This window comes from Cryptomeria japonica, chromosome 2 (genome assembly GCF_030272615.1).
Source record: "Cryptomeria japonica chromosome 2, Sugi_1.0, whole genome shotgun sequence".
In the NCBI taxonomy this organism is placed as follows: Eukaryota; Viridiplantae; Streptophyta; class Pinopsida; order Cupressales; family Cupressaceae; genus Cryptomeria; species Cryptomeria japonica.
The window spans coordinates 100,823,153-100,967,331 of NC_081406.1; the positions used below are offsets into that span (position 1 = coordinate 100,823,153).

The window sequence follows — 144,179 nt, forward strand, 5'->3', positions numbered from 1 at the left end:
CATATGTACACAGACACACATGCATGTATGTATGTGTATGTGTGTGTGTGCGTGTTGCAGATATCAAACATTGACTTCACCTAGCCTCATAGGTCTAAGCATGTCTTTAAATCCCAATGGTGGTACAAGAGATAGTACACGCCCCAAAATGTATCAAAACCCTAGTCATTGTCCTAATTGATGCAAAGCATCCAACACAAACAACAAAACACTCAAGGGTATGCTATCCCAAAACCAAATTCAAGAACTTCAACCTAACTTAGTAGGAATATAACAAGATTAACCACTCTTCTCAACTCAAAAAATCACAATCTAATCATTAAGTGAAAATACAAATGGGATTCATCCATTCTCGAAGGAAATTAAAACATAATCTTTACATAAGGACTGCAAAGGTATCTTGATACAACAACCTTACCCTTCAAGGAATAGGGATCTTCTCATTCACAATCACCAACAATAAGAACTTTTACACACCTTAGAATTACGCAACATATCCTTCCTATAACCATGAGTACCTTCCACATAACAGAGAACTCTTTGTTGAAACAATATCAGACTTAAGGCAAAACTGATCACAAACAACAACTCATTCGAACATAAGCACTAGATTTAAAGGACTGTCTACCAAGTACTTCCACCACACACCACCAATCAACCCCAAACCACTTTCAAAGGTTAGATTCCATCCCTACAAGCCTTCATTTCTCATTCACAATCACCAACAATAAGAACTTATACACACCTTAGAATCACCCAAGATATCCTTCCTTAAACCACGAGTACCTTCCACATAACAGAGAACTCTTTGTTGAAACAAAATCAGACTTAAGGCATAACTGATCACAAACAACAACTCCTTCAAACATAAGCACTGAATTTAAAGGACTGTCTACCAATTTTTTCCACCATACACCACCAATCAACCTAAAACTACTTTCAAAGGTTAGATTCCATCCCTAAAAACATTCATTCAAGATTTTAGATCATAACATTCACCACAACATGAGAGAACAAATTCTTTATTACCATGGAATACCCTAGTTCAGGGTTTCATAATTAAAAAACAACTTTTACAAAAACAATCACAACTTCTTCAATTATTAACCAAATTAAGTCAAATAAAAGGAAATAGAAAGAGGATTCAGAGACCTTTCCAACACATATATCCTTTCTTCATTATGATTCCTAACATAGCCATGCCAAACACTACAACAGGACTGTTCTTGCCCTTACCAGTCTGATTTTCACCATGAATTGTAACAAATAGTCATTAATAAATTTTGAAATATTGATCATGAATCCAATCTCTCTGGTCAGACTTTATATTTCCTAGTTACAAAAATTTTCTCAAATTTATAGTTATATCCAATGGTTTAAACAAAAGTTACGATGGTTTTACCAAAATGGGTAACCCTTGGTAGGGTTTTGATAGTTTTTGAAAAAATAGTCATATCTTGCCAAATACTCCACAAAAATGCATAAGAAAGGATTCTTCTGAAATATATTTCATTAATATATCACTAAAAAATGTCTACATGTCAAAATTACATCAAATTTGAGCCTCCATTTCTCTGTGACAGTCACAAATTCCTTAAAACCTTATGACAATTTAAGGGTTTGATAGATAACCTTTGTCAAATCCCCTCCAAATTGCTCAACCCCCTTGATCTTGACCAAAAATAATTTTATAAACCATTAAAAACTAATTTCAACTCCTTATAACTTCTCCAACCAACTCATGACCTATGAATGTCTTTTTACATCTCTTTTTGCACTTTTGGCGATGTTGCAACTTTGCAATTTTTACAATTTCTGACATATTGCCACTATATTTGACCCTAGCCTTCATGGACACCCCTAACATGTTATGATGGATTAAATTTTCTCAATTACAATATTTCAAACCTTTTTGGATGTTCTTCACACTTTGACCACAATTGACCCTATCATGACCTATTAGGTCTCTTGGCACAAAATGGCTCATCCAACCTTACAACATGAATTGTTTTGATACAAATGGTCTTTTGTGACCTTACAATCATTAATGCAACATTGCAAATAAAGAAAAATGTGGTTTGTCTTCGTGATACATCTCCATGGCTAGGTGCCCCTACACCACTAACCTAGGTATCTATTCTTAACTCTTTATCCCGTCAAATTTGTCATCTAGACAATGTCTGACCAACTCTAGATATTGGCATTATTTTATGATTTATTTGAGTGTGTGGGATTTTATATTATTTTGATTATTGATATTAATTATAACTCGATTGTTATAAATTAAGTAATAATTAATTATTGTCTATTGTTGCTTTAATTGTATTTTTAAAAAACTAAATATATTCCTATTATTGGATATTATCTATTAAGTGATTTATTATTGTGCATGTGACTAGTTCTATTGGGAATTATTTTATTATGGAAATTATATTTTATCATGGAATTGATTGTTTTATTTTTATTTTATTTTTGGAAGATAATTATACTTTTAGTTGGAATTAATTATTTATTCTTTGCTTGGTTGTCAAGTGGAGTTAACTATTTTTAGGGGATTTGTAATTAGTGATTTAATATTTAATTATTAATGTTTAATGATTTTATGAGGATTTTTATTGAGAAATTCTTTTAATACTATTGATTTAACGTTATTTTTTATGATTTTTGAGTTAGAGTTTTTTGTGCATGTTTTGTAAAGCTTTATTTAGGTTTTAATTGAGTTTTATTTATAAATTTTAAAGGAGAATTTTATGGTTGATGTTTCTTTTTATGAAATTTTTGGGAAGAAAAATTGTTGTTGTATTTTGTGAAGAATTTTGAAGGATATTTTTGGATTATGCAATTGGAGAAGGGTTTGTTGTTTTTCATTATGGATTGAATATTGTTTTCTAAATTTGCTTGAAGCGTGCATTGGATTCTTTGAGATTGTTTTCTATAATTTTGTTGTTGATTGGAAAATGAATCATGTTTCAGAATACCTCTGCAAATTCTCTCTCTCTTTCCTCTCTATCTTCCTTCACAGGTTTCCAAGTAGGTTCCTATTTGCCAATTTTAATTTTAGTTTAATTTGTAGTTTTGTTTACAATGGATTATTAGGGGGATTTGGGAATGTTGATTTGATTGTATCTACTATTTGAAATAAATTTATAATTCATGTGTTGAAAATACTGTGTTTTGCTTAAATCGGGAGTGGGGATTTAGTGTTTTAGTTGATTAGTTTTTCTTTGCGCATGATTGAAATCCTTGTGTTTGGTTTTTTTTTGTGTGTGTTTTTGGGATGTTATCAAGCCCTTTTCAAATGAGTCTTTGTTAGAATTCAGTTTGGAGTCTTTAGATAAATTGTACCCATTTAGAGCTCTAATTATACACACTCAAATCTTCTATTGTGCAGCTCTAAGCCCTAATTGCACAACATTAGATGCTCAACTACATGGGTACAAAGGCCAAATGTGTAGATCTTTAAGGCTTGACTCAGTTTGTAATTTTGACCTAATTTTGACTCCGGGTCAGTCCGAGAGGCTATAGGTGATTGTGTAGCTTGTCAATTTTGGATTTTTGTGTTTGATTGGACTTAATTTGGTTGGATTGGTGTTTTTGTGCCCTTTCCTAATTCATTCTATGAAAAGGAACAATGATTTTAAGTTTGTGATTCAGTTTCAAGACTTGACCTTGTGATTGATCTTTGTTTGAAAGCCTTATTTGCAAATTGTGTTATCTATTAATGTATATGGATTATTGATGTTCTTATTTGTATATCATATGTTTCATGATGCTTATTTTGAGCCATAGGGGTTAGGTTATCTAGGTGAATTAAGGGGGAGTGGCTCACTATGGGGGTCAGGACCCTAAGTGGCTGTCAAGGTAGCTCATAGGTGAGTAGATTAATAAATGACAACATTAATAAAACTTTGGGTGAGGTTTACACACTAATAAAATAATATTTTGTTCCCCACTAACAAGATAATGTTTTGTGCTTATATAGACAAAGGATGAGATTGGGAAGGCCAGTACGTCTGGAGAGTTGTTTGGAACTTGCATGATCATGCAATACTTTATCTTCATAAAAGGATTGTACAGTTCCACATGAGTTGTCGAATGGGGCCTGAGTTCTAGATAGGCTACTAGGGTAACCCATGTTGAGGCTATGCAATGACACTCTCTCCTTCATGTATCCTAGTATCCTATTGAGTCAACATTTGTTTGAATGTCTCTAGGAGTCTTTTGAAAGTTATTTGGATGATCTTTGTATTCTTTGGTTGCTATCTTTACTTTCCTACCTTGTGAAGTGGTGTCTTGTGTATCTTGGTTGTGGTGAATGTTCATTGCTTTTATTCCTAGCCTTCTTGCTTGTTGTTTAGGGCCTCGTGTCTATCTCCAACATGAGTGGTGGACCTTTGGGTTCCACATGGTTGGGTGCTAATGTTTACCATCCATTGGATTTTTGGAGTTCTTGTTCATCCACTAATGGATAGATTTTACCTTGTATTCAACTGTTTTCACACTCAGATGTGGATTGTTCTAATGTATCTTCCAGAAGTGATGTAAAAGAATGTGTAATTGTATATTTGTACTTGTAATTGAAAGGATATTTATAAATGGATGTTCCAAGTGGAAATGATTCTAACAAGACTATTATGATAGATACATTTGTATTAATGGGTATCTTGTTAGTGAATGTACTCATGTAGATTATATGTATATTATTCTTGATGAAGGTTATCATAGGAATATTTCATTTGGTGCTTTAAAATGAAATTAGAATAGATATTTATGATGAGTTATATGATTAATGAATGTTAGTGAGTGTTGCTTAGTAGAAAGAATAGGGAACCCTTAGAGGATTGTAAGGAGATGTGATTAAGTTTTTCACTTAAATTTGTTGTGATTCATCTATGCCATGTTATGTATTTACTTAGTGTTGCATTGAGTTATAAGATGTGTGATGTTTCCCTTTTCAAAAAAAAATTATTTGCTATGTGTTTTGGAGTATTAGTTCTTATCCTATGCTCTTTAGGTCCTACAAAACCTTAGTGGCTTCCCATTAACAATATCCATTGATGTGATCCTAGTGTAATTGAATATTTTAAATTGAAAACAAGTTCTTAGTGAAAATATACCAAGGAAATGTAAGATTTCTTCTAAATTGGATTCATTATTGGAAATCAAACATTTACCATCTTTGTGAACATTCTTAATTTAACCTATTCTTAAAACAACATAAAAATTAAAAGGATTTGGTATTCAAAGATTGTTTCTTAATCAAAAATGGTTTATTTAATAGATTGATGCCTATATCCTAGGGTTACAAAAATAAGTAGCAAAGAACAATGGTGTCCTTTTAACAAATTAACTCAAATCAATGGATGAATACATTAATACATTATATAAATGAATCCTCAATGTGGAAATTGTAGAATTCTTGTTTATATTTATATGCAGAAAATTGGGAATAATGAAATGATTGAAAGTTATTTAACAATCTAACTACACAATCAACAAGCAAAACAATCAAGACAAGGATGATTCAAAAGGAAAACTATATAAACAAAATAAGAGCAATTAAAATGCAAACTCTAGATTTATCCTTTGATTTGTTAGTCCTTTGATTTGATGTGTACTTGCTATGTGATAAATACTCGATTTCGCTCCATGATGGTAAATGCAAGGATATTAAGCTAAAATGGGACGTAAGCATGTGAACTAAATGGATATGGATATGTAAAAGATGAGTAAATAATTCTGCATTATGATGTTATGAAAATGAGAGTGGATGCAAAATGTATGCAAGATGAGGATTCAAAATGGCATTATAATGATATGAAAATGAAAGTGGATGGATTGTGAAGGAAAATGAGGGGATTAAATAGGCTAAGTTGGGAAAAGAAGAGGCATGAAACTTGTCCTTGAGAAGGGCAAGTGTCATGGATGGAAATGACAAGTGTCAAGGGGAGGAATGACATGTGTCCCTGAGGATACATGCCTATTTGGGAGAGAGAGACCCAAAATAGGAAAGTTTCATTCCAAATACAAAGATATTTCCAAATATTAGGATATTTAAGATATTTCCCCAAATTTAAGGAAATTTCACCAAATATTAGGAAATTCAAGTTATTTTGGGAATGTGCACACATATGGTGTGGGCAAGAGGATAAGGTTGACTAAAACCCATGGTTAGTTAGTGGACTAAGGTTTATAGGAAGGGTTAGATGACGGTTAGAGTTAGGAGACATATGGGAAAATAGAATTAATTAATTCAAAAAGGAATATTAGGAGGAAATGACAAAAGTGAATTAAATAGCCAAATTATACATTTGAATTATTTAATAGAAGAAGGGGTGGATTTAACTATTAAATGATTTATGATTGTCAAATAATTAATTAAAGGAGGGCTATGGAATAATTTTTAAAAAAATAGCTAGAAGAAGGGAACACTAATTAATTAAACAGTGTGTAATTATTTAATTTAACAACATTCGAGATAGCTAAATTTAATTAATTAAATTGATCAAATTTAGGTGTCTACATTTTGCCTCTCTTTACGGTGGCACTAGCATAACAACAGTGCAAAGACAATAAGAAACTAACAACTTGAAGAATAAGAAGCAAGAAAATGCCCTTGACAGATGGAGTAATAGTTAGCAATGTCCCTTCAAGAGGGTGCATAGGAAATGGAGGCCTAGGCGGTGTCACGAAAGAAATATTACCCCAACAAATGGGATGAAGGCTGACACAAAACTAAGCCTAGGGGTGACAAGAATCATATGGCAAAGACGAGTAAATGCAAATACAATGAATGATATGATCATGGAGTGGGAGCACCCTTGGAAATGGGTTATCATGCAATGAGAACTTATTTTGATTTAGCATTGTATGTGATGCACCGGGGTACAAGGAACCAAGGTGATTTTCACAGCCAATGCATGGAATGACTCAAGAAACAAACACAACAAGGTTAGTCTAGCACCACACAAAGTTATAAAGGACTTTGTAAGAAACGATGCTAGAAAAACCACAAGTAAAAGACATGCTCTAGTGTAACATGACATAGCCAAGACATCATGAGGGTATAACAAGGAACATGTCGAGCAAAACAAAAACAAACAAGATCACACCCCTGGTTTTGTTATTCCTAACACACCATGATATAAAAGATCATGGCGACCAAGAAGACACAAAAAAAGGTGTTGGGTTCTCTATGTCCTCATACTAAAAATATTCCTCCATCTCATTAATCCAATCGATCTTCTCTTCTAGGTTGAGATTTCTAAAATAATTGGAAACTTCAATTCCGGGACTCTTCCTTATCTGGGAAATGGCCCTTAGAAATCAAACTTCATTTTGATCCACTGCTTCTTCTACTTCTTCCTCAAATGTATCTTCAATCTCTTCTTCATCTTCGCTCTCTCATCTTCTCGGATTAAACCCTCTTCTCATCTCCTCTTACAACACATTGATTTGTCTTAAGAGGGCCCTAAAACCCTTGTTTGCCAAGGCGTTTCTTCTACCAAAATTTATGCCATGAGCATTTTTGCCATTGCACATTACTCTTAGAAGCATCTTGACTTTGATCCCACAACCACAAGTCCTGGTGTGAACTGCCTGACGTTCGATGATCTATCCACATGCTTAGGAACAACCTACTTTGATACCACTTGATGAGGGTAGAACCCGAGACTTAGATAACACTACAAAAGAGACACAAAATATCTATTTTATTATTGATGAAAATATGTTTTCATTACATGCAACTACAATCAAGAGGAATAAATCCTCATAGGTTGTAAAAAACTATAACTTATACAATTTTCTAGAAAACCCCTTCTCTTACAATTCAATTTTTTCCAACCCCAAAACTATTACAAGTTTCCTCAAATGAGTCTTAAATAGTATTCCTATGATTTGGAGCCAAAATTACAATGAAATAAAAAATTTGGTGGTTTGGTGCCAAAACATGAAATTGGAAATTTTCAATTTGAACCAAATTCGAAAACCAAAAACTTTTCAAAAAATTGTCCAACTTCCAGCAACCATAACTTTTGATATGATGGTCAAATTGATGCATCGTTTGAAGCATTGGAAAGCTCTCTCAGTGAGGAATATTCTATGAATCTTATTTGTTGATTCTCCATATTTTTGGGGTCAATTGAGGTCATTTAGTGCCTCAAATATGACCCAGAATAATTTTTAGCATATTTTTGGGAAACTAAAACTTGATTAATTTTCAAACCATAAATGATTTTGACTTGATTCTTTCACCAAAGTGCATATTTTTTTGTTATGAAGCTTCCCAAAAATATATGTCTACATTCACCTTTAAATTAAATCTTTCTGAAAGTAGCAGGTTGGCTAGAAAAGGCAACATGACAATTTTGACAATTGGAATTTCTTTTTCATCCAAATGGGTATCCGGAAATGCAAAAAACATTAAAAGAAAACAAACAAAAATAAGATTTTTAGGTGATGCAGGATTGCCCTTACACTAGCAGATGCTCCTACATCATACATGGCGGCCTTTTCCTTTATCAAGATCCAAAGGATGATGGAGGAAGTGAAATGGATAGGATATGATGGGTATAGTAGGTAGGAGGAGATGAAGGAGGTGATGACTAGATGGCTAGAAGAACTCGCCTTCAAGTGTGGAGAGCAAAAGGATGGAGGGAATTACACATGAAGCTTGTTTGCCAAGTTTTCATCATGGTACTTGTCCAAGGTGGTTGTTTGCCAAAGTTTTCACCATTGGATGAACTTTTCTCTTTACTTTTTGTTTGGAATTTCTCTTTTTCCTAATTTTTTCATCTTTTTTTTGGAATTTTTTGATTTTTGGGAAGAAATTTATGGATGGAGATGCATGAGAATAAATGGATTTCGAGGATAGGTGACAATGGAGATGAATGGAGGGCTCAAACATTAAGTTTCATACCAAGGTAATAGGAGCCCATTTTGAGTGACTACTGGATGTTGGTACAATGTTATTAGGAATGAGTGGATTATGCAAAGGCTTGGATTAGATGGTTTTGATAGGGAATGTATGTCATGTAAGGGATATCTTAGTGGAAAGTGTTTGGATGGAATGAGTGAAAGTGAGTGTGCTGAGGGGATGTTGTCAGGACCAACACTAGCACGTGTTGTGGGGAATGTAGGATGAGTGGAGGGTAAATGGATGTAGCACGTATATATGATGAAGGAATTATGATAGGTATATTTGGGACATATGGACCCAAAATAGATTTAGGAGATGGAGGGGGAGAATGTTTAGTTTGTGGACAAATAACTTTGGATGCCATTGGATATTTTTCTTTTGGATCCATTACTTCTTTGATGGAGATTATCCTTCTTTAGTTGTTATGAAGGAGCACTTTGAACCTCTTGTTCATTCTCTACATTATCATTCTTTTGAGTTTTATGTATTTGTGAGTACTTATGTATGAAATTTGGAGGAGGCCTCCATGTCTTTAGAGGAGACACTTGAGTTTTTGGATCTTGTTCTTCATTCATCTTCGCTAGATCCTAGATGGTCTTTTTCAACAATGTAGCCTAGTACACCTAATTTGGAGGGGGAAACGTTCAACATAAACATTGGGATGCTTGTGTAGCTTTCAAAGACTCCATACATTTTGTGATTTATTCCTACATATTTCTTTCAAGATTGGGGAGACTTCATACATACATCTTTGGTTTTATTTTTTCCTAAGGGGAGGAACATTATTCTATGTCTGCGGACCATTTTCTACATCCAATGTGGAGCATCTGCCATTGGTGGATATTCTACATTGAGGGGAGGCTATTTGGTCTCTCTTCTTCTCTCTTATGAGGAGGACTTTTTCCTCTCATGGGGTTTTGTCCTTGTCACTCTTCTTTAAGAGTTCTTTTCCATTTTAGTCTTTCTTTTGGGGAGGAGTTTTTTCCCATTGGGTTTTCTCCTTTTCTCCATTTGTGATATATTACATTGCATCTATACATGGGTACCTAACATGGCCTACTATCCAGGACCCATCTTTCATTGTTATATTTTGTGTTCATTCTCCCTAAGTTGCACTTAAGGGGGGGTGTTGGTGTTATTAGGGTGTTGTACCTTGGTTATTCTTCACCTAGGTTCTAACTACACATCACTTAAGCTTACTTAGGGACCACATATTATCTTTTAGAAGCATCTTTTCTTTAAGTAGTGTTATCTTGTTATCACATTCCACTTTATGTGGTGTCTCTACCTTTAGTCATTTTATCTTATCATCACATCCATCTTTCATGATTTCACTTGTCCACCTTAGGTGGGTGATCCACTTTTAGTGGTGTTATCACACTATCACTTTTCTACTTTAGGTGGGACGATAACTTTTTAATTTGGTTACCATATATGTACTTCCATGTTCTCGCTTTTTTTATATAACCAAGGGGTCTCCTATGTACATTTGATGGATTCATCATTAATAGAAATACAAGTTATTCTTGTTACATTTATTCTCTCTTGTTATTGTGTTTTCCATTAAGCCTCTAAATCTTGGATGGCTTCTTTAATGGCCAAATCTTACAATCATAAATATACAAGTGAAATATATTGGTAGTCCATATCTTCCAAGTGTATAACACTCGACATCATCAAGAGATGTGTGTCCTTACATAAGGGTGTTTAGATCAATCTATAACATAAAAAGACATATTTATCAATTATTTGTGATAGGTCTACTAATATTAGTTGACATAAAATAAAAATTATTAAATATATATATTCATACTAATATCTAAGTTAAGCAATAAGCATTAATGCAGAAACATCCAGGGTGTAAAAGGAATCCTACATCACCCAAAAATATTATTTACAGGACTAAAGCTAGCAAAGTTACTATTTTTAGTGAGTTTTTATTTGTGCATGTATGAACTTGAAAACTAACCCCAAGGAGAAGAATGAGAAAATATAATAAATTGGAGAAAGAATCATCCCGATACCCTATATCGTTTGGGAGATATTAATGTTGCAAGGTTAAAAAATCCTATAAAAAATATTCAAGTTGAATTTTTGACCTTTCAATGATTGAATGGTATCTTGATGAATATCTAATCAATTGAAGATCTAGGGAATGAATGGTGTAGATAACTCTAAGACCTTTAGTAAAAAAAAAAACCAGGCTCAATAGGGTTCCTAGATCAAAAGATATGGCCTTTGAAAGTTGTGCTACTTCAGCTGTGAAAATAAAAAAAGTTTCAAAATACTTTTGTGGGTGCTAAGTGTTGAACCCAAGGCATGACTGAGAGAGGGGGTGTGAGGTGAATTATTCTTTATTTTTTTTAATGAAACACATAAAAAGTTAATCAACAACACATATCCAGCACATGAATACCAAGATTTTCTATGTGGAAAACCCAAATAGGGAAAAACCACAGTGAGCACTTACCCACAAAATATATCCATCATGTCTATCAGATTAATATCAAAGAATGAGCTCATTGCTTCAAACTTTCAAACCAAGGCTAACTTCTCTTGGAGCAAGATAAAAAGAGAGGACTTGCAAACCTCAAGCTAACTACAATGGGGTGAGATACAAAAATGATTTGAAAAGAAGGATCTCTTGATCATGACGTTGTCTTTGAACTCTGAATTAAGCGACCAACATCAACACACACAAATCTAATCTCATCTATCAACACTCTATCTTACACCTCTTCCATAGTCTCAAACAACTCGCATATCATTCAAACACAACTCTTTCACTTCGCTCTGAATTTCACTGATTATCTTCATATCACATACTTCCTCTCATCCTCTTCACACACTCTATCTATACAATATAATCACATGCATCCTTTATATACAAGATAGATCATCAAAGATTGAACCAAGTCGACTTGAACCAAAATGCACCTTTTGAACAAAAAATACACATGTTGATCTACTCCAAGAGAAAGAGGAGACCAAAACACATCTTCCAAAGATTAATCTGTTGATCTACAATCATCGGAATAAAAACTTCAACATCCCAACATGTAATGCATCTATATAGATCATTAACGGTTAAAAACTATCCAATATAGATTACTCTTATCTGAATCTCCACATGCTACAATGAGACCCATAACATATCAAATAACCTTTCACAAATCATATTTGGACCCAAAGATAGGTTTAGGATAGAGTATCACAAACTTATATGAAATATACAACAACTTCCAAAGGACACAAAGATATTTCCAGACCACAAAACTATCACATCCATAATACCAAAAACATAACCAAAGAAAATAACAACATCAAACAACATCAACAATACTTTTTGGACCTGAACACTTTTAGAACAACCAATAGAATAACTGCAACATCCACACAATAAGATATCTTTGCACCATAGACATTCCAGACCAACAACTATCTAGAACAACAAGTTTTATATCAATGACAACCATAACACCACATACTTCCAACAATCTCCCCCTTTGTCATTGATGGAAACACTTGACTAAACTCAACACTCTTGACCAACACTTGACCAATCTACACTACTTTGTTAGAAACACTACAAATACTACTCTATCACTCTCAAAATGGCTCAATCTCTCCCTCTTTTCTATCAAAGACAAAGGCCACAATAACACTACACATTCCATAGCTTCCCCTAAGAGAAGCCACAACATCAATCCAGGAAAAGAAATAGGCATGAAATCTCCCCCTAGAAAGATGCACCTCCATAATGCACCTAGCTAGAAGAAGGAGGGGAAATTACCCCAATATTCTCCTGAAGAAACTCAAATGTATCCTTTGCCAATGCCTTAAAAATATTTGTTGGTTGTTCCTTTGTAGAAATGTATTCCAATTAAACTTCCTTCTCAATAACATTCTCCCTTAGGTAATGACATCTGATTGAAATGTGTTTTGTTCATGAATGCATAACCATATTCTTTGAAATGTTTATTGTACTTGTATTTGTTAGTCCCAACCGGTGTTGAGAGGGGAGGGGTGAATCAACACTTTAACAAATCACAACTAAAAGTTTTAACTCTAATCTGCACTTATTTAATATTCATCAATATACTTAATCACTGCAGAAGAATATGCATGCATGAAAAGATATACAATGACACCAAGATTTATCTCATGGAAACCCAAATGGGAGAAAACCACAGTGTGAGTAGGAACTCACAAAATTTGTACTCTTTTGGAGTATGCACGGTGAGGAGCCATCCCTGTTAGGAGATTACAAAGACACTGTTAGGTGCCACCCAGTTAAGGGATTTTGTTTAAGGCCTGTTAGTGACTTTACCCTATTAAAGGTAGCCTGATTAAAGGACTCAAGAACATCAATTAAGATTTCAACTGGTTAAGGGATTTAAGTTGCAATGGCTAGAAAGCAACAAAAGGATGATCTATTGAATTAGTTATTGATAGCTTGATCAGATCTCAATGAGAATCACACTCTATCCACATCGGTTGTGTCTACTCTGCATGACACCATTTTTTTGCTTATTCCTTTGGCTCTGCACTTTTTAGGTCCTCTAACCTTCGGCTCTGCACTATATCGGTCCTCTATCCCTCAGCTCTGCACTCTGCCAGTCCTATGACCTTCAGCTCTGCACTTTGTCGGTCCTCTGTCCCTCAGCTCTGCACTCTATCAATCCTCTGTCCCTCGGCTCTACACTCTGTTGGTCTACCTCATACACTCTTTGCTAAATCTTTTTAGTACTTCCTCTCACTCAACTCTTCACTTTGGATCGCCTTCTACAGGGTCTATTTTTTGCAAATTTTAGGATCAAGAATTTTTTAATGAACTCAAAAATACTTTATACATTTTCTGTCGTCACCTTCAGGAGTTTTCTCAATCAAACTAATCATATATTTTGGAAGATTTCAAATTCAAAATCTCCCACTCTTTCTCTACACGCCTTGCAATAATTATGCCAACTGTTCAATGAATTATACCATCACATCCCCCAAAAATAGTAACTTCTGGGTCTAGTTCAATCATTTAAGTGTGAACCAGAAAATCCGCAAGTAATCATGGCTTGACTGCATGATAACTAAAGTTGACCTCACAAACTTTTAATTTGGCATAGACACAAACTCACCAACTCACCTTTTGTCACTGCAACTGAATAACAGATCACTGCTCTAAGATTTATGGTGATCACCTATCTTCCTTCTGTCATATTGGTGTACCGGTATACTACTGCACTTCTATATTATCGGTTCATCCTTTGATTGCCGGTTTGATGTACTAGCATCAAGTCTCTTTCCCTGTTTTCCAATGAGGTTTCAGATACAACCTCAAGTCTTCTTGCCCGAGTCACCTTTTGTGACTTCATCATCATTAGAATGACCAATCTTCTTGAATGGCAGGCCAGTTGGCTTAGTCTGTCTTCCCTTGAGCTGATTAAACTTTGTTCATCTATTTCTAATGTTGTTTCCATGTGTTTGCAAGTCATCACCTTTGCTATTGAAATACACTACTCCACCGATACCACTTCACCAGTCAATGTTAGACATCAATGACAAATCTTAGCTCATATACCGGTTCTCTAGATTGACCAGTTATATCAATGCCAACAATATTATCACACATAATAGGAATTTATTCATCATATGTTACCTTGATATCTTTAGGAGTTAGTCTCATACATATTACCTAAGTATAACATGATGTTGTTGCAATATACTCTGCTTCAGTAGTAGATAGGGAAATTAAATCTTGTTTCTTACTGAACTAGGAGACCAATCTGTCTCCTAAAAAGAAAGCACCACCACTAGTACTCTTCCATTCATCAACACTTCCAACCCAATCTCCATCTTTTTTGTACCACAATCCAAAATCCATAATACCTTTCAAATATCTAAATATTCTTTTCATAGCTTGCTAATATGTCACCTTCAGATTTACTTGAAACCTAGCCACCAAACACATAGCTTGCATGGTATCTATTCTAGATGTAGTCAAATACAATAATCCATGAATCATCAATTTGTAGTTATTTTTATCAACCTTTGGAGACTCATCATCATTTCTTAGCTTGTATCCAATAGTTAAAGGAGTTTTAACCAGTTTACAATCATCAAAACCAAATTTCTTCAACATCCCTTTCACATACTTGCTCTGTGAGATAAAAAATCCACTTTCAAATTGAATAAATTGTAACCTAAGAAATAAATATATCTCACCAATCATTGACATTTCAAATTATTTCTACATCTCTTTAGCAAAAAATTTACATAATCTATCATTTCCCCTAAATATAATTTCCTTAACATAAACTATAACAATTAATAACTTATCTCAATCAATCTTGAAATAAATATTATCTGTTGAACCTTTCTTGAAACCTCGTCGTAGCAAATACCTATTTAATCTTGAATACTAGGCCCTAGGTGCTTGTTTGAGTCCATACAATGCTTTCTTTAGTCTGTGCACCATATCTAGATCTTTGATTAGTTTGAATCCATGTAGTTGCTCAATGTATACCTATTCTTCTAGATCTCCATTTAAAAATGTTGGCTTGACATCTATCCGATAAACTTTGAAGTTCTTGTAAGAAATATACTATAGGTTCCATCCTTGCTACCAAAGAAAATTATTTTTTCAAAGTCTATGCCTTCCACCTGAGAATGTCCTTTACACACTAGTCTGGCTTTATTCCTTTTAACTTGTCCTTGATCATTTAGCTTGTTCCTGAACACCCATTTAGTTCCTATCACATTCTTGTCCACTAGTTTAGGTACCAGCTCCCAAGTCTTGTTCTTATGTATCTGATTTAGTTCTTCTTTAATTTATTTTACCTAAATCTCATCTTTACTTGCTTTGTCATAAATATTTGTCTCAATCATTGATAGAAAATAGTAATTGGCTTGTTCTTGAGTTTCTACAATCTTCCTTCTTGTCTAAACACCTTTTGTCTTGTCTCCAATTATCTGATTTTTTGAATGATGCTTCTGAACATACTTAGTAGGAACTTTTGATGAGTGTTCCTCTTCTTCTTCTTCATCATCATTTGATTTCTTATCCTTGCTTCCTTTTGGATGACTTGTCTTCATTGTAATTGTTGGAACAATCTCAACCTTCTGTGCTAGAAGATATTTCCTTTCTTTCGTGTCCTTGATGTAGTATAATTTTCCACCTATTTTAATTCCTTTTGTAACTATTTTAACAGTCTTCTCTTTTCTGATCACACATCCAGTACTACTAATCAAAACTTCTTAACCTTTTCTACACATCTAACCGGCACTTCACAGACCATGTCTTAATCCCTCGACATAATAAACAACATCAGTTTTATGCTTACAATCAATAGAAATACTTCCAATACCTCAAATAGCTTCTCCATCTTCTCTAAAAAATTTCATTGATCAACCATCATATCTCTTGAGATTAATAAACCCATAATTATCATCGGTCATATGATTTGAACAACCAGAGTCAATAATCCAAGCATTTGGTTCTATCATAGCATGCAGCATAGTCTTTACTGACTTCTCCTCTTTTGGTTTCTCTGATGCATTCTTCTTTTCTTCTATTTCTAAAACCAAGGATTATTCATTCGAGTCATCATCAATCTCTTGTTCAGATGTATGTTCCTCTATAGAACATAAGCCCTTCTTCTCTCTTCTGTTAAAGTTGTGCTTCCTAGTTTTATTTCTTTTCTCATGATCATTCGGTTTCTCATAATCTTCCCTGTAAGTATAGGATAAGCATAATGTCCAATTCTACCACAAGAAAAATATTCTAGAGGTAATTTACCTTTGTATTTTCCAGTGCCTTGCTACAATCTTCTCACAAAGTTTTCTTCAACTTCATCCAAGTCTCCACTATATTTTGGATCATCATTTCTTGAAAAATTAAATGTTGCATGTTAATTCTCTTTTCTCTTCCTCCGTTTCTAAAATTTCAAAGGCTGCTAAGGTACCAATAAGCTAATAAATAGTATAATTGCTTAAATCATTGCTTTCTTGTATGACACACCTTGTTTCTTTGTAGGACTTAGTGGGATCAACAAGATCTTATAAAAAATATCACATTCATCCAAATATCCACCGACAACTCTAATACCATCAACAAGTTCTTTCACTCTATGAATGTACTTCTCAACACCTTCATCTTCAAGCATTCTCAGATATTCATACTTTTTCTTCAAATTCATCAGTGTCGCCTATTTTAACTTCAGATCTCCTTTATACACCAAACACAAGTTGTTCCACACCACTTTAGCTTCTTTCAATCCTTTTACTCTTCCAAACATTGAATCACTTATGCAACTAAAAACTATAGCTCTATCTTTTGCATCAGTCTCCTTAGACTTTATCTCATTTGAAGTTTGAGGACCACCTCATGGAGGTGTATATCTGATCTAAATGATTTCTCATACTCCATTCTGTAAAGTCTCCAAATGCGATCCCATTCTCTCCTTCCAGTACAAAAAGTTTGTATCATCAAAGATTGGAACCTTGTAATGCATGTCCTTTTCCATACCGGATTTACCTCAAGCAATTAAGCTTATTCAAGAGGAACCTTGTTTTGATACCAATTGTGGAACCCAATGTAGAACTAAAAGTGGGGGGTGAATCAATCTTAAAGAAAAATTAATGCAACATATAAACAATTAATCAACAACACATATCCAACACATGAACACCAAGATTTTCTGTGCAAAAGACCCAAATAGGGAAAAACCATGGTGAACACTTACCCACAAAATATATCCACTATGTATGTCAGATTACAAAGAATGAGCTCACTTATATGAACTTGCAAACCAAAGCTAACTACTCTTGGGGAAAGATACAAAAAGAGGACTTGCAAACCTCAAGCTAACTGCAACAGGGCAAGATAAAAAAATAATTTGAAAAGAAGGATCTCCTTATCATGAAGGTGTCCTTGAACTCTGCATCAACCAACCAACATCAACACACACAACTCTGAGCTCATATATCAACACTTTTTCTCACACCTCTGTCACAGTCTAGAACAACTCACATATCATTCGAGCACAACTCTTCTACTCTTCTCTAAATTTCATTGATTATCTTCACATCACATACTTAATGTTGGTATTATAGATGTGTTGCATTGGTTTTGTCATTGATGTCAACACTTATCAACACTTATTCTTCTGGAGATCTTTGGTTATGTTCGTTGGCAAGTTTAGTGAGTTATGCACAATCACCGGTATTTGGTTCACCAATAGGTTATATTGTTCACCGGCATTGAGGATGACTTGTTATCATCTGGAGATCACTTGGTTATGTCAAAGACATGGTTTGGACACTTGGTTTTGGTATTTTGGTTATTGGTCTAATCGGGTTGACATATTTGTTGTTACCGACAAACTGGTCTAGTTTATGGACCGACATGCATTATCTATTCTAGATCAGCACGACACATTATGGAGATGATTTAATTGATTGGATATTATTGTAATTGTATTGAGCTAACATGATGCATCGCATCTTGACTTGTAATTTATTTTATTATAATATTCTTAATTAGCCGACCTACACATTTGGTCTTAGGTTTTGGTATATATGTAAGATCTCATTTGTGAGATGATGTAAGTGAACTAATAGGTAGAAGGTATATGGTTATGGTATTGTATGTGCGAATATAGAAGATCATATGAGAAAACCATAGAGAAGGTGATTATCAGAGCTTAACCGATACTGAATCCAGCATTGGAGATGCTACTTTGAGCAGCACATTATCATTGGATTTAATCATCGAATTGTAGTCAGTGTGACTCCTATTTTGTGATTGAGCAGTGAGCTCTAGGAGGTTGGCCTCTTTGCATGTGCAGACCCTATTTGTATACACATACTATCTGTAGTAGTATCATCTAATTGTGGGTATGGTTTCCCACTGTGGTTTTTCCCCTTATAGGGTTTCCATGTACAAATCTCTATGTTATATGTTGTGGATGTTGTTTCTCTTTCTGTTTCACGCATTAAGTTTCATCGGTACTGATATTAACTGTTAAACTGTTAATCGACATTAAGTTTGGTTCACCAGAATTAAATATCAAGTTTGATTAAGTTATATTTGGGTTGAAATTAATAGACAACTGATTCACCCCCCCCCTCTTAGTTGCCTCTAGGTCCTAACAATTGGTATCAGAGCTAAGTCTTCTTTTTTAAGAAGTTTAACAACTTGAGGAGATTCTATGGCAACTAACTTTTTCAGGAAGGATAGTTTGAAACTTGATGGAGCTAACTATGGTATATGGAAGATTAGAATGGAGACACATCTGAATTGAATTGGAAAAGACATATGGGAAGTTACAAAGAATGGCTATGTTGGTCCTACATCGAATCAACCTAATCCACCAACATTGGGTAAGGATCAAGAGAATGATTGCAAAGCAAGAGAAGCACTCTTGAGTGCCTTGTCAGATCAGCAAATCATGGGATTATCAAACCGATCTACAACTAAAGCTATTTGGGATAAATTGGAGACATTGAATGAAGGAGATACCACTGTCAAAATTGCAAAACTGGAATGCTTCCGGGTCAAGTATGAAAATCTGAAAATGGAAGAAGATGAAAGAATTTTTGCTTTGATGGAAAGGGTAAATGAAATTGTTTTGGGAATACAATTATCTGGAGGTTCCTTAAGTGAAGATAAAATTGTTTTCAAAGTTTTGAGAGAATTGCCACCGGCATACAAAATGAAAGTAACTGCTATTAATGAGTTGAGAACAATGCCTAATACATCAGTATCTAGAGATACCTTGGTTGGAAAACTTTCAGCATTTGAGCTTGAGGAATTTGGTCCTATTGCTACAATTAAAATAGATTTAGCCTTCAAATCATCATCATCATCTGATAAATCTCATTGGAAAGCACTTTATGCAAGGGAACTTGAAGATATTAGGAGGAAAAATGAAGAACTGGAAGGACTTGAAGCACTATTTGCAAGGAAAATGCCTAAAGGTTCTATTGGAAGTAAGTATGAAGGTAAAGAACCATTTAAATGTTTGAACTGCAATAAAGTTGGTCATATGGCTTCTAGATGTCTTGATAGACATGCAAGATTGAGAGAAGAAGCTAAAAGAACATATAAGCCTAACCCTGAATATCAGAGATACGGATTTAAGAAGAATAGAGACAAATCATGTTACTATGCTGATGAAGGAGTTACTGATGATTCTGATGAAGAACTGATAGACAATGGATGGGATTTTGTTGCAATAACAGAAGATCAACCGACACCTATTGTTCCATCAATAGAGCAGGCCCTGGCAGCTGAAATTGAAGAAAAAGATGAATGGATTATTGATTTCGGATGTTCACATCATATGACTGGTCACAAAAGTAAATTCTTATCTTTTTAGGAATACAATGGAGGTCTAGTAAGATTTGGAGATGACAAAGCTTGTTTGATCAGAGGAAAAGGCACTATATCTTTTGATGGTAAGCACAATACTAACAATGTTTATTATGTTGAAGGTTTGAAGCATAATATTTTGAGTGTTGATCAATTAGTTGAAAAGGGATTTTAGTTACAATTCAAGAATGGTAAATGCAAAATCATGAATAGAATTGGCTTGGAGATTGCAACTGATAACCAGACTAGAGGTAATATCTTTCATTTGAATAAGAATGAAAAGACATGCTCGATTGCACATATTGATGAAAGTTGGTTATGGCATAAAAGACTCTATCATGTGAATTTTGATTGCATTATAAAGATTAGTTCAACAAAGGCAGTAAAACCTCATAATCTGGTATGTAAGGAATGTCAAATGGGAAAGCAAGTTAGAACAACTTTTAAGAGTATTTCTGAGAAAACCAATAATATTATTTATTTAAATCATACTGACTTGTGAGGTCCGACAAGAACAAGAAGTCTATAGGGAGATAGATACTTTATGCTAATCATTGATGATTATTCTAGAATGTGTTGGGTTACTTTTCTCAGGGAGAAATCAGAAGCTTTTGGGAAATTCAAATTATTCAAGGCACTGGTAGAGAATGAAACCGATAAGAAATTCAAATGTTTAAGATCAGATCAAGGAGGTGAATTTACATCTAAGGAGTTCAATACATTTTGTGAAGTGAATGGAATTAGAAGACAACTATCTGCACCCCGGACACCTCAGCAAAATGGAGTTGTGGAAAGAAAGAACAAAACTATTCTGGATGTAGCTAGAAGCATGATATCAGAAGAAAATCTATCTCATGTGTATTGGAGAGAAGAAGTGAATACAACAGTTTACACTTTCAACAAAGTTCACATCAAAGGTGAAATCGGTAAGACACCTTATGAATTATGGTTTGGTAATATTCCTACTCTCAAATACTTCAGAATATTTGGACGAAAATGCTACATTAGGAGAGATGAGTATGTTGGCAAATTTGATCCTAGAAGTGATGAAGGAATATTTCTTGGTTATTCATCTAAGAGCAAAGCATATAGATGTTTCAATAAAAGATTGCAGAAAGTCATTGAGAGTGCAAATGTGAAGATAGATGAACACTTTAGAGGAAATTCAAGGTCTATGGATTCTGAATCGGCAGTTGAGATGATCACAAATGAACCTATACAAAGTGCACCGGTACAAAATGTTGATCTAGTCACACCGACATCATCAGAGAATTCCACAGTGACTGAAGAACAACAACAAGTGAACACACCCAGGTATGTCAGACTGAATCACTCTGAAAGTTAGATAATTGGGAATAAGTATCAAGGAGCTATGACAAGAAGAAGACTGAAAAATGAAGAGGTATGTTTAATTTCTCAAATTAAACTAGCATATGTTATTGAGGCATGTGAAGATAAACATTGGATTAAAGCTATGGAAGATGAATTAGAATAAACTGAAAAGAACAATACATGGACATTGGTTCCCCGACCTAAAGATAAAAATGTAATTGGAACTAAATGGGTATTCAGAAATAAAATTAATGAAGATGGTAACATAATAAAAAACAAAGAAAGATTAGTGTGTAAAGGATATTCACATAAAGAGGGAATTGATTACAATGAAACCTTTGCACCGGTAGCTAGAATTGAGGTAGATAGATTATTTCTTGCATATGCAACACACAAGAACTATAAAGTATATCAAATGGATGTAAAATGTGCATTTTTGAATAGTGATCTTGAAGAGGAAGTTTACATTGAACAACCTGATGGATTTTCATTGACAAATGATAAAGATATGGTTTGCAGATTAAGGAAAGATTTATATTGATTGAAGCAAGCTCCTAGAGCTTGGTATGCTATACTGGACAAATATCTTTTGAAGCTTGGTTACACTAAAGGTAATGCTGACAACAACTTATATTTCAAAGTGACTAATGAAGACATCTTGTGTATTGAAGTTTTTGTTGATGACATCATTTTTAGAGGAGAAGATGGATTGTGTAAAGACTTTGCTAATAAGATGCAGGAAGAATTTGAAATGTCTATGATTGGGGAGATAAAATTCTTTTTAGGATTGTAGATTTCACAGACTAATAAAGGTATATTCATATGTCAAACAAAGTACTTGAAAGAACTACTGAAGCAATTTGGTATGGAAAACTATAAACCGATAAGTACTCCTATGACTACAACTGATAAACTATCATTAAAGGATGATTCAGCTCCTGTTAATCCAACAAGATACAAATCTATGATTGGAGGTTTACTGTATTTGACACAAACAAGACCTGATATAATGAATGCAGTGTTTATTGTTTCAAGATTTCAGAGTAATCCTAGAGAAAATCATGAATCAGCAGTGAAAAGGATTTTCTGGTATCTACAAGGCACAACAAATCTTGGTTTATGGTATCCTAAAGATGAAAATCTTGATTTATGTGCATACACTAATGCAAATTGGGCAGGAGATGTAGATGATAGAAAGAGAACCATTGGCAGGGCATTCTTTCTTGGTAGCAGATTGATTTCATGGTTGAGAAAGAAACAGAGTTGTACATCATTATCAACAACAGAATCGGAATATATTGTAGCAACAACTAATTATACTCAGGTATTATGGATTAAACAAATGTTGAAGGACATAAAGGTAAAATGCAAAGAACCTATAATCATTTATTGTGATAATTCAATAGCAATTGATATATCTAAGAATCCGGTATTTCACTCTAAAACTAAACATGTTTCTATTAAATATAATTTTCTGAAAGAGAATGTTGAAGCAAAAGAAGTGAGATTGGTTTATGTGAATACTAAAGAGCAGATTGCATATACCTTTACTAAGTCTTTGCCTAAGGAAACTTTTGAATATTTCAGAGAGCAGCTTGGGGTTATACCCTCACCGGTAGAGACTTAGAGAGTTGATGCTTGGCATCAAACTGACAAAATTAACAGAGAAACCTTTTTTCGGCTTTGATGGAGGAGAGCTACTTCTCAGGGGGAGTAGTTGGAGTAGTTGTTGTATTTGGATATTATGTTGGTTGTATATTTTGGTATTTGTATGGCTTTGGCATTTGATGTCAAAGGGGGAGAGATATCTATGGAAAAACAACATTATCCTTTGGGGAGAGATTATTCATTGGGGGAGTGATATATACTCTCTGCATTAGTATTTTTATTTCTGGTATTGATCTATTCTGGAGATTGTTGGTTTTTGGTTTTTGGCATTTTGTTTTGGCACTTAGATTTTTTTCCATATTTGTGTTGCCATCAATGCCAAAGGGGGAGATCATTGGTATTATGGATGTGTTGCATTGATTTTGTCATTGATGTCAACACTTATTCTTTTGGAGATCTTTGGTTATTTTCACCGGCAAGTTCAGTGACTTATGCACAGTCATCGTTATTTGGTTAACCAACAGGTTATATTGATCACTGACACTAAGGATGACTTGTTATCTTTTGGAGATCACTTGGTTATGTCAAAGACATGGTTTGGACACTTGGTTTTGGTATTTTGGTTATTGGTCTAATCAGGTTGACATATTTGTTGTTACCGACAAATTCATCTAGTTTATGAACTGACATGCATTATCTATTCCAGATCAGCACGACATGTTATGGAGATGATTTAATTGATTGGATATTATTGTAATTGTATTGAGCCGACATGATGCATCACATCTTAACTTGTTGTAATTGATTTTATTGTAATATTCTTAATTAGCCGACCTACAAATTTGGTCTTAGATTTTGGTATATATGTAAGATCTCATTTGTGAGATGATGTAAGTGAATTAATAGGTAGAAGGTATATGGTTATGGTATTGTATGTGGGATTATAGAAGATCATATGAGCAGACCATAGAGAAGGTGATTATCAGAGCTTAACCGATATTGAATCTAGCATTAGAGATGCTACTTTGAGCAGTACATTATCATTGGATTTAATCATTCAATTGTAGTCAGCGTGACTCTTATTTTGTGATTGAGCAGTGAGCTCTAGGCGGTTGGCCTCTCTGCATGTGCAAACCCCATTTGTATACACATACTATCTGCAGTAGTATCATCTGATTGTGGGTAAGGTTTCCCACCATGGTTTTTCCCCTTACAGGGTTTTCACGTACAAATCTTTGTGTTATGTGTTGTGGATGTTGTTTCTCTTTCCGTTTCATGCATTAAGTTTCACCGATACTGATATTAACTATTAAACTGTTAACCGGTATTAAGTTTGGTTCATCGGTATTAAGTATCAAGTTTGATTAAGTTATATTTATGTTGAAATTAATAGACAACTAATTCACCCCCCCTCTCGGTTTCCTTCGGGTCCTAACACTTCCTCTCATCCTCTTCACACACTCTATCTATACAATTTAATCACATACATCCTATATACAAAAGATAGATCATCAAAGCTTGAACCAAGTCCGCCTAAACTAAAATGCACCTTTTGTGCCAAAAATACCCACATTGATCCACTCCTGGAGAAAGAGGGGACCAAAACACATCTTCCAAAGATCATTCCATTGATATGCAATTATCATAACAAAAACTTCAACATTCTAACATGCAACACATTCATATAGATAATTAATGGCCAAAATAATCTAATATAGATTACACATATCTAGTTCTCCACACACTAGAGTAAGACCCATAACATATCAAATAACCTTCCACAAATCATATCTAGACCCAAAGAGAGGTTTAACATAGAATATCGCAACTTGCTATGAAATATACCACAACTTTGAAAGAACACAAATATATTTTTGGACCATAGAATTATCACATCCATAATACTTCTTGTCATCGATTTCAACAAGGCCAAAATCGTGAGGCAACCCTACAAAACTTGTATGTTTTGTACCTCGTGTTCTCTAAGAAAGGCTAGCCTACCTCGTCAATTAGTTGCTTTTTGCGTCTAGTCATTTTTTAAGTTTTTTTGCAATCTTTCATGCAAATTGGACTTTAAAGTCCGACCTGCAGAGGCTCACAGGTTAGTATTTAATAAACATCGGACTTGAAAGTCCAATGTGTTGAGTTGCAAGTTTTTAGTTAACCTGTAGGTCAGACTTTAAAGTTCGACCTGCAGGTATTTTTCCGTGCATGTCTGGGTTTTTTCTCTGCCTGCATGGCGTACTTTGCATTTATGACAGTTTTAGTTAGGGTTTAAATGCATGATGTTTAAGTTTTAAGTTGTATTTGATTTATTTTTTAATTTACGTTTAGTCTTTTGGCTCTGTGTGTGCGCCCTCTTGCCCTCCTCATACGGATCTCTCCAAATTTTGATCTTCAGTTGATCGGGGTTTAGATTTCTGTTGTTTTCACCTTGTGGGGTATTGTTTTGTGTTTCAATATTCTTTTTAGGTAGGTTTTCTTGTTTTTGCTTTCGTTTTAATTTCTAGGTTTTTTTTTGTCTTAGTTTGGATTTGTGGCAGGTCGGGGTTTGTAATCCGACCTACCTTGTCTTTGCTTTTTCTTTCTAGCCTTGCTCAAGAGAAAGGCAAATTTTGGGCGTTCGATTGCCCCTTTTTTGTTCACATGTCATACTTTAAAGTTTGACTTATATACTAGCCCTTCCCATTATCCCTTATGTCGGATTTTAAAACCCGACATGAGGATAAGTCATGTTTATGCTTTCACATATCGGATTTTAAAATCCGATATACGAAGGGATGTTTGATTCCTTGAGATCTACAAGTCAAACTTTAAAGTCCAGCTTGCAGATGATCTATCAATCTTCCTACATGTCGGGTTTTAAAACCTGACATGTAGGTGTTGGCAATTGATATTATATTGGTTGGTTTCACTATGTTGTCATTGATGACAACATGATTTTGGGTTCCGACTTCATATGGTGTACCGCCAGCCACTCATAGACTCTACACCAACATCGACACCCACACTGGAAGGATAGAAGATTTCTTTGGTCACTAGTAATGCAGGCCGACATGGTATAGTAAAGGTCATCGGTATTGGAGGCTGACATATCTTGGATCCAACATCGACGATTTGTTTTAATGCTTATACATTTATGTTATATAGCCGACATGTAATCTGATATTGTATATATCTTTGCAAGCCAACATAAGGCATAAAAGTTGTATAGGGTATATAGGTCAGTTTGATAGATCATTTTGTAATATGGATGAGGACATGACTTAGGAAGGATATGTAAATTTAATATGATGCAAAATAATTCTGAGAGATTATGTATGTGAGGAATTTACTATAAGGGTTATTTCGGTAAAGGGGTTTAGGGTTTTGATTGGAACAGACAGAGCTTAAACTGAAACTTTATTCTAGCATAGAAGATGCTATCTTAGCAGTTCTCACTTCTTTGGATTGTTGTCTGGAATTGTATGTAGTTAGTGAGGCTCCTATTACAATTGAGCAGTGTGCCCTAGGCTGTAAGCCTTCCTGCAAGTGCAGACCCCTCATATATTGTAATATCTTTTCATATGGCTAGTGGATTGATATTGTGGGTCACAAATCCCACCGTAGTTTTTCCTCTTTGAGGTTTTCCACGTATAAATCTATGTGTTATGATTCTCATTTATGTGTTTGGCTTATTGGTTGCATTACTTCTTTCACTTCTATTTATATGGTTGGTGTATGAATGTTTTGTTAAGGCTAAAATCTACTATTTTGGTATAAAATTGATTCACCCCTCCCTCTTAGTGTTATTGGTTTCCAACAATTGGTATCAGAGCCTTGTGCCTCGGAGGAAGTTTAACAGCTCGAGGAAGATCCTGAAACCAGAATCATTGAATATGGCTTTAGAGAAGCAACTTGAGATGGCACTTGAAGATTATGATGCTAAAAGGTTGAAGAAATTAAAGCTACAAGATGAGTTGAATTCTGCTAAGCAATTCATTCTTGTCCTACAAGAGATACTATCATCTGTTCAAGCTAGGAGGAAGGAACTTTTACAAAATTAGGATGATGAAGAGAAAAATGCACTTAAGGAACAATGTCAAAAATTGAGTCAGGAGAACATGGTTGTGAAGAATGAAATGCAAACTATGACTATGAGTATGTCTAAGGAGATTGAGGATAGAAAGAAAAAGGATGAAAGTCTTGTTGTATCCCTGAAGAACAAATTTGAAGAATGTGGTAGGTTGGTTCATGAAAATCATATATTGAGAACTGATTTGGTAAAATCCCAGAACAATAGGCAAGAGCTTGAGAGACAAATGATAATACTAAGAGAAGGTTTAAGTGCTACTAGTGAGTACAAAGAAAAATTCAAGATCAGCTTAGCATAGCTTGATGACTTATTGAAGAGATAGAGGCAGATTAGAGATTCCAGTGGACTTGGATTTGAGCAAGGATAGAGTTTCGGTACTGCTAATGATGATCAAAACCATAAGGCACTGGTAAGACAATTCAATGCTTATAAATTCAATGGTAGATTTTTTGTTTTCAATAGATTTGGACACATGGCTAGGCAATGTAGAAAAAAAGCAAATCAGAACCTTGATTCTTCTCCTGATAAATGTTCTAAATGCAATAAGTTTGGTCATAAGATAGAAGACTGTAGAATGAATGTAAAATGCTATGCTTGTGGAAAATTTGGACATATGGCTAATGAGTGCAGGTCAAGCAATTTCACCAGTTTTAGCAAAGCAATTCAAAAGAACAATGTTAGATGTTATGCATGCAATGAAGTTGGACATATTGCTAAGTTCTATAGAAGCATAAATCCATCGGTTAGTAATGGAGGATCAATTGCAAAAGGGAAAGAGAAGGTTAGTGAAATTCGACATGATCAAACTCATAGATGGGTTAGGAAGACTGAAGAGCAATCATCAGATGGGAATGTCCCGGTTACCTATCTGGTAGAAGAGGCTGCTCCTGCACCGATAGTGATCTCATCTAGTAACTAAGGCATATGCCTTAGGGGTAGGAAAAATTCATGAAGATGACGCATATGCCCCAGGAAGAGATTCTGGAAGATGTTCCAGATATTGGAGAGGATTATCCGGCATGGATATGTTTAGAGTGAGATGCAATATCTTTCACTGACAGTCATTTATATCAATAGAATATTAGGGTTTTTCTTGATGGATAAAAGGTCTAATACACTTCATTGTTAATCACCCTACATTCAGTGCAATCAGAGACTATTTAGAGACAATCATATTTTATCTTGAGCAATTTTACCATCGTTTGGAAGAACTTGTTGAAGGTTTTCACCGAGAGTAATCTAAAGGTATTTTTCTTGAAACATGGAAGCAGGATCATCTTTTGTTCCTATTTTTGTTGCAAATCCAACTGTAGTGGAGGTTAAGGACTACCCAGGATAATTTTGAAGTGGTAGCCACATGTGGCTACCAAGGAAGATTCGGTTGGAGCGTTTTCTCACATTCCAAAGGGAGTGGTGTATGTAGAAGATGTTAGGGCATACATTCACTGTCATATAGAGGACTTAGGAACTTCAGGGATCAAGGGAATGTATATGAATGAACTCATGGGAGAATCTGGTAATATTAAACTGACATATCAACATATTGAGGATCTAGGGTTTACAAATATTTTGGATATTCCAAAGTTTGAGGATGAAATAATAAGATATGTACTAAGCAGAGTACATGGGGAATTCATATGGCTAGATAGACCTTATAAAATCACTAAGGAAGCCATCCAGGCAATTATTGGCTTGTCATCGGTAGGGCAACATCCGGATAAGAAAGTATCAAACAACTTTGTAAGGGAGATCACCATCTCCACATCTGACAAGAGATTGATGAAGGTGAGCATTATCACCAACACCAACATCAAATTTGGAAGCATGGTTATAGGATACAAGGTAACTCAATCAAATCGACTGAATTCTATTTCCAGTTCATGTATTTTGGCTGCATATAAGATGATGAGCGATAATGTAAATTTGGATCTTTGTGGTTGGATGCTTGATGAGTTGTTAATCAACTTAGGAAAGATTAAAGGTGAGAAGAAGGGCACCTTCTGGTATGGGAATTTGTTAGTCTGCTTGATGCTATATTTTATGAATGATACTCCTGGTTCTGGTGGGAAATAATGGGCTTTTGACATTTTGGTAGGAAGACAACTAAAACAATCAACTATTGCATTAGGAAGTCAAAGAGATGATAAGATATGGGGTTATTTCAAGGCTTTTCAAAAATCTATGAGGTCTAGAGTAAGAGTACCTGAGCATATAGTAGAGAATTACTCTACCGACATTTGTTTCATGATTAAGAAGGACACAACTCTCATAGAAGCAGTCAAGCCCCATAAGATTTGGATAGAGGAAATGGGCTATGAGGTAGATGCATTAATCCTTCATGCATATGCAAAAATTCTGATTGATGTAGAAATTGATAAGGCAAAGAAACCCTGTGGAATTGTACAGTAGAAGACTCTTGAGGTTGAAACAAAGTTCAACCGAAAGAAAAGGGAAAAACAAGAAGGAAAGGCAAGTAAATTTGTACAAGAGGTCTCAAAAGACATAAAGGCACTAATTGATGTTGTCCTAGAGAAAGGGAGGAAGAGGAAGGATCTGGTAATTCACATTGAACCTGTAACTGCAGATTCTGAGTTAGAGGATGACACACCGTTAGCCTTCAAGAGGGTTGTAAGGAAGAAACCAAAAGAACCTAAAATGGAAGCAAAGAAGCAATTGGCTAGAAAGGTCACTATCAAGTTATTGACACATAAGCAAACACCTAAGGACACACCTACAACTGCATCTAGTACTGCTAGGAGGAGGAAGAAGAGTGACATTGATTTGGCACTTGAAACTAGTAATGTAACTATTATACCACCCAAAAGTTGTGCATAAATTATAGATGAAATAACTAAAGATGGGATGCTGAAGAATGTTAAGTTTTATTATGACAAATTAGAAGTTGATGAACAAAGAGGGGTAGAGGAATTAGTCCTGTTATACTTAGATATTTATAAGAAAGCCCTAATAGAGATACAAAATCAAATACCGGCTGATTTATATAACATGTTAGATGCTAGAAGGTTATCTTCTATGCAAGAAGATAAACTTATTAAAATGCAAGAACTTTTAGCTATCTATTTTACTATAGCTCCAGATGAAATGGAGAAGACAATTGAGGCTGAAGATAGAAAGGTTTTTAACAGCAAACACATAATAACTAGCCTGATGTTAGGAAGAATGAATGAAGTAATAAAGGAAACTTAAAAGGCTTGGATCAAATTTTTGGGAGAACACAGAGGATTATTTACTTCACCGGTGACCAAAACCGAGACTATAGATACACCGGTTGAAGGGAAAGGAAAAGGGATTATGGGTACTCCACCGTCAATTTTGAAAAATATCAAGATAGTGGAAATTGAGCCACCGATAAACACAAATGTATAGACAAAAACTAAGACACCGATTAATACTGAGAACATTGTACAAGATACTAACATTAAGAACTATTGTCCTCTTGATACTAATGTACAGGTTTAGGATATTGTTCCTAGAGAGGAACCGATAGTTACACATACTGCACCAAGTGGCAAAGCCACTAGTGCAAGTGAGGAGGTAATAAAGGATAAATCATCAGAGAAAATATGGGAATCCGGTAGGGTACGAGTTGTAAGCACATCATTGTTGACAATTGACACTTCTCTAGTAGAAAATAAAACCATCACAAAGATGAGTCCCATAGAGCTGATGATGATCCCTTCTCAAAAACTGATGAAGGAGGGATCCACAGACAAGGGGATTATAGATTAGTCAATCACTATTTTGCACAGATTGGTCCCAAAATGTAAGATTGAAAATGAAGCGAGCCCTTTCGACAAGCTTAAGGTAATCACATAACACATATCAAAAGACTTTCAATCCTTACAACAGATATCTAACCAACAAGTACTTGAAAGATTCAATCAGGCTAAAAGAACTGCTTTTGATTAGATCATTGAGACAGAGAAGAAACATTGAGACTGAGAAGAAGAAGAAGATTGAGGAGAAGTTAATTCTAATTGAAAATTATTTGAAACAATGCACTAATATATACAGGGTATGTTGCAATATTAAAATACTTACAACAAATATAGATAAAAAGATAAAGGAGCTATAGGAGAAAATTGCTAGTATTGCTAACTCTTTTGATGGACTAATTTCATTGACAACATCAATTGATGCACAAATTTTGACTTTGGAGAACCAAATTTGTACTCTTGAAAAAGAAAGAGATAAAATCATTTGGAGAGCCAGAAGTCTGAGAGGCTTGGTGAGTCCAATATTGGATTCACTTTGTGTACATAAGAGGGAATGCATGGCTATGCTGGGAAAGCCCACACTGACAGAGGTCAATGAGAAAGAATCTTTTGCATATTTATTGAGTGGACTTGTATCTATTTCCAACACATTCAAAACTGATTGGGATACTTATGTGGAGTTACTAGAGAAATCTTATCCATAAATCTTGATATTGGTCAAGCTCCGGTAAGGCATTTTTGGAGGTATTCAATGTACAGTACTTATTCTTTGACATTCTTTTTAAAAAAATTGGGCATTGATGTCAAAGGGGGAGTAGTATAAATGTGAAAAAAATGAAAAATAAGTGTATACATTAGGGGGAGTTACAGAGTTTTTGGAATTTTGGAGATATGGAGTATTTTGCATATTCAGCTCAGGGGGAGCAGGGCAGGATGAAACTGGTAGTTGAAACCATGACCATTTTTCACATGAGTGTTGCTATCAATGCCAAAGGGGGAGATTGTTGGCAATTGACACTCTATTGGTTGGTTTCACTATGTTTTCATTGATGGCAACATGATTTTGGGTTCCAACTTCATATGGTGTACCGACAGGCACTTCATAGACTCTACACCGACACTGGCACCAACACCCACATCGGCAGGATATAAGATTTCTTTGGTCACCAACAATACAGGCTGACATGGTATAGTAAAGGTCATCAGTATTGGAGGCCGACATATCTTGGATCCGACATTGGCAATTTTTTTAATGCTTATACATTTATGTTATATGACCGACATGTAATCTAATACTGTATATATCTTTGTAAGCCAACATAAGGCATAAAAGTTGTATAGGGTATATAGGTTAGTTTGATAGATCATTTTGTAATATGGATGAGGACATGACTTAGGATGGATATGTAAATGTAATATGATGCAAAATCATTCTGAGAGATTATGTATGTGAGGAATTTATTGTAAGGGTTATTTTGGTAAAGGGGTTAAGGTTTTAACCAGAACAGACAAAGCTTAAATCAGAACTATATTCTAGCATAGAAGATGCTATCTTAGCAGTTCTCACTTCTCTGGATTGTTGTCTGGAATTCTATGTAGTTAGTGAGGCTCCTATTGTGATTGAGCAGTGTGCTCTAGGCTGTAAGTCTTCCTGCAAGTGCAGGCCCCTCATATATTGTAATATCTTTTCATATGGCCAGTGGATTGATATTATGGGTCAAAAATCTCACCGTGGTTTTTCCTCTTTGAGTTTTTCCACGTATAAATCTATGTGTTATGATTCTCATTTATGTGTTTGGCTTATTGGTTGCATTACTTCTTTCACTTCTGTTTATATCGGTATACTAGTTAGTGTATGAATGTTTTGTTAAGACTAAAATCTACTATTTTGGTATAACACCGATTCACCCCCCCTCTCAGTGTTATTGGTTTCCAACAGTAGGGACCTTTGATATACCTTGGATGCATATTGAACTTTAAAGTTGGATCTGCATGATCCTTTGTATTTTTGCTCAAGTATAGGTCAGAGTTTTTTCTTCAACCTACAAAGTTGTTCTTCCTTTCTTGTAGGTCGGACTTTAAAGTCTGATACGCAACCCGTGTGTTGGAATTGCATGAATATTGCATTGATGAAGTATAGTGTTGTCATTGATGTTAATAGAAACTAGTAACGAAGTTGTATTGTAACCGGTAGTGATGCAGTAAAGCAACCAGTAGTAAAGTAGTGGAGGAAACCGGTATTATTATTGAATCAGAGTGATCAACCAGTAACCCTAACCCGTTGATAAGCAGAACCCTAACCGACGGAGCTTGGAGAATTGATTGTGATGATCTATAACCGAATGATGATCGAAGATGAATATTCCACGTATGCATGATGCACGTGATGAGTTTTGAAGTGGATTTGGCGCATAGAGATAACCATTTATCTTGGGAATGATCAATTTCATAGTATGGAGTGACAAACACGTGATGAGCTACAAGATCCAATGTGCGGTGATCTAGGAGTGATCTAAGAATGGTTGAAGTCATCTTGAACAATGTATAGTTGATTGCTGTGTAATCTAACAATCAAGAATGAACTGATATATTTGTAATCTCTATGAGATCTGTAGGTCTTGTGTTGTGTTACTGACCTATTGTTTTTTTTTAAGGTCGACGAGTTGTTTGTAACTATGTTGGCAAATTTGGTTAAGTGTGAGTTGTTGTTGCCAAACCAGAAGGTGTATTTGCAGAATGTTGTGAAGGCAGATGGGAGCATAAAAGGATCCAATTAAGCAAAGCAGTGCTATTACCAGATCAAAAAAGAACCTGTTGTTCTCCAACCATTACAACAGTTAAATCCCCTAATGGGTAATATTTAACATGATTCTTGTTGAAATCCTCTAACCAGGTGATCCATTAGCTTGGATTTGAAATCCTCCACTGAGGTTACCTCTAACAGGGTATTACCTTTAACAGGGTATTGAAGTCAATCCCTTAACTAGGTGGTCCTTAATCGGATCTCTTCTTAACAGGACATTTTTGTAAATCTTCTAACAAGGCTCGACTCCTAACAGGGCAGACTTCAAAATACTTGTGGGTATTCATCCCCACCATGGTTTTTCCCATTCGGGTTTCCATGTGAAAAATCATTGTGTCAAGTGGTGAATAATTTTGTGGATGTGTTTTTGATATGGTTGATATAAATCACTGGTTAATCCACTTAGACATGTTTGAATGACCGAAAGTGATATGAAATGAGCTATTAATGATGTTAGTAAAGTGATTTAATGTTTTGGTTAAATGGTATTTGAGTTTCAGATCTATTACACTGTATCATTGATATTTTGGTCAACCGGTAAAGTTTGATAATGCAGTTGCAGTTTTTGATACAGAGACTAAACCGGTTAGTTTAGTAAATTGTTTTCTAAGTTTTAATTTAGTTTGGTGAAATTTTAGTATATTTTTTATCTACTGATTCATCCCCCCTCTCAGTAGTTGACCGGATCATTATAGTTTCATCATATTATCAATTGGTATCAGATCATCTTTAGGTCCTCTTGTGTTTAAGCCTAATAGCTTGAGGGAAATATCTAGGAGAACATGATGAAGAAAGAAGGTCCGAAGTTCAATAGAGAAAACTATAGAATATAGAGTGATAGGATGGAAATCTATATCAAGAGCTTAGGAAGTCATTACTGGGAACATTTTGTTACTAAATATAACTTGCCTAGTGGGATTTTGTCAGATGATCAAAAGAAGGAGCAACAAGAGAATAATCAAGCATTGGAGGCCATCATCAGTTTCTTGTCTGATTCAAAATATGTTAATGTTCATGGATTGGAGATTGCATATGAAGTATGGAAAAAATTGGAATAAATCTGTTAGGATGACCAGTGAACAACTGAGAGGCGGGGTGAATCAGTTGTTAACAAATTATAACTTTTAATCCACAATACCACCTTAAACAAATCAAGTACTGGTAAAGCACATACAGATGTCGGTAGGAGCAGATACCGATAAATAATACTACTTAACAATTAACCAGATAATCAATGAAAATCAACCATACCACATAACACCATGATTTGTACGTGGAAAACCTGGAAAGGGAAAAACCACGGTGGGAAGCCTACCCACAGTCAGATGATACTTCTGCAGAAAGTATGTGTTACAACAAGGGGCCTACACTTGCAGGAAGGCACACTACCTAGAGTGTACTGCTCATTACAAAAGAGTCTCACTGAATACAAAGAGGCTACAACCATCTCAAGATAAATAGACAACAATCCAATAGAGTGGACTGCCAGAAATAGCATCTACCATGCCTGATTACAGTCCCGGTTAAGCTCAATGTCGAAGGACTAAATCCTCTTATGAATCCAATTCGATCACCAAGATCAACCAACTCCTTTGCCTGAATGATATTATAATATTCACACATTAAATTCCTTGACCATGACCTTTTCAATAACCATGATACACTACAAAGAGTTTCTACTTCTTATTTATAGAAACTCTAAGGCCTAAACCAATTAGGTCGGCCACCTAAAGATATTACAATAAGATCATTACATAATTCCATATTACAATGATAGATAAATAGACAACAATCCAATAGGTAAATAGACAACAATCCAATAGAGTGGACTGCCAGAAATAACATCTACCATGCCTGATTACAGTCCTGGTTAAGCTCAATGTCGAAGGACTAAATCCTCTTATGAAGCCAATTCAATCACCAATGATCGACCAACTCCTCTACCTGAATGATATTATAATATTCACACATTACATTCCTTGACCATGACCTTTTCAATAATCAGATGGTTATGCTTTAATTGTAGATAAATAGACAACAATCCAATACAGTGGACTGCCAGAAATAGCATCTACCACGCCTGATTACAGTCCCGGTTAAGCTCAATGTCGAAGGACTAAATCCTCTTATGAATCCAATTCGATCACCAATGATCGACCAACTCCTTTGCCTGAATGATATAATAATATTCACACATTACATTCCTTGACCATGACCTTTTCATTAACCATGATACACTACAAAGAGTTTCTACTTCTTATTTATAGAAACCCTAAGGCCTAAACCAATTAGGTCGGCCACCTAAAGATATTACAATAAGATCATTACATAATTCCATATTACAATGATATGCCATGTCGGCTTAAGATAAAAACAATAATAACAAATCCATAAATCATCTCGAGATATCCCTATAATGTGTAGAGTACACATTATCATGATACCGACCCATAACCTAGATAGGTATCCGACCTATTCTATGTCCACCACTCCAAAGCAATGTCTTCAAGCAATTGAAGCATGATCAAAGAACATCTTCAACATCCTGAAATCCATGAAGAAACTTTACCAACACCAATTTTGCATCCTGTCACTATTCCTTAATGAAAGTTTTGTCGATAAAGCCTTAAACCAGTGCCGGTAAGGGTTTACCATAGTGTATGATAGCATCTGATTACCAAGCCAATACCAATTGACCAAAACATGCTCATGGAGCATATAACACATGAAATCAAATATACTTCACTGATCCAAACATGTCGAAAGTGTCCAACAGATAGTCTCTTCTACTGGTAACACTAGATCTTCTACCGGTAACCAAAACTTGTATTTCGGTAACCATCCATAATAGCTAATGTTGACATCAATGATAAAACATCAATGCAACACATAATCAATTCATTCATAATGCCAACAAAATCTATAGCATCGATGAGCATGTTAAGATTGCAAAGGAAGAGAGTCTGAGAGGAAAATTTGATGATATGCAGATGGCTGAAGGTGAAAACGTTCAACAATATAGTCAGAGAATCAAAGAGATAGTCAGTGAAATCAAGAATGTTGGAGGTACAATGGAGGATACCACTGTGGTTAGCAAGGTGTTGAGAACCCTTCTACCAGTCTATGCTATCTGATTTGCAGCCATTCATGAACTCAAATCTATTGATAAGACAAAGGTAACTCTTGACTCTATCATTGGTAAATTAACTGCATTTGATTTAAATGGTTTTGATGGAAGTGTTGAAAGATCAAAATATGCATTTAGAGCCTCAGTCTCAACCCCACCGGTAAGGAAAAGCAGAGAAGTGAGCTACATTCATGAGTCTAGATCCAGCGGAGAGGTAGATGATGAAGATGGTCTGATTGAGCTTGAAGCATTGTTGGCCAAGCAATTACCCAGAGGTATGGTTGAAGTGTTTTGCATGTAACCGGATTGGACATATTGTTGATAACTATCCAAATGGAGATAATGAGGAAAAATGTGAGAAGTATACGAAGTATAAAGGGAAAGGTAAAATAAATTGCCTCATTGTAGTAGATGGAGGAATTATAGATGAAGAATCTGAGGAAGATACAAATGAGGACATTGTTTTGTTGCTATTGAAGAAGAGATATTAGATCATAAGGTATTAGTCTCTCACATGGATAGTTATGATGACTGGATTATAGACAGTGGTTGTTCACACCACATGACGTGACCAAAGTAAGTTTCTTACTTTGAAGGAATTTGATGGAGGTGTTGTGAGATTTGGGAATGACTCACCCTGCATGGTGAAAGGAAAGGGATCCATCTCTCTAAAGGGTAAGAGTCGTGCAGATGATGTCTACTAGGTTGAAGGATTGAAACACAATCTTTTGAGTGTTGCTCAACTCAATGACAAAGGTTACCCACTAGAATTCAAGAATGGAATGTGCAAGATTTATGGAAGTAAAGGTGAACTGATTGCAACCAGTAAATAGACAAAAGGTAACTCGTTTCACCTAAACTCTAAAGTCAATAGTTGTTTAATTGCAAAAGTAGAAGATAGTTGACTTTGGCATCAGAGATTTTTTCACATAAACTTTGATAACATTGTAAGAGTCAGTAAGTCCAAATCGATAAGAGGTTTTCCATAGTTGGACAAACTATTGAGTGCTTTGTGCAAGGAATGTCAGTTAGGAAAGATGACTACCTCAACCTTCAAGGGGAAATCTTTCTTAGCTGAACATTTGCTAGATTTGGTTAATGCCAACCTTTGTGGACCAATAAGGACTAGGAGTATTCAAGGTGATCGGTATTTCATGATCTTTACCGATGATTGCTCAAGGATGATGTGGGTCACATTCTTAAAAGACAAGACAAAAGATTTTAGCAAGTTTAAGGCATTCAGAGCCTCAGTTGAAAATGAAAGTGAAAGAAAGCTTAAGTGCTTAAGAACTGATCACGGTGGTGAATTTACTTAAGAGGAATTCACTAGATACCATGAAAACAATGGAATTAAGAGGCTACTTTCTGCACCTAGGAAACCACAACAAAATGATATTGCAGAAAGGAACAACCAATTAGTAGTTGAAGCTGCTAGGACTATGCTAATTGAAGGAGATGTAGCTAAGACATTCTGGAGAGAAGATGACAACACAACTGTTTATACAATGAACCAGATACTAGTTAAAAGAGGTAAGGACAAATCACCCTACGAGTGCTGGAATGGTAGATTTTTGTCAATTACTTTAATATTTTTGGTAGCAGATGTTTTATCAAAAGAGGTGATTATATTGGTAAGTTTGATGCCAAGAGTGATGAAGGCATATTTATTGGTTACTCCACCAAGAGAAAAGCTTACAAGTGCTACAACAACTGAACTAAGAAGATCATTGAAAGTGTTAATGTCCAAGTAGATGAGTTTCTTGAATATTCAGGAGAAACAAGCAAGGAGAAGGAGGAAGAAGAACCTTACATACTGCTTTTGGAACCAGAACCAGTAAAACTAGAAGTTGATGAATTGAATACTGAAGCCCCAGTTCAACTAGAACGTAAAGTACTTGCAGAAGATGAAGAAAGTGAAGAAGAAGAACCTAAAGACCATGATCATGTTATTCCAAGGTATGTTAGACTCAACCATAACCCCGATCAGATTATTGGAGACATGAATGCATGTGTATTAACTAGAAGAGGGATCAGAGAGAACTCTTGTATGATCTCCACTATTGAGCCTAGAATAATAAAAGAAGCCTTTGAAGATGAACACTAGATCAAGGCAATGGAAGAAGAACTTGACCAGATAGAGAGGGACAATACATGGTCACTGGTACCTAGACCGGAGAACATGAATGTAATAGGTACAAAAGGGGTATTCAGAAATAAACTGAATGAAGATGGAGTAGTGGTCACGAATAAAGCCAGACTGGTATGCAAAGGATATGCACAAGAAGGTGAAGATTATGGTGAGACATTTGCACCAGTTGCAAGATTGGAAGGAGTAAGGACTCTACTTGCATTTGCAACATATAGAGGATTCAAGGTACATCAGATGGATGTGAAGTCAACATTTCGAAATGGAATTTTGAAAGAGGAAGTCTACATTGAAAAATCAGATGGTTATGCTTTAATTGTAGAAAAGGATATGGTGTGCAAATTACATAAGGTACTATATGGTTTGAAGCAAGCACCTAGAGCATGGTATGAAAGATTGCACTCTCACTTAGTGAAGATAGGTTTTCATAGAACCAATGAAGATAGTAACATTTATCTCAAGACAAAAGGAGATAAGATACTGGTTAGTGAGGTATTTGTGGATGATATCATTTTTGGAGGAAATGATGACATGTGTGATGACTTTGCTAATGAAATTAAGAGTGAATTTGAGATGTCATTGGTAGGTGAGATAAAAAAATTCATAGGTTTGCAAATTCAACAGATGAAGGAATGAATTTTTATCACATAGACCAAGTATGTGAAATAAGTGTTGAAATTTTTTGGAATGGGAGATTGTAAACTAGCTGGAACACCAATGATTATAGGCTATACATTTTCCAAGGAAGATGATTCTGCATCAGTTGATGAAAAAAAGTATAGGTCCATGATAGGGAAACTACATTATGTTTTTCACAACACACCGAACATTGCTCATGCAGTTGGATTGGTTGCCAGATTTCAGAAAAGTCCAAAGGAGACAGACATGGTTGCAACCAAAAGAATTTTCAGATACCTGAAAGGCACAATTAATTATGGATTATGGTATCCATATGCAGGAGACTTTGATTTGAAAGTCTATATAGATGCAGACTGGGCAGACAATGTTGATGACAAGGAGAGTACAATCTGTTTATGGTAAAAATGGAACAACAATATTGAAAGACTGAATAGATTCAACCACAAAACCCTAGCCTAACAACAACAAAGATCCATCATAACATATGAAAATTGCCTAAGACAATGCAAATCAACAAAATCACAAAGATTATACCATCACATGTCCACTAGGGTTTGAATCTCCATTCTTCCTATCTCTATTGATCTTGCTTGATATATTTGCTCTCAGATTTTATGTGTGCACAAGAGCTCAACAAAGAATGGAAATGTGGTTGAAAGTAGGCTTGATCGCATATGAAAGTTCGAAAGCGTAGTTGAGGGGGTTGATAATGAAGGAAGCATCCTCTTATATAAAGAACACTGTAAGAAATGGAGAGATAAGATTGAGAGGTATAAAAGATAAAATGGTCGGCTAGGATTAGAGGGTAGGTAAAAGAAATAAGATAATAATGAGAGGGTAGGTAGTGTAGGAATTAAGAGATGAATGACATGTGCCATGAGTAGAAAAGGATAATGAATTAATTAAATAAATAAAGATTTATTTAATTAATAGAGGAAGTGGGGTCGATTAAATAAATAAAAGTATTTATTTAGTTTAGGAAAAAGGAAATTTTAAATAAATAAAAGTATTTATTTAAATGAGAAATAAGGCTAGAAGAGGATAAATGAATTAAATAAATAAATAAATAAAGATTTATTTATTTAATAGAATAATTAGGATAAAATAATTAAATAAATAAAAATATTTATTTAATTAGATGAGATAATTTTAGGTGTCTACACAATCAGAGGAGCATTTTTTCTTGGAGGTAGACTAGTGTCTTGGAGCAACAAGAAATAGAGTTGTATCTCTCAATCAATCGCATAAGCTGAATATGTTGCAACATACATGAATTGTACCCAAACAATATGGATGGAACACATTTTGGAAGGTTTCAAGTTGAAGATATCAAAACCGATAAGAATTTTTTGTGATAACGCAAGTTCTATAAACATTTCAAAGAATCTGGTGTCGCATGCTAGAACAAAGTGTATTGAGATAAAGTATCATTTTTTGAGAGAGAAAGTGCAAAGTAAAGATGTGTCACTGGAGTACGTATCTACTAAAGAACAACTAACAAATATCTTTACTAAACCTCTACCAAAGGCTACATTTTAATATCTTAGAGGTACGTTAGGGGTTGTACCCTACATGAAGTCAATTAAGAAGATGTGGAATACATCAGTCCCAAAGCCTATTGAAAATATTGAAGAAGGATTGGTGTAGAGTGGAGCTACTCCATAGGGGAAGCATCTAGTTGTTGATCATTGAAGCATGAAACTATATGATTTACCTTCACTTTGGCATTGCTGTCAAAGGGGGAGAAAGGTATATGATTGATTGTTGCAGACATGAAGATACAATTGAAGGAGAGTATATAGTAAAAATGTAAACCAGGATTCCTATTTTGTGTATATGCTTTACTCTCAATCATCACAATCAAGTGGTATTGATATTTGTATTGCCATAAATTCCAAAGGGGGAGATTGTTGGCATTGCATGAAGATTGCATTGATGAAGTATAGTGTTGTCATTGATGTCAATAACAACCGGTAATAAAGTTGTATTGTAACCGGTAGTGATGCAGTAAAGCTACCGATAGTAAAGCAGTGGAGGAAACCGATATTATTATTGAAGCGAAGTGATCAACCAGTAACCCTAACCCGTTGATAATTAGAACCCTAACCGATGGAGCTTGGATAATTGGTTGTGATGATCAATGACCGAATGATGATTGAAGATGAATATGCCACGTATGCATGATGCACGTGATGAGTTTTGAAGTGGATTTGGTGCGTAGAGATAACCGTTTATCTTGGGAATGATTAATTTCTTAGTATGGAGTGACAAACACATGATGAGCTACAAGATCTAATGTGTGGTGATCCAAGAACGGTTGAAGTTGTCTTGAACGATGTGTAGTTGATTGCTATGTAAACTAACGATCAAGATTGAACCGATATGTTTGTAATCTCCATGAGATCTATACGTTTTGTGTTGTGTTACCGACTTATTGTATTTGTTTTTAAGGTCGATGAGTTGTTTGTAATTATGTTGGCAAATTTGGTTAAGTGTGAGTTGTTGTTGCCGAACTAAGGTGTATCTATAGAATGTTGTGAAGGCGGATAGGAGCAGAAAAGGATCTGATTAAGCAAAGTAGTGCTATTACCAGATCAACAAAGAACCTGTTGTTCTCTAACCATTACAATGATTAAATCCCCTAACTAGGTAAGCTTTAATAGGGTTCTTGTTGAAATCCTATAACCAGGTGATCCATTAGCCTGGATTTGAAATCCTCCATTGAGGTTACCTCTAACAGGGTATTACCTTTAATGAGATATTGTAGTCAATCCCTTAATTGAGTGGTCCTTAACCAGATCTATTCTTAACAAGACATTTTTGTAAAGCTTGTAACAAGGCTTGGATCCTAATAGGGTGAACTTTAGAAGAGTTCATAATACTTTTGGGTATTCATCCCCACTATGGTTTTTCCCATTTGGGTTTCCATGTGAAAAATCATTGTGTTAAGTGGTGAATGATTTTGTGGATGTGTTTTTGATATGGTTGATATGAATGACTAGTTAATCTACTTAGACATGTTTGAATGACCGGAAGTGATCTAAAATGAGCTATTACTTATGTTAGTAAAGTGATTTAATGTTTTGGTTAAATGGTATTTGAGTTTTAGATCTGTTACACTATATCATTGATATTTTGGTCAACCGGTAAAGTTTGACAGTGCAGTTGCAGTTTTTGACACATAGACTAAACCGATTAGTTTAGTAAGTTTTTTTCTGAGTTTGAATTTAGTTTGGTGAAAGTTTAGTATATTTTCTATCTATTGATTCACCCCCCCTCTCAGTAATTGACCGAATCATTATAGTTCCATCATATTATCACCGCGATGTTATTTTTTACTTGCACATCGGACTTTAACGTCTGATGTGCAAATATTGGTTTTCTTACTTGCAAATCGGGCTTTAAAGTCCGTCCTCCAAGTTTTTGTCTAGTTTTTCCCTAAGTCATTTTTGACTCATGAAACTTCTTTTGTTCAATGAAATTATTCATCTAATGCTGATGATTTTAAAAACACTAATCCTTAGTGTTGAATGCAGAATTTCACAAATGTCTAAGCCTTCTCAAGACAAACCAAAGCCTTCTTTGAGTCAGTTGGATCCTTCACGAAGCAAGTCGTCTGTGAAAAAAATGAAGTACAAGTATGATAAATATTGTTGGCAATTGACACTTATTGGATTCATTTTGTTATCATTGATGGCAACAAGATCAGATGAAAGTCATATACCGGCACCAGGAGGCATATACTGGTAGATACCGACTTTGGAGCATTCAGGGCGGCAATGACACTAGGAGGCATATACCGACAGATACCACCTTTGGAGTATTCAAGGCTACACCGGCACCGATATCAATACTTCAAGGAAGCCGACATCAAGGAGGATTTATTTAATAAATCATTTTGTAATTATTGTCGAGGCCGACATTGAATATCTTTTGTAATGTATTGCAAGCCGACATAAGGCATATTGTTTGTAATGGGTATATAGGTCGGTTTGCTAGGTCATTTTGAGATATAAGATAGAGAGAGAGTGACATGATATGGACATAGGACAATATAGAAGAACTGTATAATGCGAAGTATATGTATGAAGATCATTTTGTATGCGAATGTTATATCATGCAATGATCTGTAGATATCTTGGAAAGCATTCTTGGAGGAGAACATATACCGGTAGCAATTCAGGGTTTATGAACTGGTACAAAGCAGAGCTAGAAACGAAACTCTATTTGGCATAGTAGATGCATTCTTGAGTTCATTTTCTGTATTTTACTTTAGCAGAAAGCTTGTAGTCAGTGAGGCTCTTTAGTGATGAGCAGTATGCTCTAGGCAGTGTGCCTTTCTGCATGTGAAGGCCCCCATTATATGTAATATATTTTCATATGGCTAGTGAACTGATATTGTGGGTCACAAATACCACCATGGTTTTTCCTCTTTGAGGTTTTCCACGTATAAATTTTGTGTGTTATGGTGCTCATTTATGTGGATGGTTTATTTGCTTCTTGTTATATGTTTACTTGTTTACTAGTTTATATGTGTATAGTATAAAAGGATAAAATCTTATCTTACCGGCAGAACACAGATTCACCCCCCTCGGACCCTCTCAGTGTTCTTAGATCCCAACAATTGGTATCAGAGCCCAGTACCTCAGAAAAAGTTTAACAGCTTGAGGAAGATCCCGAAACCAAAATCTTTGAACATGGCTATGGAGAAGCAACTTGAGATGGCTCTTGAGGATTATGATGTTGAAAGGATAAATAACTTGAAATTGCAAGATGAATTGAATTCTGCTAATGAGTTCATTCTTATCCTGCAAGAAAGGTTATCATCAGCTCAAGCCAAGAAAAAAGAACTTTTGCAAAACCTGGATGATGAGGAGAAGAATGCACTTAAGGAACAATGTCAGAAACTAAGTCAAGCAAACATGCTCATGAAGAATGAAATGCAAGATCTGACTATGAGGTTATCAAAAGATGTTGAGGATAGGAAGAAGAAGGAAGATAATCTTGTTATATCTCCGAAGAACAAATTTGATGAATGTGGCAGATTGACTTATGAGAATAATCTATTGAGAACTGATTTGGCACACTCCCGAAACAATGAACAAGAACTTGAAAGATAAATAACTACTCCAAGAGATGATTTGATTACTGCAAGTGAGTATAAAGAAAAAATTAGGATCAGTGCTACACAGTTGGATGACTTATTGAAAAGACAAAGGCAAATTGATGATTCTAGAGGACTTGGATTTGTACAAGGTGAAAGCTCTGGTACTGCGAATGAAGATTAGACAACCGGTATGCAGAACTCATCAGAAAAGAGGAAATCGGTAAGGCGATCTAATTCTTATAAATTTAATGTTAGATGTTTTGTTTGCAATAAATTTGGGGATATGGCTAAACAATGTAGAAATAAAGCAAATCAAAACTACAATTCTATTCCCGGTCAATGCATAAATTGCAAGAAATATGGTCATAGATCAAAAGATTGTAGAATGAATGTTAAATGTCATGCATGTGGAAAGTGAATGACACCATATATGTCAAAGAAATTCAAAAGAATAATGTTACATATTATGCATGCAACAAAATAGGTCATATTGCTAAGTATTGTAGAAGCAATACTCAACTGGTTAGCAATGATAAAGATAATGAGAAAGGTAGGCATAAGGTATATGAAATACAACAAGATAACACCGAGAGATGGGTTAGAAAATATGAAGAACCAAGTGGAGATGAATCTACACTGGTAACTCCACTGGTAGAACAGGGTATTCCTCCATCGACAAAAAATTCCACCCGTAACTGAGGCATAAGCCTTAGGGGTTGGAAAATCATTGCAAAATCCTGCATATTACCCCGGAGGAGATCTAAGGAGATCTGGAAGAGATCTTGAGAGTTGTGTTCATCATTGATGAAGGTTCACCTGACACAAGACTGTGAAACCTGTATTCGCTAGGGTTGTTGGTGAAGCATTTATTACAGAGAAAGATTAGGGTTTTATTCATTGATAAAAAGGGTAAGTGAATTCATTTTCACTCACTGAGCATTCAAGCATTTAGAGCAAAGAAAAGGTGAATTTCAGGCGATTTAAGAGCAAGCAAAAGCATTGTGAAAGGATTTCGAGCAGTTATAAATCTTCCACTAGCGTTCAATTTCAGGTATTCTTCGAAATGGCATCTGGATCTTTAGCTCCTACTTTCATTGCAACTCCCACCATTGTCAAAGTCAAGGATAGGTTAAGGCCTGTATTCAAGGAGGTTCCTGAAATTGCTGAGAAGGAAGACTTTGCGGGAGCATTTTCTAGGGTTCCTGTCTGCGTAGTGTATGTTAAAGATGTGAGGGCATACATTCACTACACCCTAGAGGATTTGGGCATAGAGGACATCAAAAGCATGTATCAATCTGTGATACTGGGAGACTCCAAAACCATCAAACTGGAATACAAAGAAATTGAGGATCTAGGGTTAACCGGTATTCTGTACATACCGAAATTCAAAGATGAGGTTATCAGATACATCCTGAGCAAGGTTCACAATGAGTTCATCTGGCTGGATCGACCTTACATGATTACGAAGGAGGCTATTCAAGAAGTGACCGACTTATCCAAAGTCAGACAAGAACCTGGCAAGAAAATTTCCAACACAGAGGTCGAGAAACTCACTGGTGCAACTCCTGATAGTAGATCAATAAGGATCAACACAATCACCGATACTGATGTGAAATTTGCAAGCATGATAATAGGTTATAAGGTAACTCAATCCAATCGATTGAATTTTGTTGCTAGTTCATGCATTCATGTTGCATATCAAATGTCAAGAAATGATGTAAAGTATGATTTATGTGAATGGATGAGGAGTGAATTGATGTTAAACCTTGGAAAGATCAAGGGAGTTAAGAAATGAACATTCAGATATGGTAACTTGATTGTATGTTTAATGCTTTACTTCCCGAATGAGCTAGCCGGTCTAGGGAAGAAGCATTGGGCTCATGACATACCGATAGGTATGCAGATCAAGGAAGCAATCATGAGTATTGGTACCAACAAAGATGAGAAACTGTGGGGGTATTTCAAAACATTCCAAGAAAACATAAGGCAAATGGAGAGAATATCAAAGAACATTGTGGAGAAGTACTCCACTGATATCTGCTTTATGGTGAAAACCGGTGAAACTCTTATGGAAGCAGTTGAACCTAGGACAATATAGATTATAGAGCTTGGATATGAGGTAGATGACAAATTTTTTGAATTCTATGCAAAAATGTTGTTAGATGCCCCATTAGATGATAAAACATAGCATTTTGGCATGACAGGAGAGAAGGCTCTTGAAGTGAAAACCAGTTTTAGTAGGAAGAGAAGAGAAAAGAAAATAGAAAAGATGTTTGCATATGTACAAGATGTAATTCATAAGATAGACACTCAACTGTGATCTAGATCCAAACAGGCAACAAAACCGACAGAGGCTAGTACTGCAAAAGTGAAGAAGCCACAAACTTTCATTTCCCCTATCACTTATGATTTTAATCCTGAGGATAATGAACCTCTGGCTTTCAAAAGGGTTCAAAGGAAGAAAGTGGTACAACCAACGGTAGAGCAGAAGAAGGTAGAGCCTAGGAGGAGATTTGATTCATGTACATGAGAGGCAATCATAGGCTCATAAAAATAGCCTCAAATTTTCATAATCCATTGGTCGGTATTCAGTGTTGCCCAACCCAAAGGCCAAAAATATGGAGGATGAAATGCAATGGGTGACTATTAGGAGGTTCAAATCTTGTGATAATTTTGATTTTCGTGGGATGAAGAACAAAATCAAGAGGATATATACACATGTATATCGACTTGAATATGTCTGGGCAGATTGCAAAAATGAGGAAGATGTGAGGAGGATTGATTTTAGTCGCCTCACCTTAGAACAAATTGAGAAATTGGATTTGGTTAGGATCCCAAATAAAATGGAAGATACTGATGATATAGTTGAAGCAATCTACTTTGAATGAAAGATTGTTGATTCTCCCTTGCCACTCATCTAATTGTCCAAGAAGGAAATTAAGTCCATCACCCAAAGAATTGCTTCTATTTTGGCTAATACCAATTCATGGTTGTTAAAGAAGGGGATTAGAATGAAGCAACTTCCTTCCATTTGTGGTGATGATGATGATAGTGGGTCCATTTGGCAAAACATCTGAATTGAGGACTAAGAACAAAGAAGATGTGTAGGTCCCATCGCCAATCCCTTCACCAAAATCTAAGGAAAAAGGACTGAAGTTCAAATTCATGGTCAAAGGTCCAAATAAGGGTGAATCTTCATCAACTGCACTAGAAATATCTAAGGATTTTGAACAACCAGCTGCAGATGAACTAGAGAAAGAACAAGAATAAGGGGAGATTCCTCATGAAGAGGAAATGAAAGATGTAGAAGATTCAACTCTACAAAGAGAGAGTGCTACTCCCACTACTTCACAGGTATCAACTCCTACACAAGTTCTCATTCATTCTATTGAATCAGATTCTGATCAAGAGGAAGAAGAACATGATGATGAGGGGTTGAATATAGAATTACCACAAGAGGAGGGTGATCAGGAATATGTTACATTGTCGAGTCTCCCGAGTTTTGATGATGTTCCCGCATCCATTATTGAGTCTTCAATTCTGGATTTTACTGACTCTTTGGAGCAAATAGATCTAGAGCATTAGTCAGTGGCCCTACCTTCTATAACTATCATTGTTGAAGTTCCACCCATTGTAAGTACCATTGTCACCACTGAAACACCATCAACGGTTGTAACCACAGTTGTTTCAAGGGAGACACTAATAATTGTAGACACCTAAAATTGTCTTGTCTAATTAAATAAATATTTTTATTTAATTAATTATTTTAACCTAAATCTTCTATTAATTAAATAAATCTTTATTTATTTAATTAATTCATTTATCCTCTTTTAGCCTTATTTCTCATTTAAATAAATGCATTTATTTATTTAAATTATCCTTTTCTTAAATTAATTAAATATCTTATTTATTTAATTTATCCCACTTCTTCTATTAATTAATGAAATCTTTATTTTTTTAATTAATTCATTAGCCTTTTCTACCTATGACACATGTCATTCATCTCTTAATTCATACACTACCTACCCTCTTATTATTTTCTTATTTCCTCTACCTACCCTCTAATCATAGCCGACCTCTTTTACACCTCTTAATCTTATCCCTCCATTTCTTATAGTGTCTTCTATATAAGGAGATGCTTCCTTCATTATCAAACCCTCAACTATGCATTGTCTTAGGTAATCTTCATATGTTATGGTGGATCTTTGTTGTTGTTAGGCTAGGGTTTTGTGGTTGAATTCATTTAGTCTTTTAATATTGTCATTATTGTTAATCCATTTTCACCATATACAATAATAACTATTGCCGCTCTATCAAAAAAACCACCATCTATTCCTGTTACCTCAGCCATAGTGGAAGTAATTCCATCTTCTGCTGCTGCGTTATCAAGTCAAAATATTTCCTTGATCCGGTGACCACTCAAAAGGGGGCCACAACTCCAACCACCAAAGTAGATCTTCCACCATGGATGGATATTGTGGCATCCAAAAGGAAGAAACAAGTGATTTCACTATATGACTTTGACTTCGAGCAGTTAGCTCCATCCCGCAAAAGGGACCAAAAAGCTAGAGACTGTTTCTCGGTTGTTGGTGGATCTTGCTAGTAAGAGAAAGCATGTTGAAGTTTTGATACCTGCGGTGGACAAAAGAAGAAGAAGATATTCAGCCTACCGACTACATAATGAAAATAGTGGAAGTTGAGGTTGAAATACATGAGAGTGTCAAACAAGACTCTCAAGTTGTATTGATTGCAATTATGCACAGGTTGGATGAGGAAAGAGCTACAAATATTGAGTGGCAACAAAAGTGTGTTCAGCTAACAAGTGTGCTTCTCAAAGTCACACAATCTTCCCAGGAGGTTGAGCCAATTGTTTTCTCAATTGACATTGAAGCACTCAAAAAGATGGAATAGGTAGGCATCAAGGGCCGAGAAGTGGACGAATGGGTCAATCGTTTGAAGTTAGAGGGTTCCCTTCTTCTAGATTCAACGGTTAAGTTATTGATGGACTTTGAAGTTGTTCAAAGTCAAATGCAAGGTATCAAAACTACTTTGTCCAAATAAATGGAAGACATTGAAAAGAGCATGACTCTTTGGGGCAAAATGGAAGATTTCAGGATTGATGTCCTTGTAGAAAAAAAGGTAATATCGACACAAGAGAGATACATCCAAATTCTGTCGTTATTATCTCATAAAAATAAAATAATAAGGTCAATGATTGCAGAGTTAGATCAAGAAAAGAAAGAATGTGATAATGAGATTGTCCAGATTTCAGCAAGGACAATTGAGATTCCTTGTTTCTTGTATGATGATGATGATAAATTGATATCCCGTGAGAACATCATACAAGAATTCCTTTCCATGATTACTCATTGGGCAGAACACGATTTCTCATTGAATGCATTTGATAAATTGCTTGAGATACAAGTTAGTTTTGAATTTCTTTCCTCAGTGTTGAAAGATGGAAGAAAGAGGTATGTGAAAGCTAGAGATGCAATTTCCCGGGTTCACGCTATCACTAGATCTACCACAATGTCGGACAAAGCCAAGATGGAAGCTATTTTGGCTCAGTTCGAGGAATTCAAGAAAATCAATGAGGAGGAGAAAGAAGAATAAAGTGTCCCCATTGACACTATCTTTTCATGTAGTTGCATTTTTAGTTACTGCAAATTTTCTTGCAGTTGCATTTTTATTTGATGCAGTAGTTGTAGTCAAGTGGGATTGTGCAGTTGAATTAGTCAACTGTGCCCATCTTTTTCTCAACTTCTTTTCCTATATAAGGAGGACCTCATTTGTAAATATATATCTTTTATTATACGAAGCAAGTCTTTGCCAAATTTTTGCCTCAACAAAGACTTTGAGCTTTTTGATGTAAAGATTGATTCAAGGTAATAAAGATAGCAATCCACTAGTTTCCAAACTTTTTTTTGGGTCAAAGATTGTGTTTGTGATTGAATTATTCTTATGTCCAGTTCTCATAATCATTTCCTAAATACTTGAATCTTATTGGTGATATTGCAATTGTGATAAGTAGACTTTGTGCTATTTGCATATTTGGGAAATCTTCTGATAGTTAAGTGTTTACATAGTAAGATTTGTATTGATATTAGTTTCTCTTAGTTTTTAGGAACATTAATCACATATTGGAGACTTTGAGATACAAGTTGTGATTATAGTTGTAATTATGGTGATTAAAGTAAGTTGTTCTCACGTAAGACTTTGAGCTTACATGATTGTTGATATATTAAAAATCATTATAAAGAAGTTCTATTAGTTGTAAGAAATATTGAGTGAAGGAAGATACATTTATTTTGAAAAAAAAGAATTAAATGCCCTAAGATTACCTCTGAATTTAATTTCAAAGTTGTTAAAATGCCCAAATTCTTCCAAAGAACCTCCCCTTGATGAGAGGAAAGAATTTGTCTTACAATAGCTGTGTGTGAAATACATATTTTGTCATTGGTATGCTGGTGACAAAATATTCACCCAACAGTACCAAAAACATAACCAAAGAAGATAGCAACATCAAACAACATCAGTAACACTTTCTGGACCCGAACACTTCTGAAAAAACCGATAGAACAATTGGAACATCAACATAGTAATATATCTTTGCACCATAGACATTCCAAACCAACACCTATCTGGAACAAGTTTGACATCAATGACAACGACAACAACACATCGTTCCAACACTAAGACCCATTTTGGGTATATTCTCATGATATTCTAATGCAGGGAAAACATAGATAGAAGTTGTTGACCACAAAAAAGGGGGAGTTAGACTTTTCAAAATATTTTAGGGTGGTTGTATTTCCCAAGATGAGGAAGGTAAACAAGGGTTACAAATGGAAATTCCAATAGTGCAAATTGTGGCTTTGGTTTGTAGATTATTGTACAAGAAAGCCCATGTGGTTGTAACATGTTATTTTTTGAATGTTGTAGTTTCATTCTATTGTGATGATAAAAAAAGTGTTTCCTTTTCATTTTCTGTGTATTTCTCTATTTTTATTTTGTGTTTGGGTTTCTAAGGGGAGTACCCTTCATCAAGCACATTGATGATGAAATTGCTGCACTAGCACCAACATCCAAATTTTCTTGTATACTAGGAGGTTTGTCTATTGAATTCATAAATTAAAAAAACAATAATAGATTAATCTCAAATATGAATTTAAATGTTTTATAGTGTACCTGAGTAAATCCAATGTCATAATCATCCATAACAACACGTGTACTAGATGGCGATGCAATGCCCACCTATTCAATAAAAAAGTTGTATTTTAAAATATTAAACATTATTTTGAATATAAAGTATTATTTTATTTACAAAATTTTACCTTTGATATATATGCTATTGTACAACTTGTTGTAGGGAAGGTCGATGTTGTACCACCCTTTGATGTTACACCCTAAAATGCATAATGTTTACATCAATTTAATTCAATTCTATAATTAAAAATCTATTTACATTTGCAAATTTAAAGTATTTAATAGATAAAATATTATAAATTCAAATGAAAATACTTGTATTTGAACAATATACATATCATTCAACAACTTATCAGTCATCACTACATTATCTGATGCACCACCTTGATGATCTCCGCTACTCCCATAACATCTATGCTAACAATGAGCACACACATGGGAGGTGGAACCATCTACACCCTCCACATCACTATCTCTCTTAAAAGCATTTATTACAACAATTCAAGAGCTAGGAGCACAAGAACTAAATGGTTAAACTACTAGATCATTCTGTGAAGTAAAAGGTTGGGATATATGTGTGCCATGCTCTATAAGAATGTCTACGAGGCTAGCAATTGCATGAAGAGTTTGCCTCCATGGTCTCCTTGAAGGCTGTTGGAACTATCATTGTATGAAAAATAGGTTTTGCGGTAGTGTTCTTCAATGTTCATGATTATCTACCCAACGAGCTCTTTGTATATGTTGGGAAGAGCCTCCAACTCTACCTTGGAACTCCCTCATATCAAAATAATTGGAAATTTTAAGAAGAATGAACTCACAATTTAGTTTTCTAAGAAAATAGAGTGTCACATCATGATTATTACATGGAGGTTGGTCAGAGACCATCCACCACTTATCCCACAAATTATTTCTTATCTCATCATTATTACACTGTTATGTCGAAAACCTCTTTCAAGTCAGAGGAAGAAGTGCATTGGTTCTAGGATCTGTAAGAAGAGCACATATATGTTCCTTGCTTATGTTTTTCCTTTTCACTTGATCATAAGATAATTTTTTTGCACAAAATTGACAACATGAATATTTATGTTTTCCATTGATTTATTTTATTCAAGTGTTTGCATTTGTGTAAACATTTATCATCATTGTTTTCAATGATGAGGTAGGGGATATGTGATGGGGTTTGATATTAAACCCCTCAATTTTGAAACTAATTTGGAAATTAGAACTTAATTTTGTTCTAAAATCCCTACCAAATCCTCTTGATCTAGGGTTTGTGGGAAGGGTGGGAGGAAGGTTAGGCATCCCAGGGTTTTCCTTAGGCATTTCATCATTCAAATTTAGTTGTGGCTCAGGGTTTATATGACCTGTTATACAATTTCAAAAAACATGAAATTGTTAAAAACACTCAATTTTTTTCAAGCTCAAACAAAATTTAATCTAGTGCACAAAAAATGAGCACTTACCTCTTTTCAAATGTGGCATTATGAAGCTAGATTGCAAATGTTGAAAGCATGTTCACATTATTTTGAGTTGAGAGAAAAAAAATCATTGTAAAAAATGTGGGTTGTAGGTAAGGAATGAGAGGTCTATTTTTTATAACTTTATTTAAACAAAACACATATGTGTTATGTTTATTAAGCATAAGTGCTACATATTTGTTATTCTTATTAAGCATAATAGGCATGTGTTTTTCTTACATAAAAAATATGAGCATGTTTTGATTACATAAAAACATGAGTGTGTTATTTGAAATTCTACATAATACATGTTCGTGTTTTGCTTGTTTTTGGCCATTCAACCACTTTTTTGTGCACCATATTGGTGCATATGTCCCACTTCAATTACTCATAATTGAAATAGTTAATTAATTGAAAATAATGAAAAAGATAGAGAATCCATGAATTTGTTCCCAAAATAAGTAGTCTAGAAACACATGACAATTGTGTTATTTGGAGGTGTTTAAAATTGACTTAGACTTCATAAGACATGCAAAGTCCCTAGGAAAAGTGTCCAAGTTGAGAATTGTCATTCTAATTTGATAAAATCACGACTCTACATGTTTTGAAGTTGACTAGTTATGTATAGATTCAACTATGTTCAATTTTATAGTTGTCTAGTAGTTCATTATGGAGCTAGCTATAGTAGCTCAAGAAAGTTTTAAGGATTTAAAAACATCACAGATTGTCACTTTTCAACTCCAAATTCATCTTCTTTTCTCGGGACTATACATTGTTTACAAAAAAGAAGTGAACATATATAGAAAATAAGATTTTTACAATTATTTGGATCTATTTAATATTTAAAAGAGACAAGTAAAAATAAATCATATATTTTACTTGATAACATTCATAAGCCAATAGTCTTCTAATAAAGAACACTACAATAATTATTTTAGCAAAAAGTGTACAATGTCTTTCGATAATAAATGAGACATTGTTTAATCTAACCATCCCCATAGATGTGTTAAGCCATGTCCTCATGGAATAAAATACATATTATAACCCTTGGTAAGTATTTTACTTAGGAATTTTATTGCAATCACAATCCTCTTCTCCATATGTTGGATACGCCCTAGGTTTTGTTTACCCATATGCTTTATAATTTGGCCTGCCATTTCTAATATTTATGAGGTAGCATATTCACTACTAAATTTCAAGTAGAGGCTAACGAGATGGCAAGAGGAGGTTTGAATGTCATCCCAACCTTTGCATGTTTATTTTATTGGATAAAAATGACGAGCACACTTTCTCATTTGAGATGGAACCACCACATCCTAAGGATCTGTTTTCCAGACTAGTAGAATTGAATAATCACGGAACCACCACATCCACAAATTGCTAGTAGTGGTTGCTAGCCAAAATAGGCCAAGTTGTAGCATGGGGACCTGTCCTTAGTGCATGACATCTTTGGATCCGTTGGCAATTACCACTAGAAATAATAGTTTGAAATCATGTAAAAGAGGCTTGAGTTCCTTTTTCTATGGTGGGGGTAACATTGATTATTATTGTGTGAGGAGTAAGATTTAAATTCTCCCTCTCTTGCTCTAAGAATTGTCAAAGGCAAAAGATGATTTGGTTTGTTCTTCCTTCTTCATAAAAAAAACATCATGTTATTTATTCTAAAATTCTCTTTGTTGCAAAGAAATGTTGTTTCCACTTTTTCAATTGTTGGTAGTACTGCTTTAGTAGATGCTCTCATTTAAAGAGAGCCAAAAAATGTATTAGTTATTCTTTTATTGTTTAAACAAAAAAAACAAAGGCAAAAAAATTATACTACCAACCAAAACAAATTATTCAAAGTCGAAACAATAGAAATATTCGATGCTTATTTTCCAACCAAAACAAATTATTTAAAGTCGAAACAATAAAAATATTCGATGCTTATTTTCCAAGAACTAAAAATGCTACATTATATAGGTAGACTTTTTTTGTTGGCTTTTTTTAGAGCTGATTTTGATGTACATGCATGAGTTATTCTTTTCTTGTTTAAACTTAAAAACGAAAAAAAAGAATTATACTACCAACCAAAATAAATTATTCAAAATTGAAACAATAGAAATATTTGATACTTATTTTCCAAGTACTAAAAATACTATATTATATAGATTGACTTATTTTGTTGGCTGTTCTTATAATTGATTTTGATACTCCTTTATCGTATTTCAACTACTCTATTATTTTTTTATTGAAAAAATATATATTAATAATAAATAAATAAAATAATAAAAACAAGAATCTCAAGTAGAAAATAAAGATTAAGTACAGCATCAACATGACGTCACAATTAATCCTTAATAACCTGAAGCTACACTCTATTATTAACGTTCTTTTGTTAATGCCGCTGTGCTTTTTAAACTTTTGTGCAGCCTTTTATAATGTAGTCAAAAGATTCGGTAACAGCTGCGTTTAGCTTTACTACTATCGCCACATTGTAGCTAACAACATTTAGAAAAAGAAATTGGTCGTGGAAGCAATCTGCACGATGTCGCCGATTCACAATAATAATTTTTTATTTTTATTTTTATTTTGACATATTCGAAGTACAAATTTTCATTGCTCACCAACTTCGATGTGGCATCTGGTGTGGAGAGGTTAAAAGATATTTGGGAAGAAAGAGTTTGTCCATTTTGTAACAGGAGTGTGAAGCACTTAAAGATAAGAAGAAAAAGTTTGTCAATATCATAACTGCCAGCACATGAGAAAAGCATATGGTATAATTTATTCAACAAAGAGTATATTGAAAAACTGGAAACACTCATCATCAACCTACATAGACAAAAATCTGATTTTCACGAATTGATTCAGATTGGACAGACTGTCCCATAAGCTATTCTTGTGAACATTAAAATTCATTTCTTTAGTTCTTTCATTGAGCAACTTGTTCAATAAGGGATTAGTATGAAAATGACGTAATAGGAAAGGAAATTCCAAATTTCAAACCTATATTCTGACTTAGAACACAGCTTTGGCGGTTCTTTAACCACACGCATCTAGCCTACTACATGCAGAAGTTCTTCGGACTGTAGCTGGAAATTGCTCGGTCATGTATTATTGCCCGTCAAACTCAAATTGCTTTGAAATATTGACGGCAACAAAAATCCTACTTGGGGAGCGTCGGTTAAGTGGAAGTGGCCAACTTGCCCATTTCTCCATGCAATCTTTTTTGGACTTTTCAAATCTGGAGTTGGAAGTCAAGTCTTAATGGGAAAAAGCAGCGTGAGATCGATTTTCAGCGACTCCTCCTTTCACACGAATACAAAAATACCTATCTGCAGATCGTATTAAATAATAGACATGTTAAAGTCAAAGATTCTTCTCCTTATGCCAGCGGAGGTGAGGAGATCCACGAATCTGAAAGACACTATAAGGACTTCTGTAGAGGGACAGAAAACTACAGAAGCAGAAGGCCTGTATTTTGAACGCTTGTTTTGCTAGTTTCTGTAAAGGAGAAACAGAGGTGAGGAGATATATAAACGCGCGGAATGGTAGTTGTAGCAGTGTGATGTTTAGAATCTTTAGTTAATTTAATTTGTACTTTAGACGAGGAGTCGCTGTCGCTTTTACTAGTGCTACTTAAATAAGTGAGTAGCTGTGGAGGGGTAAAAGCATCAGAGCTATAGGAAAAGCATTCGTTGAAAGAAATTTTTATTATCTGGTTCAAGATTAGGGTTTACACTTGTGAAAGAGATGTTGAATGAGAGGCTGTTGTTGCAGGAGGAGGAAGAGGAGGCTTCTCCTGTCTCCATGGGGTACCAGGAAGGAGAAAGCGAAGGAAATGTGGCTTTGCAAGGCATTGCTGTTATTGACTCAGGGCACGCCCGTCTCAACGAGCTCGGCTACAAACAAGAACTCAACCGCAATCTCTCGTATTTTGCTCTACCTTTCATTGCTTGGGAAAAGACAAAATCTGTGACTTTTTAGCATGTTTGGTCAAAATTCTATGGATTGTTTTCAAGATCACACATTTCCTTCAAAATCATTTTGGATTGTTTTGCTCTGTTTTTAAAAAAATGCAAAATTTGTAGCCTTTTAGCACGCATTAATTAAAATCATGTGGATTATTTTAAAGCTGAATTCATTTATTTTCTAATAATTGTGGAGTCTTGTAGTAGAACCTTCAGGAAAACGCTGCCCGCTTACTTTCAGAGTTGTTAAAATTGTATGGAGTATTTCAAAGCTGAGTACAATTTTGGACAGTCAGTTCTCTAACCATCTGCAAATACGAAGCATGATTTTGTCAAAATTCGATGGAGTATATCGAAGCTCAATACGTTTCCTTTGAAATTATTGTGGAGTGTTGTATTGAACATGGGGAAATTCAAAATCATTAACCTTTTAGCACGTTGATGTTCCATGGACTAGACTCAAATTTAGGACTTAAGTTTTTAGCATGGACCGTAGACTCAAACTTTAGATAATTTGTGGCGGAAGCGCTTTAGCAAGCTACTCATCCTCTTCGTGGATTGGAATGTTGGTTGTTTCTAACATCCTATTCCCTTCCCGCGCTCAACATTAATCATGGACCATGAACGAATCAAATTTAGAACTTTCCCTGTGCTGCTTGAGTACTTAACCAGTTAGCTCCATCCTCTTCGAGAGTAGACAGTGGATTGTTTTTAAAATTTTAACACATTGTAACTATAAAATTGCAAAATTAACAGCTTTTAGCTATTAAAAAAAACCTTGTGGCGGATTTTAAAGCTGAAACAGTTTTCTGCTAAAAATTTGAAATCTTATTCTCTCAACAATAGCATTACAAAACGCAAAACTACTAGTTTTTTAGCATGGGTTATCTAAATTCTGAGACTTATTTTAAAGCTGAAGACATTTCCTGTACAACTTTTGAAGTCTCTAGTTCTTTGCAAAATTACAAAACTAGTAATTCTTTGAGCCGGATTTATCAAATTTTGTGAAGTATTTAATAGCTAAACACGTTCCTGTAAAAAAATTTAAATTTTTAACTCTACCAATCTAATGCTTAGCAAAATGACAGAACTTCTAATTTTTTTAGCATGGATAAAATTTTGTAGAGTATTCTAAAGTTGAAGTCCTTTTCTGTCAGTTTCTTGAAGTTCTTTACGTTCTGCCCGAACATACAAGTACTTTTTTAGCAGGATTATTTTCAATTCTCTGAAGCATTTTAAAGCAGAAGTTTTCCATCAAATTATGAAGTTCTTTCTGTCTCTCTTTAAATGTAATTTCTAATGCTCCAGAAAGTGCCAGATTAATACATTTCCGCATACTTTTCTGCAATTTTGGAGACAAATTTAAAGCCGATTTCCTTCGCCATTAAATCATTTTGTAGCTCCTTGCGTCTCTTGTTACATTTTAATGCTTAAGCACAATGCAAGATCAGCAACTATTTCTATTGATTTTTTTCAGTTCTGTTGAGTACTTTAATAGATATTATAGAATTTTAGATATAGGACAACTAATGGCTGTTCCATTATACTAAATTAGGTGGTGTTTCACCCAACAGAGCATGTTGTAATTTGTTTGTATGTCTGTTATGCGGATGCCTCGTTATATATATGGGCAGGAATGCAATGTAGTACCCAATTAGATTAATTTAATTAGAAAAGGGGACATGACAGTAAACAAGGATAAAGAAAACAGTTATGGAAATGACAAAGTGCATGGTGCACCACAACTGAAATTTTTCATATGGTACTAGGTAGGAGCTGTGAATATAACAGTCTACATTTTTAATCCTTGTGTTTTTTCATTGTTTTGCTTTTGCATTTATTCCTATAGAAAAGAGAAGCAAATTAGATGGAAAAAAACAAAACATATATGTTTCTTGGCTATAGTGAGCTGTCAAAAGCATATAAATTACTAGATGTCTCTATGAACAAAATTGTCATTAGTAGAGATGTTATAGATGAGAAGGCACCTTTCTTCTTTGATAACAACAATTCTACAAATAGGTATGTCTAATTACTGTTGATAATTTTGCAACAAGTCATGGTGTTAAAATAAAACAAGGCTCATAGCCAGAAACATTGAAAAAGTCAAGTTATACTGAGGTTGTGATGAAGAACAAAGTGGTACGCAGATACCATAACAAGCTAGAAGAGCCAACAGCAGTGACTGAAACAGTATTATTCTACTTAGAATGATGTTCGGCAGGATGAATTGCTACAAGCAATTGAAGTTTGATCTACATGAGTGGGAAAGCAGATTGTGAAAGATTAGGAGTACATGAATTTTACTCTCACTTGTGCACTTTGGTGGGTTAATGAACCTAGCATGTATGATGAAGCCAAGAGGAAGCTTGAATAGGATGCTGCTATGAATGTGGAATTTGATAACTTGATATTGAACAAAAGTTGGGTATTGCTATAATTGCTCCATGGGAAGAAGCCCATTGGTTTTATATAGGTATATAAGGTGAGATGTAAATCAGATGGATCATTAGACAAGTGCAAAGCTTGACTACTTGTCAAAGTTATGCCCAACAGGAAGGAGTAGATTACATTTATTTGCCCCAACTGCAAATATGGTAACTGTTTGGTTGGTTCTCACCATTGCAACTCAATTTGGATGGAAGGTATATCAAATGGGTGGTAGAAGCATCTTGCTGCATGAAGACTTGGTAGAGGAGGTCTATATGGTCAAGTGCAAGGGTTCTTGGTTATAGGGAAAGAGCATTTGGTTTGTAGATTGATTAACTTCTTATATGGACTTAAGTAGGCTCTTTGAGCTTGGTATATCAAGATTGATCAAGATTCAAAAGAAGGTTTTTTGATCCTCATCTGTATTTTAAAAATAGTGGAGATGACATAGTTATCCTACTTGTTTATGTCACTGACATTGTGTCATGTTAGTGAGGTCCATATTATTCTAAAGATGAAATATGATATTTGTTTTGTTTTTGACAGCACAAATTTGAGCCTCGTAGATTATTGCCTTGATATAGAATTTTGGCAACTTGTTCACCCCATTTTTGTTAAAAAACTAATAATGCCAAAGTGCTTCTAGAAAAGTTCAAGTTGATTGAATGTAATCTAGCATCTATGCTCATATAAGCTGGCATAAAACGCTCAACTTACACTGATTCACCATTGGTCAATGAATCAATGTATTGTCAATTGTTGGGAAGTCTCACTATCTTTCTACTAGTGGACCAAGCTTATGTTTTGTAGTAATCTATCTTTCCCAATTATACCTAATCCAAAAGAAGAATATTAACAAGCTGCAAAAACTGTTCTTTGATATACCAAATGAGTCATTGGTGCTTGCATCATATGACAAAGATCTACTAATCCCTTTCTATTTGAGTATATCAGTTGCAACTAAGGTGGATTGTACCTATTGTAGGCATTGCACATTCACATGTGGAGTGCTTCAAAAAGAAGAACAATACTTTATTTAATTTGATTAGTTGAGCACTCCTTTAAATGCATGAGGCGTTTCTCTTTAAAGAGAGCACCCTCGATAATGAATGGAGCACTCTTCATAAAAGGATACTTCAATTAATGGGCACCCCCTGTTCGGCACTAAATTTATGTCCTTTTTACTTAGTGTAATTTTGTCAAACAGTTGGCTTGCAAGCTGACTACTGGATTTTTTTGGTTCTTGATTTGCAATAGGATAAATTGGATAAATTGATATTTATTGTAAAGCTTTCAAAGTTTATTCAATATAAAAACAACCAGACATATCAAATACCAAAAACAAGAAGATTAATGCTGATGGTATTTATTTAATTCCAACTCCAAGCATACCAATCATATCTGAAGAATATTACAGACATATGATAATAAACAAATTCAAACCTGAACTCCACAAGTATAGAACCTGCTGAAAACACTGTTCACACATTGTAGCTGCACTGTTCACGGCACTGTTCACATTACTGTTCATGGCACTGTTCACGTCACTATTCACGCACTGTTCACGTTACTGTTCACGGCACTGTTCACGGCACTATTCACAGCAACTCATATATCTTCACTATCACCTTCAAACTGCTCCAAAATCTTCTTAAATCTGCCCTGTGAAAATCTAATGAACCCAATGTGTTTCCTAAATGAAAACACCATAAATTCCCCTGACTGTATCTCACAACAGCGAGAAGAATGTTGACCAAGAGGGATTTCGTCCTCCAAGCCCAACGAATCAGATTTCTCAAGAAATCCAACAACAAGATATTAAATCTTCTCCAAGCATACCCCAAAGAGAGCTCCCAACCTCAATTTATATCTTCTTCCTGGATGCAAACACTTCATTTCCTAAATGTGGGATAATACATTTTAGAATAAAATATTATTTCCCACAATGTACACATTAAAGGGAACTTTTAATATTTTAAACATTACTTTATATTCCCAACCTTATAATATAACGATAAAGTTAAATATTTAATTTAACTTTACACTTTATCGTTAAATTTACACTTTATCGTTAAATATTAAAACATTGTTGATAATCTCTTTAAATCATTGTCGCCTTCAAATATTTTTTACTGATAATTATGCCAACCAGGGAAACACTAGAAATTTCAAGTCACTGCTTGGAGACTAACTTACTATAAATAGTAAGTGTCTAGAAACCCTGTCAGAGCAGCACCGATTGGCCTGAAACTAAAAACACCTAGGCCAAAACACCTCAGGATCCCACCAATGTCTTTGTTAGCCTTCGGGACCGTGTCAGAATAGGCTAACGACACCCCATATCATGTTGCGCTAAAAAGGGGACATTACATATGCTCATATAAGCTGGGATAAAACGCTCAACTTACACTGATTCACCATTGGTCAATGAATCAATGTATTGTCAATTGTTGGGAAGTCTCACTATCTTTCTACTAGTGGACCAAGCTTATGTTTTGTAGTAATCTATCTTTCCCAATTATACCTAATCCAAAAGCAGAATATTAACAAGCTGCAAAAACTGTTCTTTGATATACCAAATGAGTCATTGGTGCTTGCATCATATGACAAAGATCTACTAATCCCTTTCTATTTGAGTATATCAGTTGCAACTAAGGTGGATTGTACCTATTGTAGGCATTGCACATTCACATGTGGAGTGCTTCAAAAAGAAGAACAATACTTTATTTAATTTGATTAGTTGAGCACTCCTTTAAATGCATGAGGCATTTCTCTTTAAAGAGAGCACCCTCGATAATGAATGGAGCACTCTTCATAAAAGGATACTTCAATTAATAAATGGAGTGTTGCATTTAAAATAAATTATTTTTTTGCAAAAGCAACATTCAATTTTTTTGAAAAACAAACATCTAGATAACCTCATCAAAATCTATGCCTTAATGTGCATGCTTGGGAAATTTGACTATGGCGTTTGGAGATTGAGTCCCACCTTTGTTTGTTTATTGTTTATCATAACAAATTGATGTCTTCTATGGTTCCAAATGCAATGGCGCAATTTGTTTTTCACCAAGAGGCTTCAAGTTAATTTGTTTTGCAAAAACCAATGCAAACCTTCATGATCCCATTAGCAAACGTTTGGATACAACAGCGAGCTCAAAATGACTTTACCATTCACTAGATACACATGCAATTAAGATCTTAGTGATCTCAACACACATAAAATAAGTTAATTTTAAAATAGCATCGCCTTAATACCATGTTGGATTTGCAAAGCAAAATAAACTCAAAACTCTAATTCTTAGAAATTAGCTATATTAAAACCAATGTTCCTTTGAGTTTGGGGACGTAGAGATGGGGGTACTTGGGGCCTAAGTTTGTAACGGTGGGGGGATGGCAGCAGGGGAGTGGTGCTAACACAATACATATAGTACTTGAAAAATTAGTTTTAAAGAGATAAAGATGTTTAACATAATTACTATTACACTTATAAGCCTAAGGAATAGGTAAAGTTTAGTTTAAATTTTAAAACTTTAAACTTAGACACTTTGCAATGATTGCATCAAACTAGTAATAATAAAGGAACTAGAATTTTCAAAATTCCTAATTTCATAATCATGATTCATCAAAATTACAAACAATTGATCAAATTATCAAGATTCAACAATGTTCAAAGTTCAAACTTCAAAAACAAAATACTAAATAGTAAATACTAGAAGTCTAGACTCTAGAAGTAGAGTCTAATCATCCCCAAGCTCCTTGTTAAACTCCTCAACTTCCTTATCACTTGAATTGCTAGTCATCTAAACCAATACCAACCAGCCTTGTCTGTGTAGCATCATCATTAATCTGTGCTGGCTCTTCTTGCTTTACACCCCATCTGGTTGCTGGACTCTCCTTGTACGTAGATGTGTTGTGGTCAATGAGATGCAACGCACTATGTAGCACCACAAGCTTCTCTGCCATCCTAGTTGTAAGCCCGTTCCTCTTGATAGAGTGGATGAAGCTGTAAGTAGACCAATTTTTCTCAGCAGTAGAAGAAATAGAAACCTGAGACAACAAATGAATGGATAGAGTAGTTGTCAAAGATCTAGGCCCATGCATAGTCCACCACAAATTGGGAGCCTCCCATGACTTAATCTCTAGATCTATCTTGGTTGCCTCTGAATATCCCCAAAGAGTGGCAAATTTTGTCCACTCAATATGAATCTGGCTAGCCTCTACGGGAACATACATTTTTTTAATTGCCTTCATGAGTCCTTCCTTCATCTTAGCATCCATCCTATATAAGTGTAATTCTGTTAGGCTTTTGCATGTACCACTTCGGGTCCAATGCATAGGCAACCATGTGTAAGGGAGTGCTTCTCCCATCTATGATGAATGATTGGCTGAATATGTTTGGTGTAGAATTGCAATGTAGGCTCCTTCTCTTGCACAACAACCTTCATTTGACCAAGCACGATGCATTCATACACCTCTCCAAGGGAAAGTGCATTAGAATCCCCAGATCTAATAGCTGTGAAGGCTGGAGCAATGATGGAGACAATATATTTGGCATCAGCTCAAAAGATATCATTCTTCACCACCTCCTTCACCCTCAACATCTGTTGTGTCTTCAACACAGGCCACCTGTTCCATTTTGCTGTCATAACCATTAGCTGTAATGCCTCTTGCAACTCAAGCATCCTCTCCAAGAGAAAAAAGTATGATGCTTACCGAGTCTCTATAGGTTTCAGGAATTCCTTCTTGGAGAAGATCCTGAAGAGTGCACGTGAAGTGTGGCGGTTGTAGATAAACATCTGCACATCTCTAGCATCACTAACAATTGTTTTGATCCAATTGATTTTACCCATGTCATTGAGTGCATTATTGGCATGCACACAATGAGGAGTCCACCAAATATGTCTATAGGATGCCTCAATCAACTTCCCTGTTGCTTTGCACACATGGGCCGCATCTGTCATTACCTGCAAGGCTATGCCACATTTGTTGCCCAACCTTCTCTATAACATGCTTGAGGATTTGGAACTGAAAATAAGCATCCTTGCTATTCCCTGAACAATTATTAGCTCTAAGGAAATAAGAGCCCATTGTCGATGTAACCATGATATTGATGAGTGGGCGATGCTTGATCTCCGTCCACCCATCCATGATTATGCTGCAACCACTTGTGACCTAGGCTCTCTTCATCTTCTCCATCAAAATATTAATCTTGGAATAGTTTTGATCCAATATTGTTGTCCTTAATTTAGTCTCACTAGGTGGCACATATGATGGTCCTGCCCTTATTATCTTTGCCACAACTTCCTTATAATAAGGAGAGTGGGACACATGGAATGAAATGCCATTGGCAAAGAAGAATTTGCCAATGGCATCATCTGCCTCATCCTTTGCTTGCAAATTAAATAAATCTACCAATGGTTGTGAAGATGGACTAGTCATCTTATGTTTTTTCCTAGCCTCTGCTGCCCTTGAACTGGATTGCATTGGTGGCCTTTGTGTAATGGACACCCCCTGTTCGGTACTAAATTTATGTCCTTTCTACTTAGTGTAATTTTGTCAAACAGTTGGCGTGCAAGCTGACTACTGGATTTTTTTTGGTTCTTGATTTGCTAGAGGATAAATTTGGTAAACTGGTATTTATTGTAAAGCTTTCAAGTTTATTCAATATAAAAATAACCAGACATATCAAATGCCAAAAGCAAGAGGATTAATGCTGATGATATTTATTTAATTCCAACTCCAAGCATACAAATCAGATTTGAAGAATATTACAGACCATATGATAATAAACAAATTCAAACCTGGACTCCACAAGTATAGAACCTGCTGAAAACACTGTTCACGCACTGTAGCTGCACTATTCACGGCAATGTAGCATTTTTACTATTCACGCAGCACTGTAGCAAAACACTGTTCACGCGGTACTGTAGCAAAAACACTGTTCACGCGGTACTGTAGCAAAAACACTGTTCACGCGGTACTGTAGCAAATCACTATTCACGCGGTACTGTAGCAAATCACTATTCACGCGGTACTGTAGCAAAAACACTATTCATGCGGTACTGTAGCAAAAACACTATTTTCAAATCTGCACTTTCAAACCCCTGTAAAAACGTCATGCGAGAGCACCAAATGAAGCCCAATGTGTTTCCTGAATGAAAACACCATTAATCCTCCTGACTGTGTCTTTCAACAGCGAAGAGAATGCTAGCAAAGAGGGATTCCGTCCTCCAAGCCCAATAATCAGATTTCTACGAAATCCAACAGCATCACATTAATTCATCCCAGCATATCCCAAAAGAGAGCTCTCAACCTCCATTTATATCTTCTTCCTGGATGCAAACACTTCATTTTCTCAATGTGGGATAATACATTTTAGAATAAAATATTATTTCCCACAATATACACATTAAAGGGAACTTTTAATATTTTAAACATTACTTTATATTCCCAACCTTATAATATAACTATAAAGTTAAATATTTAATTTAACTTTACACTTTATCGTTAAATATTAAAACCTTGTTGATAATCCCTTTAAATCATTGTCGCCTTCAAATATTTTCTACTGATAATTATGCCAACCAGGGAAACACTAAAAATTCCAAGTCACTGCTTGGAGACTAACTTACTATAAATAGTAAGTGTCTAGAAACCTTGTCAAAGCAGCACCGATTGGCCTGAAACTGAAAACACCTAGGCCAAAATACCTCAGGATCCCACCAATGTCCTTGTTAGCCTTCGGGATCGTGTCAGAATAGGCTAACGACACCCCATATCATGTTGCGCTAAAAAGGGGACATTACAGTCCGCCCCCCTTGAAATTGCTTGTCCTCAAGCAAATTCACTCCTGAATGTTGCAATACCTGTTCATTCTCCCATGTAGCATCCTCATCTGGCAGGTCTCTCCATTTCACCAAGTATTCCTTAACGATTCTGTTCCTGAGTGTCCTTTCCCTGACATCCAGAATAGCTTCGGGTACTAACACAAGCTTCCCCTCCTCATCCAAAGGGGGTAAATCTGCAGAAGGCACTACACTTTGACCAATGGCTTTCTTAAGCCTAGACACATGAAACACATTGTGCACCCGACTGCCCTCTGGAAGCTCAAGCTCATAGGCGACTTCACCCACTCTGCGAATCACCCTATAGGGACCATAAAATCTAGGCTTCAATTTTTCAGCTCCGCTCTTCTTGAGTGATGACTGTCTATATGGTTGTAGCTTCAAGTAAACCATATCCCCTACCTCGAAACTGCGCTCTATTCGGTGCTGATCAGCGTACAATTTCTGTTGATTCTGGGCCTGCTGTATATTCTCCTTGAGCACTTTCAGGATGTCCTGACTATCCTGCAATAAGTTTTTGGCTTTGGGCACTCTGCTGTCCCCCAAAACTAAATCCATGAAGCTAGGTGCGTCATAACCATAGAGTGCCATGAAAGGAGTCATCTTGATGGACATATGATAAGTGGTGTTATAACAATACTCTCCCATATGCAACCATCTGACCCAAGCCTTTTGTTGTGCAGTTACATAGTTCCTCAAATATCCCTCCACCCATTTATTCACAATCTCTGTTTGCCCATCTGTCTGCGGATGATAACTAGTACTAGGTGTAAGATCTGTACCACACAACCTAAACAACTCCTGCCAAAAAACACTCATAAACTTACTATCCCGATCACTGACAATGAATCTGGGCAACCCATGTAACCTGAATATCTCTCTAAAGAAAAGATCTGCCACCTGTGCTGCTGTGTAAATGGACGGAATAGCAAAGAAGTGAGCGAACTTCGTCAAGCGGTCCACCACCACATAGATGCAATCCCTTCCCTGCACTCGTGGTAAACCAGTGATGAAGTCCATCGAAATACTTTCCCATTTCCTATCTGGAATGGGCAAGGGCTGTAATAAACCTGCAGGAAATGTGTGCTCTCCCTTATTCTGTTGACAAACCGCACACTCCCTGACATACCTCTGAACATCATTCTTGAGCCCTCTCCATGTGAACCGCTCTCGGATCTGCCTGTAGGTCTTGAAGATCCCCGGATGCCCAGCTGTGGGTGCATCATGAAATGCCTTAAGTATCACCTCTCTCAAATGTGATGACGGAATCAAATAAACCCTGTCCTGAACTCTGATCAATCCATCTATCACCTCATAGCGATCATCCTGTATAGTACCTGAAATCAATCCAGAAGCCCAAGCATCTCCGACATACTCTGCTATAATCTGATCTCTCCAATCTCCTGAAATCTCTGCCAGGGCACATAAGTGAGGTCTCCGAGATAAGGCATCAGCCACCACGTTTTTCTTACCTTTGACAAACTCTATGTCAAAGTCATAAGCCTGCAATTTAGTAACCCATTTCTGTTGTCGGTCATTAAGATCGCGCTGGTTCATGAAATATTTAATACTGTTGTGATCAGTTTTGATCACAAAACGCCCACCTACCAAATATGATCGGAATTTGGCCAATGCATGCATTATGGCCAACATCTCCCTGTCATAGATAGAATAGCTCCTCTCAACACCTCGGAGCTTCCTACTCTCGAATGCAATGGGATGTTTCTCCTGCATCAATACTGCCCCTATCCCATCACCTGAAGCATCACACTGAAGTTCAAATGGCTTCGTGAAATCTGGTAGAGCTAAAACCGGACAAGATGACATCACTTGTTTGAAGTGGTCAAAACATCGTTGTGCTGCTTCTGTCCATACAAAGGCTCCCTTTTTAGTGAGGTCTGTCAAAGGTGTTGCCGTCTGTGAAAACCCCTTAACAAACCTCCTGTAAAACCCGCATAAACCAAAGAACCCCTTAAGCTGTGTGAGGTTCGTGGGAGTAGGCCAATCTACTATAGCTCTAATCTTTTCAGGGTCTACTTGAACTCCATCTGCACTAATAATATGCCCAAGGTATAGTAATTCTGTCATACCAAACTCACACTGACTCCTTGGCATATAAAGACTCTCTCTCTAAGATAGATAATACCTCCTCCAGATGCTGTGAATGTTCCTCCCAGGTCTTACTGAAGACCAAGATGTCATCAAAGAAGATCAAAACAAATCTCCTCAACTGCTCCCTGAATACCTGGTTCATACAACTCTGAAATGTAGCGGGTGCATTGGTTAGTCCAAACGGCATAACCATAAACTCAAAGTGGCCATAGTGGCATCGGAAGGCTGTTTTCTCAATGTCCTCTGCTCTCATCCTGATCTGATGGTATCCGGATCGCAAATCAATTTTGGTGAAGAAACATGCCCCATGCAACTCATCAATCAGCTCATCAATCCTAGGAATGGGATACCTATTTTTTATTGTTTTCTTATTCAATGCCCTATAATCGATGCACATGCGCATTGTCCCATCCTTCTTCTTTACCAGAACTACAACTGAAGCAAAGGGGCTTTTGCTAGGCCTGATGTGCCCCATTTCCAACAATTCCTTAATTGCCTTCTCTATCTCATCTTTATGTTTCTTAGGATGACGATAGGGAGTGATCATCACTGGTTTGGCTCCCTCCTCGAGCTCAATAACATGCTCTGCACCCCTGTCAGGAGGAACCCCATGCGGGATATCACTGAATACCTTGGCATGTCTGTCAAGAATCTCCTGTATATCTGGTGGATGACTCTTCACTCGAGGCTCTGGTGAAGTTGGCATAACTAAGCACTCTGTTGCCCACTCTATGTCATTATGTCGAAAAAGTTTCTCCATTCTCCTCAAAGAGACTACCCTGCAACTCCCATCTGAAAGTCCCCTGAGTACAACAGTCCTACCCTCATGCTGAAACCTCATTTCCAACTTCGCTAGGTTGAAAGTGAACTCAACCAGCGATGCCATCCATGTCATACCGAGGATGACGTCGTAATCTCCCATGTCCACAACATAGAAATCATCCTCCAACTCATAGCCATCTCCAAATCTAATGTGAAGATTTGAAACCTTCTGAGTACATAATAGCTTTTGGCCATTAGCCACCATGACTCTAAAACCATCATGCTCCTCTGTCTGTAAACCTCTCCTGGCTACCAACTGTGTATCTATAAAGTTATGTGTAGCCCCAGTGTCAATGAGAGATATCACTTTCTGCCCCTGGATAGTACCCCTGACCTTAAACGTGATTGCCTTTTGGGCCCCTGTCAAGCGTGCCAACGATCTATCATCCTTAGGAATGCTGCTCTCCTCTATCGTGTTACCCTCATCTGAATCGGAGTGCTGATCCTCCCCCTCTGACTCTGACTCCTCTACTGAAAAATACTCCATTTGATTTGCCTTAGCCTTGAGAGGGCATTTATGAGATAAGTCCCAAGGCTCTCTACACTGGAAGCATAGTTTCTTCTTTCGTAGTTCATTAAAGGTTTCACTGTCTAGTCCTTTTGATCCTTCTTTGGGTTTGTTATACTCTTTCTGAAATGGTTTTTTGTCTTTGTCCTTGCGGTAGGGAGAATCTGTTGAATGGTATTTTCCTTTGTATACCGAAGGGGCTAAATCTCGTGCCTTTTTAGTTGCTTCTGCTAAGGTGAGTGGATCATGTCCCTTCACCCAACCACGTAACGGATCAGCAAGCCCATCACAAAATAACACCACCAATCTCCTAGGAGAGATATCAGTAACAAGTACAGACAAACGCTGAAACTCGGCGATGTAAGCATCCACTGAACCTGACTGTTTTAACTGTGCTAGCTCCTTGAAATGTAACTTGGGATCCCTAGTGTCAAATCTCTCGATCAATCTTTCTGTGAATTCCTCATAGGATGTAATCTGATTATGCCCCAGAGTCACCATGCCATGATGCCACCATTCATGCGCAACGCCGTCCAAATGCATAGCCGCATACTTGATAGCCTCATCCTCAGGCATAGGATTTAGCTGCAAGTATGTATCTATCTTCTGCACCCAAGCTCGTGCAGTCATCTTCCCTGAAGCATCATAATAAGGCAAGGAAAGTTTTCCAACTTTCTTTCTTAGCTCAAAATTCTGATTCCTCCCTCCTGCTCTAGGCATATGTCTCATCCTCAAGTCCATATAATCTCTGAGGGAAATATCTGCCTGAAACTCGGGTCCACTGGCCTCCCAGTCCCTCCTGAACTGACCCTGTAACTCAGTAATCTGCGGTTCATTCACTGGTTGAACCGGATCCCTAGGTGGGAAGGTGGGTAGAAGAGGTCTCGAGCTCGCTGTTCGAGCTGGGCGTGCAACGTGTCTAAAGTTATCCGCCTCATTCCCATTGTTGCCATGTCCATTATTACCATTAATATTATTCTCAGGGCCATTGTTGTTGCCACGACCTCCATTATTATCATCTCCCCTATTGTTATCGTTTCCCCCATTGTTATTGTTTCCATTGTTGGCATCACCTGGATTAATATTGATGCCCATCTGTCTAGCCATAAGCTGCAACATCATGTCCATTCGCCTATTCTGCTCCTGCTGCATACGCTGCCCCTGCTCTAACGTACCCAGCAACTGTCTGAACATCACCTCCCCCTGATCTGGAACGATATTCCTCTCATCTCGGTCACCCATACTGCTGTCCTGATCAAAGAATATTTCCTCTATGTCTGTATGACTGGATTCTATGTCCACCTGCACGGATGAACTAGACTGCTCACTCTGACTATCCGGATTTCTATTTTGTCTGGCCCTGGTATTGCGAAAATTATAATGCCCCTGTCGCATGCTCAATCATACATTCTGGACCTGTTTTATTTCTGCAATATGTTTTGGTGAAAGTTTCCCACAAGATGGCAGAATCTTCTGCTCTGATACCACTGTAATGGACACCCCCTGTTCGGTACTAAATTTATGTCCTTTCTACTTAGTGTAATTTTGTCAAACAGTTGGCGTGCAAGCTGACTACTGGATTTTTTTTGGTTCTTGATTTGCTAGAGGATAAATTTGGTAAACTGGTATTTATTGTAAAGCTTTCAAGTTTATTCAATATAAAAATAACCAGACATATCAAATGCCAAAAGCAAGAGGATTAATGCTGATGATATTTATTTAATTCCAACTCCAAGCATACAAATCAGATTTGAAGAATATTACAGACCATATGATAATAAACAAATTCAAACCTGGACTCCACAAGTATAGAACCTGCTGAAAACACTGTTCACGCACTGTAGCTGCACTATTCACGGCACTGTAGCATTTTTACTATTCACGCAGCACTGTAGCAAAACACTGTTCACGCGGTACTGTAGCAAAAACACTGTTCACGCGGTACTGTAGCAAATCACTATTCACGCGGTACTGTAGCAAATCACTATTCACGCGGTACTGTAGCAAAAACACTATTTTCAAATCTGCACTTTCAAACCCCTGTAAAAACATCATGCGAGAGCACCAAATGAAGCCCAATGTGTTTCCTGAATGAAAACACCATTAATCCTCCTGACTGTGTCTTTCAACAGCGAAGAGAATGCTAGCAAAGAGGGATTCCGTCCTCCAAGCCCAATAATCAGATTTCTACGAAATCCAACAGCATCACATTAATTCATCCCAGCATATCCCAAAAGAGAGCTCTCAACCTCCATTTATATCTTCTTCCTGGATGCAAACACTTCATTTTCTCAATGTGGGATAATACATTTTAGAATAAAATATTATTTCCCACAATATACACATTAAAGGGAACTTTTAATATTTTAAACATTACTTTATATTCCCAACCTTATAATATAACGATAAAGTTAAATATTTAATTTAACTTTACACTTTATCGTTAAATATTAAAACCTTGTTGATAATCCCTTTAAATCATTGTCGCCTTCAAATATTTTCTACTGATAATTATGCCAACCAGGGAAACACTAAAAATTCCAAGTCACTGCTTGGAGACTAACTTACTATAAATAGTAAGTGTCTAGAAACCTTGTCAAAGCAGCACCGATTGGCCTGAAACTGAAAACACCTAGGCCAAAATACCTCAGGATCCCACCAATGTCCTTGTTAGCCTTCGGGATCGTGTCAGAATAGGCTAACGACACCCCATATCATGTTGCGCTAAAAAGGGGACATTACACTTTGAGTTTGCAAAGTAGAAGTAGAAATTGTAAAAATCTGATCACCCTTACTCCTATGTGGCAAAGTACATGATACATGTACTTCATCTTCATTGCAACCCCATAATTTTAATATTTCAGCCCTGTACTTCAAGTTCTTTTCCACCTTTCGGCACCTTTGCCTCAAACAAGAAGGAAGTGAGTGTTAGTTCTAGTAATGCTGCCAAACCATTCAACATTACACATGTGACACTTCCACTTTCTAGTGCCCCCAGGTGTCCCAAGCTTTGTTGGTAGCTTAGATGCAATTTTTTTTAAAGGTGATTTTGGATCAAAGGGGCCCTTGGCTCATTTTTTGAGGATTTCAGAAGGGCAGCTGAAATTTCCACTCCCAACAGAACTTGCTTTAGTTTGACTATTAGCTTGAACTCCCACTCCTTTTGTGCTAGGTTCATCAGATGATTCATTTTCATTATGAATTTCTACTTGAACCTCTTGATCCTCATCTTCACTCATGCTATAAGAGCTCATTGTGATAATGATGCTGCAAAAAATCAGAAAAAATGAAGTTGAACATTCATAAAATTAAATTAAATTTCAATGAACATTGAAAATAAAAAAATAAAAAAATGAACATGCTCATTGCTGCTGCAAAAAATCAGAAGTTTGAAACAAGTCAAACAATAGGAATTTGGTAATGAAAATAAAAAAATCCAAACACACCCCTAAATTGGAATGAACAACAGGGTTATAGGAATGAAACGTCTCTTTTTTCCAAGAAACGTCCTAGAGATGTGGTGCAGAGTGTGGTGGTGGTGGAAGGGTGGTAGAGGGATTTCCCAAGTGTCCCCTCGTCTTGGTGACATCACTGTCTCCGAAACGACTCATTTTGCAAGGGGACACGTCCCCGTGGAACACTTTAAAACCTCGTTTGCTTAAAAATAATAAATTAAAAAAATTAAAGCAATGACTATTCTATTTTAATCGATTGATTTCGTTCACAATTTAGGAAAGTGTATCTATATATATATATATCCTTTTGTTGGATGGTTAATTACGACTCATAGAGGGAGTTAAAACAATCAAGTAGAGACAGTGGTGTCACTTGATGAGGACATAAGTTAATAGCAATCAAGAGGGGAGTTAATCAATCAAGTAGAGGCAAAGGTGACACCTAATTGCCATCAATGATGAGTAGAGGTGGCAAATAGTTGCCTTAATCAAGGATGACACATGTCATTAATAGCTACCTAGGATGGAACATATTATCTAAGTAATCTTCAATAAAGTATATGCTATAAAATATTACACCAACCACTTTATCATAACTTATGATGTGGTATATCCATGCAATCCTACTTTTTATAATAGAAGGCCAAAATGGAATAGCTATCAAATGTTTAGAAAATATATATTTATACACGTAGATGGGTAATGTACCCTATCTATCACTAATCATTCAAATGCTGAAGTGATAATTGTTAAATTGTGTGTAGTGTGTACCATCCGTATCTTGTCTCTCTATCTTTACTATTTCATGTTGGTGTGTACGAAATGAATGCTATAAAATGCCAATTGAGTGATTATTGGTTGAATCTTAATCACAATCATTTTCAAAGGAGTTAAGTAGATCTAGAGGAATAAGGAATTTTGTTCTAGCATATATCTTGCCTAGAGGAGTGCAAATGTAAACTAGACTTAGTAACTGCTAATCTCACGTTGCTCTCTAGGACGGAAATGGAATCCAGATTTGATTGTCAAAATACTGGGTTCCTTTCCTTGTCAGTGCCTTCAATCTGTATTTTATTTGCATTATTTTGTGGCTTGCATGATGATGTAGCATGTTAGATTTTCTGTTAGCTTCCGTGTTCTGTAAAAAATATGATGGAAATCTAGTAAGCTGAACTTGCAAATGTGGACGAGTTAAAGTCATAAAATTTTCATAGTCCATGATATTAGTTTGAAGTTTTTGGATTTGACTGTGTATGCATTTTTTCTTAACATTTCAAATCACACTCCATGGTCCATCATCAGGATCAGGATGTGATTTGATAATTTTAGTATTACTTTTTTTTTGCGAGCATTTCATTATCTTGCTTGAACTTTCAGTTATAGGCAATTGATATTTTTTGCAATATATTGTTTTCTTGTTGCATATACACAGATATGCATGCAGACTTATTCACAATCTTATGCTGTATTATATTCTTAGATATTCTATTATATTTTAGCTCAGGTACTTTGAATTATTCTTTTTTATTTTTTATTTCCATTTTCATTTTGTAATTTTAAACCAAAAAAGGGTTGACTACTCCTTTTCATGCTACCCTGTGTCAATCCCACTCCCCCGCTCGTTTGCTCTCTTTAGCTAGTGTATTTTACTTATGTCATTCACCATTAAAATACTCTTCTCTTTCTATCTACATTCTGATGATGGATCATGAAGTGTGATCTGAAAAGTTGATGGAAAAATGCTTACACAGTCAAATTTAGAAGCTTCAAGCTAATACAGATGAGATAATGAAGACAAAGGATTCACTTTGGAGAATCTCACAAGTGTGAGAAAACTTTAGTGAAATGTGGGCTTCAAATCACCTAAATTCCACAACTTCAATGACAATTATAGTCCTAGGCCACTTGTGCACAAAAGCAGTCTGAATCTTGAAGAATTCAGTCCCTGAGAACACTAACAAGACCTCTCTTACAAGTTGAATCAATCTATACAATATCCATTGCTCACTATAAACTCATTTTTGACATTCACTCTAGCAACTTAGATCTTCAGCAATTCATACAATCCTATGTTTCTGAGCTTTTCATATAGATCAACATGTTGATAAAAACCCATAAGGAACACCAAAAGGCATTGGAAGTCAAAAGCTTGAGCAGTTGGAAGTGTTTGGGTCACATTTGGGCTGTTTCAGAAGTTGTGATGAAACCACTACTTGTCAGCAGGGTGATTGCAAAACTGTTGCTTGACAAAACTGCTACTCAGTCCTATATGATATTGCTTCTTCCTCTGACAAAACCTGTATTAAATTTCCAGCTGTTGCAAATTGGTGGTTTTGCTCAAAGTTTTCAAAACCTCCATTTCTCTGCCATTTTCTCTCTCTTCCTTGTTCAACATGCCTTCTGAATTTGAGTTATCCTGCCACGAGGTTTGGGATAACAAACTGATCCATTTTTCAGATTGTTCTGTTCTATGCATTTAGTCGGGAAGAGGTGGGCTTTTAAGATTGAGAAGTAATTGCATGCTGCAGGATTTCTATGGCTTATATGACCGCTGAGAACAGTGTGGAGGACCTAGAGGAAATGGAAAAATGCCATGTTTCTCTCTCCTCCTACCCTTCAGTGAAAGGATCTTGAAATGTTATAAACCCACCATGGATGAAGTTCTGACTGGACGAGTTTGTGTGCTAACTGGAGGTAAGAACAAAAGGGGGCTCACTATAGTGCTCAATGCTACTAGTTTGGGAGAGGATTTAATTGATTATGTTCATAGGCTTATAAGGAGCCCAAATTTGAGTTTCTGGCTTAAAAAATACATTGAGGGTGGTATGAAAATTGACAAAGATACTGACCGAAGATGGTGGAGATGGTGGACGGCATATGTAGGACTCTGAGCAGACTTTGAGCACGAGAAACATCCATGGCATTTCCGATAACCATTATTTGATTGCTCTCATAGCTGTTTCTGGAAGCTCATTTAGGAATAACATGAATCTGTTAGTTCCTGACTTTTTATAGCAGAGCCGATCATGAGAAAATGGGAGGTATGATCAATGGTAAAAGTGTAATACCTTCAGGCATGTGTTGATGCCGTTGCCTTCAGCCTGGGGATGACCCTACCTGTTGCAACTGCACCTGTGTCTGACTCTGAGGACAATGACAATCCCGGACTCAGGCTGATCATTTTAATGTGGATTGAAGTTACTACCATGGAGAAGGATGGTTTATTTTTGTTTATATGTCTATAACTATACTGCTATAGCAGAAGATGCTATTGTAAAACTGAGTCCTATAATGTACATCTTTGATAGCTGATTCTTTGCCATAGCAGCAGCAGCTTAAAAATGTCTTCTCCAGCTCTAGTGAATTCTTTTAACTTTTTATGTAAACATGAAAGTTATACTTATTTTATCGTTTGGCTTGAAGAGAATTTTAGTACAAGATTATTCATTGAGTGTGGGTGATCTCATAGAGATTCTCATTGGTGAGAGAATGAGTCGTACTGGTTGTTTCTTTTCTTATGAATGGTTGCTTGCAGCTGACTGGTTGATTGAGTACTTTACAGTTCAAGCTGGAAGAATGAGAGATTAAAAGATAACAAGAGTGCAGGAGAGAGTGAGAGTATCCTTATTTTGCTGCTGTTCTCTGTTAAATTCTAGTGATTGATTGTCTGATAAAATTGAAGAATAGAAGAATGGGAATGTTTCATGTGGATGTATCAGTTTTCTGGAAAGGTTAGTATTTAGCTCATACATGAATTTCTAGTTAATGTATGGAAAAGTTATGTCAGTTTCCTGGTTGATTTCATTTTCAATTCTTAAATTTGTGGGAATAAGAAAGATTTACACTCCCCAGGGTTGCGAGTATCAGTAAATACCATTTGGATGCTGGCATCTTGCTAATTGTTTTACATCTATGGCCTCTTGACCTTAGTTATTTAGCTCTAAGAACAGCAGAATACCTTTCCTATCAAAAATTTGAAGTCCTTTGCATCCCTGGTAATTTAACTTACTAATGCTTGAGAAATTGCATAGAGAATAGATTTGTAGCCTGATTTTTCTTTTCCAAAAGACAAATGCCTTTTCCTCTTGAACTGTAAAAGAAGTGCAAAATCAATAGCTTGCTATCATGATTTGTTTTGAATATGAGGAGTAGTTTGGTTCCGGGGCCACAAAAATTTGAAGTTCTATTTGTTTTTGTACTGTTAACTTTTAAATTTTAATGGTTAGGAAAATACAATTTCAGTAACTTTTAACATGGATTTGTTCAAGTGTCTAGAGTCTAGACTGTTTTAGAGAAGACCTTTCCTGTTGTAAAGTTCTGTGTCTTTAGGACCGTGCTTTTAAATGATTAAAAAAGTACAATATCAGTAGTTGTTTGCAATGATATTTTTACTTTGTGGTTCTGCGAGCTATTTAAAAGCAAAAGATCTTCCCACCCAAATTCTGAACTTCTTTGCATATCTCATTTTGTACTTTCCAAGGCTTTTGGAAAATGCACATTCAACAACCTTTAAGCATGGTTTTTTGATTCTGTGTTAGATTTGATGCAGAGGATCTCTTTGTTCATATTTTTATTCTTTGTATCTTGTGAAAATACTGCTGCATCTCAAGAATAAGGAATGCATTTTCTCATTCTTTCATGCAGGGTATTGTCAAACTTTGCATTGTCGTTCTCAATCATATCAATTTTGACTGGCATAACGACTCTGTATAATACGGGGCTTACCTATGGAGGTCCAGTGACTATGGTATATGGATGGCTTATTGCTGGTTTTTTTACTATGTTTGTGGGTCTTTCCATGGCCGAAATTTGCTCTTCTTATCCTACATCTGGAGGCCTTTATTACTGGAGTGCCATGCTTGCTGGAAAGAACTGGGGTCCCTTTGCCTCATGGATAACAGGCTGGTAAGACATTTAAAACCTTTTAAATTATGATATTGAACTTTCCTTTCTTAATAATTTGCCATATGTGAAATATTTTTGATGGTAGTGTTTATTGCATTGTACAAAAGAGACTAAGTTTAAGATGAAAGCAAGTGGTTGTTGCCATTCTTTACTAAGATGATTTTTTTTTCACGTATTTTTGTTTTGCATATTAATAGTTGCAATCTATTTTGGAGTTAAGTCTACCAGCCTCAAAAAGAACACATGATTGCAAGACTAAGAACCAGCTCACATGAGCCACACAACAAAAATGGAAGATGAACACTCTCTATAAAGCATAGTAACTTAAATGAAGTAGACAATGACATTCTTCCTTTTAACCTTGACGTATATAATGAATTTAGGGCAAGTTATATACATACTTGCAGTCATAACCTAGACTCTAGTAAATTAAATCTTGAATAAAGACAACAAAACACAACTTCGGGAGTTTATTTTAAAACTAAACATTCTTAGAAATAATGTTTGAAGCAAGTCAACACATTATGGTAAGTTCTACAAACCATTTTTGGCTGTCATTAAATATTATCCTATCTTAACTTGATGTGAACAGTTTTTCTGTCTTTAATTAAAAAAGGGAACTGACTCCAGCTAGTATATATGGTACACAACTCAAATGGCAGGCACAATGACCACATGTCTCTTAGATCGATAATTTAGAATTCTGTAACAAAAAATGAACACATACTCATATGCAGAGGATCAAATTTAGATGGTAGGGCTGGCCTTTATGATGTAATCTTTCTTTTAATATGATTTGGTAATAACAAGTCCTAATTCCTTTATTTTCAAAAACAGTTATGGTTAGTCAGATAAACTGTTAAATGAGAGTCAGCTATTGATTTGCACCCTTGTTTTGAAGAATTATTTTTGCAGTTGGTTTCTGTTCAGAGGATTGAAATATTTACAACAACGACCTTTAGAAGCCTTTTAAATTCCTGAACTTATTCATACGAGCTTCCCTGGATATAACCAAAACAAACTTTATGATTGGCACGATGTGAGTTATATTCCCAAGTGCAATTGAAGTTTGAGATATCCATAGACCTGTCAGTTTGAATGACAAATCTAATTGCAAGAAGGATATTTTAAAATTATTGTGAGAGGATAAATTATTTAAAATTTAAAATAGCTACCAGGGTATAAATTTTACAGTAAATATTGTTTCACAATAATGTTGCATAAAATTTTTCATGGATAAATGTTCAAAGAATATTACATTTAGTAGGAAAATCTGATACCTTTTAACACTTCAATTTTTTGTGTGCCTTGCAGGTTTAACATAGTTGGTCAGGTTGGTCAAAACATTCTCTTCCATACAGAAAAATAAATTCAAACTTGATATTAGGAACTGAAACTATTTTAAGTTGCATTTTTTGCTTGTATATTTAGTGTTTATTGTAGCAATATACATGGGTTACATGCTATGGTAGGTTTCCAAATGTTTGGTTATTGTTACCTTATAAAAGACTCATTTTTTTGATATATTTATCATTGCTAAGGTTGTTTATTTCAGTGGGCAGTTACTACAAGTATAGATTTCTCTCTTGCACAACTGCTTCAAGTGATTATCCTTCTCAGTACAGGAGGCAAGCATGGTGGTGGATACAATGCCTCCAAGTATGTTGTCATAGGTTTTCATGGGGGGATTCTTTTCTCTCATGCAATTCTTAATAGTCTTCCGGTTACATGGTTATCTTTGTTTGGGACACTATCTGCTGCATGGAATGTTTTAGGTAAGCATCAGCATATCGAGGATCACTGGTCTGAAAATATATTCTGAAGTTTATCTATACAAATTCAATTTTTTAGGACTAAATTTCTTTTTTCTTTTCAGGTGTTTTTGTTCTTATGATTCTTATACCTACTGTTGCTCCTAAGAAGGCTAGTGCTGAATTTGTCTTTGAACACTTCAATACTGATAATGGAGTTGGAATTCATAGTAAGCCTTATATTTTTGTTTTAGGACTCCTCATGAGTCAGTACACTTTAAGTGGATATGATGCTTCTGCTCACATGGTAAGATTTTTGTTTTGGTACTGCTTTTTATTGTTTTCTCACATAACATCAAATGAGAAACAATTCATATTAATGAATTTGAAAGCTCCTAAGTATGTTAGTTTTTTTGCATCTGTTATATTGTATACCACTGCCAAATTGCAAAATAAATAGGCATCATAGTGATATAAAATCAATAACTTGTTCTTAAGAAGAAGCTTAATCTGAAAACATAATATAAGCATTATAAAACACAATTAACAACTCACAGATTTAACAAAAACTCTAGATAAAAATGCTCCTCCTTAGAATGCTCATTGATTTAATTATCACTGGCCATGCAAGCCTCAAACAAGATTTTGGTGAAAAACTGATACATTCTTGATCTAGTTTCAAAATAAGATTTAACTTCATTAGATTAGGGCACCATCTCTCTCAAAGCAACTATTGAACTACTAACAGCGTTACAATTTCTGGAAGATTCTTGATTCAAACCTACGGTAGCAATATATAATGATAGAGACCATTCTTCTACCAATAGTCAGTATTACTGTTGCAGTTTTTTTTTTTTTTTTAAATTTCTACCATTAACTATATTTATATTCAGTTTATGCTCCAAGGTGTGAATTTTCCTATTAATTTCTGTGGAAAAGTGAGCCATACACAGATCAGAGGCCTGTAAGAGCATTGTTTTCCTTCTTGGCTAGGCAGGGATAGCAAATCATTTTAGAATTCTGTCATGTCACCACTTTGCACCTTCTTATTGCCCATTAATCTTGAAGATTTCTGCATATACCATTGTGCAATGTTTTGATTTCTTTTCAGTTGGCATGAGGAAATGTAATCTCTCATTGACTAGTACTTTTCCATCATGCTTCTTTGAATTACTGTAATATGCAAAAATATATCAGTATTTTCTGCATTCTTCTTCCAAATATGCATCCACGACAAACTATACATTTGATGAGAATCAAACGCTACACCCTTGATGCCTTTTACTATGTTGAAGCAATGCAGAAAATTTCCTCAAGGGTAGAAAAATGAATTTAGGCATTTGCTTCCCCAACTAGAACAAAATTTCTACATACATTTATCTCAAAGATGTGGGCATTGGATGTACAAAAGTGTTTGTGTCTGAATGCATCTGAACATTGACAGGAAGTACATGTTTATGTGTGGAATAGTTGTTTGGAAGCCTTTGTTTCAAGTCATTAAATGGACTTCCCAATGAATAGTGCAGTTTTTTTGTGTGCATAAGAGCTCCATCCCCTCTGTGGGGTGCTATTTCACCTGATAACAGGAACGGATATTTTGTTGCCAAAAATCACTCATTATTTCCTCTGATAAAATTTCAATCAACTAATTTTTTTTTTTGAAATTTAAAAGTATATAAAAATGATGAATACACCAGATTTAGTTGCTATATTATTTGCTATGGAGTATTACCTGTTTCATGAGGATGACTGTTTGTTACTTCTTTCTTGTTGTCTACATTTAGTCAGAGGAAACTAAAGGTGCAGATAAGAATGGTCCATATGGAATTATAAGTGCTATTGTCATATCCATTATTGTGGGATGGGGCTACATACTTGGTATTACATTTGCAGTTACTGATATCTCCAGCATTTTGAGCAAGGACAATGATGCTGGTGGTTATGCAATTGCTGAAATTTTCTATCAGTCATTTAAGAGCAGATATGGCAATGGTACTGGGGGCATAATTTGTCTTGGAGTTGTTGCTGTAGCCATTTACTTCTGTGGCTTGAGCTCAGTCACAAGTAATTCAAGGTACAATCCAGTGATTTTTGTTTTGTTAAATTCAATTGATTACTGGCAGAAAGCTCTGATTATTTCATGTCCTTGCGGTTTTATCTTTCCAATGATGCCTAAATTTGGGGTTCTTTAGAATAGAAATTTAGTTGAAAAGAAGAATAATCTAACAGCTGTATCTAATTATTTGTCCCAGAATGACATATGCATTTTCAAGAGATGGAGCAATGCCACTTTCGAAAGTCTGGCATAATGTAAATAAGAACGAGGTGCCCTTGAATGCTGTTTGGCTTTCAGCCATTATTTCATTTTGCATGGCACTAACTGTAAGTACATAAATTTTAATGATATATTTTGCTTTAAGTGAGTGAGTTCTGTAGTATTGCATTTTCATTTATTAGTCAATCAGAGTTCAGTACATAGCTGTTGTTGCATCATCCTCAAAATAGTGTTGCAGTTGGGTATCTTGACAAACAAATTCCCCAGTTTTTTAGAAATAACGCATAAGGGTTGTTCTCTGCTTTGGAAAACACCAATTCCAATAACTCTTTTTTACTAGTTCATTCTTTCCTTCTATCGATACAGTTAATCAAACCGATGCACCAACTCATCCAGAAATTTTGGGAATCTTTATTCTAACTCAGGAAACAAAGAGACCTGCATTAAATATTGAGCAGGACAAATTCTATCATTACAGATTAGGCTAGTTGGACTAGTTGTTTCTTTTTTCATGCAGTGACCATAAACATCAGAAAATCACTGCATTAAATCCCTTGTGAATTTTTGTGGCAAGGTCACTAGGAAACTCTAATACAAGAACAAGGATCCTATGCCCATATCCACATCTTCTGATGACTACATTTATATATAATAGAGCAGTATCCTTAATCATGTATTCCTGTGCCACGATTTTTCATATTGCTAATTGTTTACAAATACTCTGCCCATACAAGCATCAACATGAGATCAATACAAGCTCTTGCGAGCACAAGAATGAAACTAATATTAACTCCTTTTGAGCAACCACTCTAGTAACCACCTATGGAAGACCAAGAGTCACAACTTAGAAATCCACTTATTTAGAAACTACCTCCACACTAGAAGCCAGTTATGGAAGACCGAGAGTCACAATATAGAATTCCATATTAGATGTCCCTTTTTGGGATTTTAACTTGGGTCTCCACAATGAGAACTCAATTCTTTAAAGTTTAACCAATTAAGCTCAACCTCTTAGACACCGTTCCATAATTTGAAACAAAATCCTTGTCCTTGTATCCATAATGCCATGTCTCCAAGTGACCATGTTTTGCAGGGATTCTATAGGAGTTAACCCCTTCATGGAGTACTTTGAGAAAAAAGCACTCAATTCCTTTCCTATAAAGCCAAGGCAGTAGAAATGTTATGTTGATGATACTAATTTGTGCTGGCACAATGGTTGAGACATATTGAGTTATTTTATTCCCCCTTAAACAACATAATGGACAGTATTAGGTTTACAAAAGAAATTGAGTGTGATAGAAAGTTACCCTTCATTGATATTCTTCCTCTTAAAAAACATTTTGGATCTATCTCACACTAGGCATTCAGAAAAACAACACAAACCGACCTCTGTCTTTATGGCTCTTCCCGCTATCAACTGGTCCAAAAAGTGGGTGTTTTAAAAACTCTAGCTACAAGGGCCTTTAGAGTCTGTGATGGAAGAACACATTGACAAGAGATCTCATTTGACTAAGATTTTCATCATTCATGAGTGCAAGTACAAACACATTTTTAAAGTGTTTAAACAAGTTAAAAGGTATAATGAGATTCACAAAAGTGATGGTGATGAGATAGACGCCCCTATGGCCTTCCTTTTGTAATGAACAAGTAATCTATCCAAGACCTTAATGCCTATATGCTAATCACAAAACTAGGAAAATAAACAAAGAATTTCTTTATTCAATATAATTGAGACAAGCTACAAAGAGTAACATACAAATAAATAGGCCTCTTGAATGCATGAATCAAAGATATGACATGTCCAAGAGGTGAGTTAACTTAGTCTAATTGAGAGAAAGATGGCCTTAACTAAAGAGAGATGGCACCTAACTACCATCAATCTTGAGTTGATCAGGTAGTGGTAGCACTTGTGTACCTCAAGTCAAGGTCAGCACACACCATTATTAGCTACTTAGGTGAGAATAATTAAATGTCTCAATTTTCCTAAGTAAACTCATTAAATAGGAGCAATATTACACTTAGGATAGAACATATTCAAGGTAAATAAAATATTAAACCAACACATTTCCATAAGTGCAACTTAGGAGAAATGAGAAGAGAAAGAGGTCTTGGCAACTAGGCCATGTTAGGTGCCCATGTAAAATGATGATCCCTTTGAAAAGGAGAAAAATTGTAGGGCAAAACTTCCCCCAAGAAAAAATCAAGAGAAAAGGTATAAGTGATCCCCCCCTCAAAAGTGAGGAGGATAAAATTCCACGCGAGGAAAAAATCCATCCTAGAATAGAGAGAAGAAGAGAGACCATGCTACTCTTCCTCAATGTGTGGTTTCTTGCACCCATGGTAGATTCTTGACATTGAAAGTTGAAGATGGTCTAAGAACATTTCTCCCCTCGGAAAGACAAAAATCCAAGGAGATATGTAGGATATCTTCCCATTCCCCAAAGGAATATGAGGGAATAAAACTCTGAATATATGATGTTCTTGGAAGCTACTTAAGTTTGTCCATGTTGGCGTTGAGAGGTGTCATAATCAAATTAGGAGTCCTAGTACTAACTAAAAAAATTGACAAATCGGAACCTTGTGGAAATGGGTGTAGAACAACATTGAAAGACAAAGATGAATCCTCCAAATGTTGCTCAAAAATCTCCAAGCCTTTGCCAAATTGTGACAAATATTGGTAAGATGAATCAGTGACTATGCAAGATTCAAGTATATTAACCACGGATGTATATTGCTCACCATAGTTAAGACAACTGGATTGATGAGAATTTGGTACTCTTGCTGAAAGTGTCAACGTGAATTATGATTCAAACGGATATGTGGACTTGTGAAGATCTGTAGAATTTGTCACTATAGAAGTAGATGTAGGCGGAGAAAGAACATGATGGTCTAATGTGCCATTGTCAATCTTTAAATGAAAAATTATGCACTTTCACAAAAAGTTACACCCAAAAATGTTATTGCGGCCTGAATGGAGCCCCAAAAGTTTCCAAAATGAGAATTGTTCAATGTCATGTGTAAAAATATGCATATTTTGGAAAATCCACACACCAAAATGAAAAACTTGTTTACACCATTGTGGAGCTCTTTAAAAATTATCCCAAGTTAAAAATAATTGCTCAAGAAATGGAGCTAATATGACTTAGAACAAAGCCTTTGAAGTTAAATTATCAATTTCAAAATTATATTGGAGAGGGATCAGGTTAGGAGGGAAGGGATGCTGATGTCAGCATGTCACATGATGATATCATTAAATCATAGTTCCAGGACTCACTGAGTCCTGGCGAGTCCCGAGCCGAGTGATCCTAGCTGAGTCTCAGGGACTTGGGACTCTTCAGGACTCGCTCTAGGCAAGGCTCACTAGAAATTGGTCTTTTTGCCGAGTCCTGCCGAGTTTTTGCCAAGTCCCGAGTCGGGTCAGCCTTGCCGAGTCCACGCCGAGTCCAAGTCTTGTTTCTATGCATTAAACAGAGTATTCTAAGCATGATGAAATGTTCCTTGATGCCACAAAACATTCAGATATTAGAATTGTACTTGAAAGCCACAAATTTCAACATCAAACCACCATTTTAGGTGCAAAACTGCCGGGCAAACAACTATTTTGGTGAAAATATTCTATGGGCCAACTAGTGGAGGTGCCATTGGTGGTAGGAGAGTAGAGTGGAAGTTGTGTGGCAGACATTGTTGGTTGTAGGTGAAAGGTGCCAATGGTGTTGGGGATGTGGTTGCTGCGAACTTTGCCAAGTGGGTATTATGCAGGCATAAGCCTTCATATATCGCATGATTACTTTTTTAAGTTTTTGTGCAAACCTATCATTCGTACTATCAAGGAGAAGAAAAAAACTTGAGAGCAAGCATAAGCTCTTTGATTTTGATGATTTGATAGTCGATTTGTTGGTTCTTGGCCTTTTGAATGCGATGGCAGGGTTGGATTTGACTCAAAATCCTTGAAAGGACCATGTACCCTCCACATTTGGCATGCACTTGCCAACTTCAAAACCCTTGTAGATCTAGCCTCCAATGCTCAATTTGGATACATCAAAGGGAAAAATTAACTTTCTTGGATGCCACTGACTCAATTTTTCCACATATTTCCCAAAGCAACTTGCAATACTAAACCACAAAAAAGAAACCCCCCAAAATTGGTATTATAATCAAGTTTTTCTGATTCTCAAGATCACCATTTGATGCAAGAGAAGAGCATACCCAAATTTTTAAAAGAGCAACCATTATCTCTAATCCTAGAAATGGACTAACTTTAGGACATCATAGCTTTGATGTTAGAATTTGTTATGAACAACAAGTCTACCCAAGGCCTTAATACCTATAAGCCAATCACAAAACCAGAAAAATGAACAAAGAATTTTTATATTCAATATTATGGAGACAAGTTACAATTAGTATCATACAAATATATAGGCCTTTTGGATGCATGAATCAAGAAGATGACATGTCTAAGAGGTATGAGTTAACTCTCAATCACACTAAATTAAGAGGCGAGTTAACTCAGTTTAACTAAGACAAACATGGCCTTAATTAAATAGAGGTGACACCTAATTACCATCAATCTTGAGTTAATAAGGTAGTGAGGGCATTTGTGTACCTCAAGTCAAGGTGAACACATGTCAATGTTTGCTACTTAAGTATAAATACTTGAATATCTTCATTATCCTAAGTAATCTTAATAAATAGGAGCTATATCACACTTAAAATAGAACATGTCGAAGTTGAATAAAATATTGCACCGTCTTCCATATATCAGAAAGTTAGAAAAGACAACAAGATAACTTTTAAACCACACAAGAAAGCCAAGAATATGATTTTTTCCATTAAATATTGGAGAGAACCACTTCTTTAACTCCATTGTTTACAAAATTGATTTTCTTGTGCTATCTTCTACATTGGCAAAACATGTTACTCTATAGGATCAATGAACATAAGCAGATATCAACTGTGCATGCATTAGTAATTGGCACTAGCAGAGCATTCTTTTAGCACAAAGCACGACGTTTTCTTAGAAGCCGCCAAAGCCTTGTTGAAGGAAGACAATCATTGCAATATAAAATTAAGGAAATTTGTTTTATGTAACAAGCAGCCACATCATCTCAATAGAGATGGTGGGGTTTACGTAAGGCATGGCACCCATAGACTTACACACAAATGGACCTTGGTTTATTTTATACTTCTTGTGTCCTATCCTCATTGTTGGTTGTTTTCTTATTGTTGTGCCGTTTATATTGTTAATGTTTTCTTCTGCTGAGGTCTTTTCACCTCCTTGAGCACTTCATAGTTCTCTCTCTCTTAGTCGTAATTGATCTCTCTTCTCCTTTGTCACTTTTTTGACTTTTTTTTTTTCTTTTTCATTACTGTTCTTATCCTTTGCTTCCACCATTAGAAAATTGTTTTCCTTTTTGTTTACATCTTGAACCTCCCTCCCGTGACCTTTAATAAATTTTATTTCATAATTTTTAATTATCTTTTTATGCCAATTTAATATTTTATTTACACTCTATTACTGTGTTTTAATTTTAAAACTCTTTTGCACAACTTGTAACTTTTTCTTCTACTTCAAATAATGCTGTCCAAATTTAATTTATTTTATTTCCTTTTTTTCCTAACAATCCTTATTTTATTCCATTTAAGTTTACATTTTTAGTTATTTGTCTTTTTAGTTTATTGTTTAATTTATTTTTGTCTGTGTTAGCCTAACTCAAAATCTCTCCTTTTACTTGGCATCTAGATAACTACTTGTGTTAATCTAGCAATCCTCGTACCTTTTGTCACTTGTTTCTAATCTTGATGATGAATCATGGAGTGTGATTCAATGTTTACTTTTTGATACAAACTTTAACAAAGAACTCTTCTAAGTAGTTTTAACTCTAAGTAGTTTTAACTCTATCTATGTTGATGTCATCGTGCATGTATTACAATATTAATTAGGATGACTAAACCATGTATAAAGATAAGTCAATTTACCCCTTTGCAAAGGCATAACAACAAAGTTATCTTTTTCGTGGAATACAACTAACATTAGTGCAATGTAAGCATGATTCTTACAACCTGATAACTGCTATTTCCCATGGATCAACTAAGACTCAATACCCCACTTTCACATTATAATACTTGGCATGCTGGGATGATCTACCACTTGAACTTTTGGTCGCTTTGTGGTTAAAGGTTTGGCTTGTTTTCTTCCAGCAAATGCCTTCCCCTACTCACCCTCAATCCACATTTATGGGGTCCTAGAGCGGCTTGATGACATGCTATTTTCCATGTGCTGGATGGGACTTAAACAGTGAACCGAAGACTTTCCCATGACTATGCTCAGCATGCTGGGGTGCTCTAGCATTTGAGTTACAGTACCTTTGTGTTTTGGACTGTGGAGCGCTCTTCCAACAACTGCCTCCTTAAGCCACATTTGTTTGCTTTGGGACCTTATGCCTTGCTAGATTTTTATAGATTAGCTAGGATTTGAATGTGGACCTCTCATTTGGTGTTGGTTGCTCTGCCAATTATCTACTTATCCCTTTGTGGTCTGCAGCGTGCATTGTTTCCTTCCAAAGCCACTGGCCTACTCCCCCTCCTTCCCATGCTTTAAAGATAATACATCTAGGCTTGTGGTCCTAGTTTGTTATGTATAAAGATGAGTCAATCTACCCATTTCCAAAGGCTTGACAGAAAATTTCTTTCTGTAGTGGATTACAGTGCCATGTGACTGTGATTCTAGTAACCCCACGATTGTTATTTTCCATGGATCATTTAGGAGTTAGGACTCAATGCTGAGATGTTTGCATAATTATGCTCATCACGCCGAGATGCACTACACCTTTAGCTGTTGACCTATTTGTAGTTAAAGGTGTGGCTTGTTTTCTGCCAACAACTGTCATCCCCTACCCTGGACCCACCCTCAAGTGACATTTCTGGGCTTGAGGTACTAGACTGGCTCTGATCCTATGATAGGTTCCATGGACTGGCTGGACATGACTTGAACCTAGGATCCTCCCATGACTATGCTTGATGAGGTCAGCAGTTTTGTGGCTTGGAGCGTGGATTTCTCTTCCAATACCTTCTGTCAGGCCACACTTGTTTGCTTGAGGCCCTTAATTTGACTCTGCCGCCTTGCTAAGTTTGTGTAGATTAGCCACACCTCCCATTCAGTGCTTGGTTGCTTTATCACTCAGCTACTTGACCCTTTGTGTTCAACCACTTGTAGCTATCACTTATGGTTCAGGGTGGGGCTTGTTTTCTTCCCATAATAACTGTCCTTTGTGAGAAACTTTATTGTTTCACTGTTGACATGACATTATCCAACCTAAACAGCAGCAAATTTGCTTGCAACGTCAATGGATCTGTTTAGGAGATCAGAAAAGTGTGTTTGATTAAGCCTTTACTGCAATAACTGTTTTGCCTTCCATGATGCTCTTTGACTGCAACAAACTTTGTTACTATACCATTTTTAGTTCCCCTGCTTGATGCTAATCTGAATAGGTGGCTTTCAAGTGAAAGTCTACCAACACAAATATAGAGAACTTTGTGTCAAAGACCTTTTACCCTGAATCTTAATACACTTTGATATGGCCTATGGTTACATATGAAATATGGCACTAAGTTCTTTCAAAAGTATCTATCAAATTTATCTTTCAGAAAACCCACCATTACTGATCTGCACCGCTGAACCAAGGATGCGTTGCTATATAGGACAACTTCAGAATAGAAGGATCTATAAGCTATAATATGAAAGGCAATGTGCAGAATAATAACATGAAAAGATTTATAGTTATACACGTACGAATAGAAGAAAGATGTAGCATTAGAACTCTCCCATTAATCATAAATAAGTAGTACTTGGATTACAATCGGCAAGGAAATCAGATTGAGAAACTCGGTATTGTATCAATTCTGAGAAAAACTGAGGCTCATTTCTAATGCAAGAAAATTGGTCAGAGCCTCATGATATCACCTGAGAAGGTAGATATATGCATTCATGAATTTGCATCCAGATTAATTACAAATAGGGGAAGTGTACCAGTACTGGTTATAGCTAACTTCGCACACCCACAGATCCTAAATGGTGCGTCAGATTTTGATGATTTTTTGTTGTTGTCTCTATGTGCAACTTAACTGCTTATAGCCAGGTTCTGGCTTTTGGGTAGTAACGACACATGCGGTGGGATCAGTTATGCGCACAAGGGTCAAAAAGTACACATTTCAAAGTGTTGCTTGATACCTACTTAAAGATGTTCCAGTAACGGTCCACTCAAAATTGCCAGTACTTGTGGACAAATTTCCCAGTAGTTGTGCACAAATATCTCACTAGTGGTGCACACATGGGTCAATTATAAAGAAAAAAGCTAAAAAGTGATCGGCTATTGATACATGTGAAACTTATTAATGAGCTTTTCATTATCATTGTTTTGGCTTCTTTAAAATTAGTAATTAGGAGGTTGGGTGAACAAGCAGTGATTGATTATTAGAATATGATCAACTACTGGTGCTTTTTTCCTACATTCCATCTTCTGTAACTGTTGTAGGTGACCAAATGTGCAAGCACGCAAGGTATTTTGCCTGATTCAATGCACACACTGCTGGCTGAGGTACAGCTGACTAAAAGCGCTGATTTTGAGTGTGCACAATAGTCCTTGCGTGCGTTCATATCTTTTGTCCCTACTTAAGAAGCAACAGTTCCCTGCTCAGTATGTTCGCACTTTAAAGCGCACTTTAGAGTTCGTTGGACTTAATTTGTTCAAGAGACGTTACATTTTTCTTTAATCATCCTTTGAGTTTTAAACTAGCAATATGAAAAAGTGCTAAGATAATAAAACATTACTAATGAATTGGGAGTTCTCAAGGGGCAAGTTAAAAATATGTGTTCAAATTGAAAGTATTTGTATCTATTTCATATGCACGTTTTCATTCGTTTAAGACATTTTCTTAGGGACACTATGAGATGCTTCAGAAGTAAACATCTGACCATGCAAGAAATAACGAGTTTCAATATATGTTCCTAACTTCTTTCCTTACGTTGTTTTTTGATGAAAGCTTGTCTTAACTTCCTTTTTTGCAGTCTCTCGTCAGCCTAGTTGCATTCCAGGCTATGGTCTCAATTGCAACAATTGGTCTGTACATTGCATATGCCTTACCTACTCTGTTCCGTGTCACACTTGCACGCAGAACTTTTGTGCAAGGCCCTTTCAATCTTGGCAAGTTCAGTCTGTTTGTAGGCTGGGTAGCTGTTTTATGGGTTGCGACCATTACTGTCCTATTTTCTCTCCCTGTAGAATATCCGATTACAAAAGACACCCTCAACTATACCCCTGTAGCAGTTGGGGGATTATTTGTGTTAGTTTGTGGGAGTTGGCTTATCCATGCAAGGCACTGGTTCAAGGGACCTGTGGCAAATATAAAAATGTAAGAAGGATAATTACAAATTGTATTGATTCTAAGTTATGTCTTTGGCTGTATGATAGTGTTTAATTTTGGCACTTATTGTTTGATCGTGAGCTGAAACTAGTATGTTTTATTCACATCCTAGTCTCTGTATAAATGAATTAATGAATGCTCTTGAGCTTTGTAATGGTATATGCAGGACTATTTTCTGTTTTTTATCCTTCTTAATTCTTTAAAAATATAATAGATTCAATACCGTGCTTATATATGAATGGAATGGTTGTCAAAGACGAAAAACTCATTTTATATATTTTTTTTTAATGGAGAGACATTGTAATATCCTACCATTCTTGGTGCTCAATGTGATTCTCACTATCCAATTTGACATACAGAAGATAGGATTTTTACTTCTATTCTCCACTCCCCAAAAGGAGCACACTTCTATAAAAAAATTCTTTCGAATCTTAAATTTTGTTGTTGACTTACTACAAATAATTAGATCATTATCTTATGCAGTTATACTTTTAAATTTTCTACTTTTAAGACATATTAATGAATTACTTGCTAATAGCATCTTGCTTAGATATTGAGAGTGGAATTGCAATTTTGTCAATGCTTGAGTGTCTCGTACAGATATTTGCAGCACAATGGCAATTTTGTCGACATTACTATATTTGTATCTTCCTTAAGTTTATTGGTTCTTTTGTCAATATTATCGAGAGCCGTAAAAATTTGCAACACGTTGCTTGACAAGATGTTAAGAAGATGATCGATTCATCCCAGTGTGGTCTAGTTAGAATCTGGATCAAACCCGAACCGAGTTCCACTGGATTTCTAAAGTTGGGGTCTAGTTAGAGCATGCTTAGCAAAAGTACATTAAAAAAGGTGTTATTAAATAATAATCCTCAAGCACGAAGAAGTTAAGAAAGTTTATTAAATAATAATCCTCAAGCATGAAGAAGTTAAGAAAGTTCTCCCATATTCAACATAAAGTTAAAACAAATCGAGCAAGCTATCAAACTGGTCTCCCGCTAAGGACACAAACTTATCAATTTAACTAAAGAATTCTCTGCTATCAGCAGAACAAATTTGAACCTTGTCGCAGCATTTATTCTAGTCTCTGAGTGAAATGCAAACATTCTCGTTTACGAAACGCATGCATTCTATATACTATCCACTTTGCTTTGTTAACATCTCAGGATTAGCTTCTAGACCTCTTGTTACGAGTCATATTTCTGAGTTATTTAATTAATCTAGTTGAGATATATTTCAACAATTTAAGGATTCATTTCCAGGGTTTGCAATTACAAATATACAATAAATATTAAATTATCCATAACCACTTACAAGTCTATTATTATCACTTTCTTTTTTTCAAAATACTCATTTATTAAGAGGGTGCAAACATGTATCTTCTTTATTTTGTGGATTGGGCTTGTTAGATTTCTTCATGATCAATATAGGATTCTCAAGTTATAGCCCCACTTTAGGAGGAAAAATATAACATCTAAAAATATAACATCTGACTATTATTTTCAAAACATTAATTGGACACATTCTGTGTTGGCAATTGACACTCATTCGGTAAGGCAAATAGCACTTAGGGTTGTCATTGATGGCAACTCATCTTCTTGTGTCTATATCTTCATCGGGATTCATTGATCTATCATTTTTCTTTGTTTGGGTTAACCGGTATTCACTACACTCAACTAGTATATTCGCGTTGCTTTACAACCGGTTAAGTCTTGATCCCAGTAACGTGCATTTGGAACCCGACTAAGATATCTTGTGGCCCCGATTATTTCTTTTATAGAATTTTTGCTAGCATGTGAAGGCCAACATGGTCATCGGGATTATGTATGTTATATCTTGTGATCCCATGATCCGATAGCCGACAAGATTATATTCTTCATTGAAGCCGACATGGTGAAAAGTTAGTATGGTATTTAAGGAGATCTTTTAGCTATGGATTAGATGGTGATGTTTGTGGAATGCGATTATGGTTGTGAATGAATCGGAGATTGATGGTATGCATTTTGGTCAGCGATAGGAAGCTTTAGTGCGTAGTCTCAACCGGTAGCAGAACATGGCAAAATAGAGCATCAGTGAACCGATACACAGAGAGGGTTAACAAAGCTTGAACCGGAATTTATCCAGCATGGTCAGATGCAATTTATAAGTTCATTTTTTATTGTAATCACTTTGTAGTGTTGTGTAAGTCAGTGAGACTTTTGTTTGAGCATTGAGCTCTAGGCAGTTGGCTTGATTGTATGTGCAATCCTCTCTATGTAATATTTGTATACCTTGATTAAGTATATGAATATTGTGGGTATCAACCCCACCGTGGTTTTTCCCTTTATAGGGTTTTCCATGTATAAATATTAGTGTTATGGTGTTTCTTCTTTATGTGTTATTTGATTTATGCATTTTAATTTTGTTCACTGTTAATCGGTTTATAAGCAATAAGTTTATAGTTAGTTTTACCGGTAGAACATTGATTCACCCCCCCTCTCAATGTTCTTGGATTCCAACACTATGTACTCCTTATCTAATGCTCATTGCTTTTAATCAATATATTTTCTCACTATTACAATAGCCATGGTTAAAACATTACTAGTTATATGTTGTATCCGTAATTGGACATACCTTCTTATCCAATAGCCATTGCTTTCCATAATTGATCTATGGCAGGATTTTTACCAATGCCTCAAAAGATATAGATTACACTGATAATGGTTTGGGTGGTTTATAAAACAACACTCACTCATTTTATAATATATTGTTTCATGATAAATAACACCTTTTCACTAATAGTGCATCTTATAATTTTTCTTTTTGAGCTTGGCTTTGCTCACATGTGTTTGGTTTTGTCAGTAGTAAGCTCATGTCATATTCCTTTTTATTTGATAGTTCACATATTTCCTATGTATTTATAATGTTTTTTAAAAAAAAATCTCGCCTCTATATGGCTTTTTCCTTTAAATAATTTCCAGCCTTATCAATCCAATAATTGATGGCGAATTTGTTGGCTGGCTTGGATGCATGAGAGAATGGCCCCTCCTCCAAAGAGACCATGACAATTCATACTGAAGGTGTTTCACGGAGTAACTCTTTGGAAGTCCCACCTGATGTGGGTTTGCCTATTTCTGAATTAGACAATATTTACAAATAGCTTGAACTTTATATTTTAATTGGTTATTTTGTTAGATGTATCCTATCTGAAGCATGCTTTAGAAGTGGGTTAACATTGCCTAGGTCTTTCATCCAGGGTTCAACTAGACATTGTTCAAAATCTCTAAAATGGGTTTTTTCCTTTTTCACTTTGTTGAAGTAAACCATGTGGATGGTATTATTGATGCATGGACCATGGTGTAGCTTTTTGTCGTTTTTCATTCCTTGGACTTGAGACTTTGTCCTTTGAAGAATGAGCTCTTTGGGTCCTAGTTTGGATCGAGATCCTTGGTTTATCCTTGCCTTGTTGGTCTTCCTTTAGTTGTTTTGCTACCTCTTTAGACGGTGTTGTCTTTGTTGAGGTGACTAAGTTTTTTCTAGCTTGTCCTTATAACCATGTTTATGTTGAGGTCAATATTTCAAAAGATCTCAATGACTCTTTGTCATTCAAATTGGCTTACTATGCCACATCCAAAGAGTCATTTATTTTAATTTGTTGAATACGCATAGATGTAAATCCTCTAAACACAAAACAAAAGACTTCCTATGAGTAATGTTAAGAGCCAAGCCTACTACTAGACCTTCTAGTGGTACACATTCTCAAAAAAGAGGATGGAATGTGGTGGATAATCATAAGAATAATCAAACCAATGGTGTGGAGAGGCCATAAGACTGGCCTCTTCTAGCACTTGATTCATTCATTTTTAGTTTCCAATTATGTCTTTTCATTGATATAAATGCCAAGTAGGACAATACCGGGATTAGGTGTGGTATTTACCTTGTAAATCCTAAGCCTGAATTATAATTAATTATATACACAATAAAAATTGTATAGCGGGAAACTTGGGATGCCCATGTGAGTGCGGAGACATTATTTATTTATGGAAATTTAAAATATTGTTTAAGAATGCATTAAACACAAAGGCTAAGGGTTGGCTCATCGCAAGTATGTATGCCCATATATCCATTCCCAATGAATGGCCTACATTGAAAATGTAAAAGTTGGGAGGTATAGAGGATCTTGTATGGCGAGACATTAAATACCCTCATGGAGCATCCAAATTTGAGAATTTGATCAATATGAAAATTATAATGGAAATGTAAGAGAAGTTTAAGACATGTAAGAGTTACATTCTATACCAAGTCACTTGTTAATGACTAGCTATGGGGCATCCATTTTTATTAGCATTAGTGTTTTGTATGTCATAACCCATTCCCTTGATCCAATTATTCAATAATGATAATAAATTTTTAAAATTTATCTCTTAAATTTATTCTTCAGAATGTGGCCATTATGAATTTATTCATCTAATATTAATTAATTGATTAAACAACACAATGTTAAGTAAATGATAAATCAATATAATTAATTAAATGATATAATACTAATTGATTAATTAATCAATATAATATTAACATGTTTATCTTCCATCTTGTATTTATCCAATATTAATTAATTAAGCAATGTATTTATCTAAAATGAATTGAATTAATCATTGATAATATTTTATAAGACAATGTATTAGTAATAGCTAACAAGGCTATTACTTAAAGAACATGATAATAACTTAAGGTTGCGATCCTTAGTAAACAAGGGCAAGATGTTACTTCTGCATGAACAATAACTTCAGGTTGCGATCCTTAGTCCAGTTCCTGCTTAGGACTGGAAGAACAATTTTTGTTTTGTATAAATTGCTTACACCATCTGCATGAAAATAGTTGGAAATCAGAGGGCAAGATGTTACTTCTCTAGATGAACAATGTAGAAATTGCTATGAAACATCTAGCTATTCTTGGGACAGCTAGAGATTAATTTTGATATGAAACATGGGGCACATTTTTTAAGCATAGACGAACATGGGGCACATTTTATAAGCATCCCCTCGTCTATGTGTTGTATCGAAAATAACTCTCAATTTTGTTGATAGGAAATGTCAAGGGCACAAGTTCCACAATTATAGAAAGTGTAGCTTGTAAAAAAAATTTATGATCATAATGAGAACTTTTGAAATCATTGTTATTAAGGTTATTTTTAATCATTGTTATTAAAATCATATTATCTATTTCATTTTTATTGTTACAAATTATTTTATTAGACATGCAAGATGATATGGAATCTTGGGTAAAAATTGTTTTGATAGTGATTGTATTATTTGTTTTTTTTAATCTTACATAATCTTTAACCATTAAAATTGGATCTACTTAAAAAATTCTGGTATCTAGTCATTATTATTAAGGTCATATTATTTATTTCATTTTTACGCTTACAAATTATTTTAGCAGATAACCGCTGCATTCCTGCACAAACCCAAAAATGAGCAAATAATTTTGGTCTTGAAATATCTGCAATCCTGCAGAGCTCTGAGCAGTGCGTTGAGAGAAGTGTGTTCTCTTGCATTGGGTTTGAGGTGCCTCCGCATTCGCCAAGGAGAACTTGCCAATGGTCCTATTTTGCAGGCAACCATTAAAATCCGGTCACATTTATGTAGCAACCATAGAATTAAACTATAGCAAAGGAAAAATTAGACGATGCTATTGGCTGTTCAATACATGCTTAATCACTGTATAATGCCAACCCTCCACAATAGTTCCATGCGGAGCAGGAACTAAAAAGGCACCGTTTGAAAATTAATAGTCACATCCTTCCCACTCCACCATTGCACATATTAAAAGGTCCAACAAATCATTATGGCTGAGTAGGGAGAAGATAAAAAAGAATTCGGGGCACAAAATAGTGTCTAAATTACGATTGAGAATTGAGGTCTGCCTGCCAAGGATTATAACTGGGTCAAAGGGAACAGTCTGGTACGTTGGCTGATCCATGTAATAATGTTTCCCTCATCAAGTATACATGTTGTCTAGTTTAAGCAATATAAACAACAATATACGTAAGCAATATTTGACATGTAATGCTAACTAATATATAAATAGTCTTCTAAATCGGAAAAATTTAAATATGATAATCACAAAGAATTAAGTTTCACAGTTTAAATCTATGAGATTTTGCCAAGATCAAGAGCTCAATGAAATGTACAAAATAGAGACACAATATAGGACAAGAATAAACTGTATTCTCATCAATAGAAAATGATCAATCATCAATTGGATTAACCAATACAATGAATATAGGCCTGCTTATATAGGCAAGGCCATATGGATGTATGAGCACACAAATATGACATGTGGCTCAATGAGAAACAAGGGTAGGTAAGAAATACTAGGGGTAGGTAGGAGAAATAATATAATATTCCACATGAGGTGGATCACCCACCGAAGGTGGAATTATCACTCCACTATAAGTGGATATGATAGTGTAATAACAAGATCAACACCATAAAAGGTGGAATTTCTCCTACTCACACTATCCCAATGTGGCACAAACACCCAAGTGTCTCATACCCAAACTACTATGAAATGCATTTCCTAAGTAAACTTAAGTAAAGTGTAATAATATCCATGATGAATAATTATTTACACCAACACCCTCCCTTAAGTGCAACTTAGGGGAATGCACTTAAGTCTACAATGCAACTAAGCAATGCAAGATGGGTCCCGGCTACTAGGCCATGTTAGGTACCCATGTACAAATGCAAATGCATGAAAACCAATGCAATGAAATCTCTCACAAAGTGGGGAAAGAGAGAAAAACCCAATGGGAAAAAACCCTCCCCCGAAAGAGAGATGAAAGCAATACAAGAGAACTCTCATAGATGAATGTGAGGAACAAAACCCCATGTGAGGAAAAAGTCCCCCCCATATGAGAGAAGAAGAGAAGCTAGGAAGCCCCCCCTCAATGTGGAATCTGTACCAATGATAGAAACTCGATGTATGAAGAAACTGTTCCACGAACGTCAAACAACATTCCTCCCCTTAGGAAGAAACAAAATCAAAGGTGGATCCATGAAGTCTTCCCAATCATGAAGGGAAGATGTATGAAGAAAACTCATGATGAAAGGAATCTCTGAAAACTGCTCAAGTGTCCCCATGTCGATGCTAAAAGATACCCCTTCCAAAGGTGGCAAACTGTGCCACACTGCTGAAAAAGGCACTCCAAGATCTAGTGGAGATGGATGTAGAACATGTCCCAAAGACTCACATGTCTCCTCAAAAAATAAAGAGACCTCCTCCAACTGCTGTACATAAGTATCCACAATCATGTCAACCTTGAAAGAATGATCATGTAGAAAATGAACAAGAGGGTCAGAGTGTTCCCTCACAACAATCGAAGAAGGATCATCTTCATCAAAGAGAAGATGAATGTCATCAATGATGTCTCCCAAATCTGCAATGTAGGATTCCACAAACAAACTTGCAATGTCTGTCAAGTAATCATCCCATGAATCTGAAGCTGGAAGACAATGAATATCCTGCTGCACTGAATCACATGAAGGCAAAACTGTCGCACTATCCGCATCATCAGGTGCAATATGTGATGTGATATCAATATGAGGAGATGAAATACAAGACTCAAGAACGGGTTCACATGTGAGAATCCCCATGTTGAAGTGTCCAAAGTTCTCCTCAAAATCTGAACCATCACAAGAAGTGTGATCAACATGTGTAGAATCATCAAATGTGAAATCATCATCATCAACAAAATCTGAAAAGGAGTATAACCGAGATGCATGATCAACCACCCCAGTCGCAATGATAGCTCTAGTCTCCAAGTCTCTAATGAAAACTGAGTCAGGTGTGAACTCCACAACTCTCTTAGTTGCGCCATGTGTGATTTGATAGATAGAAAGGAGATTGTTTGTCAAGTGGGGTACACACAACACATCATTGAAGGAGTTATCCCCAATGTCAATAGATCCTTTCCCAATCACATCCATGTATGTATGATTGCCCATCAAAATTTGTGGCATGGTGCAAGGCTCAAATGTAGAGAACATAGACTGCGAAGATGCCATATGATGAGAAGCCCAAGAATCTAGAAGCCATCTCTCTGAATCATGAGTGGTAGTAGCACAAAGAACTTTTCCTTTTCTTGTTCCAAAAGAGTGAGTCTTCCCACTTGTAGAAGCCATGAATGCTTGCCCTTTTTCTTTTAAATGTGAGGAAGTGGAAGTTGATGAATCATCCTTCTTGTAGACTTTAGGCAAATCAATGTTATGCTTTTTGATGATATGTGTGAGCTCATCAATCTTCTTAGAATGGCAACGATGCTCCTCATGACCAATCTTTTTACAATAAGCACAAGTAGGTCTCTCCCTCTTTGGTGAATTATCTCTCTTGGAAGAGGATGAATCTCCTTGTTTTGGAGAAGATGGTGCTTTTTCCTTAGGCTTTGATTGCCATTTCTTCTTGTTTGAGTTGTCCTTTCCTTGAGTTCCTTTGTTCCCTTGATTTGCCATTAATGCTTGAGACTTAGAAGCCTTAAGAATGCCCATGCTTATCAACTTAGTTTGTTCCATCATCAACATTTCATTGAAAGCATCAAATGTAGGCATTTTGTAGCTTGAACCCATTGTCATCCTATGGGTTTGGAAACTAGAAACAAATGCTGCATATTCTTGTGGAAGCTTGCCTATCAAGTTGAATATCAATTGAGTATCCTTTTTATCAATGCCACAATCTTTGAGTTGTGCCCTTAACTCATTTGCCTTAGTGACATAATCTTGTATATTATCAAAGTTCTTGGGATCCAACATGGTGAGATCACTATCAATTTGATATCCCCTAATCTCATCAACTTGACCATACAAGTCTTGAAACTTTTGCCAAGCATCCTTGATTAGAATACACTTCTCAATATGAAAAATGAGATCCTTTGATACATACTTTCTTAAGGTACCAATTGCCATGATATTTTTAGTGAGCCAATCCAAGTGACCAACTGGATCAACCTTAGGATCAGCGGGAGCAACAATAGTTCCATCAATGTAATGAGTGAGTCCTTTTTCCATAAGTTTACTCCATGCATCAATTTTCCAAGTAGCATAATTATGAGGAGTTAAGAGAGGAAACTTAGAAGAACCCATAGTAGCAAAAAGAAAGGAACACAAGAGCACAAAAGCACAAGAGACACCCTCCCAAATCATTCAATCAAAGTACCCCCCCCAAAGTGATGATTTTGGCACTTTATACTTAGTGCGATTACAATGAGCCACTTGCAAAACAAGGCAAAGTGGACTTATGATGCAAATTTTACAACTTCCCAAATGAGATACAAGAGACTTCAATCAATAGTGCAATGAATCTAACTGAGATTCAAGCAAATATACAAGTACCAAGAGAGCAAAAAATGGCCAAAATATGAAAGTACAATTTCTACTTACAATGGAATCAATTTGATAGCATCATATGAAAGTAGACGAAAAAATACGCACTTTAAAAAAAAACGGCACCTAAAAAGGAGGTCGTATGACCCCAAACGAAGCCTCTGAAGTTGCAAAAACTGGGATTACTCAGGTACAGTCACAAAAAACTGCATTTTCTGAAAATACGTGTATCAAAATCAAAAAATTTCTCACCACTGCGGAGAGCACGAAATTCTAGCCCATTTCAAAAAAAATTGCACCAAGAAAGGAGCAAAAATGAGCAAGTTATGGCCATTTGAAGTTGAACTGCAAAATCAAAAAGCTCAATGAGAGGGGCCTACAAAATTTTTGAAAAATGATGACGTGGCACTGACGTCAGCAAGTCACTGTGTTAAATTTGACGACTGTATGACCGTCGCAAAAACTTGGCCTCCCTGCTGACTGAGCGTCTGTACTGTACGGACAGGCTGACTAGGCAGGTGACTGTGCAGGCCGTACCGTACGGATCTGCTGACTGGGCGGCTTTGCGTGGCAGATGATGTGGCAGATGTACGGATGACGTGTGTGTATGAAAGTCTGCACAATGCGGGTGACGTGGCATACGGATGACCCACTGGGCGTCTGCGTGGTGGGGTCTTTGGCCGGAGAGGAGGAGCGGCCGTCGGAGAGGAGGGTGCAGTCGCGGGAGCCAAGGAAGTGGTTGCGGGAGCCGAGGAAGCGGTCGCTGGAGACGGGCGGCAGCGGCGGAGACCGGTAGCGACACGGGTGACGACGGCGTGACAGAGTACGGTTGGCAGGATGGTACAGGTACGCGGCCTGCAGAGTATAGGGGTCAGGGGGGGGGGGGTCTGCGGACCCCCCAAAAACTGCTTTTTTGATATTTTTAAAAAAAAATTTTTGAACAATTTATCCGAAAATTTTTTTTTTAATTTTTTTGATTTTTTTTTTTTCGAAATTTTTTTCAGAAAGTAAATTTTTTTTTTTCGAAAAATATATAAAAAAATTTCGAAATTCGTACAATAGTAGCAAAATTGGCTAATTTTTTTTTCTCACCAAAATAGGCCGACTTTATAACCAAAATTCATGAAAACGACCTTCTGGACGCAATGGTGGGGTCAGATCTGGTCTAGGACGCCTCCAAAAGATGCTGCTCCTTAGATCTACCTCTTGACGTCGCAATAACGCCTCTTCAAGACGAATCAATGAAGCCCCAATGGCTCTGATACCATGTGAGATTTTGCCAAGATCAAGAGCTCAATGAAATGTACAAAATAGAGACACAATATAGGACAAGAATAAACTGTATTCTCATCAATAGAAAATGATCAATCATCAATTGGATTAACCAATACAATGAATATAGGCTTGCTTATATAGGCAAGGCCATATGGATGTATGAGCACACAAATATGACATGTGGGTCAATGAGAAACAAGGGTAGGTAAGAAATACTAGGGGTAGGTAGGAGAAATAATATAATATTCCACATGAGGTGGATCACCCACTGAAGGTGGAATTATCACTCCACTATAAGTGGATATGATAGTGTAATAACAAGATCAACACCATAAAAGGTGGAATTTTTCCTACACACACTATCCCAATGTGGCACAAACACCCAAGTGTCTCATACCCAAACTACTATGAAATGCATTTCCTAAGTAAACTTAAGTAAAGTGTAATAATATCCATGATGAATAATTATTTACACCAACAAAATCAATATGATATAATATTGTTGTATAATATAATGTTGTTAACATCATGTTATCAATATAACATGTCATACTATTAATAATGTAATATAACATGATGACAGTGTAATAATGCCTTACTATAACTAACTGTTCCTATGAATATTAAGTAAATTATATGATGGAGCTTGTAATACCTTTCAATCTCACCATCCAATTATGGAGGGAGAATATAAGGAAGCAAAAGCACTAGGCTCCAGCAAGTATGCCAACCCCAAGTGTGGGCCATGAGGCCAAGTTGATGAGGTGCTTGGTGCTCTTGGGCTTGTTGGAGAGGGATAGACTCGAGGCTCCTTATGTGATTCTCCTTGAGCGCTAAAGGAGGATGAGTGTAGAGAAAGGAAGGTTGTTGAATCCTTTATAAACACTTTGCAATATATTAAGAATGATGAATATATGTTCTATCATGACATGATGGAAATGTTGTCTAACTTGTTGTGTAGGTTATAGACCAAGATTTAGTTGACATTAGCATCCTTCTATTGTTCTCTCTATGTACTAAAATTGTGATTCTAGGATAGGATATAAGAGGTTCACATTAGGGGACATTACAATTGGTACTAGAGAAAACATTCTTGCCATCCTATGGAATATTACTTAATGCAAAGAAGGGGAAACAAGATGAGTGAGACTCTAAGGGAGAAATCACAATCACTGTCCTGCTAGAAATCGAGAAATGGAGGGAACAATGGAGGGAACAACGTTTGCAGTGGGAAATTTGAAATCGAGAAATGGAGGGAACAACGATGTTGGATCCTCTAGTTCTAAATCCACTGCAACTCAAGGACAAGCATCTGATGATGAGGATGGAAGGCAGGATGGGGACCCACGAATACGGGACCCTCCTCCCAATCACGAAAACTTAAAAGATTCTCAAGATTCGAGCCCCGAGGCGGTGAAGTTTGACTCCAAAAATATCAAGGAGGGGCGAATACCTAAACCCTGGAATAGTCTCTTTGCAAGAAAAGCACCTGGTAAATCGACTGGTAAATCGTCTTTCCCCTTTGTGAAGGATATATTAGATAATAGAACGGGTAAACTTGTGATTGAGATTCCTGATATAGTTATGATCATAGCATCTCTTTAATGTCTTTTTCTTTGGTGGGGAAATTTGTTGGACCTCGACCTAATATTGAGGATGTTAGGTCCTTTGTTAAGAGAAAATGGAGAATGAAAGGACAAGTTGATGTCTCTACCTTACCTAGAGGCTTTTTTGTTTTTTCTTTCTCCTGCAGGGAAGATATGGAAGTTGCTTTAAGTGGTGGCCCCTGGATGTTTGACAAATCTTCTCTTTCTCTTAGAAAGTGGTCTCCTAACATGGAACTCAATGATTCTTTCTTTGAATCTGCTCTATTGTGGGTTAGGTTGCCTGGGCTTCCATTGGAATACTGGGTGGAGGATGTTTTCTTAGGAATCGCTAACTCCTTTGGGGAGCTTGTTGCGATAGACCCAATGACAACAACTCGCAAGAGATTGGTGTATGCGCGCATCTGCGTCAACATATCACAGAATATGGACCTCCCAAGCACTATTGACATAAATTCCAAACTTGGGTTATGGGAACAATCAATAGAATTCGAATCTCTCCCCTTTGTTTGCTTTTCTTGCAAAAAAGCAGGTCATTGGGCTAAGGCTTGCCCCAGCAACCCTAAAAAACTTGTGATGACAAATATTCATAAACAGGTATGGAAAGAAAAAAATAATAACAAAGACTGTAATAAGTTAGAAGAAAAAAGTGGAAACTCAGTTAATATATCTGAACCCCTGGAAGTAGATAGCACTGACCCTCCTAAGAACCCCCCTTTGAAGGGGAATAAAAAGAATGAAACTAGGGATTTTGAGATTAAAACAGGCAATACCTTTGAGGCTCTACAGACACAGGCGAAGGAGAATGAAATCAGTGAAGAGACACTTGAAGATGGTGAGATTGAGAATATCACTGATTCTCATCTTGAGGCTTTTCAGGAACCTATATCAAAAAAAGATGAACATTGTTTAGAGGAGGAGTTTCAAGAACATGAAATAAAACTGGGAAGGAGTAACAAGTTTGGGTCGTCGCAGACAAACTTAAATGCCTTATTCCAGAACATAGGAGTTGATATGACTACATCATCCCAGAAAAGAGAAGATCTATGGAGCAACATGCAAGATGAGTCTAGAGCAGAACAAGAAGAAAATACAACAGGAAATGGAAAGAAAATTAAAACCAAGAAGGTAGGAGGCCTTAATGGAGTAAAAACCAGAACCAGATCCAAGGTTGATTTTGGGGCTTCAAGATCCCCACTGGGACGCAAAACTATGAAATGGCATAGGGACCAGGAGAGTAAGCAAAACATAGCTGATGGAAGGTAGCGAACTATCAAGGAATCCTACCCTCAGGCTTCCAAATGAAGGTAATATCTTGGAACATCAGAGGCCTAAATGGTCTCAATAAACAAGATATATTAGGGAACCTCATTCGAGATCAAAATCCGGATATTATCCTAGTTCAGGATACCAAAATGAGTAAAGAGAAAGTGGAGAAATTACAGTTTTTCAAAAATGGAGGGGCTTGTGGCAGTAGCTCGAATGGAGCCTCTGGAGGGGTTGCTATTTTCTGGAATAAAAGCATAACCTTTGGAGATATGATTGATGTTGATGGTAATATTTTATCCCTAAAAGCTAAAAGCATCATTGATGGTAAGGAATGTGTCATCACTAATATCTATGCCCCTAACTCCAAATCCGCTAGAAGTAAATTTTGGAATAAAATTTAGCATAAAAGAAATTCCTTCCCTCTGAACAACTGGGTTGTGATGGGAGATTTCAATACTCCTCTGCAAGACATTGAAAAATTTGGAGGTAGTCAAGCTCAACCAGACAGTAGATCTGACCTGATGGACTTTATTAATGACAATGCTCTCATTGATATGGATCTCAATGGGGCTTCCTACACTTGGTCTAACCGAAGGGATGGTGAAGATCTCATCCAGGTAAGACTTGATAGATCCCTTGTTACTAATGATTGGATTCTTTCTCATAGATGCTCCCTTTCTATTATTAATAGAATCGGGCCAGACCATTATCCCATCTCTTTTGTTGCTGAGAATTTTAAGAATAATCAGAGATTCCCTTTTCGGTTCGAAAAGATGTGGACCTCTCACCCTAATCTTGAAAAATCTATTGCTAACTGGTGGAATCTTGATATTAATGGAACTGCCATATATAAAGTTGCCAAAAAACTTAAAAACATCAAAACCAATATTAAGACTTGGAACAAGAAGGTCTTTGGTGATATCTTTGATTCAAAGAAAAAACTAAAGGAGGAACTGGACCAGATACAAAATTCAATACAGAAAGAAGGCTACAAAAAGTATTCCAAAGCTATGGAAGATGATGTTCTAGTCAAAATCCACAACATTATCTTTAGGGAAGAAATCTATTGGAGGCAGAGATCTAGGGCTATATGGTTGAAGGCAGGGGATAGAAACACTAAATTTTTCCATATGCCTTCTCTAAAACACAAGGCAGCGAGTAGAATCACAAGACTGATTATTGAAAACAACACTCTACTTAATAAGGACGAAATCAAGGATGAAGCTGTCAGATTCTTCAATCAACTCCTTACTAGTAACAAGGACATTGATCAGACCCACCAACTCAATTTGGTTAATATTATTCCTAAGGTCATTAGTCCTATTCAGAATAAGGCCCTTACTGCTATCCCGTCTGCTGGAGAAATAAAAAAAGCTATCTTTTTGTTTCAAGGGGATAAAGCTCCGGGTCCTAACAGTTTCCCTATGTTTTTCTTCTAAGAATTTTGGCATATTGTGGGGGAAGACATGGTTGATGCAGTCAAAGAATTCTTTGGATCTAGAAGAATCCTTAAGGAACTCAACTCCACTTTTATAGCCCTAATCCCCAAAGTTGCTGGGGTAGACTCTATGGAAAATTTTAGGCCAATTAGTCTATGTAACTCTTTCTACAAAATCATATCCAAAATTATGACCACTAGAATTTCGGCGGTGCTTCCCTTCATTATCTCTGAGGAGTAGAAAGGTTTTGTTCCTGGTAGGCAGATTCTGGACTTAATTATTCTTGTTCATGAGAACATTCATTCCCTCAGTGCTGCTAAAAAAGAAGGTTTCTTGATAAAGTTGGATTTGGCGAAGGCTTATGATAGAGTGGAGTGGGACGTTCTCTTCAAAATCATTGGGGGCTTTTGGTTTTGATGAAAAGGTAACCAAAATAATCAGAGAGTTGATCACCACTCCTATGTTCTCTATTTTGATTAATGGATCTCCTAACAATTTTTTTAAAACTTCAAGAGGGCTCAGACAAGGAGATCCCATATCTCCTATCCTTTTTACCATTTTGGCTGAAAGTATGAGCAGATTGATTCACAATTTGAAACAAAGCAAAACTATCAAAGGTCTTCAACCTTCCTTCGCTAATGTTTTTTGCACTCATCAACAGTTTGTTGATGACACTATCCTCATGGGATATTCTTTTGTCAAGGAGGCTGACGCCTTCAAAACTGCTCTTAACTCTGCCTATGCTTTGGCTACTGGTCAACAAGTCAATTGGGACAAATCGGCTATTTACTTCCCGAATACTCCGGTCATAAGACAACAAAAAATTGCTAAAATTATTGGGTGCAAAGTGGAAATGCTCCCTTCCACCTATTTGGGTCTTCCCTTGGGTTTAGCTCCCCCAAATTCTTTCTGGAATATGCTTATTGATAAATTCAATAAAAGACTTGCTAGATGGAAAGGCTCAATGTTATCTCAGGCTGGGAAACTACAGCTCCTTCAAGCTACTCTTCAAAATCTCCCTGTTTATGCCCTCAGCCTATTTGGTATTCTGGCTAAATTTGCTGAAGCAATGGAAAGAATCCAGAAGATATTTTTATGGTCAGGAGTGGAAGAAAAAAAGAGAATACCCTTGGTTTCTTAGGACAAAGTGTGTAGACCAAAGAACAAAGGGGGGTTGGGGATTAAAGGTCTAAAAACTTTTAACAAAGCTCTTCTTGCTAAACAATTATGGAGAGCCTCTGATACTAAGAAAGATTGGTATCAAATTTGGTTTGACAAATATATTCAGAATCAGCCTATCCAAGGGGTCTTTAACTCTGAAGACATCCCTGTTGGATCCTTCATCTGGAATAGCATTACTAAATCCATAGAAGTGGCAAAAGCTGGGGTTGGATGGGTCCTTGGAAAAGGTGACATATTAAGGTTTTGGGAAGACCCCTGGATGAAGAATGAAGCTCTTTATGATCAAAACAACAGTCAAATTATTGAGGAGTGTAAAAGGAGGTTTGGGCTTATGGTGTGTGACTACTAGAAGGAGGACAAGTGGGTTAGACTTGATGACATTCATTCTGGATTTTCCTCCCTCCAGAAGGAGTTGCTGTCCTTTTATCCTAACAAAGACTATGATGATGTATTCCTCTAGAAAAGTGATCCTAAAGGTGAATTTACAGTTGCCTCAGCCTATAAAACACCTTTTCTCAAACCAACAATCCCATTTGGAGTAAAGTTTGGAACATCATTTTGATCCCTAAAGTCAACATTTTCTTTTGGCTTGCTTCTCGTAATAGTACCCTTACTCTTGACAATTTAATCCGAAGAGGTTTCAAATTCCCTAATAGATGTGAGCTATGCCAGAAGGAGGGGGAATTAGTTGATCATCTCTTTTTTCACTTCTCTTTTACCTGGGATATTTGGTGCAAAATGTGGGAAAAATGGAAAGTTAATTGGGTTATGAACAAGAGTATCAAGGATATTATTTGGCAATGGAATTTTCCAACCAAATGCCAAATTATCAAGAACCCTTGGTCTTTGACCCTCCCCATGATTTGCTGGGGCATTTGGAAAGAAAGAAATAATAGGATATTTAGGGAAGCTAAGTGTAATACTCAGGTGGTCTTTGAAAAAATCTGCAGGGCTATAAAGGAGAACATCAATATTCCTCACAAGAATAATTAGCAATGGTTTGTTACTGATATGAATGATATGGAAAGAGACATCCTCACTGAATGGAACCTAATGCATAAGGTCTACAGATTGGAAAATAAGAATAGGAGAGATAACATTGTCTGGTGTTTTCCTGAATATGACTGGATAAAAGTTAATTTTGATGGGGCGGCTAAAGGGAACCCTAGAAAGGCTGGTGGTGGAGGAGTTATTAGAAATGCTCAAGGAATTTGCATTGCTGCTTTTGCTTCTCCTTTTGGGGTCCAAAATAACCATGTGGCTGAAGCTCTGGCAATGCTAAAGAGCCTCCAGCTAGCTTAGGAATTCAAATTCAAAAAAATTTGGCTCGAAGGGGACTCTTTAAACATCATACAAGCCCTCAAAGGTACAAGCTCTGTTTCCTGGAATATTACCAATTTAATTAAAAATGCTAAATATCTTTTAAATAACTATGTTAGCATTAGTATTGTATATGGTGAAAATGGATAACAACAACATTGAAAGACTAAATGAATTCAACCACAAAACCCTAGCCTAACAACAACAAAGATCCACCATAACATATGAAGATTACCTAAGACAATGCAAATCAAATGAAATCACAAAGATTATACCATCACACGTCCAATAGGGTTTGAATCTCCATTCTTCCTATCTCCATTGATCTTGCTTGATATATTTGCTCTCAGATTTTATGTGCATAAGAGCTCAACAAAGAATGGAAATGTGGTTGCAAGTAGACTTGATTGCATATGTAAGTTCGAAAGCGTAGTCGGGGCTGAATGCATAGTTTGATTATGATTGATAATGAAGGAAGCATCTCCTTATATAGAAGACACTATATGAAATGGAGGGATAAGATTGAGAGGTGTAAAAGAGGTCGGCTATGATTAGAGGGTAGGTAAAATAAATAATAAAATAATGAAAGGGTAGGTAGTGTAAGAATTAAGAGATGAATGACATGTGTCATAGGTGGAAAAGGTTAATGAATTAAATAAATAAATAAAGATTTATTTAATTAATAGAAGAAGTGGGATCTATTAAATAAATAAGATATTTATTTAATTTAGGAAAAAAGATAATTTAAATAAATAAATGTATTTATTTAAATGAGAAATAAGGCTAGAAGAGGATAAATGAATTAATTAAATAAATAAATATTCATTTAATTAATAGAAGAATTAGGCTTAAATAATTAAACATGACAATTTTAGGTGTCTACATTTTGCCCCTCTTTGAGACAATGCAGCTTGTCACGTTGTTTCAAAGAAGATAATATGAACTAATACAAAGTTGCCCCAAGATGGGAATAATATGCCCCCTCGAGAGATTGGATGAATATGTCTGGAAAGATTGCAGACAATCTCTCGATAAGAAAGAAAGGCTAGAAATGGACTGACCGGATAGAATGACAGAGTCATGAGATAAAGAAGACTGACTGAGGCTAGGGCTAGGGCTAGGGCAGTCTATACAATAGACCACGAGGGGAATACATTCTTATTGTCATCCACACATCCAAGAGATCAGAGTGCAGAGAGAGAATAGAGTAGTAGCAGTCAGCAGCGATGACATGGGTGCATAGATTCGATTGCGTTCGCCGATATCAGAGGCCAGCAGATGCAAGAGAGCCGGTGAGTATCGCAAAACCTCCTCGTACTTTGTTGCAATAAATGTTGTCATAAATGCATGTTAGGTAGGGTAATATGTGCATTTTAGATATGTCAAAAAATGTCAAAAATGTGTAGGCGCGGCTGTGCAATATGTAACTGCGTTTATGTCATGAAGGCGCGTTTATGTCTAAAATGCACATTTATGTCTTCTAGGGAAAATCGACAATTCTATGATGAACATACACTGTCGATTGGATAAGCTGCTGAGAAGATACACTCAAGTAGGTCCTCTAGGGAAGACTATGATAGCAGATAGGGCTAGAATTGACAATTCTGTGATAGAACATACGTTGCCAATTAGGAAACTACTCAAGAGGATACACTCAAGTATAGCCCTATGATAGGATAGATCGAGGCACTTTGTGATGAACAATGAGTACCAAGACATAGTACTTTGTGATGAACAAGGAGTACCAATAGGAGCAACACTTTGTGATGAACAGGGAGTGCAAAAGTGAGCAACACTTTGTGATGAACAGTGAGTGCTAAAACATAGTACTTTGTGATGAACAGTGAGTACCACTAAGATAAAAGCAACACTTTGTGATGAACAGTGAGTGTTACTAGGATAGATAGCAACACTTTGTGATGAACAATGAGTGTCACTAGGATAGATAGCAACACTTTGTGATGAACAGTGAGTGTCACTTGGACTGACATGATTGATTTGCTTGACTACAGGAGTATCTACCTATGCTGAAGTCATGGGAGAGATTCCCATCGACTCAGAGGTTACGACTAGAGCTGACATTTGAGGACAGAGCCGTGATTGAGGCTATGGGTTTATGATTGAGGTTATGGGCTTGCGCCATATTCTGTATGTGCTTGAGTTTTGATGAACATGAGATTGCTGACTGCATTAGCTGAGAGATGGCACTCAAAGACTTGCACTTTCCATTTGTCGATGGGTGAGATGACAGTCACCTTAGAGGATGTTTACAGGATACTGAGGATACTGATCGATGGGGAGTTAGTTCCTTATGATCGAGACAAAGATAGGGATGCACTGAGATGAGTGTTTTAGGATCCAGGACTGGAGATGAGGGCTGGACACATGGCATGGGACACTATGACACAGACAAGATTGGTATTACCAGCAGTATTGGAAGGAGTGATCAGTGGGTTCCTCTGTATCAGTTTTGTACCATTTTGTATGATGATGTAGAGACCCACGGGTGATTGTAGCCATATGATTTTGAGATATATATAAGATGATTCATCTTTGCAGAAGCTATATTCATCTTTATTTATTTAATTAATTCATTAACCTTTTCTACCCATGACACATGTCATTCATCTCTTAATTCCTACACTGCCTACCCTCTTATTATTTTCTTATTTTCTCTACCTACTCTCTAATCATAGCCGACCATTTATCTTTTACACCTCTCAATCTTATCCTTCCATTTCATATAGTGTCTTCTATATAAGAGGATACTTCCTTCATTATCAACCCTAATCAATATATGCATCCTAATCAATTGACTACCCAACTACGCTTTCGAAGTTGCATATGCAATCAAGCCTACTTGCAACCACATTTCTGTTCTTTGTTGAGCTCTTGTGCACACATAAAATCTGAAAGCAAATATATCAAGCAAGATTAATGGAGATAGGAAGAATGTAGATTCAAACCCTATTGGACATGTGATGGTATAATCTTTGTGATTTCATTTGATTTGCATTGTCTTAGGTAATCTTCATATGTTATGGTGGATCTTTGTTGTTGTTAGGCTAGGGTTTTGTGGTTGAATTCATTTAGTCTTTCAATATTATTTTATCCATTTTCACCATAAACATTTTGGCACACCTTGTGGGACATGGATTTTTGTTAAATTTATGTTTTTTGCAGATTTTTCTAACCCTATATTGCTGTTTTGTAAAACAATTTGGAGAATAACCTTGTGCAGCTAGGGTTTTGGACACAAAATCAAGATCTTGGAGAGATTTGATCATATCTCATAAACGGCTTGGAAATTTTGCACCAAATTTTTTTTGCAGGTTGAAGACAGTATCAGGAGCTCTCAAAGAAAAATTCAGATCTATTGGAGCATATTTTAATTTTCTATGAATTTTAATTAATTTTGAGAGCAAATGAGTGAATTTTTCGGATTTTCTTACATTTTTGGAAATCTCTCATAATTATACAAAGGATCTGTTCTTTGTGATTTTAATTTTGATGCAAAATATTTCCTAAACAATTGGATCTTTAAAAATTAGGGTTTTTCCTTATTTCGATCATATCTCACAAATGGCTTTGAATTTTGGCATAATTTTTTTTTGTAGGTCAGGAAAAGTATCAGAATGATTCAGTAAAATTTTTAGATTTTTTGGATCAAATTTTCATTTTATATGAATTTTTGATGAGTTTTCATAAAAAATTAATTTTGAGAGAAAATTAGCGAATTTTTTGGATTTTCTTACATATTTGGAAATCTCTCAGAAATATACATAGGATCTATTCTTTGTGATTTTAAATTTTATGCAAAATCATTCTTAAAAAATCAGATCTTTAAAAATTAGGGTTTTGCATTATTTTACTCATATCTCACAAACTGCTTGGATTTGTTGTAGAAATTTTTTTATACAGGTTTGAAAGACCATCAGAACTCTCCAGTAAAAATTTTAGATTTTTCGGATCGATTTTTCATTTTATATGATTTTTCATAAAAAATTAATTTTTGGAGCAAATTAGCAAATTTTTTGGATTTTCTTACATTTCTGGAAATCTCTTAAAATTTTACAGGTGGTCTTTTTTATGATGAATTAGATCTTTGAATTGGTCAACAAAATGCATTGTTGAAGGCCCCTATTTCATAAAGTCTTTTGGATCTAAAATTTACCTAACTTGTGTGCTTGCAGGAAGGGGTGATTATTTGAAACAATCCAAACTACTAACAAATCTTTGTTGCAGGACCTTGGCAAGGGTTTTTAATCTTTGTTGTGTGCCTTGTTCTCATAGACTAGCAAACACTTCAATTGGTGCACTAAAATTGAACCATTGTCTTTTATGTCTTGAGCAATAGGCTCTTTTTGTTTCATCTTTAGAGGGCCTGTCTCCCCGTGTGGTCATTAGGACTACTAGTGAGGAGAGAACGACCCAAGTGTAGCGAGGAAAAGCCATCCTCTTCCGAACCACTATAAACAACTATATTCATGGTGAAAACTATGGATAATGTGTGTTGATTAGTTCATACCGACACTATGTCTCCCCATAAACCTGTTTGATCAAATTTATTTGATTAGTTGTAGGGCGTAACTCCTACCGGCTGGGAGCCTTCTGTATTTACAGAGCTGAAAGTGTCGCATGTATGGCCACACAAGCAGATGCCCTTACTAGCACCTTTTTGTTTTAGAAGCCAAAATCCTTCTAGTTGTTGGGGCAGGAGGTCGGACCTCTGGTAGCGACCCAAACACATACGGTTCTTAGTAGAGATACAAAGTTCGCCATGGGGAGTTTTCGTGGGGACTGATGGTTGGCTGCCCCAAGAAGTGAGTGTCGAGGGTGGAGCCAGTGGGGTCAAGCATCTAAGTATCCACTTTGAATAGCATAGCCTCGAGGGAAACTCCATGTGGGATCAACAACTATTGTCCTGGCCAACCATAAGAATTGTGCTTGTCTTATTTTGAACAATCAAACATTCAAGACCAAACAACAAAACATTGTGTCTTTTGTGTCTTCAAGTGTATGCAAAACATTCTTACATCAAACAACACACTTTTCTTGGAGTCATTTTGAGTCTAAACACTTGCAAACATTGAGTCCTCTTGTCACGAAAAACAGTCAAACATTCAGATTTGGTCACAACAAACAACTTCACAAATTGGAAAAATTTATAGTCCAACAAACAAGAGCAATCAGTTTTAGAATTCTTGAGCTTCCTAAGCTATCTCTTCAGGTTTTCATCTAGCATTCAACCTATCTTTGGGTCTCACAAAGTCCATCATTGCTTTACACCTTACATTACATTCACATTTGTCTAAACTTGAGTCAAAAGGTCACTTGCTTGTCCTCATCATACTTTGTCAACACACTACATACAACAACATTTTGCTAAGTGGTCCCTCATCAAGGTCTATCACCTTTGGGTCTCATTTGGTCTTACTTAGAGTCAAGGCCAACTTACCTCATCAAGAGAAACTATCCTCTCTTTGGAAGTCACACCTACTCTACTACATACATACTTGGTCTTACATTTTGGATATTGCAAGTACATCTCAGATTCATTTACATTCCATCCAACTCTTGGTCTTCCATACTCTTTCCATTTTCCTCTAGTCTCACACATCTTGGTCAAGACCTAGTTCATGGTTGAAACCTGTTTCCCAAAATCTAGGAGAGAAGCTAAAGAGGCTCAAGAGTCCGCAAACATGAGTTCTTATGAGTATGACAATGATATCTTTTTCAATTCTACTCATACTACATTACCAGACATGGATACCTATAGAAACATTCCAAATGTTGAGAACATGGACACTACAAACAACAATGATACACACAATGACAATATGGACAACATTTCAATACATTCAGCAGAAGTGGAAGACTCTATTATGGATTCCCGTTTCAATCGATTGGTTGAGGAAATAATGAGGAGAGATAGACAATACTTCTTACAAGTGATGGCACAAAGTGGAGCCAAGGTCCCTCATGATTTTGACATGTCTCAAAGAATGGAAAATCGACCTTTGCAACAACCTCACCTCAACATGGATCAAAGGAGGAATAATAGTGGAGGCAATAGAGGACCACATCTTGTGCTTGAATCACCATCATCTTTGTTTCAAAAACCACAGGTCCCATACACACATGGTCAAGCATATGATACTCATCTTCACAGACCTTTATGGAAGTCTTATGCAGAAAAATATACTCAATCACATACCAATGCTAAGGACCAACCACCAAAGCAATTCGATATCCAAAGACATGTTGAAAATTTGGCCACAAGGAAACCCCGTTTCAAATTTGGGGGTAACACACTAGAACAAACTCCTGAAATGCCTATAGAGTATGGTATACATGGACAAAGCAGATATTCTATTCCTCACCATGACTCTATACCAAGTGGTCCATATACGCAACATCATTATAGACCTCCTCCATATGAACATGTGTATGATCAATATCATCCATATATGCAACATGCTCCTCCACACATTGGTTCAAGCATGGGGTATGGTCCAAGATGTCGATCTCCACCTAAGAGCAATTTGGAACAACAAATCAGGGACTTACAAAAGAAAATGGAGGACATAAATACATCGAAGTCAGCATACACAATGAGAGACATATGTCCTTATCCATTTGACAAGAGCATTCCAATGCCTCTTTTTCCTACACACTTTGTGACACCTAAGTTTGATAAGTATAGAGGAAAAGGGGATCCTAAGGCACACATAAGACAGTTTTTCACAACTTGCATTGAGGTAGCTTCAGAAGAGACATATTTGATGAGATTATTCCCACAAAGCCTAGGTGATCAAGCTATGGAATGGTTCTCCCAACTTCCACCTAGTATTAAGTCATGGGGTGACTTAGCAGAGGCATTTATTCAACATTTCTCCTACAACATAGAGACAAACATATCAATCACTGCTTTGTGCAACACCAAACAAAGGGATGGAGAATCTTTTTCATCATTTTTACAAAGATGGATAAATCTAGCCAGCATATGCTCTTGTGAAATTCCACAAAAACATATGGTAGAAATGTTCACCCAAAATTTTAACAAAGAGATTGGCTATGATTTGAGGAAAGCTTGTTTGTCCACCTTCAAGGACGTCATTGGAAAAGGCTTAGTGACAGAAAAGGTCCTAACGATTTTTTTTATTTTTTATGATTTTTTTTGTATTTTGAATTTTTTGAATTTTTTTGTATTTTGAATTGGGATACTCTGAAGAGCTATGTGTAAAACCTGCGAAGGTGCATGTTGTTGATAGGATCCTTCAAAGATTCACCCTCTGTGGTTGAGAGCTGATATGCACCAGATCCATAGGCTATTGTGATGATGTAAGGACCAAGCCAATTTGGTTCGTACTTGTCCTTCTTCTGTCTATCTTGCTGATTTTTAGGATTTTCTTTGAGAACTAAGTGACCTACCTCAAATGTACGAGGCTTGACCTTATGATTGTAGCTGCAAAATTCCTTGATTGAATGATATGTAGCTTGAGCATCTGTCTTCCTTGATAAAGGAACTGAGATAGAATTACTAATGTGTGGACTACACAAGCTCGTATGCGTGTCACCTAAAGAAGTTTGGGCATCCCTGATAACAAAGTCTCTCAAGGAAGCTCCATTAAAGGTCCATGATGTATCGCCAGAAGGGAAATGATGTGTGGAACAAGTGGATGAGTTATGAAGGCTTATGATTGCAAAAAGAAGTGAAAGTATGATAGCATGATGGAGACTTAGGATCAACGAGTATGCTTTTTGGCTTGAAATTTTAGAACTTTTGACCCCAGTTATTTTGATATTAGGGGAGATCATCTCTTTCTCTTTTTTCTTCATAGGATTTTTATCCTTGACCTCATAGTCCAATAGCTTTTGATTTTGATTTGGATTGAAGGACTTTTCTTTAGTTTTGAGTTTTAGTTTTTTCTTTTCAAGGCTTGATTTTTCATCCCCAATTAGTAAAGGATTTTGTAATTCTTGTTGATCCAAGTCTAGGAGCAGAGTGGAAATGGAATGAGTGGATGAAATGGTAAAACTATATGAGTTCTCAAGAGAGTTGGTGGTACGCTCAATAGATTCTTTGTTGGAACCACTCTTAGGACTATTGATATCAAGAGGTGCTTGCACCACTAGAGGAGATTTGCATTCAAACTTAGTAGCCACAACACTAGGTGGTTCACACCCAATTCCTTGCAAACTATTTATAGATTGTTCTTGGCGACTGAATACCTTAGGAGATAGTGGGAGTTGATCAACATGAAAGATATACTCACCACATCCCGAGTCTTTAAACTTGAATTTTTCTTTGATCTCCATTTGCTTTGATGTAGAAGGTTTCAAGGATTCTAGATCCACATATGCTGAAGATGGAATAGCTTCTTGATTGGCTAGAATTATTATTTCTGATCTAGGTCGTAGATTGTTGCAATATATGAATGGATTTGGGCCAGCTTTGACGGTTACTGCAACTCCATTGTGTGGAAACTTGATGCATCGATGATATGTAGATGGTATTGCGTTCATCTCATGAATCCATGGACGTCCTAGCAATATGTTGTATGTGAGCTCTAGATCAAGGACTTGAAAAACTACATCTTTTGTAACTAGCCCAACTCTGAGAGGTAAGGTGACTGTGCCTTTGGATGAACGTTCCTCATCATCATATGCTTTGATGGTAATTTTGTTTGTAGAATTCACAGCTTTATCAGAATATCCCAATTGTTTAATAGTGCTCAATGTACAAATGTTCAGACCTGCTCCTCCATCTATCGGGACTCGTTTTATTCGGTGTTTGTGTAGGAAGGCTTCAATGTGTAAAGGTGCATTATGTGGTTGGCTCACAGAGGCATCATCAACTTCTGTAAATATGAGGGAGTGTGGAATGGAAAGGTATCCCACCATGGCTTGAAATTGGTCCATGTTTAGATCAGTAGGGACAAAAGTGTCTCTCAAGATTTTGTCAAGAATAGCTTTATGTGTGGGGGATATGCGTAAAAGCTCAAGGATGGAAATAAGTGCGGGTGTCTTCCCCAACTGTTCAACAAGGTCATACTCAGGTTTGGTTGATGAGGAAGCTGTGTTTTTGGCTGGAGCACCTTGCAAAGTGAATTTACCTCAATGAGTTATAACATTACATTCAGAGGTAGGTTCGGAAGAAGATCCAATGCCTTTTAGGACAATCTTGGGTCTTTGGGTAGAATTCTCAGGCATTTTGTCCTTGATGATAATGGCAGAGACATAATTGTCCATTGAGATGTGATTGATAGTTGAATCATAGTTATAAGACGCTCTGGTATAGTTGGTTTGGTCATCTGTGGCTTTAGCTTTTCCCTTGTCATGCTTTGGGAATGGTTCCTTAAACATTTCATGTTCTTGGTTGGATGAATATCCTTCAATCTCAATGTCACCTCTATTAATGAGATCTTGTATGATATTTTTTAGTCGATGACAATTTCCTGTCTTATGACCCTTGCTCTTATGAAATTCACAATATTCATCATCATTCCACCAATTTGGTTTGACCTTTGACTCATATGGAGGTAGATCTGGAATTGTGATTATTTTGTTTGCCACTAGCTTTTTGAAAACTGACTCAAGTGGTTCTCCCAATGGGGTGTACTTCCTTCATGACTTTGAAGTTGTTTGAGTATTCACTTGATTGTTTGTAGAGCTTGATCCAGAAAAAATGATTTTGGGTCGCACTGTATTGGCATTGACAACACCATCATTGACTGTGTTCTTGTTTTTATTCCAAAATATTGGCTTGTCTTTTCCTTTATAGTCCTCTTTGTTTTCTTTGAATATTTTGATGACTCCTTGTTCAATTAGGACTTTCTCTGTTGCTAAGCCTTTTTCAATGACGTCCTTGAAGGTGGACAAACAAGCTTTTCTTAAGTCATAACCAATGTCTTTGTTAACATTTTGAGTGAATATCTCTACCATTTGTTTTTGTGGAATTTCACAAGAGCATCTATTGGCTAGATTTCTCCATCTTTGTAAAAATGATGAAAAAGATTATCCATCCTTTTGCTTGGTGTTGCACAAAGTAGTGACTGATATGCTTGTCTCTATGCTGTATGAAAAATGTTGAATAAATGCCTCTGTTAGATCACCCCAAGACTTAATTCTAGGTGGAAGTTGGGAGAACCATTCCATAGCTTGATCACTTAAGCTCTGTGGGAATAATCTCATCAAATATGTCTCTTCTGCTGCTACCTCAATGCAAGCTGTGAAAAATTGTCTTATGCGTGCCTTAGGATCCCCTTTGCCTCTATATTTATCAAACTTAGGCATCACAAAGTGTGTAGGAAATGGAGGCATTGGAATGCTCTTGTCAAATGGATAAGGACATATGTCTCTCATTGTGTAAGTTGGCTTTGGTGTACTTATGTCCTCCATTTTCTTTTGTAAGTCCCTGATTTGTTGCTCCAAATTGTTCTTAGGTGGAGATCGACTTCGTAGACCATATCCAATGCCTGAACCAATGTGTGGAGGAGGAGCATGTTGCATATATGGATGGTATTGATCATACACATGTTCATATGGAGGAGGTCTATAGTGATGCTGTGTATATGGACCACTTGGTATAGTCATGGTGAGGAATGGAATATCTATTTTGTCCATGTATACCATACTCTATAGGCATGTCATGAGTTTGTTCTAGTGTGTTGCCACCAAATTTGACGCGGGGTTTCCTTGTGTCCAAATTTTGATCATGTCTTTGAATATCCAATTGCTTTGGTGGTTGGTCCTTAGCATTGGTATGTGCTTGAGTATATTTTTCTGCATAAGACTTCCATGATGGTCTGCGAAGGTGAGTATCATAAGTTTGACCATTTGTGTATGGGACCTCTAGTTTTTGAAACAAAGATGATGGTGATTCAGGTACAAGATGTGGTCCTCTATTGCCCCCACTATTAGGCCTCCTTTGATCCATGTTGAGGTGAGGTTGTTGCAAAGGTCTATGTTCCATTATTTGAGACATGTCAAAATCACGAGGGATCTTGGTTCCACTTTGTGCCATCACTTGTAGAAAATATTGTCTATCTCTCCTCATTATTTCCTCAACCAATCGATTGAAATGAGGATTCATAATGGTGTCTTCCACTTCTGCTGAATGTACGGAAAAGTTGTCCATATTGTCATTGTGTGTAACATTGTTGTTTGTAGTGTCCATGTGCTCAACATTTGGAACGTTTCTATAAGCATCCATGTCAGGTAATGTAGTATGATCAGAATTGAAAAAGATATCATTGTCATACTCATAAGAACTCATGTTTGTGGACTCTTGAGCCTCTTTAGCTTCTCTCCTAGATTTTTGGGAACGGGTTTCAACCATGAACTAGGTATTGACCAAGATGTGTGAGACTAGATGAAAATGGAAAGAGTATGGAAGACCAAGAGTTGGATGGAATGTAAATGAATCTAAGGTGTACTTACAATGTCCAAAGTGTAAGACCAAGTATGTATGTAGTAGAGTAGGTGTGACTTCCAAAGAGATGATAGTTTCTCTTGATGAGGTAAGTTGACCTTGATTCTAAGTAAGACCAAATGCGACCCAAAGGTGATAGACCTTGATGAGGGACCACTTAGCAAAATGTTGAATGTATGTAGTGTGTTGACAAAGTATGATGAGGACAAGCAAGTGACTTGTTGACTCAAGTTTAGACAAATGTGAATGTAATGTAAGGTGTAAAGCAATGATGGACTTTGTGAGACCCAAAGATAGGTTGAATGCTAGATGAAAATCTAGAGAAATAACTTAGGAAGCTCAAGAATTCTGAAACCGATTGCTCTTGTTTGTTGGACTATAAATTTTTCCAATTTGTGAAGTTGTTGTTGTGACCAAATCTGAATGTTTGACTATTTTTCATGACAAAAGAACACAATGTTGATGAGGACTCAATGTTTGCAAGTGTTTAGACTCAAAATGACTCCAAGAAAAGTGTGTTGTTTGATGTAATAATGTTTTGCATACACTTGAAGACACAAAATACACAACGTTTTAATGTTTGGTCTTGAATGTTTGATAGTTCAAAATAAGACAAGCACAATTCTTATGGTTGGCCAGGACAATAGTTGTTGATCCCACATGGAGTTTCCCCTGAGGCTATGCTATTCAGAGCGGATACTTAGATGCTTGACCCCACTGGCTCCACCCTCGGCACTCACTTCTCGGGGCAGCCAAGCATCAATCCCCATGAAAACTTATCGTGGTGAACTTTGTATCTCTACTAAGAACCATATGTGTGTGGGCCGCTACCAAAGGTCCAACCTCCTGCCCCAACAACTAGAAGGATTTTGGCTTTTAAAGCAAAAAGGTGCTAGTAAGGGCATCCGCTTATGTGGCCATACATGTGGCACTTTCAGCTCTATAAATACAGAAGGCTCCTAGTCGGTAGGGGTTATGCCCTACAACTGATCAAATAAATTTGATCAAACGGGTTTATGGGGAGACATAGTGTTGGTATGAACTAATCAGCACACGTTATCCATAGTTTTCACCATGAATACAGTTATTTATAGTGGTTTGGAAAAAAATGGCTTTTCTTTTGCTACCACTTAGGTCGTTCTCTCCTCACTAGTAGTCCTAATGACCACACGAGGAGATAGACCCTCTATAGATGAAACAAAAAGAGCCTATTGCTCAAGACACAAAAGACAATGGTTCAATTTTAGTGCACCAATTGAAGTGTTTGCTAGTCTATGAGAACAAGGCACACAATGAAGATCAAAAACCCTTGCCAAGGTCCTGCAACAAAGATTTGTTAGTAGGTTGGATTGTTTCAAATGATCACCCCTTCTTGCAAGCACACAAGTTAGGTAAATTTTAGATCCAAAAGACTTTGTGAAATAGGAGCCTTCAACAATGCATTTTGTTGACCAATTCAAAGATTTGATTCATCATAAAAAAATACCAACTGCAAAATTTCAAGATATTTTCAGAAATGTAAGAAAATCCAAAAAATTTGCTAATTTTCTCCAAAAATTAATTTTTATGAAAAATTATAAAAAATTCATATAAAATGCAAAATCGATCCAAAAGATCTAAATTTTTTACTGGAGAGTCTTGATGGTCTTCCAAACCTTCATAAAAAAATTTCTGCAACAAATCCAAGCAGTTTGTGAGATATGAGTAAAATAATGCAGAACCCTAATTTTAAAAGATCCAATTTTTGAGGAATGATTTTGCATGAAATTAAAAATTGCAAAGAACATATCCTATGTATAATTTCTGAGAGATTTCCAAAAATGTAAGAAAATCTGAAAAATTCGCTAATTTGCTCTCAAAATTAATTTTTTTTATGAAAATTCATCAAAAATTCATATAAAATTAAAATTTGATTCAAAAAATCTAAAATTTTTACTAAATTATTTTGATACTTTTCCTGACCTGTACAAAAAATTTGATGCCAAATTTCGAAGCAATTTGTGAGATCTGATCAAAATAAGGAAAAAACCTAATTTTTAAAGATCCGATTTTTTAGGAAAGATTTTGTATCAAAATTAAAATCACAAAGAACAGATCCTCTGTATAATTATTAGAGATTTCCAAAAATGTAATAAAATCTAAAAAATTCACTCATTTGCTCTCAAAATTAATTGTTTATAAAAATTCATAAAAAATTCATAAAAAATTCATAGAAAATTAAAATATACTCTAATAGATCTGAATTTTTTTTTGAAAGCTCCTGATACTGTCTTCAACTTGCAAAAAATATTTGGTGCAAAATTTCCAAGCCGTTTGTGAGATATGATCAAATCTCTCCAAGATCTTGATTTTGTGTCCAAAACCCTTGCTGCACAAGGTTATTCTCCAAATTGTTTTACAAAACAACAATATAGGGTTAGAAAAATCTACAAAAAACACAGATCTAACAAAAATCCATGTCCCATGGGGCGTGCCAACGATGTTTATGGTGAAAATGGATAACAACAATATTGAAAGACTAAATGCATTCAACCACAAAACCTTAGCCTAACAACAACAAAGATCCACCATAACATATGAAGATTACCTAAGACAATGCCAATCAAATGAAATCACAAAGATTATACCATCACATGTCCAATAGGGTTTGAATCTCCATTCTTCCTATCTCCATTGATCTTGCTTGATATATTTGCTCTCAGATTTTATGTGCACAAGAGCTCAACAAAGAACAGAAATGTGGTTGCAAGTAGGCTTTATTGCATATGCAAGTTCGAAAGCATAGTCGGCGCTGAATGCATAGTTTGATTATGATTGATAATGAAGGAAGCATCTCCTTATATAGAAGACACTATATGAAATGGAGGGATAAGATTAAGAGGTGTAAAAGAGGTCGGCTATGATTAGAGGGTAGGTAAAAGAAATAATAAAATAATGAAAGGGTAGGTAGTGTAGGAATTAAGAGATGAATGACATGTGTCATAGGTGGAAAAGGTTAATGAATTAAATAAATAAATAAAGATTTATTTAATTAATAGAAGAAGTGGGATCAATTAAATAAATAAGATATTTATTTAATTTAGGAAAAAAGGATAATTTAAATAAATAAATGTATTTATTTAAATGAGAAATAAGGCTAGAACAGGATAAATGAATTAATTAAATAAATAAATATTCATTTAATTAATAGAAGAATTAGGCTTATTTAATTAGACATGACAATTTTAGGTGTCTACAAGTATAACTCATACCTTTAGAGAGGGCAACAAGGTTGTTGATATCCTAGCCAATGAAGGCGTCAATTTGGAGAAGGATGTCAAATACATTGGGGAATTCCAGAAATAACAAGTTTTCAGAGTCTTATCTGCAGATTGTGAACTGCAGCAGTGGGTATCTTTACTTGGAGCTCAGAATGGGTGGTAACCTAAATAGGAATGAGCCTCCAGGATGTGAAAATTGGAAGAGTGAATGAAAGGTCTGGGGAAGGCTCCACAGATACAACTTCACTGACTATATGGAAAAGCTTCATGAAAGCATAAACTTTGTGTCTTATGGTTTTGCTAAAAGTTGGAGTAACAACAGAGTCACCCTATTCGGGGAGATTTGGCAAATCGATAAAAACATGGTTGCATAGGTCACGGGTCTCTAGACGGAGGAGACTAAATTCTATAGGGATTGGAAGTATGCAGCTGAAGCTTTCAAGAACTTCTTGAAGTCAAAGGATGAGAAGGGAAAGCTTGTGAAGAAGGACAACATTTCCTACTACACTCCCCAGTAGGTAAAGCCTTTTTGGCAAAAAGTTCTAAGGGTTTTAATGGAATATTTGACTGTGGATGGCAGATTTACAAAAAATTATAACTATCATTTCTCTATTCTGAACCATTTCCGTCATGGGGCTAAAATATCCTTGCCCTTCTATTTAGCATCCTCTCTAAATGAGAGCCTTGCATACCATGCTAAAAAGCCTAACTCTTACCCTTTAGCCCACCAGGGGCTCATACTGCTAATATATGAACATCTAAAAGATAAGGCTAGGGCAACCAAGGATGACCCTTTGATCATTAACGCTCATATCTTTGAGAGCTTCAAAGACTCTGACTCAAATGGGGATCAACCCAACACCCCTACCCACAAAAAAAGGAAAGATAAAACAGAGCATGAGGAAAAGGAGGTGTATTGTGATGAAGAAGAGGAAAAGGATAAGGACACTGATACTGAAATGGAGCAAAATAAGGATGAGAACTATGGTGAAGGGGAAGAAGGGGGTAATTCTAAAAACCCTTACTCTAACCCTAAGGGCTCGAAAAGTGAGAATGCTACTCTAAATCCTAAGGAGTATGACAACCCTAACTCTGAGGAGACTAAAGAGGGCAAGGACTCGGCGAACACTATCTTGGACACCACTTGTAACTGCACTCTGAAATTATTCAATTTCTAGAAATGGGTTATCGAAAACATCACCAGTATGAAAGGTAAGCAAAGGGAGTTGGAAGATAAAATTAATAAGCTGATTAAGATTTCTGACTTTGGGAAACAGAATGAGGATACGGAAAATAGTGAAGCTGAGGAGGAAATGGAGATGGAGGACTGGTTGGAGAAAGATCTGATCAAAGGGGACCTAAAACATTTGGAGGATGCTATTAGAACTCTAAAAGAGCAGGTGGAGGAGGACAAAGGCAACATCAACACCCGGGTCGCCAGTAATGAGAAGGCTTTGAAAAGCCTCATGAACCACAGCCTCCAGGTCCTTAAAGTTTCTTCCCAGAATATGAACGCTTTGGTGGATCATTTGGAAAGGAAAAATCAGGATAAGAACCTGGTAATTATAGAAGATGCTCCAAGCTCCAGCCCCACCCACCAGAACCCTAGACATAGAACTAGGCAGACCACTATTGGGAAGGACACCAAAATGAAAGAGAGCCAGCTAGGATAGGAAAACAACAACCTGAGCTAAGCGGCCAAGGCGATGATGCTCTTGGTACAGAATGCTGAGGAAACTATGAAGAGTTTTTAATTAACTTGTAATGCTGGGCTTGGGGCCAATTTCTTGTTGGCCTCTTGCTGTCCCTTTCTCTGCTGCTGGTTTTTTTGCTGGTCTTTTGCAGTTGTCTTGTTTTGTTTTCTTCTTGGATATCTTTTGAATGTAATTGGGTTTCGGGTCCCTTAAAACCTATTTTTACTTAATCAAAAACAAGATGAGTGAACAATTGAGCAATGATATGAGAACCTTTACGAAGCAAACAACTCAAACCACCCAACAACTCATTAAACAAAGTGAAAGAACCAATTAACTTCTCCTTCAAACTATACAATCAATCAGTAACAATCAGACTATACCCCACCAAAGTAATGGAAGGGACACCAATTCCAACCATTCAGGGATAATCATAACAATAATACTTCCAGTATGAGGCCAACTAGACTCCCCTTCCTACCTAATGAAGTTCAAGAGGAAGAAGGTGAGGAAGCAAATGCTCCACCCTTGGTTGATGTGGATACAATCTTGGAAGCCTATTCTAGTCTTGACCCCAAATTAAAGGGGAATGTGTCTTTTAGAGATTATTGTGATTGCGAAATGAAGGCCATCCCTAATATGAAAAGAAAAAGACAATCTAACAAGGATCTTAAAGATAGAATAACCAAAATAACCCTTCCTTGCTTTGACGGGTTTGGAAAATTTACAACACGTTCATGGGTCCAAAAGTTAGATAGTTATCTATCACTAAGTACCATGACAGAGGAGAATGCAATCAAATTTGTAGTGCTACACTTAAAAAGAATAACCCACGAATGGTGGCACCATGGTTTTATCACCCAAGGCCATCAACACATAGTCACTTATGATGAGTTTACACAAAAACTCATCAAGAGATTTGATCAGAAGCACACACAATGGTACTTTAAAGAGCTAACTCAACTAAGGCAACAAGGGTCAGTAGAAGAGTTTGCCTTTGAATTCCAAAAATTAGTTGTCATGGTATGGGAAATGTCTCAAGAAAGACTCATTTACCTCTTTGTGGAGGGACTAAAAGACTCAATTCAAAGTGTGGTAAGAGCCATGGAACCAACAAACTTGGAAGAAGCCATTCAAAAGGCAATGAAATTTGATAATCCCTCATCAAAAGATAAATGTCTTACTAGAAATCAACCTTCTAATAAACCTTTGTACAAAGAAGATGAACAACAAAAAAGTTATCGCACCAAGAAAAGAAGGAATGCCTAAGAAAATGATTATGCTTCAAGTGCAAGGAAAAAAGCGAGCATGGACAAATTTGTAATCGAGAAAAACTAAAGGGACAACATGAGGACTTAAAGAAAAGGTCTGTGTTTTAGATGAAAGGAAGGATGGAAACTGAGACATATATGTGGAAGAAAAAGCCAAGTACATAATATAGAGGCAATGTCCTACGAAGAAACAAATGAAAATCCAAACAAGAAAGCTAGGCATGACGAAGGAGATCTTAAAAGTCCACAGTCAAAAGAAGACGAGACGATGAAATGGAGCTTCATGGAGGAACCAATACCATAATCTCATAACAAAATTGAAATGGTAATATGACCATTTGAAGTCCTCTAATAAGGAGGAACATCTTCATTAGACTTGCAAGGTAAAAATAAAACAGTGAATTATTCTAATCAATAAGAAGGAATCTAAGAATATGTGTATAGTATGTATACTTCATGTATGCGTCGTATCTTCATACATTCAAGTGTATACTTTGTGTTTTCATGTGTATGCTCCGTGTTTGACTAAATATTTTTAGAGTATGTGAATAACAAGAAGGAATCAAAGAGGATATGAACCTGTTTAGGAGAGAACATTACCAATAGTGTCATGTTTCTTATCTTAATACTTAAGTCTTGTCATTTACAATATTGGGCAATCATACTCTGCCTAACCAATGAAAATCCTAGTAAAGAAAAATGTCTTTCCAAAAGACTTCACAATTTTCTTTATCGACCCTAAGACAATGTTAATGTTGACAAACAAGAGTAAGAAGAAATTTTAACCATTCAAATCAGAGAATTGCTTGGGGACAAGCAAAGTCAAGAAGGGCAGACTGTCATAACCCGTTCCCTTGATCCAATTATTTAATAATGATAATAAATTTTTAAAATTTATCTCTTAAATTTATTCTTCAAAATGTGGCCATTATGAATGTATTCATCTAATATTAATTAATTGATTAAACAACACAATGTTAAGTAAATGATAAACCAATACAATTATTTAAGTAAGCAATATAATATTAATTGATTAATTAATCAATATAACATTAATATGTTTATCTTCCATCTTGTATTTATCCAATATTAATTAATTAAGCAATATATTTATCTAAAATTAATTGAATTAATCATTAATAATATTTAATAAGACAATGTATTAGTGATAGCTAACAAGGTTATTACTTAAAGAACATGATAACGACTTAAGGCTGCGATCCTTAGTAAAAAATGCATCGTTTGAAAATTAATAGTCACATCCTTCCCACTCCACCATCACACATATTAAAGGGTCTAACAAATCATTATAACCGAGTAGGGAGAAGATAAAAAAGAATTCGGGGCACAAAATAGTGTCTAAATTACAATTGAGATAAACAAATTGAAACTGGATCTATAAACTTAATCACAAAAACATATCTAATAAATGACAGCAATAACAAGGATAAACAAATTGATAACACAACACACAACACCAAGATTTTGATGTGGAAAACCCAGTTAAGGAAAAAAACCACGGTGGGAACCTACCCACAATAAGGTGATACTCTGTAGTAGTATGTGAAAATATTACAATGTGGAATGCACATCCATTCAGGAACACTACCTAGAGCTCACTACTCAAAAGATAATGACCCCGAAGGCTACAACCTTCAGGGAAGTCTCACTGACTTACAACAAGATTCAGACTACAATTCGGTAGGAATGAACTGCAATAATAGAATCTCCAAATGCCTGATGACAGTTCTGATTAAGCACAATTGCCTTCTCTGCAACACCAATCTCTCCTCAATGCACTACATCAAAAGACGAATCCTTGTTCGCACATACACCACTCTCTGATAATGTAGACACAACCTTGATACCCAAATTACATGACAATATCACCTATTTATACAATTCATCAACCTTGATAACAAGGTCGGCTAAACCCTCAACTCAAAATTAAAAAATTACATCACACAATACAAATATCGACCACCAAACCGATATAATGATTTACATGACATAACATGGACCTAAATCAAATTCTCAAACACGCAACACCACCGAAAATCATGCCAAGATCAACCGCAACACGCTACACCCCCAAGAAAACCGCATAACATGAAGAACATCACCGGTTCAACAAAATCACCAAAAACTTGCACAATAATCAATGCGGATCATCAAAACAAATAGGACACAATTAGGAAACATCAACAAGAACATTAAAATAATTAGTAACAACTGCACCTACACTACTTATCAAATCTTCATCTATCAACATCTGGAATTCAAGAACACTCGAACAACAACAACTGTTACGAAGAAAGATAACTTGCGGAGTACCAAGTCACGAACCATCTGAAATGAAGATATACAGGACTATCCCAAACATTATCCCAAAATCTCAAATCAAGATCTGATCACACCAGAGTATACCGGAGGAAATACTGGATTCTGTAAAACACCGATCAGATAAACAAACGGCAAAACCAGATCAAATGATATGATCAATTAAGCTTTCCAGATCACCAACACCAATACAGAAAAATATAATGATACTAAAGATACTCCATACACCAAACCATAATCACAATGAACCAATTTGCAATCACTGGAGCAGGAATATGTTGACATCAATGATAACAACATATCCTAGCAACAACAATGTCCAATAATCTCCCCCTTTGGCGTTGATGGCAACATATGAATGTGAAAAATAATCAATGCAAAGAAAGAAACATCTGCAACAAACTTCCCCTAAGATCAAGAAGCTAAAACAATTTTTCACATGCATCTCTCCCCCTTTGACAACAATGCCAAAGATCTTAAAGCAACAAACCAAACTCTCCTACATAGATAAGAAAATTATGAGTCCCTCCTCCCTAAACACATAACCAGACTACTCCACCAGAGGAGCAACACCAACTCATCAATCCAGATAAAGATATAAGACTATGAAGTCCACAGGATTGATGTGACTTAATGCATCTAGCTCTCATCAGGAGGGGTGGATACCCCTAACTTGTCTCTCAAATAGACAAATGTATCTGTAGGTAAAGGCTTAGTGAAAATATTAGCAATATGTTCCTTTGTAGACACATACTCCAACTTCACTTCCTCTTCATTGACTTTCTCCCTCAAGTAATGATATTTGATTGAAACATGTTTAGTCTTTGAATGTTGTGCTAGATTCTTTGACATGTTGATAACACTAGAATTATCATAGTATATGACAATAGGCTCATCATAGATAACTCTGATATCCTTCAACATTTGCTTCATCCAAACCACCTGAGTGCAGCTACCAGAAACAACAATGTACTCAACTTCAATAGTAGATAAGGACACCGAATCTTGTTTCTTACTAGCTCATGAAACCAATTTCTTACCCAAAAAGAAAGCACCACCAGATGTACTCTTTCGGTCATCAACATCACCAACTCAATCAACATCAGTGTAAGCACATAACATGAAATCATCATTCCTTAGATACCACAAGCTGTAATCCATAGTTCCCTTCAAGTATCTAAATATTCTCTTAACAATAGTGACATGACTCTCTTTCGAATCAGCTTGATATCTAGCAGCCATGCACACAACATGCATAATGTCCGACCTAGTCTGAGTAAGATATAGCAGTCCACCAATCCTAGACCTATACAAACTCTGATTAGCTTTAAGAGATTCATCATTCTTAGATAATTTGCAGCCAATCACCATAGGAGTTCCAACCGGTTTGGAGTCATCCAACCCAAACTTCTTCAACAATTCCTTCACATATTTTGTTTGAGATATAAAGATACCTTTTCTAGTATGTGAAATCTACAATTCTAAGAAAAATTGCATCTCACTTATCATAGACATCTCAAATTCCTTTTGCATATCATCAGCAAACTTCATGCTTAAGTCGTCATCACCTCGAAAGATAATATTATTGGCATTTGCATGAAGATTGCATTAACGATATGTTATGTTGTCATTGATGTCAATTAACCAATAATGATATTGGTAATATTGCTGTTATTATTGATATTGTCTTGTAACCGGTAAGAAGAGCTTTGTGGCGGACATTGTAAACCAGAATGTTAGTTTGTGAGTTGAACCAGTAACTAGTATAAGAGGTTAAACCCTATCTATGTAATGTAACCGGTAAACCCTACCAGTTGTTTTTGTTAAACCCTAACCGATTAAGGTTGTTGAATTCATTATGTTGGTTTATGATCTAATGATGAGCGGTAATGATGATGACATGTGTGATCATTGTATGAAGACAAGTTCAAATTATTTTGGTGCATTTTTTTCTAGGGAATGAGCAAAGTGTATTGCATCTAATACTAAGCGTGTGATGAGTTACTGAGTTCGATGAAGCAGTGATCAAGGAGCAGTTGGAGTTTTCTTGATTAATGTGTATAGATTGCTATGTAAATCCAACGGTCATACTTGAACTGATTTGTTTGTAATCTCTATGAGAGAATTAGGTTTGTGTTGTGTTACCGACCTAATTGATTTGTTATAATGTCGATGAAGTTTTTTTGTAAAAGGTGTTGGCAGAAATCAATTGAGTGTGTGGTTGTCGAACTGGATAATGAATCTGTAGTTTGAGTAAAGGCAGATAGAAACTAAAAAAGGATCTAATCAAGAAAGTGTAGTGCTATTCAGACAAATCAAGCAAAATCCTATTGTTTTCTAACAATTACAACAGAACTAGAATCCCCTAACTGGGTAAGCTCTAACAAGCTTGGTTACTTCTTAAATCCTCTAACAAGGTGATCCATTAGCTTGAATTCTCAAATCCTCTACCAAGGTTACTCCTAATAGGGTACTTGCATCTAACGAGGCATTTGTAGTCAATCCCTTAACCGGGTGAATCTTAATAGGATCAATTCTTATCAGGACTTTTGTAAAAGCTTTAATAGGCTTGGCTCCTAACAGGGTGAACTTCAAAAGAGTTCAGATAGTCATCTTGTGAGTCTCATCTCACCGTGGTTTTTCCCATTTGGGTTTGCATGTCAAAATATTTGTGTCATGTGGTGAATGTTTTTGTGGTTATGATCTTATGATTGATTTGATTAACTACTTAACTATTCTGATAAGGCATGATAACCAGAAGTATTAAGAAATGAAGTCAGTTGACATATGATAAAGCATTTGGATGTTTATAAGTTTAATGTTGTTTATTGTTAAGTTGCTATAACAGTCAACCGGTTTTTCTTATGAGATTTTATCTTGACAAAGATATTTTATTGATAAATTTACTTTGTGTGATTGAGATTGAGATTGGAAAAGTTTGTATCAGTTTTTCAATTTACTGATTCAATCCCCCCCTCTCAGTAATCTACTAGATACTTATTCTTTCATCATACCATCAATTGGTATCAGAGCCTCTCAGGTCCTCTAAGATCTAAGCTTAACAACTTGAGGAAAAGATCTTGCAGATCATGATGAAGAAGGAAGGTCCAAAGTTTAATAGAGAGAACTATAGGATATGGAGCAACAGAATGAAAATTTACATCAAGAGTCTGGGAAGTCAATATTGGGAAAATGTCAATACTAAATATGTTGCACCCACTAAGATTCTGACCGATGATCAGAAGAAAGAACGGCAAGAAAATCATCAAGAATTAGAGGCCATTATCAGTTCCCCGTCTGATGCTGAATATGTAGATGTTCATGGTCTAGAGACTGCACATGAGGTATGGCAAAAACTTGAAGAGATTTATAGAGGTGATGAACATGTTAAGATTGGTAAAGAGGAGAGTTTAAGAGGAAAAATTGATGACATGCAGATGACTGAAGGTGAGAATATCTAGCAGTATGGTCAAAGGATAAAAGAGATAGTAAGTGAAATTAAGAGTGCAGGAGGGAAAGTGGAAGATTCCACAGTGATCAGTAAGGTACTGAGAACCCTGCTACTGGTCTATGCTATCCGAGTTGTAGCTATTCAGGAGCTAAAGTCCATAGACAAAATTAAGGTAACTCTTGACTCCATCATTGGCAAACTTACTGCTTTTGAATTAAAAGGTTATGATGGTAGTATACAGAAATCAGAGTCTGCATTCAGAGCTTCCATCTCTAACCCATCTGTGAGAAAAAGTAGAGATACTAGTCATGGTTATGAATCCAGATCCAACAGAGATGCTGATGATGAAGACAGTTTAGTGGAGCTTGAAGCATTGTTGGCAAAGTGGCTTCCTAGAGGCATTGGCAAATATAGAGGTAAATTACCTTTAAAATGTTTTGCATGCAACAAGATTGGCCACATAGCTGCTAACTGTCCTAATGGTGAAAATAAACACAAGAAAGAGAAATTCAAGAAGTATAAGGGTAAAGGGAAGAGAGATTGTCTTATTGCTGTTGATAGTGGTATCACTGATGAAGAATCTGATGATGATGCTAGTGAAGATATTGTGTTTGTAGCTGTTAAGGAAGAGATACTAGACCAGAAGGCATTAGTGTCCAGGATGGATAAATTTGATGATTTGATCATTGATAGTGGTTGTTCACATCATATGGCCGGTGATTAGAGTAAACTTCTTTCCTTGAAGGAATTTGATGGCGGTGTTCTAAGATTTAGCAATGACTTACCCTGCATGGTTAAAGGTAAGGGAGTTATTTCTCTTAATGGGAAGAGCAGTGCTGACGATGTCTACTAGGTTGAAGGTCTAAAGCACAATCTTTTGAGTGTGGCATAACTTAATGACAGAGGATACCCACTGGAGTTCAAAAATGGTATGTGCAAAATCTTTGGCAACAAAGGTGAATTGATTGCAACCAGGAAGCAAACTAAAGGTAACCTATTTCACCTTAATCCTAAAGTTAGCAACTGTTTGATTGCAAAAATAGATGATAGCTGGCTTTGGCATAGGAGATTTTGTCATATAAACTTTGATAGCATTGTTAAAGTGAGTAAGTCCAAGACAGTGAGAGGTTTTCCTCAGTTAGACAAACCAGTTAATTCTCTTTGCAAAGAATGTCAGCTAGGCAAGATGACTTCTTCAACTTTCAAGAGAAAATCCTTCTCAGTGGAGCATTTGTTAGATTTGCTTCATATAGATCATCGTGGACCAATAAGAACAAAAAACATTCAAGGTGACACATATTTCAAGATCCTCACTGATGATTTCTCAAGGATGATGTGGGTCACATTCTTGAAGGATAAAACTAAAGCTTTTGTAATTTCAAGGCATTCAGGGCCTTAGTTGAGAAATGGAGAGGCAACAAGATAAAATGTATGAGAACAGATCAAGGCGGTGAATTTACTTCTGAGGAATTCATTAGGTCCTGTGATGAGAATGACATCAAATGACAACTTTCTACACCAAGGACACCACAACAGAATGGTATCACAGAGAGGAACAATCAGTCAGTGGTTGAAGCTGCCAGGATAATGTTGATACAAGGAGGTGTAGCAAAAACATTTTGGAGAGAAGCTGTCAGTACAACTGTCTACACTATGAACCGAGTTCTAGTGAAAAGAGGTAAGGACAAGACCCCTTATGAATATTGGTATGGAGATCACCTGATGTTATCTATTTTAAGATATTTGGAAGCAAATATTTTATTAAGAGAGGTGATTACATTAGCAAATTTGAATCTAAGAGTGATGAAGGCATATTTCTTGGCTATTCCACCAAGAGTAAGGCCTACAAATGTTTTAACAACCAAACACAAAATTGTTGAGAGTGCTGATGTTCGAGTGGATGAATGTCCTAAAGTTTCAAAGGAAATCAGTTTGGAGAAGAAGGATGAAGATCCTTGCATTTTGTTTTTGGAACCAGAAACTATTAAATTTGAAACCGATAAAGCAAATTCTGATGCACTTGTTCAACCGGAATAGATAAATTCAGAAGATGATGATAATGATGAAGCTGAACCTGAAGATAATGATCATGTTATTCCTAGATATGTGAGACTGAATCACAGTCTTGAACAGATTATTGGGGATAAGGATGCTGGAGTACTAACCAGAAGGAGAATAAGAGAGAACTCTTGCATGATCTCCACTATTGAACCAAGAACTGCTAAGGAGGCATTTGGTGATGATCATTGGGTTAAAGCTATGGAGGAGGAATTGGATCAAATTGAGAAAAACAACACTTGGACCCTAGTACCTCGACTAGTAAATAAGAGTGTTATAGGTAATAAATGGGTATTCAGAAACAAGTTGAATGAAGATGGTGTTATAGTTCGCAATAAGGCTAGGTTGGTTTGCAAGGGCTATGCATAAGAAGAAGGAGAAGATTATGGTGAAAATTTTGCACTAGTAGCAAGACTGGAAGGTGTCAGAACTTTACTTGCATTTGCAGCTCATAAGAAGTTCAAGGTATACCAGATGGATGTTAAGTCTGCATTTTTGAATGGGATATTGGAAGAAGAAGTATACATAGAGAAACTAGATGGTTATGCTTTGATTGATGAGAAAGACATGGTATGCAGATTGCATAAGGCTTTATATGGATTAAAGCAAGCACCCAGAGCATGGTATGAAAGAATTCATACACATCTGATGAAGATAGGCTTTCTAAGAACCAGTGATGATAGTAACATATGTCTCAAGTCTGAAGGAGATGAAATACTAGTCAGTGAAGTATTTGTTGATGATAACATATTTGGAGGTAATGATGTCATGAGCAATAGTTTTGCAGATGAAATGAAAAATGAGTTTGAAATGTCTTTAGTAGGGAAAATAAATTTTTTCATAGGCTTACGGATACAACAAATGAAGAATGGTATTTTCATTACACAATCTAAGTATGTGAAAGAGGTCTTGAAGACATTTGGCATGAGTGACTGTAAACCAACTGGGACACCAATGGTTACAGGTTGTAAGTTGTCTAAGGAAGATGAATCTAAGTCTATTGATGAGAAGGAATACAGGTCAATGATTGGCAAATTGCACTATGTTGTTCACAACAAACCGGATATAGCCCATGTGGTTGACATAGTTGCTAGGTTCTAAAAGAATAGTAAGGAAACACATCTGATAGCAACCAAGAGAATCTTTAGATATCTGAAAGGTACTATTGACTATGGATTATGGTATCCATATGGAGGAAACTTTGATTTGAAGGTGTACACAGATGCTGATTGGGTAGGAAATGTTGCTGACCAGAAAAGGCACAACCGATGAAGCATTCTTTCTTGGAGGAAGACTTGTTTCATGGAGTAGTAAGAAGCAGAGTTGTACCTCACAATCTACTGTTGAAGCTGAGTATGTTGCAGTTTATATGAATTGCACACAGGCTATTTGGATGAGGCACATATTGGAAGGTTTTAAAATGAAGATTTCAGAACCCATAAATATTTTATGTGATAATACAAGTGCCATAAATATTTCTAAGAATCTTGTTTTGCACACATGAACCAAGCACATTAAATTGAAGTATCATTTCTTGAGAGAAAAAGTGCAAAGCAAAGATGTTATCTTAGAGCATGTTTCTACCAAGGAGAAGCTTGCAAATATTTTTACCAAACCTCTACCTAAGACTACATTTGAGTATCTTAGAAGTCAACTAGGGGGTGTACCCCTTCATGAGGTTAGTTGAGCATGATGTTGATTGCATCGGTCCTTGGACCAGTTGCAGAATTTTACAGAAGGATTGGTGTAGTAGTTGAAGCTATTCCACAGGGGGAGCATTAAGTTGTAGATTATTGTTGTTGTACATTGAAATTTGCAATTACATGATTTACTTTCAATTTGGCATTGCTGTCAAAGGGGGAGAAGTATTATGTGATTCTGAGGAGGAGAACTAGTAACAAGATGAAGACATGAAGAGCGTGGTGAATACTTGGTAATGTAAACCAGGATTCCTATTCACAATCACAACATCAATCAATAGGCATTGATATTTGTATTGCCATCAATGACAAAGGGGGAGATTGTTGTCATTTGCATGAAGATTGCACTAATGATATGTTATGTTGTCATTGATGTCAATTAACCGGTAATGATGTTGCTGATATTGCTGTTTCTATTGATATTGTCTTGTAATCGGTAGGAAGAGCTTTGTGGAGGACATTGTAAACTAGTATGTTAGTTTGTGATTTGAACCGGTAATTGGTATAAGAGGTTAAACCCTATCTATGTAATGTAACTGGTAAACCCTACTAGTTGTTTTTGTTAAACCCTAAATGATTAAGGTTGTTGAATTGGTTATGTTGGTTTATGATCTAATGATGAGCGATAATGATGATGACATGTGTGATCATTGTATGAAGACAAGTTCAAATTATTTTGGGACATTTTTGTCTAGGGAATGAGCAAAATGTATTGCATCTAAAACTAAGCATGTGATGAGTTACTGAGTCCAATGAAGTGGTGATCAAGGAGTGGTGGGAGTTTTCTTGATTAATATGTACAAATTGCTATGTAAATCCAATGGTCATACTTGAACTGATTTGTTTGTAATCTCTATGAGAGAATTATATTTTTGTTGTGTTATTGACCTAATTGATTTTTTATAAGGTTGATGAAGTTGTTTTGTAAAAGGTGTTGGCAGAAATCAGTTGAGTGTGTGGTTGCCGAATCGGATAATGAATTTGCAATTTGAGTAAAGGAAGATAGAAACTTAAAAAGGATCTGATCAAGCAAGTGTAGTGCTATTTAGATAGATCAAGCAAAATCCTGTTGTTTTCTAACAATTATAACAACCACTGAAATCCCCTAGCCTAACAAGCTTGGTTACTTCTTAAATCCTCTAACAAGGTGATCCATTAGCTTGGATTCTTAAATCCTCTACCAAGGTTACCCCTAACAGGGTACTTGCTTCTAACAAGGCATTTGTAGTCAATCCCTTAACCGGGTGATTCTTAATGGGATCAGTTCTTAACAGGACTTTTGTAAAAGCTTTAACAGGCTTGGCTCCTAACAGGGCAAACTTCAGAAGAGTTTAGATAGTTATCTTGTGAGTCTCATCTCACCATGGTTTTTCCCATTTGGGTTTCCACGTCAAAATATTTGTGTCATGTGGTGAATGTTTTTGTGGTTATGATCTTATGATTGATTTGATTAACTACTTAACTATTCTAATAAGGAATGATAACCAGAAGCATTGAGAAATGAAGTCAGTTGACATATGATAAAGCATTTGGATGTTTATAAGTTTAATGTTGTTTACTGTTAAGTTGCTATAACAGTCAACATGTTTTTTCTTATGAGATTTTATCTTGATAGAGATATTTTATTGATAACTTTACTTTGTGTGATTGAGATTGAGATTGGGAAAGTTTGTATTGGTTTTTCAATTTACTGATTCACCCCCCCTCTCAGTAATCTACCAGATACTTATTCTTTCATCATACCATCAAATATCATCAACAAAGACTTCAACAATTAAGAGGTTATCATTTCTAATCTTAAAGTACAGATTACTATCAACAATCCCTTTATTAAATCCCAATTTCAACAAGTACTTATCCAATCTAGCATACCAGGCTCTAGGGGCTTGTTTCAATCTATATAGAGATTTCTTTAGTTTACATACCATGTCTCCATCATCTGATAATGAAAATCCATCAGGTTGCTCAATGTAGACTTCTTCCTCAAGATCACCGTTCATAAAGGTAGATTTGACATCCATCTAATATACCTTGAAATATTTATAATCATCATATGCAAGCAACAACCTAACAACTTCAAGCCTGACCATCAGAGAAAAAGTCTCCTCATAATCAATTCCTTCTTTATGTGAATATCCTTTGCATACAGGTCTTGCTTTATTAATGACAACTTCACCAACTTCATTCAATTTATTCCTGAATACTCATATAGTACCAATCACATTCTTATCTTTAGGTCTAGGCACAAGCTCCCATGTGTTATTCTTCTCAATATGATTTAATTCTTCTTCCATTACTCTCATCCAATTTTCATCTTTGCAATCTTCAACAACATCTTTAGGTTCAACTTTAGAAATCAAACATACCTCTTCAGCAGCTAGCCTTCTTCTAGTCATCACACCTTTATTTTTATCTCCAATAATCTAATTTTATGAATGTTTTAGTCTTACATACCTCTGAGTCCTTTGATTGTTCTAATTTTCAGGTTCCTGCACCTCTCCACCAACAACAACAACATTTGGATGAACAGTTTCTATCGGATCAATCTTCTTTAGTTCTTCAATCTGAATATGATCTAGAACAACATGCCAACCATCATCATATCAACATGCTTTGATCTCTTTCTCAAGGTTCTCATCCACATTTACATTTTTACTTTCCACTATCTTTCCCAGTTTCTTATTGTAGCACCGATAGGATTTTCTCTTTGTTAAATATCCCAAGAAAATTCCTTCATCACTTCTTGCATCAAACTTTCCTATGTCGTCATCTCTCTTGATATAACATTAAACACTCTGAAATACCTCATAGTAGGAACATGACCAGACCATAACTCATAAGGAGTCTTACCAGTATCACCTTTGATATGAACTCGGTTGAATGTGTAAGAAATAGTGCTAATATCTTCTCTCCAATAGATCTTTGGAACATTTCCTTCTATCAACATAGTTCTTGTATTTACCTTAGGCATTTAGGATCTTGCATTTACCATTCAGATTGAATAATAAATCATAGCCTTTGTCAACCATCTGTCCAACACTCAAAAGATTATGCTTCAAACCTTCAACATACAAGACATCATCAGTATTATGCTTACCATCAAAGGATATATAACTTCTACCACAGATCACTCAAGATTTGTCATCTCCAATTCTCACTTTTACACCATCATACCTTTCCATACTCACAAGTTTTCTTTTATCACTAGTCATATGATGTGAACAACCACTGTCTATTACCCATTCATCTCTTTCCTCAAATTTAGTAGCTAAATCTTTCTCCTCAATAATGTAACTAGTGGGATCAACAGGTACCGGTCCACCTTCCTTAATGGCAAGAAATACAACTTCATCTCCTTCTGATTCTTCATCTGTAACAACTTCATCAACAACATAATAGTAGTTCTTTTGATTCCTATACTTCCGGTTAGACTTATGAGACTTATCATACTTCTCATGCTTTTCATATCTATCATTTTTGTCATGCTTATCAAATTCATCACGCTTGCCATATTTAGCCATTCTCTCCGGGCACCTAGAAGCAAAATGTCCTACCTTATTACAAGAGAAACATTTCAAAGGCAATTTTCCATCATACTTACTGGCTCCCTTAGGCAATCTTTGGGCAATAAATGCTTCAAGCTCATCAAGTTCTTTTTCTTTCTCTTCCATCTCTCTCCTTTCTCTTTCATATATGGATATTCTGCATTCTTCAGGTTCATATTCCTGCTTACCGGATATAGATGCTCTGAATTCTGTCTCAGACTTTCCAATCAACATATCTCTTGTCACAGTAGTCACACTCAGGATCTCATCAATAGCAGCTACCTTATGTTTATAAGCAGGATGCAAAGATCTCAACACCTTAGGGATAATTTCATCTTCTTCAAGGGTTCCACCGACACATTTGATACCCAGGACAAGGTCATTCACCTTAGCCATAAAGGTATTTATGTTATCATCTTCTCCCATCTTCAACATCTCATATTTCCCTTTCAAACTCTGCAACTTAGCAACTTTCACTTGTTTACCTCCTTCATACAAGGTCTCAAGCTTCTCCCAGATCTCATGTGCGGTCTGAAGTCCCATTACATTTGTCATTTTTGAATTAGTCAGGGCACTCAACAATGCTTCCTTTTCTCTAATGTTATGTTTAGCTTCCTTGATCTCATCAGTAGTAACCGGTCCATTTAGAGGAGCGGAATATGCATTCTTTGTAATCTTCTAGTAATCTTCTCCAAGACATCTCAAGTGCACTTCCATCCGAATCTTCTTTATAGAATAGTTACTATCATCAAATCTAAGATTATCCTTAAAGATAACACCTCCAGTTCCAGTTGTGATCCTAGATCTCTTCAAGCAGTTAAGATTCTACCCAAGGATCTATATTTGATACCAATTGTTGGCAACAACAATGAGAGAAAATTGAGAGGGGAGGTGAATCAATTTTCACCGGATCTATAAAATTAATCACAAAATAGATCTAATAAACTGCAATAATAACAAGGATAAGAAATTAATAACACAACACACAACACCAATATTTTGACGTGGAAAACTCAGTTAAGGGAAGAACCACGGTGGAAACCTACCCACAATAAGATGATACTCTGCAGTAGTATGTGAAAATATTACAATGGGGAATGCACATGCATTCAAGCACATTTCCTAGAGCTCACTGCTCAAAAGATAATGACCTGAAAGGCTACAACCCTCAGGGAAGTCTCACTGACTTACAACAAGATTTAGAGTACAATTTGATAGGAATGAACTGCAATAATAGCATCTCCAAATGCCTGATGACAGTTCTGATTAAGCATAATTATCTATTTTGCAACACCACTCTCCTCAATGCACTACAACAAAAGATGAATCCTTGTTCGCACATACAACACTCTCTGATAATGTAGACACAACCTTGATACCCAAATTACATGACAATATCACCTATTTATACAATTCATCAACCTTGACAAGAAGGTCGGCTAAACCCTCAACTCACAATTATAAAATTACATCACATGATACAAAGATCGACCACCAGACCAATATAATGATTTACATGACATAACATGGACCTAAATCAAATGCTCAAACACACAACACCATCAGAAATCACGCCAAGATCAACCGCAACATGCTACACCACCAAGAAAACCGCATAACATGAAGAACATCATCAGTTCAACAAAATCATTAAAAAATCACACAAAGATCATTATGGATCATCAAAACAAATAGGACACAATTAGGAAACACTAGCAAGCACATTAAAATAATCAGTAACAGCTGCACCAACACCACTTATCAAATCTTCATCTATCAACGTTTGGAACTCAAGAACACTCAAACAACAACAACCGTCATGAAGAAAGATAACTTGCGAAGAAGAAAGTAATGAACCATCTGAAGTAAAGATACATAAGACCATCCCAAACAATATCCCAAAGTCTCAGATAAATATTTGATCACACTGAAATATACCAGAGGAAATACTAGACTCTGCAAAACACTGATCAGGTAAACAAACTACAAAACCGGATCATATGATATGATCATAAAAGCTTCCCAGATCACCAACACTAGTACAAAAGAATATAATGATACTAAAGATACTCCATACACCAAACCATAATCACAATGAACTAATTTGCAATCATCAGAGTAGGAATATGTGGCTATCAAAGATGGATCAGATGAAGAAAAGTATGAAGAAAAAGCCTTGATATCTCACATAAATACTAATGATTCTTGGATCATAGATAGCGGATGCTCACATCATATGATAGGAGATAAACACAAGTTTGTTATATTAGAAGATTATGATGGAGGCTATGTAAGATTTGGTAATGATGCACCATGTCTAGTGAAAGGTAAATGATCTATAACACTTCTTAACAATGCAAGATGCAATGATGTTTATTGGGTTGAAGGTTTGAAATACAATTTGTTGAGTGTAGCACAACTAAACAACACAGGTTACCAAATAGAATTTTAGAAAGGATTTGTCAAAGTTCATGACAAGAATGGAAAGTTAGCTACTACCGGGACACAAACAAAAGGTAACACATTTCATTTTGACTCAACTTGGAACAAGTGTTTGCATGCAAAGATAGATGATACCTGGTTATGGCATAAAAGGTTTTGTCATGTAAATTTTGATAATCTAATCAAAATAAGAAAGAAGCACTGAGTATGAGGTCTACCGAGTCTTGAAAAACTTGAGAATGCTATGTGTTGAGGATGCCAGATGGGTAAGATGACAAGATCAAACTTTACAAGTAAGTCTTACACTTCTAAGGGAATTTTAGATCTTGTGCACACTGATCTTTGTGGTCCTATGAAAGTTCAAAATTATTATGGTGATAAATATTTCATATTATTTGTGGATGACTATTCAAGGATGATGTCAGTAATGTTTTTAAAAGAAAAATCAGAAGCTTTTCAAATGTTTAAATGGTACAAGGCAAGAGTTGAAAATAAAACAGGAAGACAACTGAAATGTCTTAGATCAGATAGAGGAGGAGAGTTCACATCTGATGAATTCAATTTATTCTGCAATGATCATGGTATTAAAAGACAAGTCTCTACACCGAGAACTCCACAATAGAATGGAATAGCTGAGAGAAGAAATAGATCTATTGTGGATTGTGCTAGAACACTGATGATTGAAAAGAAAGTGTCACAAACATTTTGGAGAGAAGCAATAAGCACAACAATTTACACCTTGAACCGAGTACAATTGAAGAAAGGTACTTTGAAGACACCATATGAAATCTAGTATGATAAGAAACCTAATGTAAGTTATTTTAAAATCTTTGGAAGTAGATGCTATGTTCACAAAGATGATAGAAATGACAAGTTTGATCAGAAGAGTGAAGAAGGAACATTTCTAGGTTATTCTTCTAGAAGTAAAACATTTAAATGTCTAATCAAATCATCTAACAAAATAGTAGAAAGTGCAAATGTGAAAATTGATGAATTTGCAGAAAGAAATGATGAAGGAAATTCCGAGGAACTAGAAGACTATGATGAATTTGTCTATGTTCAACCAAAAAGTCTTACCGAGAAGACTATTGAAGAAAATGAAAAGAATATCCAGTTACCGAGTGATGAAGAAGATCATACAGAGCCTACCGAGCCTATATTAGCCAAGTATGTGAGAAGACATCATGCACCAAGTTAGATTATAGGAGATAAGGATGATCCAGTGATGACAAGGAACAAACTAAGACAGAACAAATGTCTGATATCTGAATTTGAACCGAGAATAGTGAAAGAGACATTTAACAGTGAAGATTGGATAAATGCTATGACAGAAGAGATTGATCAAATCAAGAAGAATGACACATGGACACTAATCCCAAGACCAAAGGACAAAAATGTAATTGGTACAAAGTGGATTTTCAGAAACAAGCTAAATGAAAAAGGAGAGGTCATTCGAAACAAAGCAAGACTAGTTTGCAAAGGTTATGCTCAAGAAGAAGGAATTGATTATGGTGAAACTTTTGCACCTGTTGCTAGAC

General features: G+C 35.9%; 1 protein-coding gene across 3 annotated transcripts; it reads left to right on the forward strand.

Moving 5' to 3' along the window:
- Positions 1-56,494: 56,494 nt before the first annotated feature.
- LOC131054251 (amino-acid permease BAT1 homolog) lies at positions 56,495-92,178 on the forward strand. Of its 3 annotated transcripts, none has more exons than XM_057988722.2 (9): positions 56,495-57,024; positions 57,282-57,433; positions 78,289-78,549; positions 79,864-79,882; positions 80,105-80,324; positions 80,426-80,607; positions 82,085-82,374; positions 82,553-82,682; positions 91,640-92,178. In XM_057988722.2, exons 2-9 carry the CDS (start codon positions 57,312-57,314, stop codon positions 91,985-91,987), a joined length of 1,572 nt encoding a protein of 523 aa, XP_057844705.1. In that variant the 5' UTR covers positions 56,495-57,024; positions 57,282-57,311; the 3' UTR covers positions 91,988-92,178. The 3 variants fall into 3 exon arrangements, with proteins under 3 accessions (XP_057844705.1, XP_057844706.1, XP_057844704.1); XM_057988723.2 differs by lacking the exon at positions 56,495-57,024 and adding an exon at positions 57,028-57,148; XM_057988721.2 differs by lacking the exon at positions 56,495-57,024 and having other exon boundaries at positions 57,168-57,433.
- Positions 92,179-144,179: the final 52,001 nt, after the last annotated feature.

Bases quoted from the DNA above. Each gene is read 5' to 3' on its own strand.
- LOC131054251 (XM_057988721.2), top strand. From the start codon at position 57,255: ATGTTGAATGAGAGGCTGTTGTTGCAGGAGGAGGAAGAGGAGGCTTCT. The intron at 57,434-78,288 runs GTATTTTGCTCT...TCTTTCATGCAG, and splicing joins GAACTCAACCGCAATCTCTC to GGTATTGTCAAACTTTGCAT. The intron at 82,375-82,552 runs GTACAATCCAGT...TATTTGTCCCAG, and splicing joins TCAGTCACAAGTAATTCAAG to AATGACATATGCATTTTCAA.